The sequence below is a fragment of the Parasteatoda tepidariorum genome, chromosome 8 (assembly GCF_982258835.1).
Source record: "Parasteatoda tepidariorum strain Cologne lab strain chromosome 8, Ptep-v5.0, whole genome shotgun sequence".
NCBI lineage: Eukaryota > Metazoa > Arthropoda > Arachnida > Araneae > Theridiidae > Parasteatoda > Parasteatoda tepidariorum.
The window spans coordinates 57008641-57152819 of NC_141762.1; the positions used below are offsets into that span (position 1 = coordinate 57008641).

At 28.9% G+C, this 144179-nt stretch overlaps 2 protein-coding genes across 5 annotated transcripts; both read left to right on the plus strand.

Moving 5' to 3' along the window:
* Positions 1-216: 216 nt before the first annotated feature.
* Positions 217-23718, plus strand: LOC107445421 (serpin SMSB4). Its single transcript, XM_016059806.5, has 2 exons — positions 217-369; positions 22192-23718. Exon 2 carries the CDS (start codon positions 22199-22201, stop codon positions 23492-23494), a length of 1296 nt encoding a protein of 431 aa, XP_015915292.3. The 5' UTR covers positions 217-369; positions 22192-22198; the 3' UTR covers positions 23495-23718.
* LOC107445423 (serine/threonine-protein kinase Chk1) lies at positions 11485-61588 on the plus strand. Of its 4 annotated transcripts, XM_087150382.1 has the most exons (15): positions 11485-11499; positions 28446-28474; positions 34940-35040; positions 37153-37252; positions 38495-38618; positions 38709-38773; positions 49389-49458; positions 49557-49742; positions 50900-51004; positions 53381-53479; positions 55094-55169; positions 56032-56215; positions 56301-56429; positions 58897-58998; positions 61318-61588. In XM_087150382.1, exons 3-15 carry the CDS (start codon positions 34976-34978, stop codon positions 61411-61413), a joined length of 1401 nt encoding a protein of 466 aa, XP_087006508.1. In that variant the 5' UTR covers positions 11485-11499; positions 28446-28474; positions 34940-34975; the 3' UTR covers positions 61414-61588. The 4 variants fall into 4 exon arrangements, with proteins under 4 accessions (XP_087006508.1, XP_071037442.1, XP_087006509.1 ...); XM_071181341.2 differs by lacking the exons at positions 11485-11499; positions 28446-28474 and adding an exon at positions 27946-28154; XM_087150383.1 differs by lacking the exon at positions 11485-11499 and having other exon boundaries at positions 28350-28657.
* The last annotated feature ends 82591 nt before the right edge of the window (positions 61589-144179 follow it).

Consider the following 144179-nt stretch of genomic DNA (forward strand, 5'->3'; position numbering starts at 1 on the left):
CCATTATTTAATTTCATCTCCAAAGCAATAGAAATAATAACAAATTACACTAATAAATTTACGAAATTGAATTTTGTGTTTATTATTAAATTAGCTTCCATTATTCTAAAAAGAGGTAGACTTCGATTTAATAACAAAATATAAATTTTGGCGAATTTGGCGAGCGCGTTGTGTAAAAACAAGATGCTGGCAACCTATCCTATTCGTGAGCCTCTTAATCCATAGTTTGTGTTTTCCCCCACCCTTATCAAACGTCGTACTTAATATAAACAGAAGCAAAGATCCCGCATCCTTTTAAACTCTTCAGATCACTTCAATCTCAGACCAGAAATCGTTTTCTCTTACTCGTTATACTCATCCATACAACAAGTAAGTACACGTTATCGTCTGATTTTTATTTTACATGACATTTAAAATATGTATTAGAAATTGATTTAAATGAATCATTTTTTATTCTTAAATATAAAGAATAGAATGTTATGTCTTTCGTAGTTTTTAAAAAAATTTAACTATGGTATTTAACGCACTCTTAATGTATATTTCTTGAATCTCTTTTTATTTAAATATCAATCGTTTGATATCGGAAAATATATTTTTCTCTCTTTTATTTTTTTACTCCTTTAATATAAATTTTCTTTAATCTTTTATTTGATTTTTCTTAATAATTATTTATGACGATTAAAGAAATAAGCTTTATAAAATAATTTTTTTAAGTTCTAATGATTGCGGTAACTCTGTTGCTTTTTCTCCACAAACAATTTGAGGTTTGGAATTTTCGGAATAATTAAAAAAAACTTAATAAAAGTACACATGTTGAAATTGATGGTATGAACGGCTATTCGACAGTAAAGAAAAGTTTAAAAGAAATATCTATACTGTAGTTTAATTTAATATATGCACAAAATACCACACACATACACATCACTCAACTATGGCCAAGCACCTAGCCTCATTTTTAAGACTTTGTCTTTTAACTGCCATGGTAGGATTGCCAAGGTAATTTTGACTCAGGTCAGACGACGTGAACAGTGCCTGAGCTGGTACTCTTTTTTTCCAAACTTCCACTGAAACAACAAGAGGACTTTCAGCCACGACTTATTCAATGTACATACACGCCGGTTGTTTTGTGTTTAACCACCAAACGAACGAGAATGTATTCCAAAACTTAATATTGATACTGCTTCTGGCGTATTTTGATCTTATTTTTCATTTATTTTAAGACTAATTTAAGGTTTTAAGTTATTATAGTTTTAAATAAATAATTAAAAAAAATAATTAGAAATGAATAATTTTAAATAAACAATATGAAATAAATGATTTAAAAAAATTATTTTAAATAAATAATTGTAAATTTTTTATTTAAGCTGCAATTAAAGTAGTTTTATGATTTTTCAAAAACTCATCGCGTATATTACTGAAATTAGTACCAGTTTCATTTGATGATTTGTTCTAAAAAGACATGCACACAAAATAACACATTTTCCTCAAAATAACACTAAGTAACTACTGCTCAAAAAACCGGAATTTTGATATAAATATTTCTTACCCTTTTTAAATAAATTTATTGGGAACGTGAAGATCCGATAATTAGATCAAAAGTTATTCAGGGTGGTCCATTTTTTTGCTCACTGTACAGTCAATTTTTAGAACACGATTCTTTAAAACTAAGTTTTTAGCATTTCGGGAACAGGGATTCAAGTTTACAGTACATTTTTTATTAAAATCAATTTAATGTTCGGTTACTTTATTCTTCTTACTGATTATTAATGAGCTCACTCTCATGCTATTTAAACCATTTTAATTCATTAGAGTATAACTAAAAGCAGTTTAAAGAGTTTCAATTTATTCCGATATTTCCAATTGTTATGTCGCCTGCTAATTGTATAATCTGGCTCTTAGCAAGGATCTCTATCATACCATGCTACTTGGAAAAAAAAATCTCCAGGATTTTCTAATCAGTCCAAACTTAGGCGGATTGCAAAAAGTACACTTGCCTTTAAGCAAAGTAGAAAATATATCATTCATTGATAATGAGCCTAATTCATTTCATACAATTTTCAATAAGTTCAGAGTAGTGCAGGCTAATTGTAATAGCCCCATAGAGATTTATTGCGATTAACATGCGTGATTTGAGTCTGATTGAGTTTGCTTCGAAAATTTCCTTATTAGTCTAAAAGTATACAAGCTAATTGTAATAAACCTAAAAATAATTTCGCACCGATCATAAAGTACTGAAAACTTTTTTAATTATCTGGGCGCATTGAAAAAAGACGACGAAATTGTAAAGAGCTAAATTTTTCAATTAACCTGCGATAGGCAAACCACTCAGTAACTAATGATTGCTCAGTTTCGAATTTAAAAAATAGGAAATTCGAAATTTTATTGCATCCGAAAAATATATTTTCCCTTTCTTCTTATGTTTTAGGCCACTTACCACCAGAGATTCACCAGTTTAATATTAAATTTTAAAAAAAAACTATGCTGAGATAAAAATACGAATAATAATTTTTAAAAAATACTTCTTTCTTTTTTATTTACCATTTTATTTTTTTCCTACTGAATTTAGCACCTATTAATCTTTATTGATATACTGACGTAGAAAGTAGGATATCTATTTAAAATATGAATCTAAAAATATTTAAAACATGGAATTTCGAAGAAAATAATTTGGAGAAAATATTTTAGTCTCTTCGGGAACTAAATATTCAGAAAATATTAAAAAAAAAAAGCTATTTTTCTGCATTTTCGTATGCAATATATTTGTACAAAAAAACTTTTTTTAAATTTTAAAAGATTTTTTTTTTCTTCCTTTTTTGCAGTTCGTAAAGCGTATGTAAAATGGTTTGTTAAATTTGAAAAGTCCGTTTCATTCTTTTTTTTTCTTTTCTTTCATATTTGCATACCGAATACCCTGTTTAATAAAAGTAAACAAAAGAAATCGAAAAATTAAAATCGAAACTCCCCCCCCCCCAAAAAAAAAAAGTTTTTCAATACAAAGCTGCTGGTGGTTATCAATTTATGATATTTACTACCCACTTCAGTATAGATTGAGCCCACGTCTTCGAACGGATTCCCGGGATAAAAACCCGAGTTCCGAGGGTAGCGTTCCTAGCTTCTTCAGATTTATGTAACTCAACCATCTGTAGAAATGCTTAGTTTCAGATAAAAGTTGATCAAATAACCGTAAAAACCATTTTTACCGGAAAATGTTACAGAAAAAAAAAATCTGATTTTGCGGTAAAACGGATTTTGCGGATGATACAGCTAAGTGCCGGTACTTTATACCGTAAATTGATCCGGGTTTTTTTTTACAGTGCACTATAATAGCAAAAAGAAATAATATATAGATATATATATGTATATACATAATATTATTTTCTTTAATTGAAAACATTAAATCTATTTTAGAAAACAACTTATTCGAATGAATAATGGAGCAACAACTATAACTATTCTAATTTTTTTTTATAGTTCAATTCTTATTATGTTATAATTTTTATTTTAATTATACTACATTATATTCGATTTTCATATCAATACATAATTGCTTCTTCAAATTACAATGAAACTGAATCTTAAATCCATTTCATAATAGTATAAGGAAACATTTTATATTACCTATTTGGAAATATTAGAAATTCAAATATTTTTTTCTTATAATGCATTTTTTAAATAAAGCAAATGAATAAAAATGCCTTACCGTATTGTTATTTTTTTCCTTCTTATGCCTTATAAGTTGGATTCTTTACTTATATTGCAATAATTATGATAAAATCGTTATAATATTTTTCTTGAAACGAATTAGTTCATAACATAAAAGAAGGATATTCATTTGTTATTTTTTTTTTATTTGATACTTATTCCAATATCTTTTTATTTCTTCATTATCTTCTTCCACCCGCCTATTGTTTCATATTTTTCAGTAGATGAACACTTACGGAAAAAACGCTAATTATCATCTTGCCATTTGTTTTGAGTTTTTTGGTAATATTTGTAAGGCCGTAGTCTGATTCTCTTTTTTTTCCTTTCAAAAAGCACATTTCTTCATTTTGAAATTTCATTTAATATTTCTTAAATTCATTCTTATAACGACAGTGTTTTCGTCATTCTATAGTTTTATAGAAACTTTCCATTATTATTTCATTTCTCCATTTTTTTTTTTTGTACCGGTATTGAAACTCCTCTATACTTTATTCATTCAATCAATAATTTTAACTTCACTTGTTCTTATAAGATATTTTATGGTAAGTGTTTTTTACAACGGTATTTGATTCAACTGACTGCTTTTGAAAATAAGTAATGTTCAAAAAATGCATAAGATTTTGTGCGTAAAAAATCATTTTATACTCTAACTGTGAATATTTTAATTCGAATTCAGAATGCTCTTATTACAGCCTGTTAAACAGCAAAATTTTTACGAATATTTATGAATTTTTACGATACTATTTCAATCAAACAAGCTATTAAGTTCTACTAATGTTCACAACTGATTATGTAGTAAAACTTCAAATAACTAATGTACAGTTTTCGAAAATTGTTTTGTCTTAAATAAGTTTTACCTCTACTTTTTTTAGAAAAAAAAGTGAGCACAAAAGTGAGTTTTACAATAAACAAACCGCATTCGATAAAAGTGTGTATTCGTTTAATGCAAGTTCTTTTTTTTAATGATTTTTTTCCCCTTCATTTTTATAGTTCGTTAGTGTGAAGTTTGCTAGTTGTATAGTGATGGATATTTTACTATTAAGTGATGATTTGATAATCTTTGCACATTTTACATTTTTTTTCTTCTTTTTTTTAATTTTAGGCACTTTTTTTTTAAACTTATAGTGGCGTTTTTTCTTTATTTTACTTTTCAGAATTTTGTGGTAATTCTTTTTTATAAATTTTTGTGACTCTAATTTTTTAATATCATTAATCTGCTTCGATTAAAAAAGTTAACGTTACTAGATTTTCCCTTTCTTCTAGAGACTTTTGTTATTTAGCGTTTAATATTTATTTAAAACATCAAGAATTTTCTTGATAAGAGCATTTTAGTTACGTATGCGTACGCATTTTCTTGCTGTACGTTTTTTAAATACAATCTACGTATTTTACATGGATTTTATTCATACGTAAGTTTAGGAAAGAAATAATATTTCAGATAAAAATTCTTGCATAACTGCAACTGTTGTTGTAATTATTATTATTACAGCTATTTTTTTTATCTTTTAAAGGCATTAAATCATCAAAGAGGGACTTTACATCATCAAAATTCGGATTTCATTACTATAAAATTTAGCATTTTTTTTCTTTTTTTAATTTGTCTCTCATCGATCCTTCCTCTTTTCATAGAATTTTTCTTCACTAACATTTTCTACGCTTGTTTTTCCGCAACACATAGTATTGTATAAATAACTACCAATTTTTTAAGCATTAGCTAAAAATCTAACTGACGTCTTTTTGTCTGGATATTGTAAGTGAGCTGATTTACGAATAAGCTTCATGTGTCATATCTTATAAGTCCTTTTGAATTTATCGATAAAAACCCGGAATAATAAGAAAATGATCCAAATATTTTTTTTTCTTTAAAAAATAAGAAACAAATTAATCTGCATTTGAAACAAAAGATTCAGATCATCTTTCGCAATTTTATAATGGAAAGTAATTTAGAGATGTTATTTATTTTATCTCACTTATACTTTTAGAACTTAAATAAAACAATTCATTATTATTTTGAAAATAATATAATGTGTAATCTGAAAAAATATAAACTTGATCGGTATATTCCTGTACGACCTATTTTAATTTAGAAAGTAAGGCACTCTATGCCAATCCCCTATTTTTTTGACCTCAGAGGCATTCAACTTATTTATTTCACTCCCAGATTATCTTTTCACCTGCTTGTGCCTTAAATTTATTGGGTCATAGGATAATTTTTATTTTTTAGTTGTTTTCAATTAAGGTGCGATAGCATTGCGTTCAAATAATATTTATGAAAACCTTATCGTTGTATTATTTCAATTAAAAACTAATTTATTAATTTTAAATAATTGTACATACCTATTAAGCGGATCACTTTACGTATTGTTAAAAAATCTTATATTCTAGAAATAACTAACACAATTCGATGTGCTTGAATAAACACAAACTTCATATGTTTTAGTTATAAGTACACACATTAATTTAGTGAGAGCTCTTTGAAAAAAATTTATTAAATTTTATTTGGTTGGTACAGTACACTGACGTGTACAAGTTAAGCACAACTTGACATATATCAACAATTATGCTTAGCTGTTGAACACTAGCGTACACGTGTCTCTGAAAAATGAAATAAAAAAATTATACACAGATATATATATATATATATATATATATATATATATATATATATATATATATATATATATATAGAGAGAGAGAGAGAGAGAGAGAGAGAGAGAGAGAGAGAAAGAGAGAGAGGGAAAGAGAGAGAGGGAGAGATGTAATAGTAAATCAGTAATTTTAGAGAAATTGTTTTTTTTTGTGTTAAAATTTGCTGTTTTGATAAAAAGAAAAAAATTTATTGAAATGCCTACGAGCGACACAAAGAGAAAATCATAAAAATGCTTCTCATGCTGGTAAAATGAAAATAAAAATTATTTTAATATTATTGGAATCTGCACTTTACTAATTACTAAGGCCCGGATTTTGATGACATTTGCATTTTTTTTTGCATTTTTTGCATTTTTGAACATTTTTTGTCTTATAGAGCATTTTTTTAGATTCATAGGGAATTTTTCTTTAAATTTTGGGGCGTATTTTGCATTTTAATGCATTTTTTAAAGTTTTTTGTTAATTTTTTCCAATTTTTACTGTTTTTTCTATCAATTTTCATTATTACACTGGCTTCCAAACAATGAAGAAAATCTATGGAATATTAACAGGTGAAGCAAAATCTTTTCAAATTGAAGAAGAATTGTAAGTAAGTGAGACCGTCTTTTTCAAGTACGCACCTATAACATCAGTAGACGTTGAAAGAAGCTTCTGCAGGAATGAAAATTTACTTTCAGGCAAGAGACGCTCGTTTACATTTCAAATTATCAAAAAACATTTAATAATCCAACGTAATTCTGATATTTAGTAATATTATGAGATGGAGGTTGTTATATCCATTAAAGTTTCTATACAAAATAAAAATATTTTGGTGTCAATATATTTTCCTTTTTTTGTTATTTTAGGATATAAAACATATTTTTCAAACTTTAATGAACGTAGAACAAGTATTGCATTGCTTTATATTTTTTAAATGACTCATAATAATTTTAAAGACCAAAATATTTTTTTAATCCAATATTTTTGCTTTATTTAAGGCATTTTTTGCGCAATTTTTGCATTTTTAAGGGCATTTTTGACCCTTTTTAAGGGCATTTTTTGCACTTTTTAAGGGCATTAGTTGAGATTTTTTAGGTCATCAAAATCCGGGCTCTACTAATTACGTAGAAAAAATTGAGATATGTGAAGTAACTCATTTAACTTTTTATTATATTTCTGTTCCAATTTAACTTAAACTTTTTATTATCCTTCTGAATGCTTATAAAAAGTAAAAGGAAGATTTTTATTTATCTCTGCATAAAATGATTGATCTTTTATTCATATTGCAATATTTTCTATCTTCTAATTATGCAGTGGTTTCTTTAGATTTTAATAATTCGATATGATTTTCAACTGAATCTACAGAAAAAAAAATTCGAAAAGTGTTAGCTGGTTCTAAGAATTTGCATATAAAATATCCTTAAACGAAAATATTAAAAAAAATTCCAGTTTTTGAAGGTCTATTTAAAGCAATAAATATATACTTCTAAATGAGCATATCTATTTAATTTAAATTGATTTTCTGAATAAATGTGTTTTCATGTATCAAACGTGTAATAATTGAACATGATTTTCTTTGTTTAAAACACTGGTATATTTAGGAGCAAAAAGTATGCAGAATCAACTTAATATACGGAAGAAAAAAAATGTTCTGAAATCAAACAGATAAAATTCAATTTCGATGCAACAATAAAATATCATCTAAACATTCTTTTAGTAAACTAAAAAAAAAGAATGTTTGTTTACAAACTATGATATAACAAACGACTTTCTCAAAGCATGAAACCTTGAAATCGCTTCTAGCCTCTAAATTCTTCTTTTGTCCTTTAAGCCGCCAAAAAGCAACAATGAAAGTTGGGTTATAAATGTCATACTATTAAGTAATTTATTCAGAATATTTCATAATTTTTCACGCTTAATATGAAAGCATCCATCAAATTCTTGTCTTCAGAATTTCCGGTATTCCAGGCCTATATTCATTAGAAAGTTTTCAAGAGATAGACATGGGGGGAAAAAAGAAGAGAATTCTTTGTGGAAGAAATAAGTAAACCAACTTACGCAAGAAGCGAGGGTGGTTTGTTGAGTTGTATTATGTTGAGAGTAGAAAAGTAAAAACCCATTATCATTTAAGCCTGAAATCAGCAATTATTTCAGAGTTCTTTTTTTCCTTTCGTCGCACCATTGCATGTTTTAAGCATTCTCGTGCGCAAAGTGAAGAGAACTACACTGAATCAGATCGGTCACGATCAGAGCGTAATTATACCTATATCGCGCAATTATTGTCTGGGGAAAAACTGTCTTTACTGTTATTTCTATTCTTTTTTTTTATCATTTGTTCTTGTCTTCAACGTATATTTTAAGATATCATAGCGAATTTTGAAGGCACTATTCAGCGTATTTTAAAACGATATTTTTCAGTTATTTTCACTTTCAGGAAGTTGGGAAATAAGAGGGTAAGGTAATATTTGACGTTTGTTTATTTATTTATTTATTTTTTTTAAAACTGAAATAAAAAAAATGAATCCTTAGAAAGTACCCTTTTTCCTACCTTCTACATCATACCTTTTTCGCAAAGAATAATATACAATTTTTCTTTCTTCTGTAACAAGAGTTTTTTTTGACCGGTCTTGGATATTTTCACGTGATTGATTTCAAATATGTAATCGGTTTCTTCTTGGAACCTATAGTTTTCTTAATGGCATTTTGAGTATATGTTTTGTCGAAATATATAAGTTTAAAAACGTTACATATAGCAGGGAGTAGCTTAAATGTTACAGCAACTTCGAGGGGAGCTAGGGCACATTTTCCAGGTTAAAATTGCATAAGAACCCTTAACCGAAAATGCTGTCATGCGCCACTGAGGGCGCTACCCTATTATGAATTGTTTCTTCATGTGGTTCTGCACAGGTCATAACAGGCAAGCGTCCCCAGCCGCGTACAATGGCATTTTCAGCCATGGGTTTCGATGCAATTTTAATCCTGATAATGAACCAAAACTCCTCTAGAAGAATGTCGTGACATTGACGCGACATCCTGTTATACATAACGTTTTTAAATTTGTACATTGTAACAAAAAATAAACTCAAAATGGGATTTAAAAACTCTGTAACATAAGGAGCTAAACCAATTTCAGATTTGAAATTCCCATGACGGAATTAGACAAGATCAAGTATCTGTATAAATACAACAAATCTTTTTCCCTCTTTGCAAAATAGTTGCGAGTAAGTTATATTATCAAGAATTTCACCCGAAAGACATGAAAAATATAAATCACGGCATGGCTCTGAAAGAGCTTTGAATTAAAAAATGCAAAGTTATATCATTTTCGTACAATATTTATGAAACCTAACAAGGGTAAAAAAGTCATAATACAGCTTCTCACTCTTAAATATTTCATGAGGCATATTTAGATGTTTTTCCAAACAATCTGTGTCTATTTTTTATCAAAATAGATTATGTTTATCTAACGATATACGTTAAAGAAAATTAATAGTTAATATTAAGTATGAGAACGCAACTAAATAAAGGTAAAGAAAATTACTGTTTATATGAGAAAAAAAACTGTGTAAAATAAATGAAATATAATAAGCATTAGAAATTGCAACAATTTACTCTATTTGGTACCGGTATTGTCGACGTCGCTTTGTCCAAACAGGATGCTCCTCAATGACCACTCTAAATAAATAATTATAGAATCTTTGCAAGGCATGAAGTCAAAAAATTATGCTTTACAGAGACCGTTTATTAATATATAAATGAGAAAAAGATACAACAACGATATCAAACTGCAACGAGTTATATCATATTTAAGTTGATCAGAGGAAATGAGAGAATGATTAAAATCATCAAAACTCTGTTTATTTTCTCTGTAAGACTTGATGACTTACGCCTTTTGATATGAACCACTTTTCAACTTCATCATTGTTGAACTTGACCTCTATAATAATTCGTTAGCATTTGATTACATATAATTTTCATTTTAATTCGTTATTGTTTATTTATTTTATTCTTTACAAAGTTTTAAAAAACAGGCATCAAGGGCGATTATTACGAAGGAGTATCAAATTTATTAAATTTTTGTGAAAATATGCTTTCTTAAAGATCATTATTAATTAAATAATTTTTAGAATTAAAACTATGCTTTTTAGAGCAAGAGAAAACTATATTTTTGCATGCAGGTTCTGTTAAGCCGAAACTAGTTATCATTACTTATTACATGTATCCCTTAAAGAAATTTATATACACCGAAGAGTCATTACATTATGACCACCCTCCATCTATAACAATGGGCTCGTCCAGGTTTTCATGGTTTCTCGCCCAGGAACAATGTTTTCATAGGGCACATTAGGATCCATAATCCTTATAGAACAATCCCTGACGTCTGTAAGCTATGTGAACATAGTTGCAGGCCAAGTTCACCCAGTGGCGGACTAAGGCTAAAGCGGGCCCTAGGCAACATTATTATTCCGAGCCTATTTTTCAGTCATGACGCATACTTTTGCGTTTGGTAGTTTGGTTTTAAAGTATATAGTGTGTAGTTCGATTTAATTATCGGCTTCCAAGAAAAAAAAGAATAAAAATAATATACATGTACAAAAATTAAATAAACATGATTTATTAAAACAAAAAAACATAAACATATTAACACTACAGCGCGAGAACGCGAGAATCTCGCATATTGTTTTCTTTTCTCGCATTAAAAAATTATTACTGCGAGAAATTCGCACATTCTATAAATCAATTTCAAAATTCGCGAATTTCTCGCATTTTGGAAGAAGCTTCGAATTACGCTATTTAGAATAAAATCCGTTTCACTTTTCTTCCTGGATCTTTCATTATTTTCAACATTTGCTCCGTTATCTAGCTTCCCTATTTACCAGTATTGTTCAGAACCTTTTCGAACAACAGAACACAACCGAACCACGGAACCTCTTTCAGAACACATTTCTCTGCAACCACGTGTTTACCGTAGGTAAGGTTTTTTCATGTAAGACGTTCAAATTTTTTATGCACTAATGTAAGATGGACAAATACCTAGTAAATGCAAAATCTTCTATGATGATGCAGCAAGAATATTCAATGCTTTAAAAAATAGAAGACGTTAAAAATGTATTATAATAAAAGGAATGAATTTTTTTTTTCAAGTCTATTTGTGTTTTTTTAGTTTTTAGAAATCTCACTTAACTTTCTGAAATCTCACCCTGTTTTTGATAAAGGGTGAGAAATTCTCACCCATTTTTTTTCTATGATGAAAACACTGCATAATTTATTAGAACAAACAATAATACTTATACAAATATACCCAGATTGATTAGTTATATTGCCTTTTTTTTCACTTTTAATTCTGCAAACTCGTCAGTTAGTTGGTCATAATTAATACAGTTATTTAATAACTCTTTTTTATGTAAAGTAATCGTAAACTATTTAATTTTTGTTGACCTAATGTGGATCTTAAATTTTTTTTTATTCTGACCATTACTGAGAATGATCTTTCATCGCTTGCATTTCTTATTAGAAGGGTCAAATAAATTCTCAGAATTATGCTTAAATTAGGGAATGTTGCAATAATATTATTTTCCTGAATAAATGACTACATGGATACAGGCGAAATAATATTTTATTTACTTATAAAAGTCACTTCATTCATTCATACTTCATTTTTCAGTTTTGCTAGGTTAAAATCTTGTTCATAAAATTTTAATTCCTTTATTGAAGAGTCACAAACATCACTATAATGAAAAATTGCTTTGAATTTATTGTTAATAGTTCTATATCCCTCAGATCTTTTTTTAATGTTGCTAATTAAAGAATCGCATAGAACAAAAAAATATTAACTTTAAAATGTTCTTTGCCACTGAATCATATTTCATGTTCTGGAATTTCATCATGAAATAGTTTTCGTATTTTCTGCCGTTTTTTATCATTAGTATATGCAATATCTTTAACTTTTTTTGCTTCTTTTTCTAAACTGTCAAAATCATCTCTAACAGTTTGTATGAAATCTATCAATGAATCATATATTGAAACTACTGTATTTAAGGATTCGTCTTTTTGTTGAAGAGTCTTGTTTGAAGCATCTATTCTCTCTAAAATCTTTTCCCATATAGAAAGTAACAGTACATACTCAAATGTATCAAGTTTTTTATGTAAATCGGCAGCTTCGAATCTTGTTAATGGTTTTTCATCTTTGTTTGAGGAAAAATGACGTAAACAATGTTTAATTTCTTCATAATTTTCATTTAAGGATTTCTCAACATTGGAACGAGCAGACCACCTGGTGTCACAAATAGGTAATACTCAAGTGTTTGCTCTTACAAAATTTTTGGAATGCATTCCCGCTATGTGTAGAACTTGAAAAAAATACGTACAATTCCTGCACGATATTGAAAAAAGCAATGCAACGATGCGAATGCGATTTCCATGCTTCCAACTTTCGGCAGCAGCGTTTCCAATTAAATTTAATGAATGATTTGCGCATGGTATAAAATAGGCAGAAAAAATATGTTCTTTTATTCTAGATTGGAGTCCCTTATATTTACCCGACATATTAAACGCATTATCATAACTCTCCCCCAGACAGTTAGTGATGTCTAAATCTACATTATTTAAAAATTCTTAAATGACTTTCTCCAAGTTTTTACCAGTATGAGAAAATAAAGGTAGAAATCCCAAGAATCTTTCTTTTATATCACTTGGAAGAACATAGCGAATAATAACGGTCAGCTGATCTACGTGAGATATATCAGGTGTTGAATCAATAATTAGAGTAAAATTTGGCTTTTATTTGAGTTGTAAATCTTTCGTCCACCCTTGTCTTAATCTATCAAATGTTCGGCATAATTTCATTTCAGCTATAAATTATGAATATCACGTTTTTCTGTTAAATAAAAATAAAATTTAATTACAAAAATTAAGAACCTAATTTTCGGGCCCCAAAAATTACGGGCCCGCGGCACGTGCCTAGGCCTTAGTCCACCCATTCATGGCAACAGTTTTTCCTGCGGGGGATGGTGTTTACCAACAGGATAATGCACCATGTCTTTGAGGGCTAAAGGTGGTCCTACATGTTATTAGCATGGTGGTTAAAATGTAATGGCTCTTCGGTGTAAGTTGTTGTTGTTAATTTACGTCGCACTAGAGCTGCACAATGGGCTACTGGCGACGGTCTGGGAAACATCCCGGAGGCTGATCCGAAGACATGCCATCACAATTTTGATTCTCTGCGGAGGGGATGGCACCCCCGCTTCGGTAGCCCGACGACCTGCGCGCGAAGTCGAGCACTTTACGGTAGCACAGTTTAACGAGGACCAATACCGCACACCCTCGGTCCCAACGCAGACTGATCCAAGTGGGTCACCCACCCGCACACTGACCGTAGCCAGTGATGCTTGACTTCGGTGATCTGCTGGGAACCGTGTCTTAATGATCAGTCCACTGCGGGACTCGGTGTAAGTTACTTAAAGATTTATTAATTAGTCTTTTTTCCTGAGATTTAAGATACATTAAGATCTCAATCACCTCAATGATATAATTTAATACTGAAGAACATATAATGAAATACGAGAAGTTTTAATGTACGCAACTAATTGCAATTTTTAAAATTGGCGTCTGAAATGTATAATAAAGTACTGTTATAATTAAAAGTTAATTTCCATATTCATGTTTAATAGAATGATGTAGTGTTATGTTATAGAATAATGCACTCGTACCCTGTATAGAATAATGTAAGAGATTATTTTAAAAAAGTTGATTTATTTTTCAATTTGTTTTTTTTTCATTGGTTAATATAAAAATCACTTTTCCATGCAATTAGAACAAAACTATGTGACAAAATGGTCTACTTATTAAATACAAAAAGTCGTATGCTGCGCAATCATGCCTCATTTTTATGAGTTTCCAACTTAATAATTAAAAAGAAGTCATCAAAACTATTTTTTGTATAATGTAGTGCTATGTACTCGTAATAGATATTATAGAATAATGCAGGAGATTATTTTAAAAACCTTGATTTATTTTTCTATTTTTTTTTTTTACATCCATTAACATAAAGATCACTTTTTCCATACGAATAGAACAAGATTATTTGACTAGATGGTTCACCTACTAAATACAAATAATCGTCTGCTACACAATTATGTCTCATTTTTAAGAGTAACCAACTCAATAGAAAGAACGTATTCATTGCTTGTAAGAATTGAACAATTTACTAACTTTGTATTGCTCTCTTTTGAAATAAAATTCTTTCTTTTGAACGTTCATAAACCGTGACCGGAAAGGGAAGGGAGAGAGCAAAATGAAATGGAAAGTAATTGGGAATGTTACCTTTCACGTTCTATTGTTTTCCAATAGAACCGGATGGTTTTTCCTAACTGCTTTGACATTATCTTTTGTTTTTTCTTTTTCTGGATGGATTGTCAAAATGTAATTATTAGTTTTTATGACGATAATAGTTATGAATGTATAATTTTGTTAAACATTGTTCTTAACTCCTTGCTATACGTAGTACATGAATTCAGAATGGTAGAACAATGTTGTAGCTCACTTATTGAGGGTGTTTTTTTAAGTATCTCTCTCTTATATATATATATATATACATATATATATATATATATATATATATATATATATATATATATATATATATATATATATATATATATATATATATATATATATATATATATATATATATATATATATATATATATATATATATATATATATATATATATATATATGAAAGGGTAGCAGTCATGGTGAGTGATGTTAGGCCACGCAGATAGCAGTTGGAAGGCAAAAAATATTTTATTAGCTTCACATAGTATATTTAAGACATTTTCTAGCAAAGGCGGAGCTCAAATTCGCCCTCAAAAACTGTGTGCTTAAGTTTTTATCTTAGGGAAAGTAGCAAAGGAATTTCCCTCTATTTTGTTATATTTGAGGGGAAAAGGGAAGTGATAAGGATTACTATTGGTTTATGAAAGAAATCTAGCGTTTCCCACACAGAGCATAGGGAGATATGTCCTGCTCTTAATTAAATGCATAGTTGAGCCAAAAATAGATTTAAGAACAGGATGTGGCTTTTAAAAGTGTGAGAAAGAATTTGGAATAGAATAATTAATTAGGAATAAAGTAGGAGTTGTTTTATAGCAAAGAAACTAACATAAAAAGATTAATAAAAGCTTTTTATGTTATATATATATATATATATAACGTCGTTGCCGAGTGGAAGGATTAAAACAGGTCTTAAGTCGGGAAGGAGGGTACAAAATTTATTTATTAATTATTAGGACAGTGCAGTCATGAGAAAAGGTAAAAGTGTACACGAAAAGTTGTGCTCCTTGGTTATATGCTAGGGAAAATCTTGCAAAGTAAAATCCGTAAAATGTGTTATTTTAGGGAAAGAGGGAAATCTTAGTAGTTGCTATTGGTTTATGAAATAGATCGAATGTTTCCCACACAGAGCAAAAGGAAATATATCCTGCTTTTAATTAAATGCATACTTGAGCCAAAAATAGATTTAAGAACAGGATGTGGCTTTTAAAAGTGTGAGAAAGTATTTCGATTAGAATAATTAATTAGGATGAAGTTTTATAACAAGGAAACTAACATAAAAAGATTAATTGAAGCTTTTTATGTTGCATCCCCCTTCGCCAAAATTGTTTAATTAGAATCCAAAAATTTAGAAATTATCCATTTGCAAAATCTTCCCTATGGTAGAAGTACAAAAAAAATAACCAAATTTTTAATGGTAACAATATATAAAAGTAATATAAATTATAAAACTTTTACATATGTTCTCATTGTAAAAATTTTAACACAATCAAAAATCTGTAGTAGCATTATCAGCAATTTTAAGATTTTCATTTTCAAAAAATTTTTTTTACTTAACAGTTTTTTCAGTTTTATAAGTATTTTGTTTAAAGATCACATTACAGTTTTTTCACTATAAGAAGTATTCTTCATAATAACACAATTTAAGTTAACTCTTCAATCATGATAAAAAATTATAAAAATTTTTTAAAAATGTGTAAGTTAAAATGTAAGTAACACATAATACAAAAAACACTTTATCAGGAAAAATTTTAAACTGAAATTAGATTTGAGTCTTGTTTACCTTGTTTGAAAACAAAATGAAATAAAAATGACACAGTGGTTGTTACTCTGAAGTCCAAAACTTCAGTATTGACTTCATTTTATCTATTATTTACCTTACATATTTATCACTTTAATAGCTAAATATCCGAAAAAAATTTCTTTTTTTTTTCTTTATGTCCAAAATTTGCCTTCTGTAACATTTTTTTCTTTTCTTTTTCTCTCTTATTCTTCTATCTACTTTCTTTATATTTATTTATTTATACTTTTCTTTCTTGGTATTTTTATTGCAATTATTAACCCGGATTTCGGGAAATATGTAAAGACAAATTGCTTTTATAATCAGAAAAGGTGATCAGTCTTCTCAGATTTTGCATTACAACCTGTTTAACACAATCGCTAATTGAAATCTAAAACAAAGCTTTCAAATTTAATATGGTATTAAGGCAAATCAGTTTTTAATTTTTGACTGATCTAGCTATTTTCCTTATTTTTAATCTGAAGTGCAAGTTTGGTTAATTTGCAATTTATTATTTTTTTTTCATTTATATCTTTCTTCTTTCTTTTTGGACATAATTTTTTTTTTCAAAAATTTTAGCTCGGATATTTTTTAAAGTAATTTTTGTGCAGAGATCTTAATTGGTTATTTAATTTGTCACAGTTGTGTGTTAGGAAATTCAAATATTTTATTCTATTTTAAACGTTTTAAGTGTATTTGGTTAATAAATTTTTCAATTTGTGTTTGATCATTTTCCCATCTGTATGCTGGAATTAAAGTTCAGAAATAAAGAAACGATTTGTTTATGGAAATTACTGAGCTAGAACAGAGCTATGAACTAATTACCAATGTTGGACTAAAGCATTAATCTCAGGCCTCACATTTCAATGCAAATTCTAAAAACAAGTATTTTATTTATTTTTTAAACTATTTGTATGAGTTCTAACATTTCTTGATTTAATTTTTGCCACACCGAAATTGCATTCAAATATTAAAATTTAATTTCAATAATTATTGCAGTTGCAGTACGAAGAGAATAAAATTTAAATGGCATTTTCATCTTAACCCTAATCACTATAGTAAAACAGAAATATAAATTCTACTAACCAAAAAATCATAGAAAGTGTAACACATAAAACAATAAATATGAAATTAATTTCCCGAAACACTTTTCAATCAAATAAATCAATTAACTGAAAATAAAAATTTAAAGAAATAAAAATTTCAACAGTAAATACTATCAATGTTTAAAAAATAATTTTTTCAATTGAAACGTCAAGTGTGAGAAAAAATTATAATTATAATCTATAATTTTTGTTTATTTACAAGAGTGATTTCTTTTTTTAATCAATAAAAATTCAAGAAATTGTTTTATGAGAACTGTAAAAAAAATTAAAATAAGGGATACAGGAAAAAGTTCGAATTAGACCAAGAAGATATTTTGAAAACTGCAACATCAGAGATGAAAGTGCGTTGAAATTCCGTAAAGGCAATTCCAAAGCCAAAGACGCGAGCTGCTAGGGAAAAAATTTGTTTCTTCGTTAAGATGAATCATAAATTAACCACTGAATGGAGAAATTGAAGCTTATTTTTCTTTGAGTTCTGAGTAGGTGGGAGGGAATGTCGGACATCTAAGGAGACCATCGTAAACCATTCCGGGGTGTGAAAACAATTATTCATCGACGATAAAATGCAGAGCAGCACTGGGAAACTTTCCGTAAGTCACTTGTAAAGGAAAAGGATGGGATTTCAATAAAAACATTTTAATTATCAAGAGTTCGATGCAGTTTTTCTTTTTAGTCCAAGGAAAGAAATTGAAGCTCAGCTTTCTAGTAGTCTCAGGAACGTAGACAAAATATGCAGCATAGACATATGGAAAACCGATGATCGTTTAGTTCCACTGTGCGTAGGTATCATTTATAATAAGCAAAAAGTTTGATGATTGAAGAGTTTATTTTTTGTTGAAGAAGAATTTGACTGCTTATTTACCAACTGTTCATTTGAATAAATGATTTGAAGTTATTCCACATTTCTTGATGTACCCTCTTCCGAAGTTGATTTATTTAATTTCAAATGAGATATTAAATATCTTTAATGTACCGTACGTACCCGTACCCCGTTCCCGACCGTTTAATCCTGGCGACTTATAACGTCGTTGCCGAGTGGAAGGATTAAAACAGGTCTTAAGTCGGGAAGGAGGGTACAAAATTTATTTATTAATTATTAGGACAGTGCAGTCATGAGAAAAGGTAAAAGTGTACACGAAAAGTTGTGCTCCTTGGTTATATGCTAGGGAAAATCTTGCAAAGTAAAATCCGTAAAATGTGTTATTTTAGGGAAAGAGGGAAATCTTAGTAGTTGCTATTGGTTTATGAAATAGATCGAATGTTTCCCACACAGAGCAAAGGGAAATATGTCCTGCTTTTAATTAAATGCATACTTGAGCCAAAAATAGATTTAAGAACAGGATGTGGCTTTTAAAAGTGTGAGAAAGTATTTCGATTAGAATAATTAATTAGGAAAGTATTTATCGTCATATATATATATATATATATATATATATATATATATATATATATATATATATATATATATATATATATATATATATATATATATATATATAGAGAGAGAGAGAGAGAAAGAGATTGATTGATTGATATTTATGTAGTATATATTAAGTGCTTTTTTTTTCTTTCGAAAAATTGTTAATTTGGCGAGATTTTTATACCTTTAGAAAAATTATTTACGTCAATAAATAACACTGGAAAAAAAAATTCTGTTGTATGAGATTTTCTAAGAAATCTTAGATATTTTCGTATCGCTGATTTCAAAATCGGTTTCTCTCTCCAAGCTACAGTTTTTTTTTCGAATTGCATTTTTTGTCTATTTGTTTACAAAATGCACAAGCTTGAAAACGTTATATAAAACAGGGGGTCGCATAAATGTTGCGACAAACTTTTAAAGGAGTTAGGGCTCATCGTTAGGATTAGAATTACATCGAAAACTCATACACAATAATGTCGTCTTACGCTGCTAGGGGAGTTTCCCTATGATGAACAGTTTCTCCGTGTACTTCTAAACAGGTCATGATAGGGAACTGCCCCCAGATGCGTAAGACTACATTTCTGGTCATGTGTTACAATACAATTTTAATCCTGATGATGTGCCCTAACTCCCCCTGTCCCTGTAGACCCCGTGTTTTATATAACGGTTTCAAACTTGTAAAAATATACTAAAAATGTCATTAAAAGCAAACTTTAGGAGAAAAATTAATTTCAGATTTGAACTTCTCACTCGGGCCAGGGTATTTTTTTTAACGCACTGTACAGATAAATAGCAGTTTTAAGGTTAACATTTATTTAGCTAATAAAAAATATAAACATATAAACATTCTTGCATTTCAATATGCATTATTAATAAATTCCTTTAACTTCTCCTGCAATGAGTAATTCCTTGAATATTTTTAAAACATTTTCTCTGTAGTTTTGATACCTTTTTTTCTCTAGTTCTTTTTGGCATTGTACGATATAAACATTAATCATGTCATCACTCATCATATAATTAAGGAAGATTGACATGATTTAAAAATATTGCTTTAGCATAATTAAGTTTCATTATGAGTAATAAAAATAAAGTTGATTGTTATTACCATACGTTGCGAGTCTTGTTCTCTTTTAAAAAAATTAACATACAATTACTAAAAGCTTATGTTGAATCAATGCAATAAATTGTATTTTCAAATTATTGGTACTACTTATCCTTTTATTATAAGTGTTTTGTATTACCTTTGTTATAAGTATTTGTATATAGACGAACATTACATATTAAATACTACAATTGATTCTACAATAGATATTATATAGTACTAGCATTACAAAAATATAATTTTTTATTATTCCATTTTACAAGTTCAAATGATTTATGTAAATGCACGTAGCATAAAGATTCAAAAATATAATTAAACTTTTATAATTTCTTTAGATTATAATTACGGTAAACATTTCATTTCTTCTTTATAACACTAAAAATCTTATCTATACAAATTGAGTGTCTCAAAATTTATTGGCTATAACTGCATAAGGTAAGTTCGAGCAAAAGTTGATCCGAAATCATGAAAAAAGAAGAAAAAAAACTCATTTATTAGTTACAGAAAACTGAAAGGCAGTTTTTATTACTTCATTTTTGATAGATGTTTTTAAATTAAGGGTGGTAAACTCGGTGCATTTTGTTTTTGTATGAGGTAGGCTTAAAAATGATTGCGACGCCATTGGGATTGCAGGTATTAAAAATATACCAAAAGAGCGTAAACTTTTTTTCAGTTCGAATATCTGATATAAACGAGACTAAACTAAAAAAATTTTGAGCTCTGTAACTATATTTCAATCTTGTTTCAGGAGGATCTCTAAGTGGAGTAAATCTATTAAACTATAAATACATATTTTCGTAACCGACAAAAAAATACAATGTTGTGAATAATTTATATCATTATATTTATACAGTTGATGTAATAAGTTGAGCGGGAGTTTAATTTCTTTGTGTTGCGCTTCCGAAAAAACAATGAAATAAAAAAATCTAATCAATAAGGAAATCCTTTCGAAAACCGGAAAAACAGAAGAAGAATAGCAAATCCACTGTTTGTACTTCCGAAATCAACAAATATGTGTGTTAGGTTGTAGATAAAACAAGTACAACTTACACTGGGAAGCGCGCGTTGACCATTGCATTTGTACTTAATTTCTCTTGATTCTTTTTGTTACTTACAAAAATTTCAGTAGTATATAGTTAGGAAATAATGTAAGACGCAGTGATCATAATCAGAATTTCAGGAGTATATATTATTTTATTTCCATTTTAAATGCATTACTTTTACGCAGTTGAAATAACTTTTGTCGAGTTTTTGAAGTTTAATGTGCATTTCTCAAAAAACATTTTAAAAATTAAAATAAAATTACTTTGTAATAAATAAAAATAACAGTTTACTAAATTAAATTATTATGTTTTTAGAAACAAATCAAATTTTCTGCCAAAATAATTAGCGAACTTATCACTCTTAATTTAATTTTAAAAATAAAAGTTGTTTAGATATTTAAAAATAAGTGTATAAACTTTTATTATATTTGTCAAAATGATAGAAAAAAAATCTATGATCGAATTCTTGGAATCATTTTTGATCAAATTCTGGCGAAACATTTTTGAGGTCAATCGCACCAAAAATAGGATTAAAAGTATCAAAATAAATTTAATTAGCAAAATAAAAGATAAACCAGATAAATTCAGATAAAACAAGAGGGAGTAAAAGGCAATTATTACGCCGGTTTTTAGTGTCAGCTGACAGTTAAAGTTGTTTTGATTAAGATGCTTTTAATTCCAATTTTCTTGTAACTGACCCTTATCTTGTTAGATTGTTACATTATTTTACCTTCTTTTAAATTTTAATTATAGACGATTTAGGTGTTTATTTATTTACTTTACTTCATTTTTGCTAAAACTTCTAAAAATATATATCATGGGGTGAAAATAACGGACCCTATATATTATTTCTCTTGCATCTATCTCTTTTTTTCAACAAGTATGAAACTTACAGTGATGATAAGTTGATTTTTTTTATCAACTGATAGCATAACACACTGTTAATTTCGAATCAAATTATAAATTCTCAAGTACCACGGGAATGAAATTTTTTTGCCGATTTTTATTACTCTTACTAAATTACTTGTTACAATGTAATATAGAAAATAAAAAATAATTACTTTTATTTTTTTCAGGTCAAAAATGGCTTATCAACTTTTCACCATTCTTCTAGTTTCTAGTATATTGGCACTTATTGGAGCACAATGCATCACATCCAATGATATAATAGTCAATGAAACAAGCATTGGAATTACAGTTCGTAATCTCATCGAAGGTAGTACTCGATTTAGTATGGACCTACTACGAACTCTGAACGAAGAACAAAGGCATAATAAGGATGCCAATGGTGTTTTTTTCAGTCCCTATAGCATTTGGTCTGCGCTACTTATTACATACATGGGTGCAAGAGGAGCGACAGAGCAAGAGATGAAAAATGTTTTAGGCCTCAGCGACAGCGACAAAGCAACCGTATGGGAAGCTTTCCGCAATATCAGAAATAACAATTTTTACAAATCGGACAGTTTTCTTCAGGATTTGTTTGAACCAGCGCTTGCAAGTTATCAATCGGCCAACAGAATTTATTTTCAAGAAGGTACTACTTTCAAAGATTGTATGAGAGAGCTGTTGGCTGATGATATTGCCTTTCTTGACTTCGCGAATAGAGCTGAAGAAGCTAGAAATACTATCAACAGCTACGTGGAACAAGAAACTAATAATAGAATAAAAGATTTAATACCGCCGAACGGAATTAGTGCTTTGACAAGAATGGTAGTTGCTAATGCTGTGTATTTCAAAGAAACTTGGCAAAACCAGTTCGACCCGCAAAAAACATCACGTAGGAGATTTACTACTCCTTATAGAAAAGATATCTTCGTAAATATGATGAAAACCAGAGGAAAGTTCTTGTACGGTAGAAGCGAAGAACTACAGTGCTATGCTTTAGAACTGCCTTATACTGGAAATACCCTAAGCATGATTATTCTTTTACCGAGGAACCGTTATAGCGGGGTGGATATCTTAGCCAACAATCTCACACCTCAACGATTAAGAAATCTTATAAATGATATGTATCCTCGAGAAGTATTCGTTCAACTTCCAAAATTTAAAACCGAAAATTCTTTTGAGCTTTCATCAGTTCTTGATAAAATGGGTCTGAGAAGTCTGTTTGATACACGAAAAGTAGACCTTTCTGGTTTCACTGGTCAGAGAGAATTCTCAGTTGATGCTGTCATCCACAAATCCTTTATCGATGTCAACGAAGAAGGTACAGAAGCTGCTGGTGCTACTGCAATTGTAAGTTCTCGAAGTGCAAAGGAACTCGAAATTGCAGCATTTGTTGCAGATTATCCTTTTGTATACTTGATTATGGACAACCTATCAAACACCATTCTTTTTCTTGGAACTGTTCGTAAGCCACCGGAAATTGAAAGTAGCTAGTTTAGAAGCTATTTTTTTTAACAAACTATTATTAAACTGTGATTAAAAATAATGTACAATTATTGTTTGTAGGAAACCTCAAGTCACTATCATTAGTCAAATGACATCAGTATTATTAATCATCTGACGTTATAGAAGGCAGCTTCATCATTTTTTTGAATGTGCAACTTTGCTTGAAGAAGTTAAAATTTTTTGTTCAATAAAAAGAAAGTAACTTTTCAAAAGTGTTTATTTTCTTGCTTTTATTTTTTTTATTCGAGTGCAAATGAAGTTCTTAATATCTGAAAGACACTGTTTCATACTGCAGATAGTTGTTTCGTAATTCAGTAAATTCACATCACAGATAAAGAAAGTTATTTTTTATTAAAATTTTTCACCCATATTTTAATGTATAAAAATATTAAAATCAAAAAAACTATTTCATACTTTGGCGAACAGTTAAATTGACGAAATGTTACTAAGCTGATTATCAGGTATTAACAAAATATTGGTCATAGCAGGATGACAAATCTAATGAGCATTACAACTCACTTCATCTTGGATATTTTTAAACTAATGCTTTTAAGAGCTCTATGTACCATACCAAAATGGCGACTCCGATGAAAAGGACGTCTCTTTTTTTTTCCTAAAATTTTTTAGTACGGATCCATTATTCTAGAACTGCTTTGAATAAGCCATTATTACAAAATCTATGCCGGGATAGCCTGGTCGGTAGGGCGCTGGGTCCATGTCCGAGAGTTCGTGGGTTCGAACCCAACCGGCCGAATACTCCCCGTGTAGTTGGTGACTGATGCACGTTAAAATTCTGTCGAGTCGCAAAGTCCTCCATGCTCTCATAACAAATCAAGACCTCTGGGAGTACTGGATTGGAGATCGATCGCTCTCTGATTCAGGTCAAAATTACGATCTGTGGATGAATGAATGGATGTATGAATGAGTCCGCCTTATAAACAGGTGTGACGTATGATGTGGCAGAAGTCGAATTCTTGGCCATAGATGGCGCCACTGAAAAACAAGAATCGCACACTCTGCCTTAAATTTGCTCGGTTTCACCAAGCAGGCTTGCCCGTGTGGCAAGTGGCATTAGTACCAACCAACCAACAAAATCTATTTATATGAAAGTAGTCAAAAAATGAGAATTATTAAATCTCTGAAAAATATATTGCTTGCAATTACCTTTAAAAAAAGCAATAGAGTAGTATATTTATGTTTTTTCTTTTTCAGAAAATATTGTACCCATATTTCTAACATTAAACCAGTTTCTAATGAATTACGAAGTGGCAAAAAATTCTGAAATAATTTGCCAACTGGCCACTTTTATGTTAGTAGAATATAGGCTTTTGACTGCACGTGTTTAGGACAAACCAATTACTTAAATAATTTATTTTAAGAAGCATCTATCTTACTTTAATCACATATGGGTATTTTCGAAAAAAATATGGCAGTTATAATTTGATAAGAAACCAGTTTCATATGGATCCCGCCTTGCAAAACAATGATATACTTATGTTTTAGTAAATCTGTTTTTGTAAAATTTAGCGTTGCAAAATATTATGAAAATTTCGAAATGCTCATAATTTTGCGCATTGTGGACTAAAGATTTGTTAAAAAAAAAATATTTCAAAGAGCAAAAATTAAAAAAAAAAAAAAAAAAAAAAACAAGTTGCCCACTTTTACGGTGGGCCTTGAGACATTTTTAAAAAATGTCAATAAATATTTCTGGGCGTATACGCGTATTTTCAGAAAATATTACATGCATATTTTATTACGAAATCAGTTTCAAATTAATCACATGTTGGTAAAAAAGTGTTTAAAAAAAACGCAAAGCGCGCGCCTTTTGTTAAGCACTATAGAGAGTGATTATAAAATCATGAAACAAACTTCGAGAGGGGACTAGGGCTTACTAGAACAATTATTGTATTGGAATGTATAAGAGGAAGTGACGCCTTTAGGCACAATAAAACGACACATTAACTAAAACATACTTAACGACGATATTTTTATACTTACCGACCTCATACTTAATGATTCCGTGCAAAAAATGTCGAAATTGTTGAAGGAAATTGCATCCACTAACGGCCATGCTTGCTTGGCAACGTGATTGACTGACTTTGTCAGTTATAATTGGATCTTTTTGAAACAGGTGGTACCGGAATTGCTCCATGGAGTTTAGATTGGCGTTTTCAATCAAATGTGATTTCAGCATGATGGTGTGCCAACCCATTTCAGTATAGAAGCAATTATCTGGATGTTACTTTTGGGCTACTTGGGGTGGGCCAGTCCGATGGCCACCCACCACGATAGCTTTATAGAGTCTCGATTTTTTACTATAGGGATGCTTGAAGGCCCTCATTTTCAAGAATCCATTGAAAAACTCGTCATTTGACTTTCCTGTGCTGCTGCACGCATTCGTCAAAATCCTGGCGTATTTGAATCTGTTCGCCAGTCACTCCACCAATACTGTTAAGGTGGTAAGGTGAGTGAGGTGCCCCAGATTCGAATCCCAGCGATGACTGGTTGTTACTCTCTCTGCCTCTGACTCGCTCCGACCACAGTGCTAACGCAAAATATCCTCAGTGGTTAACGGATCATGGGTTGGAATTCTCTTACCATCTGGATAACCATGGAAGGTTTTCGTGGTTTTAGTTCCCATGCAACAAAAAAAAACGAGAATTAGTTCCGTCAAGAAATGTCCTCCACGAAGGCTAGTTTGTCCCGATGAAGGATCCAGCAGTTCCCTGTCTTCTGGTTTTGGTTCAAAATTACTACCAAGGATTTAAGACCAAGGAGTTGAGCATTGATAGTCGTAAATGCAAAATTGGGTACATGTTTTGAGTATGAGAATTTATAAAAAAATATAGAAAACATTTCTATGAAAAAGACATTTAGCGACGACGTCGTAAATATATATTTTTTTCTTTCATGCATTATTTTTTTGTACTTGTGCCTCAACGCTTCACTTCCACCCACATTGTTTGTTTTAGTGGGCACTAACATGCCTCAAAGTTTTGTCCCTTAATTTCAGTACCACCCTGTAAATACTTTGTATTCCACTTGTTTCCGATTAAATTAGTTTTCTTTAATGTTTGAGTTTCTTTGATGTCATCCCCTGCAGAGGATCAAAATTGAGATGATATGTCTTCGGATCATCCTCAGGGATCTTTCCCAGATCGTCGCCAATAGCCCATTGTGTAGCTCGAGTGCGACGTAAATAAACTGCAACTTCATTTTGAATTACGAGTAACGAAAAAACCGCGTCACGCATATCAGGCGGAGAATATGATTAGTTGAGAATATTTTCCAGCTTAAAACTCACCAATAAATTTCTCAATTTTTTACTACGGTGATCAGAAGTATGCGAACCGCATTCAATCAGAATGGTCCTATTCGCTAATTTTTACATGCAGCGGGAACTATCTTACTTTCATGACTCTTCTTATGATTCATCAGAAGTGAAAGAGAGAGGGTGGTTTAAACGGACACAGATACGAGGAGGAAAAGGGGTCAAGGGCGAAAAATATTCTCGGGGGAAAAATTTACACGCCAAATTTTCTTTCTACAATTACGATTGCAAGTTCGTGAATTGCATGCAGTGTGAATAGTCCCTCAAGTTGGGGACGTCACATTCTCATTGCGTGGCTTTAAGGCATCATTCTCATTTAACTGAAAAATATGCTGACGCGAATTCGTAGATAAGTAAACTGAATCAGAGTTTTTTGAGAGTAAATATATACCTTCTGCTTATTTTTACTGGAAAAAGTTGTTGCATGCGGAAAAAATCTCACTGCCGTCCTGCAGTGGACTGATCTTAAAGACACGGTTCCCTGCTGATCACCAAAGTCAAGCATTACTGGCTGCTGTCAGTGTGCGGGTGGGTGACCACTTGGATTAGTCTGCGTAGGGACAGAGGGTGTGCGGTATTGGTCCTTGCTGAACTGTTCTACCGTAAAGTGCTCGACCTCGCGTGCAGTTCGCCGGGCTACCGAAGAGGGGATGCCATCCCCTCTGCAGAGGATCAAAATTGTGATGGCATGTCTTCAGATCATCCTTAGGGATGCTTCCCAGACACTCGCCAATAGCCCATTGCGCAGCTCTAGTGCGACGTGAATGAAGTGCCACAACTGCAACAACAAATCTCACAGCAACTAATTGTCCGCCTGTGAGTGTTTTTGAACTACATGCTCGTTCATGCGCATTTATGCGTGATTTCATTGCATGCGAATCTCATGATCCAAGAAAATTATGGATCATTCTTACTGTAGGCAATTCGCACATCAAGGTGATTTACGTATGCTCATGCTGTTTATCTAAAAGACATTTACACTGGATTGAAAAAAAATCCGGAGTGCAAATTAGGAGATCTGAACGAAAAATAGTTTGGCCGATGTTTTTGTGAGTGACGAGTAATGTTTCCAGAGAGTGTCAGTTGTCTTTTATACGTAGTCGAATGTTTCTGCACATTTTGCATGAGCGCCAAGAAAAATAGCGTCCAGTGTTCGTGTTTTTTTAACTGTCCTAACTTACGGAGCATTCTCGCTGCTCTCATCATCCTGCTGCTGCCATCACCGTTAAGAGGGAGCGTCAGATTTGTGAGTGTTTTTGGGGTGTACCAATAAGGTTCTCACACTGTTTCTGCTTTATATATCAAGGTACCAATTAAGTAAGTATTCATGCAAAAATAAAAATCCCGATTCAAGAACATTTCGCAGTAATTTTTTATTTCTCCTATCTGGTACTCATTTTCTTTCGGTGGTATTCGGAAATGCGTTATTTATACACAGTGAAAATAGCCCTTAAGATAATCCATTTAACTAACTTTTTTCCCATGTCCAAAAATGTCCAGAAATAGTCTCGCGGTAATATTTCCGTCACAATCCAATCCCAAAACAAAACAGCCTTGTCCTGTGCATGGCGGGAAAAATAATTAATTAAAAATGCTTTTTTAGTTTTCCTAATCAAGTTTTTATAGTTTCAAAACAGGTGAAACTTGCCATTTATTTTTCCATTTTGTTTGGTTAGAAAATGTCTTTTCTTTACTTTTGTTTAGGATATTTTCTAAGTTGTATTTATTGTTTTGTTAAATAAAAAAGTAAAACTGTTCTAAGATGAGGTGTCAAATCTGTCAATGTAAACCTTCATTGTGATTATAGTACAATGGTCAAGGTATAAACATAGTAAATAATCATTTACTTATTTTTAACAAAGGAATTTACAGTTGTTTTAGCAAATGAAGAAAACTGTTTGAATTTTGTAGTGAGATGCCTCAGAACATAGACTTTATAACCACCATACATGTGCATATAGTGGCAAAATTGTGTGGTTATTTAGCAGCTATTAGTAAATAAATTTTTTTCTGCTGTGGAGTTACTAATAATAATGACCAGTTTTCCATCTCTCAATTGTGTGTACACTTAAGAAATTGGTGTTAATTTATTATTTGTAAGTTTTTTTTTGTTGTCAAAATTTGCATGGAAATTTTAGTAAGTCAAAGGAAGCGTGTTCTGAATTTCTGAAACATTTTATATGTTTATATTGTTAAAAGGCTATTTAAAGCTTGGAGAATAATATTTTAGTCTAACAGCAGTATGAAGATCATATAACTTAGTATTGGATGTAAAAGTAATTATTTTTTATTGAGTCAGACATGGAAAAGTAGGAGAAAATCAAGCTTTTTTTTTTAAAAAGCCTCTGAAACCAAACAGATAAATTTATTTACGTAAAACTTATTAATTGAATTGTGTTATATTCATAAAATCTATATAGATTAAGCAAGAAGCATACATATTCTATTTTGCTTGTGATTTTGATATAAATCTTTGTCGATGCTCTGGTAAATATGTAATCGCTCAATAAATAGATAGAAGTGGACTGTAAATTGCACAAAATTTATTTCTTATCATTTGGAAAAGAGCTTTTCTTGTATCTCTTCTCGCTAACTCTCTCTCTGTAATTTAGATAAGTAAAAAACGGAGTAACAGCTATTAAAAAAACTGAAGTTGTTAAAAGAGACATAGAAAAAACATTGTCTTAATCCTTAAAACAAAACTTCAATGATAAAAATAATATTTTCTGGAAAAAACTATCCATAAAGCATTAAAAAAGTTAATGTATCAGAAATGTTTTTTAAAATGCTGCATTATTATAAAAATACCCATAACAGAAAGAAATGAAAAAAAGAAAGGAAAATAGTTGAAGTTTTGCAGTAATAGTAATATGAAATCGAATTTCTAGAAATTACAACTTCAGCTTTTGAGTTAAGTTATTGACCTAATGTCATTTTTTAAAATCTTCCAATTATAAATGTTCATTGAATTGTTTTTGAGTTTGAGAATCTTCTAACTTGTTTAATAGTTAGCATTAAATAAAAGTGCTGTTCATTAATCAAACATTTTTTCGGAATGCTCTGATAATATTTACAGGGATGCTACGCCTGCGCCATTTGCGACAAACTGAGACAAAACGGCATAACTGCGCCATTTTGCGACATTCAGCTCAGTTTCTGCCAAAGCTGCGCCATTCTGAGACAAAACGTCCAAAATTTGGCAAACCTGAATTCAGTTTCAAATATTAATCCGCATTGCCGTGAGTCATTGGAGATCATTTTGCCGTTCACGTCTCCAAGGGATGAAAGACTTCCACGAAAAAGCGCTTTTTTCTCCCAATTTTTAAAATTTTCGACCATGTTCCAAAAACTAAAATTTTTAGGGAGTCCAATTAGAGAAACCCAAGCCGCCGGAACGATAGTCGGATTCCCGCGACTTCCGCTATAGAGTGGAAAGGAGTCTAAAGTGTTTCGTTTCGACCACCGATATATGATTTTTTTTTTTCGTTTGGCTGATTTTCGGAATTTTAAATATTAGGAATTGCGCTGGAATATGCTAAAATCGCGATTTTTAATCAGACGATTTTAATATCAATCATCGATTTTCGTATTTAACTTATTTAAAACTTATGTGTTGCGACTTTTTTTACGCTGTTTAAAAATCGTACTAGCAATTCCTATTCACTCAATTTAAAAATTCAATATCGCGATCTGTATTCCCGCGAGTTTAAAATCCAACGTCGCGATTCGTATTCACGCATTTTTAAATCCAATATTGCGATTCGTTATCACGCAGTTGTAATATCAGATCCCGTTTTTCGTATTTGTACGCTATTTAAAAATTACTCATTGCGATTCGTATTCACGTGATCTAAAAATTATTCATCGTGATTCTTATTTACGCAATTTAAAAATTCAATATCGCTATTTGTATTTTCGCGTTTTTAAAATCCAACAGCGCTATTCTTATTCACGTGATTTTAAAATTTAAAATCGTGATTCATATTCACGCGATTTTAAAATCCGAAATAGTGATTCATATTGACGCGATTTTAAAATCCAATATCGTGATTTGTGTTTTTTAAATCCAGCTGCGCGATTCATATTCAAGTGATTCATATTCACGCGATTTTAAAATCCAATATCGTGATTTGCATTTTCGTGTTTTTAAAATCCAACAGCGTGATTCATATTCACATGATTTTATAATCCAAAATCGCGATTCATATTCACGCGATTTTAAAATCCAACCGCACGATTCATATTCACGTGATTTTAAAATCCGATATCGTGATTCATATTCACTTGATTTTAAAATCAAAAATCGCGATTCATGTTAATTCGATTTTAAAATCCAATATCGTGATTCATATTCACGCGATTTTGAAATCCAATATCGCGATTCATATTCACGCGATTTTAAAATCCAAAATTCGCGATTCATATTCACGCTATTTTAAAATCCAATATCGTGATTCATATTCACACGATTTTGTAATTCAATATCGCGATTCATATTCACGCGATTTTAAAACCCAAAATCGCAATTCATATTCACGCAATTTTAAAATCCAGTTGCACGATTCTAGAAAGAAGTAGAATTAAGTTTTTTCTTGAATTAGTTACTGTAAAGATGTGATATATTTTTCTACAGTTGTTGCATTTAAACAATTACTAAGTGCATTCATAATCACATTTTATGATTGTATATTTAGCTATACAAATTAAAAGAACATAGTCAACTAACTAATCTTGTGAATGCAAGAAAGTACAATCTACTAGTCAATGCCAATAAACTAAAAAGTTTACTTTTATTCTTAATAAAGGATGCAAGTCATTTTAGAAAGAAAATTATATTTATATGTGTCTTTTTAAATTGTTTATAATAGTTTTTAAATATTTCTGTTTTGATATAAAAATGTATATATGCTAATTTTTGGCTATTAAGTGCTCCCTAAAATTTTCTTGAAAAATTCCGACCTAAAATATTTCAAAATTTCACTGCACCTCCTGAATTCTATCAAAGAGTGTTTTTTTTGTGTTATTTGCATTTTCTTAAACTCTCATTATTTAATTACTGAATTTCTCTTTTAATTATTGAAATCTGTAGACCTTTCATTGTAACTGAATAGTTATATATTTTGAGATGAAATTTGAAATAAAATGGGTATTTTCCCTTTTGAATTACTGAAACTAAATAGATATTTCTTTTTAGAAAGTTAACACCATTATATTTTAAAAAATAAGAAAGTTAAAATTTACTTTGTAAAATTCTGGAACAGATACTATTCATTGGCATAAATGATAAATGCAATATATATGAAAACAACAGAGTCCATAAAACAATTTTGTGGACTCTTATAATCAATCATATGCAGGTTTTTTAAAATCCTAGCAATAGTGAATGTGTGTATAATTGTAGTACTCCTAGTATGCTATTAATGGTTTTATGGATCCTGAAAATTATCTTTATATTGTTATCCTGATTAATAATCATTTTAGCTGAGATAAACTGAGTGAAAAAAATAATTTTAGCTGAGACAAACTGAGCCAAAAAGAGATTTTAACTGAGACGAAATGCAATTTCTGGTGAGACAATTTGATATTTTGCGAGTAGCATCCCTGTATTTATTTTAGATTGCCGAATTTTTATTGAGAAATTTAATAATGATCAGTAATGAGTTAAATACAGTTCAACCTTGTTATATCAAAAAAATATATTTCCTCTTGACATTATATATCTGCCTAATGTTAATTTAAATTCCTATGTTATTAGAGTTTCTTCTCAAAACCTTGTTATGTGATTTTTGTCGAAATAGAAATTGTGAAAATAGGAAAATTTTTTTGAAATAGAGAAATAACGAAGTGAGTTTATTGTAAACCAATTCTTTTCTATTTAATGTAAAATTATTTTTGTCCTACTTTTAAAAATTAATTTATCATTGTTGTATTTAGACTTATAGTCAACTATCATTATATACATATTTAATACAGGGTTCCCACGGTCCTTGAGAGTCCTTGAAAGTCCTTGAATTTTTTTTTGCTAAATTTAGGTCCTTGAAAGTGCTTGAAAAACGTCTTAGGTCCTTGAAAAACTTGATAGGTCCTTGAATTTGTCCAATACTGCCGGCAGCTCTCTTTATAAAACACCCGCGGATCTTTCTGTTTTGTTCCCAAGCTCTCTCACGTGGTTTTTAACGTCACCGTTTCTAACCGCCCCTAGCGTCTTGGTGTCTGCCAAGCGCGTGGAGCACAGCAGACAATCAATGCGTTCGGGGCGAGACTCCACTTCATCTTCTGTCACATATGCTTAGATCTTTTTTCTTATCGAAACTGGAATACTCTCGAATTTCGTTACAATATGTACCTTGTAGTTTTCAATAAATTTGCCGTTTTACCATCCGCACTTGTCCTTACGTTTGCGTCATTTCAAAACTTTATTCTAAAGCGTATTCGCAAAGGCACGGCTTCGTATTTGTGTTATGTAGTTTAGACTAGTTATGCCTGGGAAGTGCTATTTTAATCCCCAATGGATGGATAATCAAGCTTATAAAGAATGGATTTTATCGATGCCCGAAAAGAAGTTCAGAGCCAAGTGCCGATTATGCATGAAGGAGATCGATATCGCGAAAATGGAAGAATCTGCTCTGAAATCACACATCAAAGAAAGGTAAAACAAAAAAGCAGTCTCATGCCCTGAGTTCTCTTTTTCCAAAGACATGAACATCTAATTCATCTGGTGTAAATACTCCTTCAGCATCGTGTGCCCCATGTGAAACAGAAACTTTAGTGGCCGAGGTAACATTGTCTTCTTATCTGGTCAAAAGGAATGTGCTTGATGCTGAAATTCTCTGGAGTCTGAAGTGCATCACTAGTAATTATTCATGTAACTCCTGTGAAGGGATTAGTAAATTGTTCTCCAAAATGTTTGCTGATAGCTGTATAGCGAGACAATTTTTTTGTAGTGCCACAAAGTGAGCCTATTTGGACTCCTTTGGATTGGCACTAAACTTCAAAGGGATTCTTATAAATGAGCTGAAGAATGTTGATTGCTACACTGTACTCTTTGATGAGACGTTAAATCAGTCTCTACAATCTAAGCAGATTGACATTATGGTAATAAATTGATAATAAAGTTTGCACTAAGTATCTTACCTCCCAATTTATGGGTCATGGAACTGCAGAAAATATTTTGTCCTCTTTTTACAAATGCATGGATGATGGTTAAAAGCTCTCTAAAATACTTCAATTATCCATGGATGGACCCTATGTCAATTGAAAATTCTATTAGAAGCTTCAGTGTGAATTAAAAGAGAAATATTCCCACCAGGTCATATTCATTGGCAGTTGTGGATTACACATAACGAATAATGCTTTTAAACATGGTGAAAATGGGATACGTTCCTTCTAATTTTTATTTTCAGAAAGAATTGTTGCTGCATAACATTTAGAGAAGGTTGTGTAAATTATGGATTAATAATTTCAGAAACGATGTTTAATAGAGGAGAGGAGGGGGTTATGGAATAGTCATGAAATGTGGAATACCTAAGATTTAGCTCTGTCTTTCATGCAGCCTTCACATGGAAATACACAGGATTAAAGGATTTCACCATTAACACCTCATTACCAATAGTTATAGATTGTGCTGAAAATGATTTTGTGAATTAATATGTAAAACCAGTAGGGTTGTTTTTAAAGAAATATAAATTTTAGTCCATAATACATATACTCTCTTCTCTCTATATAGGCAAAGCATTTAGGTATTATATTTGAAATTAATTATTGCCATAACAAGCATTGTTGCTTCTAGTAAAATAGAAGAGAATAATTTTTAAAATTGGTCTTAGATTAAGGTCCTTGAAAATTTTGTTGAGGTCCTTGAAAAGTCCTGGAAAGTCCTTGAATTTCAATCTCATCATAGAGTGGGAACCCTGTAATAGTAGTTATTATGCTTAATGACTCTACTTTTTAGAGTAATATTTTAACATATATTTTTTTACTTTTTAGAACATGTTTAGTTCTGAACTTGTTATTTCTAAAGCTTGCTATCTCGAATTTTTTTTTGCTTCTCTTCCAACTTTGAGGTATTGAGAGTATACTGTATTCTATTTTTCTATTTGTAGATGTAAATTCTATAACAGAAAAAAGAAAAAAAGGACATGGGTAAAGAATTTGTGGAAGGATGGAACATAGTACAGATATTAGGGGAAGGTGCTTATGGGGAGTATGTTTTTTCATATTATTTTTATAAACCTTTTTGAATATAGGTACAGAGTTGTATGAAATAAAAAGCTTTCTGTATGTATCAAAATCAAAAATCAAATTGGATCAAAAGCTTTCTGCAACATGGCACAGTTATTGATGTAGCAAAGAATACCAATTTTTACCTAACACTCTGCTGAAAAAGAATTAAATTTTTTTTTTTATAAATTAAAAAATGAAGAGCTACAAATCTTAGAAAAGAAAAGATGATTCTTATGGCTCAGTTTGTTGAACAGCAAAATCTCTAAATCTAGGGCTTGCATTGAACATTCACCACCTTGCCAAATGCAATAAAATTGCTTATTTGTTGAAACAAATTGTGTTTTGGCGAATGATTTTTTCTACTGAAAAGAAAAATATATATTCCCCTTGATTCTAAAAATAATGTTAAAAGGAATTTTTCTGAACTAATCCTGTATTTTTTATTGGATTATAGTAATTTCTGTTAGATGCATCACATAACCAATTCGAATTATGTTAAATTCAGATAATGTTAGTAACAAGAGAGATAATATAAGCCTGAAAGAAACTTCTGTAAAATATGAATTAACATGTTCTTTGCCAAACCACATGATATCGCAACATGAAATTGTTTCCTACAGTTGGTGTTATAAAACAATTGGATGATTATAGCAAAATGCATATAATCATCCAACTATATATGCATAAAATATATTTTCTCATGAGAATAACATGAACACATTGTTTATTAAAATGAACTTATTGTAAAATTTAATAACTAAATAAAAAAAATTCAACTTTGATTTTATCTTCATAGATTACTACTCTTCAATGATATAAATGTTATAGTATATTATCTGCACTCGGTTGGCAATGAACGGGTTAGCCTCCCTCCCCCTTCTCCAAATTCTACAAAAAACCTGCAAAACCTGCTGTATAAAAATAAAGTAGAATTAAAGGATTTAAATAATTACTTATCTTCTACTGCAATCCTTTTTTTCTGAATGATTACGATCGCAACAGTAAGAAAACAAGTTAGAGTAAAAATTCTTTTATTTAAAAATAAAAGACTTAGAGAATGATGTTTATTTTAAAATTAAACATTATTCAAAAAATGGAATCTTAAAAAAAAAAAAAAAAAAGCATCAAATGTTACTTTATGTTTATCCTTATATTTCTGCTCTAGTCTAGAAGTTATCAAAAATTCCTACCAACCTATTCCTATTTCTTTTCCACAAAGATGATAAAATATCTAAATTTTTTATTTTCTTTCCCATTCATTGCTCATTTATTCCTTCCCAACTATAAAATGATTCTTTTTCTATGAAAAAAAAATCATAAAAAAATGCTATGATTTGTTTTTGGCTGAGACTTTTGAAATTCGGGTTATACTTTTGATATTTTTTTCTAATATATTGACTAATAAATTGAAGTTCTCAGTGCAGATTCTAAAAATTTGATTTCCTTTTATACGAAATGCAAGTCAATGATGATTTTCTTAATTATTACTTAGTCAAGGCTTCAGAAACAATGAATGGACTCTGATTGGAATTTTTGTTTAAATTCTTTTAAAGATTTTAAAATGAACTGTTTAACTTTAAGACTCAGTGCATGCCCACATTTAGATTCAACAACTCCGTGACTATATTTCAAGTCTTTATGAATTGAATTTTTTTATCCAATTTTAATGTTCACGTATTTCATATTTTGGGTACATTTTATTTATTCTAACATCATATATTAGAAATATATCCAAAAGAAAAATCAGTGTATCAAATATTGTCAATATTCAATTCTATAAAATTTCATTTTTTCTTTTTTCTTTCTTTTTGGTTTGGAAAAACAAATGAAATTAAATCCTAACTGTTGTAATTTATCTTTTGCTCTATTGTGTAATGTATTGAAGCATTAGAAGATTATTATGATGAAATTAAATTTGTTACAGGCAAAAGGAATTTTTAAGAGATTTTAAAGTGCTTATATGATAATTTCTATCATACAATTTAATTTTGTATATCTAGTTTTAGCTTTGTAAATTTAATCTATAAGTTATATTTTAAATATTTATTCTTTGAACTAAATTTACTTATAAATTGCATATAAATTCTTTCAGGGTTCAACTTGTTATGAATATGAGTACTAAAGAAGTAGTGGCTGTGAAAAAACTTGATACAAGGAAAGAAGCAGGCGCTGCAAATAATATTCAAAAAGAGGTAATACTCATAATGTTACAAATTCAATTTGTGAAATCATAATTTTTAAAGCATTTGATCATTATAATATTTTTTTTAATAAAAGCTTTATACAAATTAATATTGTCTGTTTAAATGAATTCTGCATTTGCAACAATTTCTGTTTGTAGAATCCTATTGTGTTTACTCCGTAACTTAAAAGAAAATATTCAAAAGAATTCACATGATTAAATTTTTTCTCTTAAGCATCTGTTATATACCTTTCTCATAAGCTTAGATCCAATAATTTTTAAAGAGCACAGTTCATTGGCAGTTCTAAATAATAGGAATTATATTTCATTTGTAGACAACTTCAAGTCTGGTTTAGATTCATAGCATTTTTTGTAATGTAATAATGTTTAAAATTATATTTTTTCATTTTTGAAGGTTTTTAAACCATAAAAAAACCTTTTTTTTAATATTTGATTATTAAAATTTTACTAAGTTTTAAATATTAATGAGGAATTGAATAGTGTGGAAACTATAGAATGATATTGCTAAATCTGTCTGATTTCTGAAAAATATAAATATATCAAAGCTATCTAAAAAATATTGATATTTTCAAGGCAGTCTTGTAATAAATATTTTATGCATTTGGAATCATTGTATGTAAAGCTCATGAAAAATAAAATTATGACTGGTTCTAGAAAAATATCCTTAAATTATGAAATTCAAATAGTAAAGTTCAGTTAAACTGTTCAAAATTCTTGCTTCCTATTAAGAGTAATCTCTTTTTGTTTGCTAAATCCATTTTTAACTGTTCCTTCTCAATATTTTTCATTAGTTGGCATCAGTGCTTTTTCTGATATAACAATCAACTTCTTAACCATATTTGTAAACTTGAAATTGTAAACTTGAAATAAGAAAGATTGATTGAAAAAAAAAAGAATTCAAAATTATTCTTGAGAAAGAGGGAGAAAATTTAAATTCACATTTATTATAAATTAAGATGAGATATATTTTAATTCAAATTATTGTCCTTTAATAAGAAAATAGACGGACAGTCGTTATTTCATTAACTCTTTATAGGTACCTACTATTATTATTCTAGATTCATAGGGCAACCATTTTTTATAAATTATTCTGCTCCATATATAACGATCCAAAATTATTACTTAATTCTCTATGAGAACAATAATAATAGCAATAAACTGTATTAAGTAATATTTGAATCTGTTTGTATAATTAAGAAAAAAAGTTCATGATATAAATTTTTACTTTTAGGTTTTTATTCACCGTAGACTGAATCATGAAAATATAGTTAAATTTTTTGGTCATCGTGAAGAAGAACCTATTCATTACATTTTTCTGGAATATGCAATGGGTGGAGAATTATTTGACAGAATTGGTTAGTGAAATTTTGCAGCTGTTTTTAAAGTATTAAACATTTTTTATAAATTAGCATCTATTAATGAATCTTATTAATTATTTTTTTTAGAGCCTGATGTTGGTATGCCCCATTCAGTTGCACAAAAATATTTTCTTCAAATATTAAATGGTGTAGTAAGTTAAATATATATTTTTTAAATTTTAATTTCTGTGAATAGTTTGTTTAACATATTTTCATATCTATTTTTTAGTTTAATCTATTACAGAACTACTTAATCGTGTTGAGTAGTTAAATTTCCAGATCATGAAAATAGTAGTTTGTTTGATAAGTGTATGTCGGCTTATGAGAGTGTCAAAAGAGTTTTGCTTCGTATGGGAACACAAAACACAAAAAATGGGAATGCCACTCTAATTAACAAATTTCTGAGGCATGTACAGTCCGCAAAAAAAAACGAATCACCCTGAATAACTTTCGTTCTAATGATCGGATTTTCACGAACTAAGTGTCAATCTTAATGGTTCCTGGGGGTGACCTCAAATATGCTAATTAATTAGTGCTAACTATTAATTAAGTTACGAAATCAGACACAAAAACGTGCTTTCTCTGAATAAACATGCATTTTTTTTTACATATTTGGATTTCTTATCTTCAAAATATAGGGGGTAGCCGCAATCTGGGAAATGTGGTCCCCATAGTTTGGTCAGGAGAGCGATTCAAAGTTCGTACCCCTTAATGTTAATTTCGCTTTTTGCGTTTTCAGTCATATTTTCAAAACTAATGAAGCAATTCAAAAAAAATTGCACCTACTCATAAAACTCATTTACCCAAAGATAATTTCATGCAAAAAATAATTTTTAATAATTATTTATTATTTTTTATTATTTAATTAAAGTGATGATGAAAAAATATTGAATTATAAGGTATACATTTTTTTATACCATATTAATCTACATATTTTTCAATTGAAAAATCTAAAGTTTCAACTGTTTTTATTTATTAGAAGTTGAGAAAAATTAAAATTAATTATTTTTAAAAAAATAATTTGGCGACAATGAAGAAATAACCAATTGGGGCGATTAATATTAAAATGTGATAAACTTGGGAGGAACTTGACTTCGCGCGCGTAGCGTAAAATTTCATTCATATTTTTTTCGCTAATAATCGTTTGCTAATCTTTTTATTTTTATTTCTTTCACACTATAAAATACGATGTTTCTTTTTTAGTCATTTAATAATTTATTTGCAATTTAGTAAAGAATTTTGAATAAAAAACACTTTATTCAACAAATGTCTAGTTTTAAAAAAGCGTGCTTCTGATAGAATACACCAGATTGTGCTTATTTAATTTGCTTATTTTTTATTTTTTTTATTTTGTTTTTCAATAACTGATACAATTTCAATAATATACATACGTATGCATAGATTTGGAATAATATATTTATCAATTTCTTGAATATATATTTTATAAATATTAATAAAAATACGTAGTCAACATTTTTAAACATCTCTCACAACATCGCAAATTTCTCAACATCTTATAGGGTAAACTAAACAATGAAGGAACACTTAAGCTTAGCTTGCCTTTAAAAAAAAATCATAAAAATTTCAAAATTTGTAATTTTAGCTAAATGATGGTTTCGACATATTTGTTATTAAATGCAAATTATGTAAAAAAAAGTTAGATAACTTACATAATATTGTTTTAAGCTTTTGGTGGTTTAAATAATAAGTAGTAAGATGACCAAGTGAAGGAACAGTTCTTACCAGTGAATAAACACTAAATTTTCCAGAGAATGAACACTTAATTTTGATAATGTTTGATGCTCGTCAGGAATCCATAGGCCACACAAATGTCTAAAAACAAGATTTTTCTTGGAATTACGACATATAACCATAGTTAATGTGGAAAATTTTACTTTTTTTTCAGTCATGGAATGGAAAGTAAAATATGTTTGAATACATAATTTTAAAAAAATGTTTTTCATTTTTTCTCACAGTTTAATAGTCCGTTCTAAATTATGAATGTTTATCATTGTGTAATCTGATGATGTTTTTATTATTATTATAATTCGATCATTTTTTTGTTTAATCTTTTCCTCATATTTTTTAAGCTTTTTTTAAATCTTTTTAAGTATTTTTTTTCTCTTCGTCATGAGTAATTTATATCTTTTTCTTTTGATTTAACCTTCCTCTTTTTTCCAAATTTTTGGCCAATGTAAATGCATCTTCGAAATTTCTTTTGATTTTCCAGTTCCATTTCTAGAATTCCTCACTGGATAATAAATGAGAAAAAGGAGTTTCGAAGTTTGAGTAAAACCCATCTCTCATTGACTTATATCTAGTAGTTACTTATGAAACCAATCGTTTTTGCAACTAACAATGCCTCAAGAGGACTTATCTCAAAATCGGTTTTCAAGATACTTTCATTATTAATGTTAGTTGTCTCAGCTTCAGAGCCAAAATTTGATTATACAATTGTTCTTTTTGAAATAAATTCTTCAATATTGAGAAAAGCGCAGGCTATTGGATATTTGGGAGATTAAACTTTTCTGTCAATGTTCCTTCAAAAATTTGCAGCATAACTTGTGAGATTTCCTTCTCAAGCTTCTGAAAAAATAGCGCATCGTTATTCTCGAAGCATGTGTTTTGTCGATAAGTTGTCTTGCTCATTAACTCTTGGTGTCTGTTTTGCATGCATTTGTTACAGTCAACGTTTTCTACATCGAATGAAAAAATATCGCATTTCATAAAAGCATTTTAACTTCATCAGTTGATGCCTCAAATCTTATTTAAAAATGGATGTAAAATTTTCTAGACATATTGTTTTACAATTCTTTTGTTTTCAAGATCTAACGAGATTTCCAAGAATTACGTAGAAAACTAAACCAGAAAATTTGTTTTGAGGAACAAAACTTGCTCAGTTTCAAATTGATATGAGATTTATACCTATCCAGAAGAAGCAAAATTAGGAATTTGATTGCATTTTTAATTAGCCATGGGTAGAAACATTTGCAATATATTTGTAAAATGTTGCTGCGGTCATCGTTTCATTTCATGAATAGCTTTTTCCAATGAAATATGTAGCAGGGACTGATTCTGTAATATCTCTACGAATTCTTCTGTTAGGAAAAACTACCAATGGAGGTACTTTTTCTTTCCTAGGTACTTTAGAATATAAATCCTTATAATTTTTAAGGCCGCAGATTTTTCCCGTTTTTGGGCAGTATTCAACTCTTGTTTCATTCGCATTGTAAATGCAATCACTTTATAAAAGGATGCCAGGGCTACTTCCCTCCTAAATATTCTCTGAATTTCTTAAAACCAGTATTTCGAATATTATTCTCTAAGGGAAGTTTTGCCTTTTGAAATTATCTTCGCATTGCACTGAGTTATCGGTGGATGTCACCTTAAAAAAACTTCACCCATTTTTCACCTAGATAATTGTCTTTAAATGGATTTTTCCTACCAGTTCCCGTTAGGACATTAAAGACGACAATAAGATAATAATTTAGCTAATTATTGGCACAAAATCCTGCAAAGATTCCATTCAAGCTTTTATTATTATATTTAGTTGTTATATTTAGTTAATAAACATAGTTTATTAAGGAGTCTAAGGTATGATGTAATAACTAATCACTACATTTATAAAGATAAATAATAAATTAATTATTATTATAATTCTTTAAATAAATTTAGCAATTAAATTTGCATATTTAAATGAAATAGTTATAGGAACTATCCATACAATTAACTGAATTTTAGGAGTCCTCTATGTCGCTGAACTACTAATTATCCAAGTAAAATCATATTTCACACATACTATTCATTCACTGGGAAATCTATTCTCAGTGAAGGAACATGCCTGTTCCTTCACTGGTTAGAAGTTGTTTTTTTTTATTTTTAACATAATTTTGATTTATTATATGACAAAAGGTACAAGAAAATTAAAATTTTTCTTTTATTTTCATTAACTTGAAAAAATCCCAGTAAAGGAACACTTGTTTATACATTGGTTTTTCATTGTTCTGTAATCCAGTTAATAAACACCCCCTAATCTCAGTACTTGCTTATGTTATGATGCTTAAAATAAATAAAACGTAACTTCAATGACCATATTTCGAATTCTTTTTTTCACAATGAAAAGAAAAAGCATTATTATATGCAATTAATTGTAGTTTAAACGGATAACAACAAACACTGACCTTATAATTTTGTCAAAGAAACAAGGCGTTGAACAGATACTAACAAATTCAAAACTTTTTCCAGAGAAGACTCAAAGACCAGATAACTAAATGCATTGTTAAAGGACTTCCTATTGTTAGGTAGTAAGCTACTCTTACCAATCAATCTAAATTAAAACGTTTAAAATCTTATTTCTAAGAAATATCTATGAAATGCTCCTTCATTTGTTGGTTTACCCTATATCAGTGGTGTCCAACTGGCGGCCCGGGGGCCGCATCCGGCCCGCGAGCCCATTTTTTGTGGCCCGCGAACTAAAATACATTAGTTGTCATTTTTTTGCGGACAATTTTCGTAAAAAATCTATGTGGGTTTAAAACACTTTTCTCGTAAATAAAAACCTAATTTCTTCGTTTCTGTGAAATTTATCATACCAAAGGTGCAAAAAAAAAAATTAATTCTCAGGTTTTGCATCCAAGAAAATATTTATTCAATACAAAAATAATCGCGTATGTTGCTCTTTTTTATTTAATTTTTTTGTATTTTGTGAATATAATTTAGCATGTGTGTATCAGAAATTTTCTCGAAGAAATTCTCTGATTTAACTTTTTTAAACCACTCATTTTGGACGAAACTATTTACACACACATTTGTAAATTTTAAATTTAAAATGTCAATATCTATTCTCTGGTGGTTGCAGCAGACAAATATCAATTTTTTCATCGAAAATTTTGTGTGCTACTATGTAAGTTTTAATACCAACCTTTTTAAAGTTTTATATCTTAACTATTAGATATCTGTTTCACATTAATTGCTTAATGCATGGGTGCACGTTAAAGTTATTGTAGCCCGAATTTTTTAATATGCAATTAAATATTTTTAAAAATCTACTTCCTATTTTAATTTGTAATTCAATACTTTTGTTTTGTAAAACTTGATAAAAATCTGACAGTAATATTTAATGTTCCTTCAAACATGAAAGAATTGTGACAAAGTGAACATAAAATTGTGACAAAGTTGTGGCCCGCCATTTAATTTATGTTTTTAATTGTGGCCCCCGGCCTCATGTAAGTTGGAAACCCCTGCCCTATATCATCCTAATCTTAAAAGAAATTTCCGGAAGTGTATCGCAGAACTATTTTACCAACTATTTAATAAAATTTTAACATTTTAAAATTCTTATTCTTTTCCATTTTACGTTTATTATTTCTTCATTAATATACTAATAATTTTTTTAGAACTTTAATTTAGATTTTCTTTAATTTAGGTTTCCTTTTCAAATTATAGTCAAGTTTTTTTTAAAGAATTATTGTCTGCTAGCTAAGAATAAAACCTTGTTAAGAAATTAAAAACATTCAGCTGTTTAAAATTATTTAATGCAAAACAGCTGATTATTTACTTAGCATACTATTTTTTTGAAAAAAGAATATAAATTATTGATTGTCTTCTTTTTTTTGTTTCTTGTGACTTCAACTTAGATTATCTAAAATAGTGTTGATGTTTTATAAGTCACTACAAAGTGGATAAAGATGTGTTCCGAACAAAAAAAGCTGTGGAATACGTAACCAATTTTTTTAGGGTCTTAAAATATCTCGGTATCTTAAATGTCGTCCTACTATCTTAGTTGTGAAATTAAATTTTTAATTATCTGACCACGTGTGATTCGCTAATTATTTCATTTTATCTTTTACTCTTTATGATACCAAGTAGATTTTTTTTCTGATAATATACTAAACTATTTTGTTTAATTTTTTACTTTAGCATGATTTCCAAGATATTATTGTAGTATAATTTGTTATCAGGAAAATGCTTTATTTTGTTAATCAGGAAATACTAAAAATTGAAATTTGTAAGGATTCCGAAGCTGTGCACACAATACACAATTTCCGACCTTATTTTAATAAAAAAAAAATTTAAAAAAAAACGTGGCAAGTAGGCTAACATACTTTTTACAGAAACTGTGAAAACTAATTTTTCCTATATTTCGTCAAAAGAGGATAAGAATGATATTGCTCCAAGGGACCTACTCAATAATTTCGCTATTTCCAGAATGAAATCTGTTTGATCGAAACATATTATTCCTTGAAAATTACACGAGGGAAAAATTAACTTTTATTATTTATCTAAGCTTATTCCATTTAGTTAATGATAGCGGTATTAAGGTTAAGGATATGCGTCGGAAGCTCCGTTTATTATTATACTATAAATGCATTAAATCATGTAGCTTGAATAATTTATTTTAAGTAAATTATTTAATAATTTTAAGCAAATAAGGGTGTAAAAATAAACTCGATCGAAATACTCCGAAAGTATACCCTGAAATATATGTAAAATAAACTTTGGAATCGATATATAAAAAATACCTTTTCAAACAACCTCGAGTAGGACGGAAACGCTAACTTGTTTAAAAAAGTTGTCCTTGTTACTATTTAATTTCGATTCCTGGTACTAGGGGACATTCCATTTTCACATTCGACTTTTGAAATTTCAATTGTAAACGGAATTTTTTTATGACCTTAAACTAAAATGTTAAGGCTTGCAGCAAAAAAAAAAAAAATTTTTTTTTTACTGCATTAATTTTTTTACAAAGTAGTGAATTATTATTTTTTCAATCTAAGAACCTGTGCCTATAACATATGTAAAACTTATTTTAATATCGAGTGAAATAATTTAATATGTTGTGTAACTAAATGGATAATCCCAAGAAACTGAATCGAAAATATAAAAACTTCATTGATTTTAAAAAATAATAGATGATAATAAAAATATACATGTTTTGAGAGTCCAATAATAAAAGTCACAAGTTATCCATGCCTGACAAGTCTTGAGAATGGGCGATTATATTTGAAAACTCGAAACATGTCGACTTTTACTTCCCTCTTCATATGTTTTGAAGCCAGTTGAGTTTTTATCGTCAATTATACTGTTTTACGTTTGGGTCTTGTCTTGATCATTATTTTGATAAGGATTTCACACTAGTTAAAGTAAACATATGCATTTTAATATTTTATCAGGATTCATATGGTCTTTAAAAATGTAAGAACATCAATATTGTAAAAGTTATATTTAACTTAAAAATTAACATTTTGACACCAGATATTTTGAGTTAATGAAATTAAATATTTTATCTCTTAAGTTTTTGTGCCCCCATTTCAGTATCTTAAGGATCTTACGAGCTCTGTTTAAAAAGAGATCATCAGATATATATAAGAAAGCAAAAATAACCATAGTAGCAGTATTTGGTGGTAAATGTAGCTTATCGTAATTGAAGAATATGCTGTGCGACATTTTATGGTGAATTTGCGAACGTATAAGTTTCAGAATGTATCGAAACATGAGGATGCTATTTGCTAATCATCTTTATCCAAAGGAAACGATGTAACCTAAATATCTAGTAGAATGAAGCGATTTTTTAAGCAATGAATCCTACAATTTGCAACATATTATTTCAATATCTTATTCTTAAACATAACATATTTCAATCTTTCTAAAATGCCACTAAACATTCAGCAATTCCTTGAGTTATAGAAAAAAGAAATATCGTAAATTATAGAAAGCCTTGTGAATGTGCATTAGAATTATTATACAATCTACATTTTATTTTTCAAGCACTTTTTTTTTCTTCAAATTTTCTTGCCTAGAAGACTCGATTAAAACTGTAAAAATGATTATCCCTAAAATTTTGTATATAGCTATAATAAGTTATGCTCATTTTATTTTAGTATAAAATCCTCGAATAAATATAGTAAAAACAGTGTAATCTAAACAATATCAGATAAAAAGGTCATGTATTTAAATTCTAAAAACTATCATAAATAATTTATAAATCAATTCAAATTTACTTTTCAAAGGAGATTAAAATAATATTTTTTTTGCTTTTTGGACAGAAATCCCCTAAAAAAATTGTTTATGGCCTGAAAACTTCGAGATATTTTCTATTAACAATAAATTAAGCCCCTCCGAGCAATCACTGAACATTATTTCAATTTTTTTACTATCAGAGTTTGGTTGCGTAGCAACCTAGTAAAATTAAGCACTCCTCTTTTGAATTAGTCAATGGGTTATCTTAAAATATTTATTTGCGCAGGCGACTTTTTTTGGCGGTTTTCTGGACTATCGCCAAATATATAAACCTTTATTGCGGCCCAATTTACCACCCAATTTTTTTAAAATTTTGTCTACCCCCACTAATTCAAGGGTCTAGATTCCAAATATGTAAAAAAAAATATATGTTTATTCAGAGAAAGTACGTTTTTGTGTCTGATTTCGTAACTTAATTAATAGTTAGCACTAATTAATTAACATATTTGAGGTCACCCCCAGGAACCATTAAGATTGACACTTAGTTCGTGAAAATCCGATCATTAGAACGAAAGTTATTCAGGGTGATTCGTTTTTTTTTTTGCGGACTGTACAAGAAACTCAAATTTGTTAATGATAGTTTTATTCAATCCTTTTAATGTATAAGTTGTTCAGTTGTAAATTAAATATAATTGCTGAAAACATTACATTCAGCAATCCAGTTCTATTCTATAATCTCTTCCCCACACTTTCTGTTAGCAACAAAAACACATATAAAATTTTTATTTTGCCATAAGTAATTTTTAAATATATATGATCTATCTCTCACACTGTTAGGAATATTTTCTTAAATTATCTTTTCAGAGGGCGAAATTAATATTGTGCATTGAAAAAACCATGAAGCTAACCATGAACACTTAAAAAAAAGTCCCTTATGGTTGTAGTTGACAAAAGAAAACTGACACAAGAAAAAATTACATTCGGTTACATTAGACATTTTGTTTAAAATTTTTTTTAATTTAAGGACCAATTAGATGCAACCCATTAAGTCAAAATTTAATCCAATTAAACATTTATTCAAATGTAGCTAGATAATTTTTAAAATATTAATTTATATTGAAGAATTAATTTCAAGTTGGTTGAATTGTTAAAAAATATATATATTATTGGTTATACATCTATTAGTATATTATTATATATTATCAATCAACAATACCTTCTCAAGATGTTAATCTTATGATAACTTAGGAATATTCAGGAAAATGATTAAATATTTCGTTATAATATGCAGCTTTTTTTTTTTTAAACCACTTGTTCAAAAAGTTTTGTTTTATTATCACTATTATTTATGTAAGTTTAATTATTGTAGGCTTAGAAATTTTTTAACGCTCATATAAGAATATGAAATAAAATTACTAAAAGTATGAAATGTGAAAAGTTCCTTTCTGCAAAATTCAAACTAATCCTTGTATATTAATTGATTTTAAAATAAATATTTAATTAGGTCTTTAATATTTAATAAATTAAATAATATTTTATTAAATCATAATATTTAGTAAATTAAATAATATTTGTTTAAATCATATTTAATAAATTTAAAATTTGAATAAATCATAATATTTAATAAATCAAATAATATTTGATTAAATCGTAATATTTAATAAATTAAATAATATTTGATTAAATCATAATATTTAATAAATTAAATAATATTTGATTAAATTACAATATTAAATTAAATCAGGTTCAATTTTAAAATGTGATATTTTTTCTGTGGTTTTTTCTGTTCTTTTACTTTCCTTTGTTTTGTTTTAACAGATGAAAAACCCCAAAAAATTTGAAAATATTTTTCATCTGCCTCAGTAAGATTCTTTGCTCCATCAATGTTGTATTTTCCAATACTGTGTAAGCTGGTAGCAAAGAATTTAATTCTTGTATTGAAATTTATGAGTTTAAAGCTTAGATTTCTTTGAGAACTCCCACATCAAATCTCTTTTGTATTTAATAATATGTAATAAAAATGATCATAATAATTACTTCACCTCCTTTCAAATTAAGTAAATTAAATCTAATGAGTTTGATCAACCAATCCTCTTGTTATAAATGTTTTTCTATTACTATAAAAATTTTAAGTTGAAAATATAATAAACTTGGCTACAAAAATAAACCCTGTTAAGAAGAAAACACTAATTGCCTGAATAATTAATTTGGCTAGAAGAATATTCTCATCAAAATTTTTTTAAAAATCATCTCCCTAAACATTAAAAAGTGCCCACTTAAATTAATCCTTAAACCTAATTTACAGTATTAAAACTAAAAAATTGAATAATATTTTCAAAAAATTTCCTTCTCTCCCAAAAACTTTAAAAGGCAACTTTCTTCCTTGATATCCCCCTATGGGCACCTCTGCATCATAAGATTCCGTGGATCGAGGTAAAATAAATTTATCTTATTACTTTCCCTGTTTCAGCAAAATTGTTTTTTTTCTTGCAATTGATGGTTTATTTTGTTGTTCTTTAAATATTATAATTGTTGAAGAATAGAGGTTAACATTTGTTCTGACTGAATGGATTGTGTAACTCCATGGTTAGAGTTAGTTCTCTGTGGTTATTAGCGATGGTTAATTGAGTTTTTACTTAAAAAAAAAAAAAAAAGAAGATTTATGTAGAATTATCTTTCTTTTTCAATTTTATATTCTTGCATGATTCTTGATATATTATTTTTCATTAGACAATTTAAATTATAAATATTTGTTTAATGTACTTGCTTTATATTTCAATTTATTTTTACAAAAAAATGATTTTATAGGAATATATGCATTCAATCGGCGTGACTCATCGAGATCTAAAACCTGAGAACATTTTATTGGATGAAAATGGTAATTAAATCCCATTCATATGGATTATCTGTTAATTATCTAGAATTGAATTGCTTGCTTTTTGTAATTTCTTACTATAGAGATTTTTATTATTTTAGATAATGTTAAAATATCAGATTTTGGACTTGCTACAGTTTTTCGACACAAAGGTAAAGAAAGAATCCTGAATAACAGATGTGGAACTTTACCTTATATTGCCCCAGAAGTGTTTTCAAGGAAATACAAGGCGGAGCCTGCTGATATCTGGAGCTGTGGTATTCTTCTGGTAGTGATGTTGTCAGGAGGTAATTATTGATTTCCCCTCCAATGCATTGGTTTATTTATATTCTCAAAAAGTTTTCAACTATAGTTTTTGATAAAAAGTATTTTAGAAATTTTATTAAAATAATCATTAAATGAGTTATATTATTTTAGAGATATTGCTTGATGTTAATCGTATAATTTTGTTTGATTCTCTTATGTAATTAAATTGTTTTGTCATTGCTTGTGAAAAAGGAAAAGTTATTTCCTTATTTATTAAATTTAAGATTGGCAAGTTTCTTCCTTACAACCATGGAAGCAACTGCCCCAGAAAAAATAAGTTTCTTTCAAACTAAGTGGAAAAAAATTAGAGCTATTTTTCAAAAAGAGATATCAAATAAACTGTTTTTTAAACAGTTTTTAATTGTATTTTTTATTTAAATAATAGTATTAATTTTCATTTTATTCAATGTATCATTTTTAAATAAGTGAAATCAAAAAAGCAACGATTTGAAAAAAAAAATTAACAAATATCCCAAGAAATTAATATAACTGTAATTTTATAACAATTTCTATGAGTAAATAAGTAGGTTTTTCTGTAACTAAGTTTTATAATTACATAAAGAACTATTAAAATAACATCCAGTTTAATTGATATAACTGAACAAATAACATGTAAAACATTGTATACAATATTAAAAAAGCATATTTTGAATTTACAATTATAAATAGCATGCTAATTTTTTTAAAATCAAACACTGATAAGAATGAATACTCAATTTGACTTTTAAATAATATGACTCATAGATTTTTGAAATTCTCTATGGAATTTTTTAAAAATTTCTTAAAGTAGATGTGAAACACTTTTTACATTCTGGTTTTATATTAAATTTAATTTGCTTAAATTTGAGCAATTCTTATAATACATTTAAACATGTATATTGGTCTTCAGTTTCTTCCAATTTATTCAGTTTCTTTCATTTTGTCCGGTTTCTTCCAATGTCGTAGAAGAAATAGGATTGGTTTGGACAAAATGCCAGCCGTGGTTAAATTTATTAATTTATTCATATAAATAGTTTTTCAATAAAAACTGGAATGTTAGAAAGTGAATTTCAGACATCGTGTCCGAACCTTAGATTTTTTAAAAAAGAGGAAAGAAAAAGAGTATATATTGTAATATGCATTGTTATGTGTATTTCAGAACTTCCATGGGATGAAGCCACTAACAGTTGCCGAGAATTCATATCATGGATAAGATCAAATTTTTCTATCTCCCCTTGGACAAAAATTGATAATCTTCCACTTGGTAATATTTAGCATTAATAATTGAAATATAGTATTTTAAATATTACAAGGTTATTTTTTTTTAATTCTGTAATATTTGTATATTTTCATTTGTTGATATTCTTTCATTTAGTTCAAAATATTGAAATGTTGTGTGGTTATAAGAAAGATATTTATATAATTGATAGATTTAGATATTTATAAAATTGTTATTTTTTTTCTTGCATGTGGAATTGAAGATAGTATTAGAGGATAGTATGAAGATAGTATAATCTTTGGTGCTGAACGTTTGCTTAGTGTAATTTATCCTTATTTTGATGTTTGTCAGTTTTTCAAAACTAATAACTGAAGATCAGACTAATTTTTATGTATGAATGATTCAAATTTTGAATTAAGTGGAACATTAATATTATTATTATTATTTTATATCTGTTTAGTGAGGACTGATTTGGTGTTCTTACTCAATCAAAAATTGTTTTCTTAGTGAATAATTTTTTAAAATTTTTATATTTAGCATAAACTTTAATAGGTTACCACATTGCCGCAACCATGCTGTTGGGCTTGAAGTTGTAGAGCCGTAGTCTTTATGATCCCTGGCCCACAAGAGGCTGTTGTGGGAATGCTTTACTTTTTAGCATATTCTTTATATTTAAAGCATATTCTTTATCTTCATCCAACATATCTTTGTGCACCCACAATATAACAATCTCACTTTTTAACTCCATTTTGGGATATATGTGTATACAAAGAACTTATCTAAGGAATGTTATATTTACCAAACCAGCATATCCTTTTAGATTTTTTCTCCCTATGAAATATTATATTAAACAGTGCTTTTATGTATAAATTAATGTAGAAAAAAAGTTGCATTGTTACCAACTTTTTTGTTAGTTACAAAATTTTCGTTAAAATAAGGAATTGCATTGTTAAAATTGGTCAAATATTTAACTGAGTGAATATTAACTGTATTTTTCTGCACTCACACTATAGCAAATTCACTTTTTAACTTCCATTTTCACACAGACCACAAAGGACGTTATATCTTGTGTCAACTGTCTTTATTGTATACTATTTTTTAAACATTTATTTGATTTTCATAAATTATATCAATTTATTCACTATTTTGAAAACCTAATTTAATAACTGAAAGGTAATAAAATCTATTTGAAGTTTTTATTGAGGAAATTACAGAAATTAAACAAATTGAATTACAGGAAAGTTAAATGGATATTTGAAAAAAAAAAAAAAATTAAGTTAATAGAAAATTAAATGAATGATTTGTTTTTACGTGTTTTGATGTAATATTTTTTTTGAAGTAAATACTAATTAGATCCTTTCTTAGCATATATTTTAATGTAGGTTATTAATTAATTAAATAAAAGTTGATAAATAAATTATAAATTATTTTAGAAAATTTCTAATTCAAATGTAATGAAATTTGAATGGGAAGTTTCCTTCTCAAGCTTTTTGATAAATTTATTGGATCATTTATTTAAATCTTGTGTAAAGGCTAACCAAACTTTGTACCAAATACGCTCAAAATTGTATATGGCAGTTTTCGTTTGATTCTTTTACTCTTTTAAAATTTAAATGCCCTTTAGCAAATAATTTTAGAAAGCTTCATAATGTAAGTTTGTCATAATGCAAAATGAGTAATTTATCAAGCTATTGATTTCAGATTTTTAATTTTTTTTTTAAAATTGCACTGGAGGCAAATTTTTAATTAATAAACTTATAAATAAACTTTTCTTTTTTTTTTACTATTTCAAATTTATTTTTCCCCCCACACTTTGAATGTGACTTTTAATTAATATATGTTAGAAAGTTTTTATTATTTAAATTTGCGATTTTTAATCTTATTTTTAATTTAATCTTAAATTGTAGTTCATATGCTCATGTTGTAAAATGTATGAATAATTATATAGATATGAATATTCTGTATTATTATTTAGTATTTAATTGCTGAAGCATTTAAACATTTTATACATAAGAAATTATTATTGTACTTATCTCTGATGTATTTTTAAGAGCTATTTTATTTTAGCAATTTGTATTATATTTATTTGTATTTGGTATTTGAGTAATCTGTATAAAGCAATCATTGTTTCATTTATTTATTTTTTATGAAGAAAAATTTTTTTGTTTTAAATTGCACGTGCTTTCATAAAAGAATTAAGTCATAGAATGCTATTACTTAAATATATTTTAGCCTAAATGTTTCCAAGGGACAAGATAAATGTTAAATTGAATAATAATTTTTTAATGGAAAAGTAATTAATTTGTAAGTATTAGTTAATTTGAAGCCTTTTACTTTTGTCTGTGTTTAAAACATTTCTAAAATTATGAAACTATTTGCTGTAACTTGAAAGAAAACTAAACATATTTTCTTACTTTTTAGCTCTCTTAAAAAAGATTCTCCTCTATTCTCCTTCAAAAAGATATGGTATTAAAGACATACAAAATAATTTATGGTGCAAAAAGACTTTAGTACATGAAGGTAAGTTATTTTTATTCTATTTTGAACCTTTATAATATAATGTTAATGTTCTTTTCTCATTATCTGTAAATAAAGTTGCTTATTGCTCACCGATTTATTATTTTATTTCTGAAATTTGGCAAGATAATTTTTGTCTTGGCTTTCATATTCTCATGAATTTCTGCTGCACCAGCAGAGGGTCCTGTAATCATTCACAATAATTATATATTTATCACTTGTGAGGCAAGCAATGGATTGGAGTTAGAAGGCTTATTGAGAAGTTTTTCAAATATCTCACCATCATATTTATTTGTTTTAATTGCTTATATTTATTAAATTTGATTGTTATTAAATATGGCCTTTCTGTTCATTGCATAATTTTACACTTAGCCATTCTGCAATACATATGTTGTAATGTAAAAATTTTTCTGTAGATTTGAGATATTAAAACTGGTATTAGGTATACTATTTCTTTCTTTTCTCAATAGAGAATTTTGGAAGATGATGAAATAATTCTGAATTTTATTTTTAAAGAATTATTAATTAGGAAACACGTTAAAATAATTCTTTGCCTTTTAAATTTTTATAGCTATCAGATATAAAAAATAAGTTATATTTTTCTCTATTATTATTATATGGATATTAATTATAACTTAGTTAAAATATGTTAAATGCCATATTGGCCCAAAAACACATAATTGCAATTGAATAAGCATTAGTATTGATTTTGGACTACTCTTGAGATAAGACGTGGGACTTACTTATTTGCTAACATACTTAATTAGTTATTTATAGATTTTTTCTGTGAGATAAGTGTTGTGTCTCAGGCTGTCATGTATATTTTTAATGTAATAAGAAATATAATATAGTCATATGTTAAGTGTGAGCCCAAGAAGGCTATAAATAAAGTAAGTCCTTAACTCCTGTGTTCCTTTCTATAAATCAAATTCCCAGTGTGCTTTCTAACTGTGTTACTCTTGGTCTGTGTTATGTACTAATAAATGTCCTTCTCTGATGCACTAATCTCTAAATTCACGAATATAATTCACTATATACATTCACAAATATTAGTACATTTGAAAAAGTCATAATATTTCATTTAACCAGAAATTCTTGTTACCCAAATAAAAAAAATATCCACTGGTAATTCTAATTACCAATACTTTATTTCTCTATAAATTATTTTTTACCATACTTATAAATTTTAGATATATATTTTAGGGAAATGTCCAAAAAATTTAGCAAGAGCCATACTGGCCTTGTATGTATGCAGTAATTAAAAAAAATCATAACTATTAAAGGAAAAAAAAAAAGGATAGGGACATTAACTACTGCAGAGTAGCAGTTCTCTCAACGAATTTTCTTCCTATAAAAGGACCAATTTTCAAATTTATTTTTTAATTTGCTCTTTTCTTTATATTTGAAATTTATTTTTAATTTTATTATTTTATTTTTGTACTTTTCACGACAAAAAGTCCTTCTTGTTAGCAAATGTCTTTAAATTTATATATTTTTTATTGGTTTTTCAAATATATGAATATGTATTAAGGCTTTCAGCATTTCGCTGATTTAATTCTCATGAAGTTTATATATAAATTTCTTTAGCTCTGGTAATTTTTAATGTTTGTTTTTTAGATTCTGCGCGATGGTGTGGTGATAGTTCGACTCGTAAACGGTTGTGTTCTGATTTAGAGCAATCACCAGCACTTAAGTAAGTTTCTTTTGTTTTTCAGCATTGCTTAATTTTTATAAAAAATCTGTTAGTTTGGTCTTAAATGTTTTTATAATTTCGATATAATTCTGTTTTTTTTTTTATCAAATTAATTTATTATGCTTAATATAGTTTTTATTTTTTACTATTTGAGAAAGCTGTTTGTTGTTTTCTTTGGATATAAATTTAATTAAAAACATTTTTTTATTACTTTTTTTTTCTTTTTAAAAGAATTTAAACTGTTTTATTATGCATATTTTATGGGGATATTTTATTCAGTGACAATATTTGTTGTCAAAGATTAGATATTTAAAAATAAAAATTTAAACCTTTTATGAAGCATTAAATTCGTACATCTTTCAGATTAAGCTGTAATTTTAGAAATGTGAAAATAAAATATTTTTTATGCAAACTATGCATTTGTCATTATTTCAATTTATCTAAACTACAGAAGTGTTCGAATTTAATCTTTAATTTTTTTAAAATATCAATAATTTTCTAATTTATTAAGCATTTTTTAACACATGTTAATAATTTTTGTATCAATTATTTACAAAGCAGTATATTTTTAAATGAACAAACAAATAAAAGAAAGAAATATTGATTTGGTAGTTGCTACCTATCCAAAGCACAACTTTATTAATTAAGTTTGAACAGATTCATAGTAATTAATCAACATGTAATTTACTTTCAATTTAAATGAAAATAGAAAAAGGACATTATTTTAAGAATACAGTATCTTAATCCAATTTCAAGAAAGGTTATGTATGTTTTTAATTTTTTTTGTTGCTAATTTGCTTTTTAAATTTCATTTTGCACTACTTTTAGCCCTTGTCTTTACCTATGAATTTTTTTTTTACAGAGAGGAAAGCGTTACCAAACTGTCATTTTCACAACCTGCTCCTGTGAATAGGGAACATGAGAAAACTAGCTGTTTGCCTGGGGATATTAACTTCTCTACTGTTGGTGTCAGTTTCTCGCAACCTGTTGACCCAGATAATATGATACTATCCACACAGTTTACTGCATCTCAGTCTCCTTCAAGGGTACTTATACAGTTTTCTCTGGTACATCTAATTATGCTCAATATATTAATGCATATGTATTTAACATTATTTTTCTGCCTTATAGACTCCTTTGCCTATTGGTACTCGCCTAACAAGATTTTGTATTGGCATGGATATTGAGCTAGTGTATGCTGAACTTACTAAGGCCTTAGAAAAACTTGGCTATGGTTGGAAATATAGTGCTCCTGGACAGGTGATTTTTTTTCTTCTGGTCTTTGTTTTAAATTTTGTTTCATTTCTTTGTGCTTATAATTTTTGATTTAAAGTATAAAGAATTTTTATTTACATATTTTTTATACTTTATATAGCTGGAAAGTATAATTTTTTTAAGAACTGTTTTATATTTTACATGCTGTTATATTTTTCTTTATTTGTATTTAAGTATGTTTCTTTTTTTATATTGTAGTTTGTTAAGCTAAGCAAAATTATTTTATAATATTTGTTTCATTTTATTGACAGATTATTTATAAAGGAAGAAATGTAATTGTTTTTATTTAATTTTATTTTCTATGTTTAATTTTATATTTGTTATTATCGTTACAAGATAGTCATTTAAAAGATATATCCCTAAAAAATGTTGCTTATTTGAATAAACATAGATTCTGTGACCACTTAGTACTGTTGTAATCTTTTCTCTCCTTTATCGTTTTATTTTGCATTTCTTTCATTTTACTATTGAGTGTCACATTTTTAAATTTTTCTTTCAAAGCAAAATGTAAAATCAGACAAAAAGGACCAATCCATATTGACATTAGAGGTAGAAATTTTTTTTCAAATCAAATATCTTCTGCGAGAAGTACTGTCTGGAAAGTTCGTAAAAACACCAGAAGTGCCACTTAATAGGTTAAAAAGGTCATATTTTTGGATTAGGAAATACATTTATGTTAAAAACTGACTTCTCGAAAGGCAAGTTGAATACTCTTAAATGAACAGCAATGTCTTCCCAGTGATAAAATAGAACACAAATTCAGTACCATAAGTCTTGGCTCATTTGGCCAACAATACTATTCAATCAATGCAGAATTCACGTTTAGGTTGTCACGTCTCGAGATTCTGAAATATCCCTACCAAACCAACTGCATATATGTAGAATGCCTTAAGTCTTATAAGTAGCAGTATTCTTGCAAATTTGTCACAAATTGGGATTTTGACTGTAAATTTGTAAGAGAATTTCTTAATTTTGTAGAATTTCAAATTTGTAGAATTTCTCAAGAACGTTAAGTTGGTCTCATGATATTGCATACACATAGCCTTTTTAAGTTTCAAAATATAACATAAGTTCTAACGTAACATATATAAGCTCTAACATAAGTTTTAGAATTCAAAATGTTTAAAAATGTTGTTTGGTATTTTGATACTTATCTTAGTGCTACGAAATAATGAAAAATTAAATAGTTTTTTTCCATCTGTTTTTTGTTAAGTTCAAGAAATGATATTGCTTATTTATTTTGTTATTAAATATGCGTGAGAGGTACTTTTAATAGACATTTATTTAAGTATATCTTAGGTATTGCCTTTTGTTTTGATAATTCTTTGAGTAATGCCATTGGGTTGGGATATCAGTGTTTATGTAATAATTTCTCATATTTTCATTATAAGAATTGACTAGTATTAGAATTTCCTCCCACTTTCACCTGATTTGAAAGAACAATGAAGGAAAGGCTTGAAAAGTAATGAGAACAAAGTAAAATTTAAAATAAAAGAAAAAATTATTTTATAACGCAAACATTATTCTTGAAATGAGTAAATTTTTAAACTATATTTTCAAATGACAGCAAGCAAATACAAAAAATTATTTGAAGGATTTCCTTTTTTAACAAGCTTCTGGAAATCTACCATTTTTTGGCAGATTATATTTTAGATGATACTAATTTATGACATTTTGTTGATTAAATTACTTTGTTACATGTTAAAAATTTTACTAGATGTTTACAGAGTGCATAGCATTTTTAAAAAGTGCTTGAAGGTGCTTATTTTTGATTTACGTTTTTTAAAAACCCTTAAAGGTGGTTTTTTTATACGAGTTTATAAAAAGTGCTTATCTTTTAAAAAGATATTCTTTTAAAAGATAAGCACTATCTTTTAAAAAGATCTATCTATTAAAAAGATATTCTATAAAAATTAAAAAGATATTATCTATTAAAAAGATATTATCTATCTTTTAAAAAGATATTCTTTTTCATTCTAATTGTCGTTCTAAATTACAAAAAATATGTGCTTTTCGCAATTTTCTCTGCAATATTTATCAGAAACTAGTTATTTTATCACAATTATGTAGAGTTTTTGAAAATGTTTTTAAATTTTGTTGATATTATGTTTATAAATTTGGAACTTTAAACAATAGAAAAAAATAATTTTTATTACTGTTCAGATCCTAATTCTGATTTTTTTTTGGAAAGTGATTAAAAATATTATTTAAGTGCTTAAAAAATACTTAAAAGGTGCTTATTTTTTGTTGAAAAATTTGACTATGCACCATGTGTTTAGAAACTAAAATAATGTTTCCATAGGTTTTATTTTGTTATACCTTTAAATAGAAAAATTACATGTCTATAATTAAACCGTTATTTAGATAGGTTGGAAAATAAAGTTATTTGTTGCTAGTTTCTTGTTTCCCCATTCCCTATTTGTTTTTCAACTTCTTGCTCATATTTTTGTAGGTCACTGTCACTACACAGGATAGGAGAAAGACACTATTAATTTTCAAGGCAAACCTGATTAGTATGTCAGACAACATCCTTGTAGACTTTAGGAGATCAAGGGTATGCATTTTCTTTTTCTTTTCTTTTTCTTTTTTTTATATTTTTTTAGTTTTGTCAAATTAAATTAAGTTTTTATATTTGGACAGTGTTCAAAATAAAAAATGAAACAGCTGTGTAACTTATAATCTTATTTCAGGATTATCAGATATTAAGATGCAATCTCATGGATGGAAGGGCTAACTTTCAACTTCCTAATTAATTTTTGCTGACAATATTTTAAGTTGCAAAACTGAAACAGAAAATATTTTTTATGAATAGGCATATCTTATATATTTCTAATTATTTATTAAAAATCTGCGAGATTTTTCATTTTCCTATTTTCAGATATAGATAAAAAAAACCAAAAAACTTTTAACTGCATGACAGATTTTTCATTACTTTAAACGATGTAATTTAAATGACAAGTTCCAAAATTTAAACACAATTAGTTAAAAAGTTCTTGAGAAATAACAGTTTAAAAATGAAATGTTTTTTTATATTTTATTACTGAAAAACTATAAGATTTAGTTCAAATTTTCGACTTTTGTATTTCAAATAATGTAATGTTTCAATTCATTCATAAAATCACGATTTTCAATTCATATTAAATTAAAAAATAAAAGATAAAATAATCTTAAACAGTTATATTATTATCTTTAAGAAAAAAGATTTATAATTGTGTACAAAAAGTGAAATTAGCATTAAGGGTATCTAATTTCTGTCACTCTCTTAAAAAAACTATTAAGACATTGTTTTATAGCTTGCAAATTTTGAGGGCCAAGAAATAGAATTGTACAAGAAAAAAAGTACGTTTTTTCAGAGAAAGTACTGTGTCTGATTTTGTAACTAAAATATCACAAATAAATAAGCTTGTTCTAAGTTATACCCTTGAAATATTAAGATTGCATCTTAGTTTGTAAAAATTCTATTACTAGATTAAAAGTTGTTGATGTGTTCCATTTTTTTTGTATGTTGTACATGTGCTTTTGAAGCGCAAGACAAATGCAGTTAAACTAAAAGCAGTTAAAATTATATAATTACTTTTATTATTAAGCATTAAATACTTATTTATCAGATTATATTGCTGTATGATTTTAAGTTATAAAGCAATTTTTTTTTTGTTCAAATGTTTTGAACTATGACATTTAACCAAATATTTTTGGCTAGATTAAATTCAAACTTTTTCCAAATTTCACTAAAATTAAAGAAAAAAAATGCTACAAATGTCTATTGTGTTTTTATTTTTTATAGGTAATTAGAAGTATTTTTCTGTAAGCATAATTAAAGGGAAGAAGGAAGTTAATAAGTACATTTTCTTTAAAATTTATGAAAAAACTTATCAAACTTTTGACCATACATCATATTTTTTGATTGAAATTTGTTTATTATAAATTTTAATGAGCCAGTTTTTGGAGTACTCTCTTTTAATAATCTTTTTTATAAGGTTTTTTTTTACCAACACTTGCTCCATGACTTGAGATTAGTGTGGACAAGTCATTAAATTTTGTTTATTTATAAAAGCAATTAAAGGGAACTTGAAATTAAAATGTGAAATTAAGTGGAAAGTGAAATTAAAATAGAACCATAGTGCGTTAAATAAATAATTTTAACGATGTTTATTTTGATTAATGTTAATGCTAAATTAACATGATGCACGTTAATGCATATAAAAGCGAAACACAATTTTTGAATCTGTCCTAAGTTAGAGAAATCATGAGTGATTTTTCATGCTTTTCATTTTAGTTCCTTGCTCACCCTAACCCCTATCCATCTTTCATGTTCTCCATTTTTGATAAAAACAATCTATTTACTAGTTCAGATTTTTATTATGAGATCTCTTCTAGGTTGTGAGTAAATTGAAAATAAAAGCTATTATCATAAAACGGTTGGTTAGATCAAAGGTTGTAGTATATTCAATGTAAAATTGAGAGAATTGAAATATCATAAGCTTGTTAAAATGCTTAATGGCATTTTTTGAATTATGCTTCTCAAATGCCATATTAATTAATATTCTATTAACTTCAAAATGTTCATGCTAGAAAAGAACTTGGGTGCGAGTAATTGATTTTTTACTAAACAGTTGCTTGATAGTTTTTCAGTTTCCATTTATGTTTTGGCATGATTAACTCAAAATGAGAAAAACAACAACATTGTTTTTTAAATTTATAAAAATTGTGTAAACAATTCAAAATAAAGTGTGGTTTAATTGAATTTCTACCTTACAAAACTGCATTATTATACTAATTTTTACTATTTTTTAATGAAATATATTCAGTGCACTTGAACTGTTTATTATATGCTGATACTTTTTGCATTTATATCTGATACTATTTATTATAGGGAGATGGTATTGAATTTAAACGTCACTTTTTGAAGATAAAGGAATCTTTGTCACATATTATACAGAAGCAATTGTTTTCAACTGGAGTTTGTTAACATCATTTAAAAATTTAAATATTAGTTTTATATTTTATACTCATTGTAATTAATCTAGTTGTGTTTTATAGTCAAAATGATGTATAGTTTTCACTGTATTATATTTCATCATTTTAAAAAATGTCTAAAATATTTTTGTGCAAATTTTTATGTGAATAAAATATTTTCTTTGAAATGTTTAATTCTTTAATGATGTTTGTTATTTTAATAATAATTTATCATTATTTTTAATAATGATATTTTAGGTCACCTTGAGCCAGAAGCAGAATTCATATTAATTAGCCACCTCATTGGAAGACGAACACTCTATCCTCTGGTGTAACACTTTAAAAAAAATAATGATTGTTTATTTATTTTTCCTGCATAGTATTCTCTAATGTTCTGGTTACAGTTGTGAGCTTCGAAGCAGTTAGAACGACATGCCGTCTGTTAAAATAAGAAAGCTTATTTTAAACTTAAAGAGGATTGGGTCGAAATCGCATTTTATATCACTGTATTTAAAAAATGTAGGTAAATACATTTTATGGAAATGTTTAATGGTTGCTCCCAAAACAACTGACCCCCTGAAAGATCAATTGAAGGAAAAGCTATATAAATGCTGTGGTTGCTGTGTTCTGCCTGGGAAATCTGATCTTTCCTTTTTCTGAAGTTATGAAATTTTTCAATAGATGGCTCTGCTGAAATGAGAAGCTTTGAATTAATGTTTTCTGTTGCCTGCATAAAAATCTAATTGAGATATTTGTGTAGACGTCTGTTACTTTTGTCTTCAAACTGCACAGCATGGTTACTTTAAATGGTGGCTATTTTGAAAGTGTTAAAAAATAACTGAATTATATCGAAAACAAAGTATACATTATCATCTGCAGAACAATTTACAGTTTTTCTAGGTCAGCAGGGCTATCAGTCGATGAACTGTGTAAATAGTTTTAAAATTTTGGAAGGATGAATTAACTGTTTTCTAATACTTCTTTATGACATCGTGTTAATGTCATCAAAATGCTTTGATCTTAAAAATATGACATAATTGAAGTGCTTAATGTTAAAAGGGGGTATGGAGTATTTTTCCGAAACTATGATCTTTGTTGGTTTTGGAATATCAAATCACCGATTATCAAAGATTCAGTAATTTTCTAGACTGCCTGAAGAAGAGAATCCAACAATTTCGAAGCAATTAAAAAAATCTTTACGAAATCAACACAGTTTTCTTGAAATTTTTTTCTCGAAAGTACAGATTTGTAACATACACCCTTTTAACATTGACCGCTTCAATCATTTAAAAGGTTTGCAAATAATATGAGGTTCTACATAAAAAAGAAAATAATCTGAGAATAAATGAAAAATCTTACAGAAAATTAAAAATTGATAAAGACGAAATTGACATTGTGGAAGAATTTGCCTATCTCCACTCTATCCTCGACCGCAGTGGAAGTGTGGAGGCAAATATTAAGAACAGTTATCCGTGCAAGAACAGTTTTAGAAACCTTGATAAAATTTTAAAAGTCGACAAGAAATAAATACAGAACATAAATAAATGCCTAAAAAACAATAGTCAGAGCAATTTTATTACATGGTTCTGAAACATGGTGCCTTATAAAATCAGGCATCCAAGCATTTTGTGGTATTTCAAAGTAGCTGTCTTAGAAAGATCTTCAAAATATTGAAGCCTCCTAAAATAAGAAATAAAACAATAGTGGAAAAAGCAAAACTCGCTAAAATAAGGGAACAGAACAACTAAAGAAAGTGGAAAAGGACGGTACATGTACAATAAATGCCAAGAGAAAAGTTAATGTTTGTTTCTCTCACCTGGGCCCCTACCGTCTGGAGGAAAAGGGGAAGGCCAAGAATCACTGGGCAGAGATAAATGCAGGCGGATTTCAAGAGAGAAAAATTTAAAGGATTAGTGGAAGTCAATTCCTAGACAAGAAACGGGGGGGGGGGGGGGGCATGGAAAAATAGGCTAGATGTCTGATGCGCGGACAACGTGAATAGCCTAAGTAAGTATGTGTAGGGCACATTGTCTGGACAGAGGACTGTACTTATCAAGTCAACCATGCTGTTAGATTTTTTTGTAAAATGAAACTTTAAATCATTTCAAGTTTAGGGATGAAAAAATTAAAAAGTTCTAAGCAATCTTTGTATCAAAAAATAAACAGAAATATTTTAAAACATGATATTGTTTTAATATTTTTTTATTTATTTTCTTTTATTGATTTTTTATTTATTCATTTCCTATCTTTTTCTTCTAAATTTTTTCATTTGTTACGCTTACAAAGCTTCTTAACTATAGATGCATTATTTAAAAAAAAGAAAAAAAAAAAAAAAAAAAAAAAAAAGAAACATTATTATCGATACTAAAATTGAATATTTGTTTCAGATAATTAATTACCATACCTAGTCTTGTCTTAATGCATTTTTTTTCTCCTTTAAGCTTTTTCAAAGTACCTTTCAATTTTTAATGAATAGAAAATGATTTATTAAAAGTCCTTTGTAAGAAATTTCAAAGCTTTAGCTAGGTACTAATTATTTTCAGTGTGTTTAAATGATAAAAATGTTTTTCTAGTAATCTGTATAATGGTATCTCCCAAAGTTTCTAAACATTCTATATTGTTTAGTTTTTCCGTCGAGTAGTAAAAAAATAATAATATGAAAAGAATTATTTTTTAAGGGTCATTGGCCTTACAGTAAGTCATTAACCTCACAATTTTTTTAAAGTTTTTACACACACATTTAGAAATATGTATTTAATAGAAAAATAAGTTCCACGTTTTGCTTAGCAAAATAGGTTTTATTTTTGAAAAATTTCAAAATTAATTACATAGTTCACCAATGGAAGTCCATTGCAGCTTAAAAGAAAATTACAGCTCTGTTTTATGCCGCATTTCATCAGTGGCCCCCATCCCCCCAAGCTCTTGGGTGCATTCTTGGGTAAATTCTAAATTCCCCCCCAAACTATTCGTTTTATTTAGTGTAAAAATTCCCCCCGCCCCAAGCATTAAGTGGGCGCATCGTGCGCCCACCTTCCCCCCTGATGGGGGCCCCTGCATTTCATGCTATTTCAACTAATATATTTACGCAGGCAAATATTACTTTTGTCTCTGACTGCACAGCGCTATTGTTGCAGAGTGTGGTTGATTTGAAAACATTATTTTAGAGTTTATTACTGTCATCAGTGCCATTTGTTGATGAACTTGGTAATACATTTTTAAACCCGAAACGATCTAGTTTCCTAAGCAGAACGCAGCAAACCATACATTTATTTTACGTTATACTATTGATTTTCCAACTCATCAGTTATTTATGGTGACACTCGGTAACTAACGATTAAATAAAAAAATTTGTAACAAGTTAGGGACAAACGGGACCACTTAGCGCACAATTTAAGCTACAGATTTTAATCCCTAACTGGAAGATATTAGCCCCTTTGTGAGTAACACTTGAGAGCTAAATAAAAAGATCATGAAAAATCATATTAATTTCTACGGATAGAAAATAACTAGTAATAGAAAATAACGTTTGCATTTTTAAAAATGGATGCTACAAATTCAAGATATTTTAAAAAAAAATTATTTACTAGGAAATTATTGGACGATTAAAATTATTTATTAGGAAAACAAAAGCAATATCATTACTCGGTTACCGCTAGGACTCGAGCACGAATAACCTGCTGGACAAGTGAATGTGGTACATACATAGCTTTTCAAATATTTTTTTTTCCGGTTATGGAATCCTAAATGACCAAGTTTCTATAAGCGGAAACTTGATTTTATAACGAAACTTCATTACCAGCTCTAAATATTAATCTTATTAAATTTAGTGCAATAAAATAGGAAACAGTACTTCATTTGGTTAGATAGCAAAGTCTATTACACAAATAGGTACAAGTGCAAAATTGTACATAAAAGCCCTCATAACTTCTAAATTATTAGTCCATTCGTCTCGTGGTTGAACTCATTCGATTCAGTGTAAAAAATATATAACGAGAGCAATAGCTCACTTGCTTATAGAAAGAATGCTCAATTCTCCACATCCCCTCAAATCATTCCATTTCTAAACAAAAAGGGCTTATGGAAGAGTCGGGGAGTTTCTAGCTATCGTTTATAATGAAATAACAAATCTTTTTATGAAAAAAAAAATTTTGGGTATTTATTTTTCCGAAGGAAAAGTCTAATTTTACCAGGACCATGAGTACAAAACTGTGCTTTTTAGGCAGATAAAAATACCTTTATGACTCCTTAACTATTGGTATCATCGTCACAGGATTAGTCTCATTCAATTTAGAATATTACGTAAGAAAATATACCTTACAAGTTCAGATAATCTCCTTCATAGTTAATTTAAAAAGTGTGCATAAGACCTGTTACAAATCATACATTTTATACATAAAAAACTAAGTAACTTCTGAAGTAGTTATTCTATTGACTCATGTTTAGCTTCATTCGATTGAGTATAAGAGCTATGTAAGAACAGGGTCTGATTTATCATGAGTCCTGAGAGGCCCAGGCATAGGGCCTTCATATTTCTGGTGGCTCACTAAATACTACAAATATATTCTATTTGGGTTTTTGCTTAAGAATTGTCTTTTAGAAATCAAAGTAAAAAAAAATTAAATAAGTATAACCTTAAATTTATTTACATATCGTTATTTATTTATGTAATAATTAGCTTATGAACACTTCATAATTAAACAACATGTATATTTGGCTTAAAGCAACAACCAGGAGGCCAAAATGTTTGTACAATACATAAAATCCTTGCAACTTCTAAACAATTGGTTCTTCTTTCTCGTGATTGGTTTAATTTGATTCGGCAATGCCTAAATTACTTGTGTAGAAGAAATTCAAATCTCTTAAAAAAAGGGTGAAGCGTACAGAGGAAAGTAGGGTAGTTAGTAGGTACCTTTTACGAAGACCCATGAAAGCTTTCTGTTAAAAAAATAGTTTGGGTATTAATTTTTCTCAAGAAATTTTGTTTGCTAGACTAACTGGTCTGAAAGGGCATCTGAACTTGCTCTTGGTGTATTCATATAAGATGAATATGAATAAACAATCCGAATTGCGATTTTAGAAAAAGAATTGCTATAAACGCTGAGACTGATTGTCAGAAAACCATATTTATTCTTGAATTTAGTTATTTATTTTTTGAGTTAAAAATTTTAATGAGAAATACTGTTGCAAATTTTTATAAATACCTATTATTTTGATTATTTATTCAATGTATTGTTAGTAAAAAAAATATTTTTACTTCAAAGTTTTATTTTCATTAGTTCATTATTATCATCATTTTTCATTAGCGTTCTTCTTAAATAATTTCATATAAATATACTATTCATATATATTATTCATATTACATTCTAAATGTATTTATACATGCACTGTAAAACAGAATTAATGGAGAAATGACGCTAATTTATTTTGGAAAAGCGTAGAAAATTGATATACTATTATTAATACCTATGGTGCTTATTTAAGTTTAGTAATAAAAAACTGAAATAAAATATTTACTTAACTATCGAAATTAATGGAGAAATTGTATTAGTTCGTTTAGGAGAAAAGCAAAAAACTCACCACACTATTTTTTTCGCCAACGATGTTAAACTAATTTTGATAATTGCTGCTAACTGAAATTAAAAAAAAAAGAAAAAAAAACTGTATTTAAAAAGCAAAATTAATGGAGAAATGATGCTAATTCGTTTAAGGGAAAAGTAAAAATCGCCATACCATTATTTGAGCTAATGATGCTTAATTAATTTTGATAGTATATACTACTGGTATTATGGTATCTGGTGCAATTTTAATCAATACCGAATATAATAATGCAGGTAAAATTAATATATTTGGTACCTATTAAAACTGGATCAAAATTGTGCAGTCTTTATATAGATGTTTAGGAAAGAGGTTTTTTACAGGCTTTCGAAAGGAACAAATACTAGAGAAAATCCCGTAATTGTGGCCTATGATGCTTAATTAATTTTGGTGATAAATACTGACTGTAATAAAAATTAACTTAGTAAGCAAAATAATTAAGGAAATGATTTTAATTCGTTTAGGGAAAAAGCAAAAAATTCACCTCACTATTTCTGGTTTCGAGTAAGCCACGCCCGTCAAGCATCAATTCTCTTAAGTGACACATTCTATACTCTTACACAAAGATTCTTTCTCAAAGATTTCTCCTTTTTCACTATATATTTCTTACTTAACACAAAGACTGGCATGAAGGCACGTAGAACATAAACAAACTAATTATGCATCGACGTTACCAGGTGCACAAAACAAAAATATATCATGGTTTACAATAAAATACATAAACAAATAGTAAATCTAAGTTAAGTAAAATATGTTGAAGAGAAAGAATTATATTTCAACAAATTCGATGTGCGATATTATGTGTTTATTCAATTAACTTCACGTTAATCAACATTTTGACTTATGTCAAGAAATTTAGCTCAACTTCAACTCGCCATTTTGCTTTTATAAGTGATTAGCTGGAACTAACGTCATGGGTCACATATGAGGGTATTTATGATATTCTTCTTCTTGAAGTGCAAGTACCCACCTGTCAAAAAGTGATTTTTATTTCTGATAGTGTGGGTAGTCGATTTCTGATGTAAATTGTATTACGAACAAAGAAATAAATAGAATGGAAGTTGTGGTTAATATATTTTTAATCCAGGTGAAAAGTTGCGGCTCGCGAAATCGCTTATTAAATTTCATAATCACTTAAATAATTTCTTTTGCACTATTACAGGTTAAAACATCAAACATTCTGCCATGTTTCCGAAAAAATAAGTAAAGAAGCAAAATGAATGAAGGTTCATGTATTAATCCAACTGAAACCTATACTTCAAACTTCAAACAATGTACGATATATATGTATATATTTTAAAGTTTATTAATAGGACTGATATTTAATTTAATGTCAGCATTCCTACCTATCTGAATCACTTAAAATATCGAATTAAATTTAGAAAAGTTTTGTATCTTTGCACATCGGGATATTTTCAGCTGACTAAAATCGCGAGCATTTCTAGAAACATTTAATTAAAATAACGTTTGGATAAACGACTTCCCCTTTAAGCATTAATTTTCTCAAATGTAACAAGTTTCGTTCTTTAGTATTTCCTTTTGAAGTCAGATTAGTTAAATTTTAGAAAAGCAGAACTTTTAAAATGGATCTAAATAGAAATGAAGATTGTTTAGTAGAGATTCGTAATCAAGAAACGCAAGGAAACCCTTAAAATGTTTACTGCATTAAAAATGAGAACGGGAAATCATAATTGGAACGAGAAGATTGTAACTTTTAAACGTAAACTAGAAGTATTTTGATTTCCTAATGCAAATGGATCCACATTTTCGAAGTACTAATTAAATACGAGTGGTGAAAGTTGATATTTCTATAATTGGAATAGCTTAAAATACATTGTAGCATATCTTAGAAATACATCAGGACATAAGTTGAGAGAAAATGGTGAATAAGCTGCTGGAGCATTTTGAGATAAATAACGGGCTAAAAAACCACTTTATTTAATTACAAAAAAATAATGAATAACTAAATAAATAAGTTTGATTTAAAAATTTTATTAGCAAACATATATTATGTTTACCTTTTGTTCGAAAAATGATTAAAGATTTAAAAAATCACTTAAAGTAAAATGGAAGGAAGCATGAATATACAGTAATTTGCGCTGTTTTGGAAATCAGAACATTTGTTCTCACACGGATTCAAAAATAGTTACAAAGTTCGTAAGCAGATGGCACTGCTAACCGTAAAAACTATACTATATTACTACTTCCTTTCGTTTTTCTTTAATAATTTTTCATATCATCGTTTATTTATGTGTCACGTGACATAAATTCAAAGAAATGTATGAGAAATGCTTTAACATGCATTAAGAGCTAAATAAATGAGTTATTTAAGCTATATTTAATCACACCACACTGCTTTGGAAATCGGAGCATTTGTTCTTACTAAGATTCAAAAATATTTATAAGGTTCGCAATCAGATGGCACAGCTAACTGAAAAAACTATATGATTTCCTTATGTTTTTTTTAATGAATTTTATCTCATCATTGGTAATTTATGTGGTACGTGATAAAAATGATACAGGATGCATGAGAAATATTTACACAATTTTAACGTGTCATAAAACCTATAATAAACTAGATGTTTAATCTATTCTAGTACAGCACGCAAAATAAATAAATAAAAATGTTTCTCCCTGATTATCTTTTAATTCACGTACTACGATATAATCTGCATAAATTGAAGAGCCAGCTTAAGATAAGCTAATTAATCAATGTAGGCAAATATTATATAAATAATAAAAGCAAACGTACTTTTTCCGAATTCCGAACATTTTTTAAGTATTTATATTTTTGAACTATTCTTTCTCGACGAGGGGAATAACTGGAATCTTAAACACAAGATCATCATCTGGTCGAAAGTACTGTCCCCTTATTATTATTTTTATCCCCTGAGTTTTTTGCCTTGTCTCTAGAATTAATTGGATAAATTAATTGGTTTTTTTTATGGTGTATTAGGAAGCAAATATTTTTGCATCCAAATGCACTGCAAAAAACACGGTATCAAATTATGATAAAAACTACAGGCACTCAGAGTGCCGTTATTTTTTACCGCATAATCCATTTTTACGGGAACATGCCACGAAACAAAAAAACCCAACATATACTGTATTTTTCACTGTAATAATTACCGTAAAATCACTGTATCACTCTATTTCAATAATTATTACTGTGAAACTTACGGTATAATATATTACGGTAAAATGTATTTTACGGCTGATGCACCCAAAGTGTTGGTTCACTCTCAGAAATAAAACTCTTACTTTTGACGATTCATAATTCTAGACTAATATTTCACTCATTGTGAGGATTATTTCATCATGAAATCACGTGATTTGTGACGTAACGGGAACTCTCAAATATATAACGAAAATGTTTTCTCAACTCGAAACCGCATCGTAGTTAATTCTGGGAGATTGTTAGCTAGAATGACGATAATGCGATCGAAAGTAAAGTGATGAATTAAGCCAACCGTCTATATGGTGGTCAAGGGTTGGTCTCTTACCAGGAATATCCCGGGTTTGAGTCCCGCTTCGGGTATGGGTGTAAGGTATAATTTATTTCTTTGTTCTAAATGACTTTTTCGCTTTGTTAAGGTTACGTTAATCGATCACACGATAAAGTGATTATTGGAAAAGTAAGATACATTATGCACTACGAGCTTTATTTTTTTTACTGGAAAAAAAATAGAATGAGAAAATTCGTTTCCTAGAGGAAGTGACGCTATTCGTTAATTTGACGAAATGCTCGCTCTGAGCATGTACCGGGAAACAGTGTCATCAAAAACAAAATTTTCGCGAAATTTAAGAATCCATTTTCTTCAGTGTACTTTATATTATGCACTATAAAAAAAATTGGGATCAAATTATAACACTCATTTTTCCAGGGATAACTTGATGTAAGAAATCATTTTTAATCACTATTCATTATATTTTATCAATAAATTTAATAATGATCGAAACATTTTTAGACAATAAGGTATTTTACATAATTTTAAATCATTTAATTTTCGATAACTCCACATTCCTTTTTATTTTCCCAATGAAGTAACAGCTTAATTTCATAGCACTGACAAAATGCATGGGAAAACTATTCTTTTGTCATTAATTACGTGAAGAGGAGGAGCTGACTGAAACGACACAGTTTAATATTAAATTTTCAAATATGTTAAGTAATAAATGACTTTAATATAGCTTTTAGCAGTAGCAGGGTGATTAACGTCAATATGATTTCTGATTAAGAACGATTCATTGACAAGAAACTAAGTATTATCACTTTATTCATTCAAGTAGCTAATATGTGTAATAAATACTTTATATCTATTGTAACAGTCAAATAAAAATAATTGTAACAATTTTAGTTCAATAATTATAATTTTTACTATTTAAAAAGCTTTGTTAGTAAATCTGCAAGAACAACATTCCTGAGAAATCGAATTTAAAAAAATTGCCATGTAAAAATACATTCTTCACAATGATGTAAAAGACAGAATGCCTAACAATGCAAATTCTCTACTATTATTATCACTTCCTTTATTCAAGTAGCTAATATGCGTAATAAATACTCTTTATCTATTGTAACAGTCAAGTAAAAATAATTGTAACAATTTTAGTTTAATAATTATAATTTTTAAACTTTAAAAAGCATTGTTAGTAAATGTGCAAAAGCAACATTGCATAGTTCTTGATAAATGAAACTTTAAAAATTGCCATGCAAAATTACATTCTTTAAATTGGTGTAATAAAACAGAATACCTTACGATGCAATTTTTGCACTATTATTTTATAAAATAATAAAAAGTACTAAATATTTCAGTAAAGTTATTTTTTGTATGGAATTATCGTTGGACAAACGGATTTTATAATTGTGTGCAAAAGTTTTTCAATTAGATTAAAAAGTTCTCGATATATAGCGAAATGCGTAAAAAGTAAAATTAAGGGGTCCAAACTTTGGATCGCTCTCCTGACCAAACTGTGTGGACCGTATTCCAAATATTTCAAAGATAGCGGCTACCCCTTATATTTTGGAGGTCAACAAATCGAATCCGTTGAAATAAAAGGTACGTTACGTCTGATTTCGTAATTAAAAATATCGTCTGCACTAATTAATAAGAATAATTGAGGTCATGCCCTCGAACCATTAAGATTGAGTCCTAATACGTGAAGATCCGATCCGATCAAAAGTTCCAATTAGATCAAAAGTTATTCAGGGAGGTCCGTTTATTGTTTCGCGCTCTGTGCATGTTTATACGAAATGTTTACAATCTGTTAGAAAAAAAAATCGCAGAAAAATAGCTTTCGTTGAGTAAATTTTACAAGAAAAAAAAACGAAGCAACTTTATTTAAAACTTAATAAAGAATAATACAAAAATGAAAAGTATTCGTACACCGCCGATAACCTTGACAAGGTGACGATGAAAAGGTGTACGCTAAAAATCAATTCTCTTAAGAAATAAAAAGTGGAAATGAAATAAATAATGGTAACAATAAAATATTTAAAAAGGATATACATGAATTGTAGGAAATAAAAATTTTCAAAGAGAAAAAAAAATTATATATATATTTGTAGAAGAGTAGGAAAAAAAATTTAATTAACAAAAAATGCATAAAACTATTTGTTTAGCTTAAAACTGGAGGAAAATCATTACTCCTCTTCTTTAAAGTAAAAAAAAAAGAAATTCAGCAATATCGCCGATATTAAAAATAAATTTAAATCATTTCCCTTTAAAAGCTGAATAGGTTTTTTAAGCCAGCAAAGATATGGGCAATATTTTATGCTGCTTGGAGCTAAGCGGAAAAAATTCTTTAAAAAAAAAATTGGGGAAGTAAAGGACGTATGATATTTCTTGAAATATATTACTTTTTAAATTGCAGGTATTTTTATTTCGTTATATTAAAAAGCAAAAGATGAGAAAACGGTATTTTTGAGAAAATTAATACTTCTAAAAATTAATACTTCAGAAAATGTAAGTGTTTTATTGTTGAAAGTTTAAGACTTGAAGCATTTATTTCGAAAGAAATTATAAAAGCCAAATTAAGTTTGACATAACCACCTCAAATAATTATGTCGTACTCTTAAAAAAATCAACATTTCAATGCAGAAAGTACAATTTAAACTTTCAATTTCATACTTTATTTTGAAAACATAATTTTCAGTGTCAACTTATAAAGCTATGAGACTTTAAAGTTTAGACATCAAAAGTTATTTTTAATCATTTAAAACTTTAAGTAGGTATTTTCTCTATGAATTAAGTAATTCATTTGACTATGCATTTCCTTCATTTAAAATCATATAACTTAAAATTAATGTCATCTCAATTAAGTGTTATCATAACCATAGCATGAATTAATTCACTATCTTTTACTGCTACTTTTTATTATTAAGTAGAAATTCTGCACACTAAACCATAAATTTCTATCAATTAATACGTTTGACATAAAAAAATAAAGAGTCTATCAATTAATTCATTTGACTATGTATTTCTTTTGTTGAAAATCATAAAACTTAAAATTAATGTGTCATCTAAATTAAGTGTTATCAGAACCATAATGAATTATTTACACTACTGTTTACCGTTACAGTCTTGTACTTTTTAAAGTAGAAAATCTGCACATAAAACTACAAATGGAAATTTTAACACAAAATGTAAATCTTTAAAAGAAACTTTTAAAAGCGACCATCGTAATTTTCGATATGATGCTTACTGAATTATTTAAACGAGAATTTCATATTTTCATATTTTTACTATATGTTTAGTTTTACTTCACTTTACATTATTTAATACTATATTCTAAAATTTATTAGAAGAATTTTATTTCAGAATTTTTGGCATTCAAAGTAAGGATTACGAACAACGAGTCTATTGTATTTACTTAAGTATATATTTTTACACAGACGCGTGTGCAAATATTTTAGAAGTGCTTCTTAGCAATCACTACCACATATTAAATACAAATTACTCTAAATATTAACATTTTTACATCATAATTTTAGTAACCATTTAATTTAGTGTCTTCTAAGTATGTGTGTATTTACTGAGCATCTTGTAAACTTTATCAGCAACAACTAATGTCAGCAAAAACCTTTATTACAAAACCTAATAAGGTTTATAAATAATTAGCAAATAAACCAGGCAATCTTGTAACAATGTTAAATTTAACAATGCTAGTTTACGTGTTATGAGGTTCTCCTTAAGCTTGCATAAACAACCCTTTTAAATCGAGATTAAATCTGTCTTTATGAAACAAGGCTAGAAAAACCTGAAATCGAGGATGAATCATCATTCTCAAATCAAGAGTAGAAAGCGTTCTCAAATCGAGGACAAATTCACCTTCTCAAGGTTTATTTTAGATTTTAGGACTATCACTGAAACAAAGTTTATTTCAACAGGTTTTTAAATACTTTCTTTAATACTTTAAAAGTGAAGGTTGGCCTGATCATTAAGTTTTTGCCACTAACAAAATGATGCATTTAAGAGCCTGGACAAGTTAGAATAAAAAAAGGGTAAAAAACAAGGTACATAGTAAAAGATAAAAAATGAGATTTTTTGTATGTCTTTATTCAATCTTTGAGAAAACAAGTTTGGAATACTAATATTTCTATTGGGTTTAAAAAAGCATTAATTAGTAAACCTTTCTATCCAACCAAATTTTGTCGTTGTCTACCGCCATTAAGGTAGAGGGGTGCGATTGTTCTTGTTTTCCAGGGGCGCCATCTTTGTCCAAGAATTCGACTTCTGCCACACACATACGTCACACTCACTTACAAGGCGGACCCAATCATACATCCATTCATTCGTCCACAGATCGTAATTTTGACCCGAACCAGAGAATGAACAATCTCCAATTCAGTATCCCCAGTGGTATTGATTTGTTATGGGAACATGGAGGACTTTGAGAACCGACAGATTTAACGTGCACCAGTTACTATTTACTTCACGGAAAGTCTTCGGCTAGCTGGATTCGAACTCCAGTTCTTACAAACGCGAGTCCAGTGTATCCCGACCAAGACAACCAAATAAAAATAAAAATACATCACTTACAGTAAGATTGCCTGGCATTTGGATCAATTAATACAGTTTTGATGTTATTATTACAATAATACCGATGCAATATTGGAAGAATAAACATTTTTTGAATTTATCTAGGAAGGAAAAGAATAAGTTCTTTTTATTCTGATGCCACTAGCTCTACGGGGTTTCTCCTGTTGTGAAGGAAAATATTTCGAGACGACGGATTATGGCGTGTTTAGTTTTATTCAATCTGGCAGCCATATCCTTTAAGCTGGTAATGTTGAGAAGTATTTCTTATGCATGAATCCCTTTAACTCTCTAGCAACCTTATCCAAATATAAATACCAAACTGGAGCAGGAAACGTAAATCCATGGTCTTGACATTGATACGGAGATTGAGAAAACCGAGTTTGAAATAAAGGAAATAATATTTTCTCTCTCGTATGTTGTGCTTGTAAAGAAGTTGGATACTCATTGTACTGGTAACAACATGCTTATTTATCCGCTTCCAAAAGATAAATATTGGATTATTTTCCGATATTTATTTCGATGTTGTGTGAGCCAGTGTAGGCATTTGTATTTTTAAAAATTTATATTTTGCAAACTATTACGCATATCAAGCAAAAGATTAAAAAAACAAACACTGTTTTAGTTTTGAATTTTTTTTGTCAGTTCTTAAAATGGCTATCGTTTTTAAGACTTGCCAGATTTGAATGAAGAAAACTAAAGTGATTTAATACATATTTAGCATTGTATTTATTTCTCATTTTTTTGATGATAACTTTACGTTTTATGTTTACGTTTACTATTGCGTATATAAGGTATATAAAGCAAAAAAAAAAAAAAAAAAAAAAAAATGAAAAAAATAATATGCGTTGTCTTAGTTATAATTTTTTTAAATCTCTTTTTAAAATGACACATATATAAGCTATAGTTATACTATTCAGCTCCTTTCTATTATTATATTTCTATAGAGATTAAACATGAAAAAACACGAGAAAATGAATTTAAAAAAAATTGACTTACGAATTTATTATGCTTATTAAATAAATATTTCCAAGCAACTGAAGCGGAAGTATAGAATTGATTAAAAACTTTATTGACTTCAAAAAATATGAAATTGGTTGTAAAAGTTTACCTGTTTCAAAAGCTCAAAGATAGGCTCCCGTTCTCAAGATGAAATCCCGTGAATGCGGAAAACTAAAGTGATTTAATGCATATTTAGCATTGTATTTATTTCCCATTTTTTGCTGCCAACTTTACGTTTTATGTTTACGTTTACTTATGTTTACGCATATTAGGTATATCACGCAAATAAAAAAGTAATTCACGTTGCTTTAGTTTGTAGCGTAACTACCACTACAGAAATTACAACTACAATTCACTAGTATATAAGACATGTTAACTCGATTCTACTGTGTGGTACCTTTTAATAGATGACGGTTGACATGGTTTATAACTATTATCCCCACATTGGTGACCCGGACGTGATGTGAACACGCCTACCTTGACCGAAACTCCTACTTCGATACGAACATGACTATCTTGACAGTAACACGCACTTTGAGTTGTAACGCTTACTTTCGATGGATGGTCCATATTGAACAATTGACTTGCTACTTGTGACTGCGACATTATCCACCTCCTCGCACTGTTGCTACTCAGTCTCGTCTTGATCACGCACAACGTCGGCTTGCATACACTCGACTGCTAACGGCAACACAGGAGCGACTACGATCGTGAAGTTAATACACCTCTCACATTCAGCACGCAAAACAGTTCAGTGATTTTAATACAGCTCTCCCGGCTTCTCACAAAAACAGCAATGATTCAACTAGTGGTATCCATTCATCGAATTCTATCACAGATATAATTCCGGTGTGCGAGTACTGTAGCGTAACTACCACTACAGAAATTACAACTATAATTTACTAGTATATAAGACATGTTAACTCGATTCTTTGGTGGGGTACCTTTTCATAGATGACGGTTGACATGGTCTATAACTACTATCTCCACAAGTTGAAATGACAGATACGTAAGCTATATTTATACTATACAGCTCCTTTTGATTATTGCATTTCTATAGAGAGTAAGCAGGAATAAATAAATGAACTTTACAAAACTAGACTTACAAAACTGTTATGCATATTGAAAAATAATTCCAAGAAACTGAAGTGGAAATATGTAACTGATTACAAACTTCATTGGCTTCAAAAAATTATAAAGATGGTAATAAAAGTCGACATGTTTTAAGAACTCAAAAATAAGCGCTTATTTTCAAGACTTGTCAGACGTGAATTAGAAAAAAAAGTGATATAATACATATTTCTCATTCTATTTAATTCCCATTTTACTTTGGCTACTTTAACGCTTAATGCGTCGAATCACTTTTGTTTTCCTCATTCACATCTTAAGAATGGGGGTCTATTATTGAGCGCTCCGATGTGTGTTCCCTTTTATTACCATCTTCAGATTTTTTCAGAAGCCAATAAAGTTTTCAATCAAGTATATTATGCATGTTCTAATTAAAATTTCTTAAAAATATTCTCGAAGTTTTGATTTAAATGCAAATATTCTTTTAAATGACTATTATCAGCGCATTTTTCAAAATGAACATTATCTGAGCTAAATTAATATTATGTATATTGCTTATAACTATAATTTATGTATTTATAATTTATATATTTATAATTTATATATTTATAATTTATGTATTAATAATATATTGTTTATATTTATATTTATATAGGCTTAGCATTAATTAGCAACTGCATTCTAAAAAAATTAAATTTCTCAAACTTTTGGTACATAATAGGTCATATTTAATTTTTTTAAAAATATTGATATGGAAATTAAAAAGAATTATTCCAAGCATTTTAGTTTCAAATGTTCAATCTTTTCATAAAATGACCGCTATATGACATATTCTTAAATAAACTTCTTTTCATATTTCCTTCTTTTTCTATGCATCTTTACTAGCCTTTACTTAAGTTACCAGAAGCTCAGCTCACGAAACTTAATATTTTCTTTTTTCTTGAAAGTTTTTTAAAGAAAGAAGAAAGATAATTTTGTTTATTAAATACTTAATTTTATGTAAGAAGATATTGCTAATAACTTAATGGCAACAAAATGAACAATTATCTGGATTAGAGAAATGATCTACGGTACATTGAAAGAATGATAGCTAATAAAATGATAATCTTATAAAACGACAGCCTCATATAACAATAACCTTATAAAATGATAATTTTATAAAATGATGACCTTGTAAAAAGATAACCTTATAAAACGATTACCTTAGGAAACTTTATAACCTTATAAAGTGAATTAGAATGAAAGCAATTACAATGAAGAAAATTTGTAATGTTCACAATTGTGATGAAATATGCTATTTTAGACAAAAATACAGATAAAAAACAAAACAGCGCATCATCCATTTGCACAGTTGTAAGTCTGGGGAACCACTGATAATTATTTTAGGGTTCGAGTTTAATTTAAGTGGTCCCCAACGCGATTTTCCAATCCAGCGGCCTTTAGCGACCAGCTCTCCCGCTTGACATTTTCTTAAATAAATAAAAAAAATTTTTTTTTTGATTATATACTTTTGTTAGTTCAGGTAACAAATTTTTAAAATAAATAAAAGCTTGCATCATTATTGCGACCAACTATATTCAAGAAGAAAGCCTTAGAAAAAAAAAAAAAACAAAAAAAAAAAAAACAGTGCGAGTCGTTAAAGACCACTGGGTTGTAAACTAGCTTCCCGGACCAACGACGAATCACCGTTAATTTCGAGTCCTGCTCTCCCCTATTCATAAAGGACTAAAGAATATAAATCAGTTCTCGATTTTTAATCAAGTGCTATTTGTAATTCATGCTACTTTTATTGTTTAGTAATAAAAGTTGCAAAATAAGGATGGGTAATCTCTTTTGCGAATATTTAGTTTTATTCAGTATTATAAAATTGTTTAAGCCTTATGACAAGTTTTTTAAACTTAAAAAATCACGGTAAATTAGGATTTCTTAAATTAATAAAATGTAAAAAGAAGTATTATAATTCATTATATCGAAAATGAATATCATTATCAGAGTCGAAAATGGAAAGCTTTTTTTATTAGAAAAAAAAATCTTTCCTCTTCTAAAAATTTTCTTGTATACCAATAAGAAAATAACAAACTTTTTTTCTTATCGCTGTATGAAATTTCTTCAGTAGAAAATAAATTAAATAAATCTTGCAAGCATTTGAATTAAAAAAAATTTAATATAAAAAGACTGTTATTTATACAGTTTTCAGAAATCATTCAATGCATCTAGATTTATTAAAATTTTATAAAAGTGAAAATAAAGCAAACGAATTTTTGAAGTTACGGTGTACAATTCTCAGAAATTTTTTTTTTTGAAGAATATATTTTATTACGAATTTCGAAGAATGAAAACATATTCTCTCGAACGATATAGCGAATAAATAAATAAATAAATGAACTGAAAACTACAAGTATCACGAAATGCTCTTGTTGGTTTCAGTTTTTTAATCTAAAACTAAAATTTTCTATTAGGTAAGATTAAAACTGCATCGTAGAATAACAGAGAAAATTAGAAATGAATGAAAACTGGAAAAGCATTGAACTTTAAAAGTCGCCGAATCCCAAAGTTTCATGAGAGTTGGATTATTATTTAGAAATATCAAATATATGAAGTTCAGCTTGATTCATGTCAAATTGCTAGAAAATCAAAACGCACGCAATTGATCCTAATAGCTGTATTGTGACTTAAAAAAATTTCTTAGAATTAAACAAACTTTTGAAAGCTGTAATCAAAACTCAGCATTTACTAGCAAAACTAAAAAGAATGATTAAATAAATGTAAATCGATTTAAACATAGCTTCGAAATTGGTGTGAATAAAATATTGCAGATAAGCTACGTCTGGTGTTTATCAAAAATTCAAAGCTAAACTTCACAAAATTGAATGTAAAGTGTTTAAATAATCAATTTTACACTTTGAATAATTTTTGAACTAATAATTGATTTAGTAGTAGGTGTCCTAAAAATGACCTACGATTTGAAAAATAAATTTGAGAAAAATTCATTGAGATAGAAGTGTACGGTTTATTTTGTTTTGCGTAAGAAACTACTTCAGTTATTTTTACCAAATTACGTAGTTAGTTACAAAATTCGTTAAAAGATGTCACTACTCATCGTAAAAAAATATAATGTTTTCTGTTGCATGTCAGTAGACCATTCCAATTTGTTCGATTGTTTGTATGGCTAGTTATTTGCATGAGCGCTATTCAATTTTGCCATTAGGGCTGTGCCACGTTGTTGACGTAAAAAAGTGGCGATTTTGAAGAATATTTTTAATATTATTTTAATTAACAGTGTCATCTGTTGAAGAACTTTGGAAACTAATTTTGAAATTCGAGAATAAAGGGGGGGAAATTGCATAAACAGAAGGGGCTATAAGCTTATAATTGAAGAACTCAATAGAAGAACATGCTAAATAATAAGCTCATTGGCCGAAAAATCAGTCATCTCGGAAAAAATCATGGAACGCATCATTGAGGTTAAGGGTGGCTCTTTAGTGCTTTGGGGTGTTTTTGTGATCGGGCTTGCTCACTAAGACGACCACTAATATGAACCAACATGTTTATTACAACATTTTAGGTATATAGTTGTAGTGTTTTAATCAATTCCTTCTGAATGAGTGTGCTGTTGATATCCATATTTTTTAAGTTGGCAACTCATTTTATTGGGCTAGAAATGTGTGTGACTCATTTTATGAACACTGACACCCTTAATTACAACTCAATTGGCTTGAAAAATCCCCAGTTTTGTACCCAAGAAAAAATGTGAGAGATATGTTAAAACTGCAGGTAAAATGCCAAAATCAGCACTTAAGCAATTACGAGGATTTGCGTCCTCGAATCCTCAGAAAGAGGCCTAAATTATCGCCTCCTACGACGGTCACGGCTTCTTTAAAATAGTCCGATCAGATCTCAATGCAAATAAACCAGTTTACACAATAGCGATTTAATAGAAAAGTCAGTAAAAACAAGAAAGTGATAGCGGAATATGTCTTAAATTCATTTTAATTTCTTAATCAGATTGGTTTGTCCTTGTTAATTACTTTAATTCATTAAATTTATAAATATTTATTGAAGTAAGAGAAATTTCTTCCAAGTATTTTAAGAAAAGATTTTCGGCACTTGGGCAAATTTGGATCTCTTTTAGCATTCAGACTACTCAGATTACTTATAAAAAACAGCGTGGAGGCCTTTTACATAGGAGACCATGCCTAAACTGAATGCAACGTCCTAGCATACCTTATAGATTCATAGCGGATTTAAACGATGATGATGTTTCTAGGTATTTTTATTGTTGTTAATTTACGTCGCACTAGAGCTGCACAATGGGCAATTGGCGACGGTCTGGGAAACATCCCGGAGGATGATCCGAAGATATGCCATCACAATTTTGATCCTCTGCGGAGGGGATGGCACCCCCGCTTCGGTAGCCCGACGACCTGCACGCGAAGTCGAGCACTTTACGGTAGAACAGTTTAACGAGGACCCATACCGCACACCCTCGGTCCCTACGCAGACTGATCCAAGTGGTCACCCACCCGCATACTGACAGTAGCCAGTGATGCTTGACTTCGGTGATCTGCTGGGAACCGTGTCTTAACGATCAGTCCACTGCGGGACCTAGGTATTTTCAAAACAGATGTTTAGTTCGTGTGCAAATTTGGTTTATTAAATAGACGACTCAGACTACTTATGAAAAACCACTTGGAGGCCTTTTGATGCAGAGGTTATGCATAAACTGCATGCAGCAAACTTGCAAAACCTTAAAGACTCATAATAAAGTTGCACGATGATCATGATTTCTCCAAGGGTGATTAATTTATTTATTCGATGAACTTCTTTTGAAATATTTGATGTTTTATGTTTATAAACAAATATGAGCTCATTACAGTCTTCCATAAATTAAGAATATTGGTTTAATTTGCCAATTTCATTTTATTAGTGATTTTTGATGTAAATATAGATTTGTCGAACTTTTCAATTCACCCTTCGGATGCATACAATGTTGTCTTAGTTCTCAACTATTTTCTTCGAATATTCTTGAGAAAAAAAAAACAATCCTGTATTGCGATATAAACATTTATAAAACGTTTGTAGACACTTTTAAAAGAACAATGCAGAGTGGGAACTAAAATTCTAAATTCCTACAACAGAGATTCACATTTGCATTCTTTCTTTATCTTGCTTAATAGAAACTAGACTTTTTTCAATAAGAGAATTCAAACAACTCATACAGCACTCATTAACGTATAACATTTGAAGTCTTTGCATTCATTTAAAAGAAAACTATATCTTTTGTTGGAGTTTGCCTTAAATTAATGAGTGTAAAGTTTTTTTCTAGACGAACAAAAACGATGAAAGTATGCAGTTCATTAAAAAAAATGTATATAAAAAAACACAGTGAAAAGGGAAAAAAATAACAAACAGGAAAAAAAAGATATATATTTCTTGATATCTTTTTTGCAAAAGTTTAACGTCTTAAACAATTTTAACGGGACTCCATTTCTTCTTTGTACTGAAAAGTTTTTTTGTAATAATTACTCCACTATAAACTAAGTACAGTCTACCTGATGTCTAATCTGTACGGTCTGTTATGATATCAAATAAAAAGTGGTATCATAAAAAAAAAAAAATCAATCAATAAATAAACACATAGAAGCAAATATGAAAAAAAAAATATCCTGTTAAAAACATCCGTAACATGTAAACTTCAAAAAATACATATTTTGTTTGGATGGTTTTTAAGTTTTAACTTTAACTCATCAAAAAAGTAAATAAATGAATAAATAAATAAGAACGTTTAATTTTTTCAGGGAAACTTTTAAACCTAAGTAAGTCTGAAGAAAAGGGTTGCATAATCCATTACTGTGGAGATCATATTTAACTGTTAAAAAAAAAGGCTATAAGAGAAAAAAGATATTCGAAATCTAGTTTGATGTAAGGGGAGAGTCGGGTAGCCCCACCCACTTAAGGATTATTGCTTATATTTCTGTATAATATTGAGAAATAATCAATATTTTTGTATGTTTCTATTGTTTTATCATTTAATTAAGTAATGCAAAAGGAATAAACCAAAAAAAGAATAGTTTAACTTAAGTTAACCCAGTTACAAAAATTATGTTTTTTGACTGTTTTTTCAGGTGTAGATGAAAATGACCAATGTATTGACAATAGATAAACCTCATTTATTATTTTTATCACAAAATTATTTTATTTATTACATATTTATATGCTTTTAGTGAATTCTATCATTTAATAACAACAAATGTCGTACTTTTTATTATTATTAATGTATTGTTGTTAAAAATGCATATAACATTCAAATTTGAAGCAATAAATGAATAATCTTTGCATTTACATTTACCGACAAAATAAAATTGGACGGTGATACCCGACATTCATGTGAGCGGGGCTACCCGAAATCCAATTTTTTTGTAAATTTGAAATTACTCGAACAATTTTTCACATATAAACTTCTTTCTTTGTACAAATTAAACTTAAGACTACATACTTTAATGCTGTATGCATAGAAAAAATTATTTTTTCAGTATTAAAATGAAGTTTAATCGAAACATTCAACCAATTTTTCTTAATTTCATGACTACTGTATTCAGCATATTTTCGAAACTATTGTTTACCATGTTACCAGCTGCATAAATACTTGAAACTTTGAAAATAATCTTTTTTTAATATAACAATTAATGTCCGATGGCCTATTGACTTGAAAAAATATTCTATACGTATGAAATTGACAGTGGGTACCCGACACTCCCCTATATGTCTTTAAAACTATGCCAATTTAAGAAAACGAAAAAGGATTGAATACAGGTCACTCAGATAAACGTGTTTAACTGTTTAAAGCAAGCCCATCTGCTCAAAAGAATTCCATTAATCTGCAAAAAATTTCTAATTTGTTTTATATTTTTCTTAACCTGAGTTTGTATATAAAAGAAGGATTGAACATAGGTCACTTTGGCAATACTGTTTAACTGTTAAAAGTTGGACATCAGTCCATAAAAAATTTAAATATTGGCAAACATTGTGTAGTTTATTTTATGGGTTATTTAAATTATGTTACTTTGAAGAAAAAGAATTGAATAAGCCATTGATCTCTGCCTTAAGTAAGCCGTAAATATTTCAAATATTGAGAAAAAAAATCTGTTATTTCCTTTATAGGTTTGTTTTAAGCCTATATTTGTTTCATTTGAGCAATGCAATGACTCAAACGTGTTGACTTAAATAACTCTAAATAATAAATAGGAAAACGGAAATAATAGGCCGTGCAAATAATTCAGTTGGCTTTTGACATGCAGAAATTTTTTAAAAAGTGTTGTTTCAGCCAGTAGCGAAATCTATGATTGAAATTTTGGCTTTGTTTGTGAAAAAATATAAGTTTTCAGAGCAGAAATCGGTAAATCTTTCATTTCTATCTCGTTTTACTTACTTTTCATTTTATTTTCAAATCGTCGGTCATTTTGGGAGAGCCTGTAAAATATTTATATTATTCTAGCTTTGAAATAAAGTATCAGTTTGTATTAAAGAATATTTTAGTTTATAAAATGCATTATTTTTAGCTTCTGATAGAAATATATTTGGTTACAATTTCAATAATTACAAAAGAAAGGAAACACGCACATTAACAAAACACAAAAAATAATAATTTAGGTTTTATTCGTTTCTACTAAAACTATTATTATTTCATATGAAACATGTAACTTATTTATACGAAATAAGTTAGTTAAGTTATACGAAATAAGTTACATTGTTTAAAATGTAATTAACTATGTAGATATATGATTATACTTATACAAACCAGCTGGTCTCCGACTACCAGTTGGTAGTCGGAGACCAGCAATATAAAATGAAAGAACAATGTAAAATGTCGACGAGTTTTTTCGTTCTTCTATGTGAGCCAAAATAGCGACATTCTGGCTTAAATTATTTTAGCGCCCCACTACGGTAAAAATTAATGAGTTAATCATTTTCTTTTATTGTTTTTAATAAAATTTTTAAAGTTCTTTATAATCGTCTGGTCATTTGCTTTATTCTAGTTGTATGAAATGCTTAGATGCTGAATCAATAAAGATTTTATTTTTGTGTTTATAGTAGAATTTATTATATGAAAGATTTAAATAAACGAGTAAATGAAGTATGACGGAAATACTTTTTACGCATTATAGAATTAAAATGTAAAATAAAAGAGATTTAGAGTTGATTACAAAATTTATGTTTCTGAAAAAATACACAGTATTAAAAAATTTCGAAACGCACTAACGTAAATTCACCCAATCCAATCTTTATTCGATAAATTTTATTAAAATAAAGCATAAAAACTCCGCTTTAAAACAATAAATTACAAAAAATTACTCTTCATTCCTTCATGCTACAAATATAATCACGCGGAAATAAATACAAAAATATGACAGAGATGCTACGCAATAAACCTTAGAGTGTCATCTATTTAAATCTTTTGAATTAACTAACAGTTTCCCTTAAGTGTTGCTGGAGGGTGCTGTAGGCAGCTGGGCCCTGGAGAAACTTCAAGAAACGCGTCGTCACGATGTCAGAGTGGATTGTTCGTAAGTATTATTGATCACGGTCAAAACTAAATTGATTTTAACTGTTATAAATTTCTTTAAGTTAAAAGAAAACACATATATAAAATAGAAAAATTATGCATTTTAAAGTAAAATGTAAATTAAAAAAAGAATAATAATTTAGCTTAATGGCGTTGTTGAAGAACTTAGAGACAATATAACCAAGTAAATGAGTATTTACGTTACAAAGTTAAAATGAGTATTTACGTTACAAAGGTAAAATGAGTATTTACATTAATTTGACGCGTTGAAACAGTATTTAAAATGAACTTTAGCTTGCCAACCAGTTTTTCTAGAATGTGTTTTGAGCTTAGATAGATGATTTTTGTTATTAAAATATTTTCTTTTATTAATATTGAAACCCTGGAGCTGAGACTTAACTGATCTAAGTCATAATTGTAATTGTGGGGCGTGGGGTAATCGACTATGTCAACTGTCATCTATGAAAAGGTACACCACTTCAGAACGAACGGAGTTAACATGTCATATATACTACTGAATTGAAATTATATTTTTGTAGTGGTAGATACACTACAGTAATAAACTCAAATATATAATTCATGAACGATTGGGGCATCGATTGGCTGCTGTTATCCAATGTATCATCTTCTACTTACCGGTTATGAGGAACATGCTTTGGCAGCTGATTTTTCAAGTTGTCACCCACACAAACATTAACACCTATGTTAAATGAGTACATATTTTAATACATACATATTTTAATATCGCGATACATTATCAAAAATATAACGTGGTAATTTCCCAATTAATCTAATATATACATTTGTATGAATATTTTTGTTAGATAAATGAAATTTAGCAATATTCACAATTATATCATATTCAATAATTATAGCGTTATAATATTCACGATATTGTTATATTCGATGCCCCTATGTGTATTATCGGTAACCCAGTAACCCATATAAATCAGAACCAGGCGTTGTTCTATTTGTATCTATTTGTGTTCTATTTGTATCAATAATTATCGCTCTGTATAATACTAACGATACTGTCATATTCGATGCCCCTATGTGTATTATCGGTAATCAATGATCTATATAAATTAGAACCTGCCGTTGTTCTATTTGTTGACAAACTTGGCTTCACGGTACAAATTACTGAAAAGTACTGATTTTTTAAAAATGAAGCTTATAATATTTTCGTTTAAAGGGATAATAATATAATATATAATAATATAATAAAGGATAATAATATAATAAAGGATAATAATATAATAAATGATAATAATATAAAGATTTGAACAAGTTGTTATTAATTATTGATATTAAAATGTCTTAGCATTAAAATATGATGGATTTAAAAGACTTGAGGAAATTGAAAATGCCTTTGGGAACAAATAAGAAAAAGCACACCCATATAGTATATACATATATATTTAACATTGCAACTGCTAGTGCTTTCATCCATTTTTATTTTTTAAATACTTTGCAAAAATGCTGTTTACATGACAGCGTATGTTTTATATCAAGTAGGTTCTCTTTACCTTAGGGTATGTTATTAGATCTTAATAGCTGTTAATATTATGTAAATAGCTGTTTATCATTGCTTTGACAACTTTGTTTCAAATAATAAGAGAAATTTAAATAACAACAAGAATTCAACAAATTTTTTTAAAACTGTTATGTCAATTAAGCAACTACAAATTTTTTTATAATTACAGCCATAGACAAAGCTAATAATAATTATGCAATCATCTGTAAAGACTCTATGTTGAACTTTTAAATAAGGAGTTAAAACATAGTAAAAATTTTGAGCTAAGTAATTTAAATAATAATATTATGATTAGAAATTTTTTAGCTTTATATAAGAGGTTAAAAATTAAAATTAACAATATGCAATATTCTTACTTTTTTATCAGTCCAAAATTATATAAAATACCTTTAAAATTTAGAACAATCACATGTGGGTCCAATACTTACCTAACTGAACTTGACACTATTTTCTCCAATTACTTAAATAAAATAACTAACAATATTATGAAGGAAGATTTTTCTTGGATTATAATTACTAATCAACTTATTTTATAATTCATTAAACGAAATAAAATGAATTCTATTGCCACTTTTGATTTCCAGGATCTCTTCAATAGCATTCCCCTTTCTAAACTGAAAGATGTTCTTTTGAGTTATTACTATGATTTTAAAATATCCTTAATTGTAATTTTGATTATTGGAAAATTCTAATTAATTTTTGTCTTTTCAATTATTATCTTCACAATGGAAAACATATTTTTATTCAAATTGATTGAATACCACAAGGATCTAATTTTTCCTCTCTCTTAGCTAACTCATTTTTACACGATTATGAAAAAAATTATACTCTTGATATTAAATTTGTTTTCAGATTTATTAATGATTTAATTATCTTTAATTTTCAAGATTTTACAATTTTGTTAAATAATAGTTACTCCAAAGAATTAATCTTTCAGAGTAATCATGATGATAATATTAATTTTAATTTTTTGGATTTGGGTATAATAAAAGATGAAAATATCTGCTTTGTTGATTTATGATTTAAAAGAAATGATTTTAATTTCAATATAAATAAACTAATTATTTGGAATTCTAATGCTTCTAAAAGCATTTCCTTAAGTACCATTTTTAGAATTAGAATGAATTTTTAGAATGAATAGAATTAGAAGAATATGAAGTAATGCTTGTTTATCCAAAAAGTAAATAGACAAACTGTTTCAAAATTTGATAAAAAACAATGGATTCTCAACTAATGTAATTAATTTCCATCTAAAATCGTCGAGTTAATTATATGTTATTATTATTAATGAATTTACTAAATACTTCTTCGTTAACCAAATTTATATTATTACCATGTGCAAATCCAATTCGGGCAAAAATCCGTGGTTAAAAATCTGAGGAAATCTGGCAAATCATGTTTCTTTTTTGAAATAAATGTTAATTTTCTAAAATCATTAAAATTGTATAATTAAATATCTTCCTTATTAATTATAAACTTTAAATTATCCAGTATACTATTATTACCTTGGGCACATCCAGTGTCGGGCTAATCCAAGGTAACTAGCGGATCAAACGCGCTTCAGAACTGAACTATTTCTTAATGTATTCTATTTTCGTTTCAACTTTTTAAGTGCTCCTCGCACTATTGTATTGGTATATTTTGCTTTGGTTATATCAATATTGGAAAGCACTCATTCTTGCTGATATCATTGTGTGAGCTGATGACGAGTTTATATATATATATATATATATATATATATATATATATATATATATATATATATATATATATATATATATATATATATATATATATATATATATATATATATATATATATATATATATATATATATATATATATATATATATATATATATATATATATATATATATATATATATATATATATATATATATATATATATATATATATATATATATATATATATATATATATATATATATATATATATATATAAATGCATAGTTTTTGTCTGTTAGAAAATTATCATATTAGATTACATATATCACATACAATGTGAGCAATACATCACATACATACAGCAAGTGAGGTATACGAGAGAAAAAAACAATTTTGCGCAACGTTGCACACTTTTTGGTGCAATGAATCGAACAATCTCCTTACTATAATGTTAAAATTGTTTTAATAAATTTGAATGCAACTATTACCATTTTTATTCCGGATGAAAAAATCTTCTTAAATCTCAAAGATTGCCTGAATCCAATATTCTAAGATTATCTTTCTTTTTAGCAAATTTTGGTGCTCTAAAGAGAAATCCGAACTCTAAAAACTTTGTAATCCGAGGAGAGAGAAGTTTTTGAAGCGTTAAATCCGGATGTGTTTTCAGTAATCCCTTTTGTTTGATGAAAAAAAAAAGAATTATGAAGAAAATCCCTTTGTTGGATGATGAACCTGATCCCAGTAGTTGTTTTTCTCTCATTCAATTTCTTTTTATAAACTAAGAATTTCAGAGAAAGGAGCAAAGAATGATGAATTGTTACAATTTCGTTGAGGTGTTTACATTTTTGTTTTTAATTCGTGAGTTATTAGGGTAAATGAAATTTATATTCCTAATAACAGCAAATTCGAAAAAGAGATGACTAGTCTTGGATAGCTATATTTTCAATTATGCTGTGTAAAAGCTAACTTTTAGTTATTTTTGAGACGCTTCTGTAAACTTTCTAAAAAAAAGCGAGCACTCTAAATAACTTTATGTTTAATGATCAGAATTTCACGCATTTATCTTAGTGGTTCATGGACTAGTGCCGACTATTATTTGATTAAAAACTTTATTCGTTTCAAAAATATGCAAATTGAAAATAACAGTCGACATGCTTCAAGCGCTCAAAAAAAAGCTCCCATTTTCCAGATTTTCCAAACGTGAATGAGAAGAAACAAAACTGATTTGAAAAACAAAACAAAGTTGCCAACGAAAAATAGAAAAACGAAGGGGACAAACAAAACTAAAAAACCCCAGTAGTCAAGAGAGAAAAAAGATGAAACATAGTTTAAGTTCAAAAATGAAATTTTGAACCTGATAATCTATAACCGGTTTGTTTCGGAACTGCTAGTATATGTTCATGTAGCATATGTTCATATGCTTATGTGCATGTGACAACGGGAGTGAGCGAGTGGGAGTATGGTGAAGTGGCTAAGGAGAGAGCTCAATAAATACGAATAAATTCCATTACTAGTAAAAAATAGTTCAATTCGATAAGTCTTAGGCAAATTAGAAGAAGTATCGGGGAACTTTCAATTGTAACTCAAGTTCTTTTGCTATTTACTCATACTGAAAAGCAAAAGAATCTAAACAGTATGGCTTGAATCATATTTGTTATTTGGCTAATAACTAAACTAATTATTGAATTAGGAAGACAAATCTATTTGTAACATGTCATGGTTTTTAGTCTTAATTTTACATTTCAGTCTGGTAAAAAAATCTTTTAACTCCCTTACTCTAAACTGTATTATTAAAAACAAAGTGACTGTGTTTGTGTGCAATATAATTACGACTCTAAAAATGAAACGAATAAATTCCATTACTGATAAAAAAAAATAGTGTAATTCGATAAGTCTTAGGCAAATTAGAAAAAGTATCGGGGAACTTTCAACTCAAACGCAAGTACTTTTGCTATTTACTCATGCTGAAAAGCAAAAGAACCTGAGCAGTATGGCTTGAATTATATTTGTTATTTGGCTAATAACTAAACTAATTATTGAATTAGGAAGACAAATCTATTTGTAACATGTCATGGTTTTTAGTCTTAATTTTACATTTCAGTCTGGTAAAAAAATCTTTTAACTCCCTTACTCTAAACTGTATTATTAAAAACAAAGTGACTGTGTTTGTGTGCAATATAATTACGACTCTAAAAATGAAACGAATAAATTCCATTACTGATAAAAAAAAATAGTGTAATTCGATAAGTCTTAGGCAAATTAGAAAAAGTATCGGGGAACTTTCAACTCAAACGCAAGTACTTTTGCTATTTACTCATGCTGAAAAGCAAAAGAACCTGAGCAGTATGGCTTGAATTATATTTGTTATTTGGCTAATAACTAAACTAATTATTGAATTAGGAAGACAAATCTATTTGTAACATGTCATGGTTTTTAGTCTTAATTTTACATTTCAGTCTGGTAAAAAAATCTTTTAACTCCCTTACTCTAAACTGTATTATTAAAAACAAAGTGACTGTGTTTGTGTGCAATATAATTACGACTCTAAAAATGAAACGAATAAATTCCATTTCTGATAAAAAAAAATAGTGTAATTCGATAAGTCTTAGGCAAATTAGAAAAAGTATCGGGGAACTTTCAACTCAAACGCAAGTACTTTTGCTATTTACTCATACTGAAAAGCAAAAGAATCTAAACAGTATGGCTTGAATCATATTTGTTATTTGGCTAATAACTAAACTAATTATTGAATTAGGAAGACAAATCTATTTGTAACATGTCATGGTTTTTAGTCTTAATTTTACATTTCAGTCTGGTAAAAAAATCTTTTAACTCCCTTACTCTAAACTGTATTATTAAAAACAAAGTGTCTGTGTTTGTGTGCAATATAATTACGACTCTAAAAATGAAACGAATAAATTCCATTACTGATAAAAAAAAATAGTGTAATTCGATAAGTCTTAGGCAAATTAGAAAAAGTATCGGGGAACTTTCAACTCAAACGCAAGTACTTTTGCTATTTACTCATACTGAAAAGCAAAAGAATCTAAACAGTATGGCTTGAATCATATTTGTTATTTGGCTAATAACTAAACTAATTATTGAATTAGGAAGACAAATCTATTTGTAACATGTCATGGTTTTTAGTCTTAATTTTACATTTCAGTCTGGTAAAAAAATCTTTTAACTCCCTTACTCTAAACTGTATTATTAAAAACAAAGTGACTGTGTTTGTGTGCAATATAATTACGACTCTAAAAATGAAACGAATAAATTCCATTACTGATAAAAAAAAAATAGTGTAATTCGATAAGTCTTAGGCAAATTAGAAAAAGTATCGGGGAACTTTCAACTCAAACGCAAGTACTTTTGCTATTTACTCATGCTGAAAAGCAAAAGAACCTGAGCAGTATGGCTTGAATTATATTTGTTATTTGGCTAATAACTAAACTAATTATTGAATTAGGAAGACAAATCTATTTGTAACATGTCATGGTTTTTAGTCTTAATTTTACATTTCAGTCTGGTAAAAAAATCTTTTAACTCCCTTACTCTAAACTGTATTATTAAAAACAAAGTGACTGTGTTTGTGTGCAATATAATTACGACTCTAAAAATGAAACGAATAAATTCCATTACTGATAAAAAAAAAATAGTGTAATTCGATAAGTCTTAGGCAAATTAGAAAAAGTATCGGGGAACTTTCAACTCAAACGCAAGTACTTTTGCTATTTACTCATGCTGAAAAGCAAAAGAACCTGAGCAGTATGGCTTGAATTATATTTGTTATTTGGCTAATAACTAAACTAATTATTGAATTAGGAAGACAAATCTATTTATAACATGTCATGGTTTTTAGTCTTATTTTTACATTTCAGTCTGGTAAAAAAAACTTTTAACTTCCTTAATCCAAACTGCATTATTAAAAACAAAGTGGCTGTGTTTGTGTGCAATCTAATCACGACCCTGAAAATGAAACTGTGAAAGTACTTTTCTTCATAAACAAAATGAATGGTTAGACAGCCACAGTCAAAACTGGTTCATCTTTGTACTAATAATGCCTGTTAACAAAAAAAACCTACACTAGTTTAATGAGTTTAGCTTCAGAGATTTAGCTTTTTGAAGTAAACCTCCTCTTTAAGTTTTTAAGCTTATTTGGATTATTATGGTTTTAAGATTATTATGGTGGGGAACATCATGACTTCTATGTAAGCAAAAAGATATTTTTGTACATTCTAAAGCTATCTGGAATAAATTCTGGAGCGTTGTTATATCGAACAATCTATATAATATAATATTATATTATCGAACAATTTAATATAAAAATGTCATATTTGGAAAAAAATTGACTTATCTTCACCTCTAATACAAACTAAGAAGAGATAAGATAAAGCAGAACTAAAATGCGTTCGGTCACTACTTTATTGGATTAAAACGTGTAATTCAACAAAAAGGAAAGCTTTTATGAGTTTTTGTGTCGACTGCTTTATGACAGTTACTTTTTATTCTCTTAAATCCATTTATCATCAATAATTTTTTTTCTACAAATTCTTCTCTTTAGCGAATTCTTCATCAATTTCCACATGTTGATTTGATTGAAAAATGATCGATGCGTTCGCAGTGGTTGAGCAAAATTCTCATCATCCTTCCATGGTTGATTTTTTATCCTCTCTAGCAAAGAAAAGTTTTCTATTATTCTTCAATGACTGATTTTTTTTCAACCGTAGAGAAATATCTCCATAATTTTGCAAATATTGATTTTTCAAGTAGTTGAATGAATTCTCCATAATTTTTAAATGGTCAAAAAAATTCCTGATCTTTTAATGACTAATTTCTTTTCAGTGTTGAGCGAATTCTCCATCATTTTTTGATGGTTCATTTTTCTTCTCCAATGGTAGAGAGAATTTCTCATCACTTAACGAAGTATGATTTTTTTATATGGTAGAAAAAATTCTTTATAATTTTCTAATAGAAAGTATTTCACTCATTCAATGAATTTAATTTCATTTTTATTTTCAATGGTTGGATGAACTCCCAATGAATTTTCAATAATTTATTTTCTTCAATAGTCAAGTAAATTTTTCATAATTTTTCAAAATCTTGTTGATTAAAGCCTTATCAGAAATCTCTATCTGGAGAATATCTCTTGCCTTCCGGATTAGCGTATTGCTGCATTCGACAGGTAATAATTTGCTCAATTGGTTCATAGTAGTCACGAGGTTACTGTTTATCTTATAATTCTTCTGCAGTATTTTCTGCATTATTAGTCAATTGATATTTTTTGGAATGTATTTAGTTTCTGAGCATTTACCTTCTTCTAAATAAATGGAGTTAACAGGAAATATTATTTGCTGAATAGTGGCCACAAAGGAAAGACATTTGTCTTGTGGTTCAAAAAACTCTTCTGGCTATACTTTTTCAAATTCTTCAGCTACTCTTGAAAATATCTCACAACTCTCGGCGTACACTTGATATAATTCAGAGAGAGGAAAGTGATTAAAGTGATCATCTGGCTTAATAAAAAGTCTTCGAAGAAATTGAAAAACTTCAATCATCTTTCTTTTATTTGGTGCAGGTTCCACGCATATCAACTTCTCCGGAATCATAAACGCTGGTGTCTTATGTTTCAGTTCGAAAAAATGTTGTTAGGGGTCCTTGAGGGAAAAGAAAGAAGAACTCCAGCTCTTCGAATACGTAATGCGATGTAATGCTTCGGATGTTTGTAATACTTCCACTTATGCGAGGATCAGCTCGGTGCGGCATGGTCCACCAGGACGATAACTTACAGGGTAAGCATCATACTCAGATTTGGCGGAGTATCATATGTACTAAGATCCAGGGCATGCGCATAAGATCAAAGTGTCAGTCAGGAGGTACGTCACCTGTGAACCGACTATTGGACAATTCAAATATGGTTGAGTATGTTGCCTCCCGCCATTGTATTCTTCCTTTTTATGGTGAAATGTGTTAGAAGATTTAATCAACATGGATGATAAAAATGTTATAGTACAATGCGGTTTATCAACAGTGTGAAAAGGCAGAAAAAAACCAATAATAAATAAAAGATAACTTTTCCTCTCCTCCCCAACTGTTCCCCAACCACATGGTGGGAAGAGAAAAGGGCGTAAACCCATTTGAAGAGCTTCTGCTGCTGTGCCAATAAATGTTATATTTCTTTTATACACAGGGACCACACCAGCCTTTGGTGGGTTGATTTACACTATGTCTATGGAAGCTAGCCATCTTCCCTTTTATATAGTCTTCGCCTAAGGGTACTAGGAGGGGATGCTAATTTCAAACCTAAATTCATCGTTGCTATATGGAGTGCAATCAGGAACTATAAGTTTAGTTCGTGTTCAAATATCAATTATTCGCATTTTCTTTAAACACTATTTGCTTCTAGTATTTCTTTGAGTTTTCTCGTAGTCTATTAGCGATTTTATCCACTTCTTTGGATATTGTTCTATCAGTATCATCAGGTCTTTTCTCTGAGTAATTTTCTTCTATTACTATTGGTGTTTTAATAAATTCCTTACGATTTTCAATGAAATTGGAAGACTACTTAAATATATCAGGGTGACATGGGTCTGGTTTATTGACAACGACTATGAAATCTCAATAAACTTGTTCCATTTGCATTTAATGGCGACTAATATTTAAAGCGACAAATAATTTTTTCTAAATTGAAGTATCCTTTCTCATCAACCATTCAATGATAAATCATTGCATAAAAATATTTTCAATTGCCTGAAAGGATATTCATCCGGAATGATTTCGATCCGGATAGTACCCTTGTGATAAGGCACCCGTATACCCTGTTTACTTTATACTTTACTTAATACTTTATATTTTACTTAACGAGATACTTTACTTTTATAAATGCTTTAATTTTTACATAACATTACCTTTTACTTTGATTTGCTTTTTACTTTATACAATTTTTGTATAACCCCATACATTTCTTCTTACATTATTCTTTACTTCATATTTTACTTTACTTTTTGCTTTATGATACTTTATTTTCCATTTTTCATTATTTTTTACTTCAAATTTCATACTTCGTTTTACTTTAGGCCTTACTTTATTTTACACTTTACATTTACTCTTTACTTTATTATGCTTCACGCTTTACTTTATTTTATGCCTTACTTTACTTTTTATTTTCGTCTTCATTTTCTACTTTACGCTCTATATTTTATACTTATATTTTACGCTTATTTCTACTTCATATTTTAAGCTTTATTTTACACTTGAGTTATTGTTTCTAGCTTTATTTAACTTGCACTTACTTGCTTTGCTTTACACTTAACTTACTTCACGCTTTACCTTTTACTTTACGCATTTTTTATTTTATGCTTTATTCTACTTCATATTTTAAGTTTTAGTTTTTGCTATATTTTACTTTTACTCTAGCTTCAAAATTTGCCTTCTCATATATGCTAATTATGGCGTAACTCATACATTTTGAAAAATAAGTTCTATTGTATGTTAAATAGAATAACTTAGGTTGCCTATTCTAAGCACCAAAATGTTTAAAATGGGCTTTATATTTCTCAAGTTGTTTTTGAATTTAAATTTTTTAAGTTGCTCGCCCATATCTTCGAAAACAGTTGAATATGTGGTTTAAAGCTATTTTTTTGTAAAATAAAATCTATCAAAAAAATTAGTTTTCAATGTTAAAAGTATTGTTTTCTTGTTTATAATAATTCGTTCTGACCATGCTTAATCATATTAGATAGGCCTTCGATCATGCTTAAGATTTTTTTGCTCGAGGTTGCCTTTTTTAAGCACTTTTTATTTCTTTTTTAAACACCTTTTCTTCATTTTAAAAACTTTTCTCTTTTTCTACTTAAACATGGTTGCTGAACACAGAAGTCAAAGGATATGTTTATCCTAACCTCAATTGGGTACTTGCAACAAGAAAACAAGACGATCACTGATACTCAGACAAGTGATCCATGATTTCAGCCCCAGCTGATCGCTTATAAAAAAGATGGCTTGTTAAAGCCGAGCTTAGTTTCTCCACATAAGTTGGAGTGTTAATTAACGTGAAGTTAACTAACTAAAACGCCTTATCCCACATTGAATTAGTTAAAACTAGTAGGCTGAGCCCCCTGCTCGCTAACGCTCGCCAACCCGAGAAAATTGCTACGCAATCTTATATGGTTTGCTTCGCAAACCAAGATCGCTTCGCTCTACTAACTGAGGTACATTGCAAATGCACAAAATTCTAAGAATTCAAAACAATCATTCAAATCCTTATGACAACTTTTTTTTAAAAAAAAAATTACATCTTTTTAGTAAATACTAAGTCATTAAAATAAATTTAAATTCAAATAAATGACATGTAATTCGTTGAACCTATTAGAAATGTGCTTTAGTATAAAATCTTAAAGCGTAACAGCACGACTGAGACTCATTTTTCAATGAATAACTAATAACAATAATAAAACGAATAAATTCGTGATATAAATCAAAAATCGTCAAATAAATTCGTAATATATAAATTCATGAAAAAAGGCGCTTTCAACAAAATACTAAAATGGAGATCAATCGACAAAGACAACTCACTTCTGCCTAGTTTAATAGTATGAGATAGCCGCAGCTGATAGGGTGAATTTCGGAAGAGATCACATTTGGTGAGAATGCTCTCTCTGGTTATTTCAGTTTCCGTTTTTAAAAGCGCTATATGTTGAGTCACCTCAGCTAGTTTCGGCTTGTGACATTTTTAGCGGCAATCATTAGTCGATTTTCTAGCGTTGCCATTCGGGGAGTTGTAATGAGGCTTTTTTTGTCGTTGTGTAAGAGAAATATATATATATCGATATAATTTCTTCTCGTCTACGTCTTTAACTTAACTTACATTTAATATTTGTTTGTGTATTTAGAGTTCCTGAGTTACTCTTCTAACTTTTAGCTATCTAACAAAACGGATTTATATAGCAGAAACTTTAGTATAGCCTAACCCTTTTGAAAAAATTGAAATGATCCTAACTAGCCTAAATCCACAATAATGCAAAAAATCTATGCATGTTCTTACACTCATTTCACTTTCATGTCCATACTGTCAAGTAAGTGTGATGTTGGGCAAACACACCAGTCGGAAATTCACCGGATTCGTTATTTTTATCTGTTGTTATATTGTTAAGTTTTCAAATTTTGCTTAATACCTGCTGATACAAAAAGTGTGCGGAATAAGTAGAAATTACCAGCAAAATTAACTGCAAATTCTGGCAAAATTAAAAATATTGCACTGATCACCAAATGAAAAAAAAATCGCTAATAAAATTGACAGAACAATATACTTTGCAATATCATTTTGCAACTTTTATTTCATGTAACAGTTCTCTTCCAAAAATTGATTCAAGTACAAATATAAAAAACAGAATACATCGTTTTTCACTTTTGAATAATATTTTAAATGATATTTTTTTTAGAAAAATTATTACATAGAATAGAATAATAACTATAGTAGAATAATTATTATCTAAAATAGAATAATTATTATTTAGAATAGAATAATAATTACCGTAGGAATAATTATCTAGAATAGAGTAATAATTATAGTAGAATATAAGAAAAGACTTTTGGGGGACTCTAATCTTTGCACTAGCACTGCATGCATAGTTCACGACAACAGCAACAACAATATAAGAAAAAAATTCAGTAGAATAAATATTATGTAGAATGAGAATTAATTTTTTTTTCTTGAATAATACCTAGAAATTATTCTATTGTAATTATTGATTGTAGCAAATGTTTTAGAACGAAGCTCGGAAACTAGTTTTAAAAAATAAAAAAAATATTTTATCTTCTTAGGCAAGGATTGAGTACTTTATGTAACAGAATTATGTTGCGAATTGTTATGTTGGAAAAAATAACTTTATTTTGATTTTAAGTAAAATAACAAAAAAAAAACATCAAATTATTTAGATGGTCTTTTTATAAGAAAAGATGGCAGGTAGGTACTTTATTTATGTTTCACAAGAGTTGCATAATGGGCTATCAGTGATGGTCTGAAAACATCCTTGAGGATGATCCGATGACATGCTATGACAAATTTAATCCTCTGCAGAGAGGATGGCACCCGTGCTTTGGTAGCCAGTTGACGTGAGTGCTAAGTCGAGCACTTTACGATAGAATAGTCTAATGAGGACAGATACCGCGTACCTTCGGTCCTTACGCAGGCTAATCAAAGTGGCCATCCACCCCTTACTGATTGCTGCTAGTGATGCTAACGGTGTTCTACTGGGAATCGTGTCTTTGCGATCAGTCCATTGCGGGACTTTACAAAGAAAGAAAAATAATTTATTTTCATTTCAAAAAGTTAATTTAAAGGAAATATTTCGAACCACTATTTCTTCTAAATGTGAAAACATGTGGGATACAGTTTATTCCGTTATTTACATTGAAAGAATTATTATGTCTTTAAAAAACTTCATAATTAACTGAAAAAAAACTAAATAGATCAAAAAAATATATAAACAAACGAGCTATTGATCAAAATTATTTTTCTTAGTTTTATATAAAAAACAAGTTTAAAAAACTTGAATTTTTTTTGAAGTTCTAATTGAATTCTTCTCTTCGTAACAAATAACTTTTAAGCCATCAAAGCAGGAAGGAAATTTGAAAGGCTATTAAAATGACAAAGAAATGAAGCATGTTTTTAAAAAAACAAGTATAAAAAAAACAGCTTTGGAAATCCTTTTTATTCAATTCACTTTTGTTCAAGTATAATTGAAAAAGATTAGCATAACTACTCTTATTGAAATCTTAAAAAGAGAAGAAAAAAGCTTCTCCAGGAAGTTGACTAATACAGATGAGTTACAATAAAGAAACTTTTTTTTCTTTGTAAATTACAATACTAACTATCACCATTAAAAAACTTCTAAGACACAGTAATTTAAAACATTTAAAAGTATACAATTTTTAAGTTTTTTTTTCGTTTATTGTATTTGAAAAGGGAAATATTTTTATTTTTACAGTAAAGGATTAAATGACTTTTTTAGAGTTTCTTTATAATTTATTTTATAAATAAGTATTGTATTTCTACCGCCTTTCTGTTTTTAATAATCAAAACAATGTGATCAGCATTATTAGAAATGAAAACTTTCGATTTCGATTTGATTGAAGTCTAGACATTAAAGTCTGAATTTAAAGTATGTATCTAGGGATGAATAATAGAATCTTTAGATATGACGGACAGAATTTCTAGTGTGTCTGATGTGATTTCAAAGTTTGCTTGATAAGATCCCTATACATGACAAATAAGATTTTTAAATATTATTTTGCTTAAAAACCGTAAATGAACAACCCACTCAATTTTGAATTTATGACTTGTACTAATTTTCAACTCTGTAGATTTGTAATTTTGAGCCCAATCCAAAAGACAAGGGAACACCTGAATCAGGTATTGGGAGAAATTTGCCTTCGTGGAGAACTTTCTGATAGAGATAAAAACCACGAAAACCCCACACGATCAGCCTGACGGCATTGGGACTCTAACTAATGATGAGTCTACCACTGGGGATATTTAACGTCAGTATTGAGGTCGGTGCGAGCTGAGTGCGGAATTCGTATCAACCAGCTATCGTTCGGATTCATCTCATTGGGAGGTGAGAGCTCCATCCCCTGAGCCACCCCGTCTCCTTAAATATGATTTGCAAGATTCTTAAATAGAACTGATGTGATTCTTAAATCTGGTAAATGCTATGATTAAATTCCAAGAAGATTTTGAACTGCATTCAAGAGATTTAATCTTGCTGCCTTGTTTAGTAATCAACGAGGATCGAACTCATGACCTACTGTGCTCTGGAATCAGTTCATAAAATAAAGTTACTAATAAAATTCAGATGCCTAATGTACTAATGTAATCAGGTATTTAATAAATCAAAGGCATTCAACATAAAGATATCATAGTAAGCGAAAGTTTCAGTAAACCAATATTTTTTCAATGCTTTAAAACTAGAATCATTGTTAATCACGTCGTTCCTGGTTCAATTTAGCCCTACAGCTTCTAGAGCATTCGTCATACTCATGCAATGAATATCAGTTAATGAAGTACTGTATTGATTTTGTTACAGAATATGCGCATGGGAACAAAGAAAGTACGATACATCACTATTTTTTTTAGTAAATTTATTTTATTATCAATCGTATGAGTCAGTTCCACCTTTCGCGGGATGATTCAAATTTTCAATTATCGATCCCATATAAATTATATTTTTCGCTCCCTTGAAATTTTCGAGCTTGACTGTTTAGTGGCAACGCATCAATAAGTGTAAAACTAATTCATTTCTTTTGCCCAAAAAATATTTTATTTCTCATTTTACACTCCAGCTGTCAGTACCAGGATATTTTTAAGGTACTTTTAGATAGTTAGTTTATTTTAAACTAGATGTCAGCACTAATCAAATACGTGTATTTGGCAAAATAGGCACTTTTATGACAGTTTTCTTGAAAATTAACCGATTGTTAAGGGGTTAATTAAACACTCTTTAGCAGCAAGTAAAGTTCCTTCTTTGCATAGTATTTGTCAAAATTTCTTGTGAAAGATTTTGTATTTAGATTTCTTTTGAACACTATTTGATTTTAAGCACGAAAACTAAAACATGTATAAATAGCAGAACGTTATTCAATCAGCGCCAACAAGTTATTCCGTCCACCTTATGAAGCCATTTTGTATCGTTCCGCTGGGTACATTTTGTAGCTAAAAGGGCTAACCATTCAATCTCATAATCGGCTGAATCGGGATTCGAATGCCAGCGTTGATATTGAAATATTTCGTTTATTCCTCTACATGAAACGTTTCTTGCATCCTGCAGTCTTCAATCGATGACCCTTGACAAAACACTCTGCAGCTACAAGTAAAGTTATTTTTTGCGTAGTATTTGTCAAAAATGTTTATGACAGATTTTGTATTCCGATTCTTTTCCCACACTATTTCATTTTAAGAACGAAGACTAAAACATGTTTTAATATCAGAACGTTATTTATTACATGCAGATTTCAAGTCAAATCTCAACCTGTATTATGTATATCTTCTACTATCTTCATCATAGATACAGAAAACGTTTACAACTTAAGTAAATGCATTAATTGAACTCCCGATCAAATACACGTTCTAAGCTCCGCAGAGAAAAATAGTCTTACTTTTTTTACCATGAACATTACAAGACAGTAAAATTAAATGCTCCTCGCGAATAGCTAAATTAGATAAGCTAATTTAAAGCAGCTTAAAGCCATGAACAAATCAAGTATTGCTTCTTTAAATTATGCAATTCCTTAGTCTCGAGAAGAATTCCAATGGAACTTAGAAGAGATTACTCTTTCAAAACCGTTACTCTTGATTAAAAACCTTGAGCGAAAAGAGTTCTTGAAAGTTTTGCCTTCGTTCATTATTATTTTATTGTTACGAGAGCTTTTATTCCCCTAATGAGAATAAAGCTTCTCGAATGTTGCCAGATGCACGGTTGCCGTTAACAACTGCAGAAGAATTTATTTGAAAGAAGTACTGTTTTATTTAACTTATTGAGAGAAACATGATGTAGTTCAGCATTACGAATCATTATATTTCGAATTACAGATACAATGTTTTCCGTAACGACCACCTTTCATAGATAATTCAGAATCCTAGTCAAAATAAGAATTTAATATCAGTATTATTCCTTTATATTTTATAAATTTGAGATTCTTTTCTTCTTCAAAAGTCAAGTTTGTGATGGTATAGATTTTTATATGGTATTATATACTTATATATCTCATCTTATGTTTTTATGTTTCGTTTTTCTTTCCCGTTGAATTTTTTTTGGCTCTTTGGTAACAAAAGAACTGACAACTGAAATAATAAGCGAGTGAGCAATCATAGACATGGATGCTTAACTGTACGTATTTTCAAATTTCAGAATGAAAATTTTTTTATTACTTGAGCAATGATAAACTGGAACAATCTGAGAGATAAGTTGGGAAGAACTGAAAAGCCAATAGCTCATGTTAGTTGTTATATATTTTAATTTTAATTGTATTTATCAATTCATTCAAGTTCAATAATAATTTTAAGCTATATTTCAGTTTTAATAATGCTTCATAATTACGGCTAGAAAGAGATTCATATTATCAACATTTATCAGTCAGCTATATATTTTTTTTCCTTTTCTTTGGTTTTCATTTTACGAGTTAATTTTTCAGTAAGGGTTTAACGAGTTTGTGTAAGAATAACAAATATTTTGTCTTTCCAAACACTGAAATTTATAATTTTGTATACTTAAAACAGCAAGACAAATAAAATGAATTAAAAATTTATAAATCATAGGTTTCATAGGATGTTCACATTGCATGTTTTTAGAGCCTCGTTGTGTGAAGAGTATCAGCATTTTACAAAGCTAGACTAAAATGCGTAAGTATCCAATTAGCGAGCTAGGTGAGCTAGATTGCGAAGCAATCCTAAGTGAACTGACAAAGCAGTCCCTGGTGCTGAGGATTGTGGCGAGTAGGGGGTGAGTCTTCTACATTGTTAGAAATTTCTCGGTAAAAATGGTTAAATAGCAATTTATTTAATTGCTATTTTGTCATATTTAACCAAATTAGTCAAATAAAAGAAGTTGATATTGAAGCTGGTAAATATGAGAAAAAAATTCATAATTTTTTTCCTTATACCTCTGGTTTAACAACCAGAATTTAATCCGCTCTAACAAGTTATTCCGCCCACCCAATAAAGCCATTTTGTTCCGTGCCGCTGGGTTCATTCTGTAGCTGAAAGGGCTAACCTGTCAATCTCATGACCGGCTGAACAGAGGTTAGAATGCCAGCGTTGATACCGCAATATTTCTTCCATTCCTTCACTACATGAAACTTTTATTGCATCTTGCACTTTTCAATCTGTGACCCTAGGCAATTAGAATACGAAACTATCTTTCACATATGAATGGCGTAGCACCCACAGACCTCCAATGTTCTCTTAAGTTTCATTTTTACGGCTCAGAAACTATGGTAGTTGCAAATGGTTACAAAACCGTATAGTTTTGTATTCACGGTTTTTTAACTGTACCGATCGTAAACAGTTTCAGAACCGTATTGGTAAAGAAATGTTCCTAACCATAAACTCTATGCTTAATCGGATGGGCAGACTGTTACTGGTTAATATATCGTAATATCAGAATGAAAATTCTAACAGTGTAGTGTTATATGGTGTTATACACTAATTATCATAAATTAAGAAAAATTAAAAAAAAAAGCGAAGATAACTCTTACAAAAATAAACCAATCCTAATGAAATTTGAATCTGCTTTCTAACCAACAACTAATAATGAAAAGCCAATGAGAAAAGCAACAAATAAAAATAAATTAAAAAATTTGGAATTATTTTGGCGTTTTTGCATTAGTATATGTCGTAATTGTGTGTAACTTAGTAGTGTTGATAAATTACGGTTTATTGATAATTTAATTTTTTTCACCCCTTACGAAGAACGGGTATTCAGCTAGTAAGTATTTAAAATTAGGCTCGAAATTTAAGAATATAATGGGAAAAATCCTTTAGTAATTATTTAGTTATATTGTGAAAACCAGTTTCAAAATGTATTTTAAAATCAAGGAGGTGTTTATTTATCATATTTATCAACAAAGGGGAATAAAACTTTCGACTTAAAGACTTTTTCAAACTTACAATGGGTCATACAATGTTTTTAAATCAAGATAAAATGCTATTCAATGTTTTCAAACTAATGCTTAACATTTTCTTTTGCTAAGCTCCTTAATTATCAGAAAAAGCTTCTAAAGCTATAGACTAAGCTCTTTAATTATAGGAATGTAGCAATAAAATCTAATGTGATACTGAAGCTTTGTTGTGCTAAATCTCTCCCAGACATTCCATATTGGTTGATAGGACACAAAACCCATCATTTGACTGGTTTATTTAAAATTGTTTTTTGCAACTTTTTAATTGACGCGACTTTGCCCAATATAAAAGTCTTTAGCATAGTAACACTGTATTCAAGTGGACGAAAACGTTTCCTTAACGTCAATTTATAATAGACCTGAAAATTTAAATTTTCAGTTAGTACTCAGTGACTGGTAGACTCTAATAACTTAGTAGCCACTTTTTTCTTTAAACCTATTGAGTCGGTGACAGATATCAATAGATGTTTTTTTTAATAGCCACCTTTTGCGAACCTTTTTTTTTAGCTTGGATTAAAATGTATTTAAAAAAAATTCATATCAAAAATAATCTAAGGCTGTAAAAGGTTAATTTAACAGTAAAAACAATATTTAGTTGAACATAATGAAACTCAAAAACTTTATTTAAATATATTTTTCGGGGCAAAATACATTTAATTTATCCATTACAACTTTGAAATATGTGAATTGTTAAAAAACTCTTCTTTCACATGAATCTTTCAATCAGAAATTGGGATTCTGGAGGATCAAAAATTTGAATGGAGACATTCGACGTTTTAATGAAAATTATGTTTTCCAAAATCTTTCTGTATTGATGTACTTTTATCATTAAATTATATATAAAAAAAAACCCAAATGAAAGAGAGTGACAAGTTGTTTAATTAATTTAAGTCGCCACTTTTTTATTGATTAGCAAAGTGGCGAGTGCTTATTTTCAGGTCTAATTTCTAGCATTATAAAACAGAAATTTGCAAGGTATATTCATCAAAAAATAATTAAACTTGTTTGAAATATACATAGATTTTTATTTTTAGTCTGTTTATTATGTACTGAATGTAATAATAGATGTAAATGTACTGCATCATTATTTTATATATTCAATTGCGCCTATAAAAACGAAAGTTCCTTTTTATTAAAAAAAAGATGGTAGAGCAATTTTTCTTGTTACGATTAATTTTGAAGAAACAAGATAACTCTGTTTACAATATTACATATTAATACTAGAAACATTATTGTATACAATTTTCACATTTCACATATTCACATTTTGTTTTTATAAACTGATAAAAAACGCACGGTAAAAACTATTAAATTGAATTATGGTAAAATTTAAAGTGTTTTTGGCTCTATGGGAATGCCAAAAAACTCGGTAGCTTTAACTGATGTGTTTTGGAAATGATTTTGGCAAAATTGACAAGAAAATACTTTTTTATAATCAGTTATAAAATTTGGTTAATGCGGTAAAATATGGTAATTTCGCCATTTATTATAAATTGTTATTATAAAAACCATTTATTCGGCCAAAATTACTTTTCCGTTATGCATGTTTTACTAAATGTGTGGTTATAAGAACTATAATTTTGAAAAACAATATTTCCGGAATTTCCGGTAAACTGTTACTACATGAACGGAAAACATATTAAACGAATGATTTAAGTGCTGTATATTTTGGTTTTTATTACCAAAATTATGCTCTTTTTTTTTAACGAAAATGTCATTACCATAAAGTACATTAATTTACCAGAATTTTTTGCTCCGTGTATAAATATATATAATCGAATTCTATCCAATGTCGGATAGAGTTTGTTAAAAATTTCTGTTATACTTTTTTCCGATACGTAGCAAAATATTATATATTTCTTTTACTTTTATGTTTAAAAAAAATGCCGTATCTGCTCTTTATTGCAACATGGTAAAAGCAAGTAAAATGACAATTCATAGGTTTGGCAAACTTTTACGCCTTTTCATACAGCAAAGTTATCAAAATATAAACAACCAATAAGTATAATCGATTATGTATAGATTTTGAAAGATATTTCTGAGATGAATATGTTAGTTTGAGTAAAAAAAGGTCTACGAATTTTGCTTACCGTGTCGAGAAAAAATAATTCGTACAAATAAATAAACGAATTACAAAGCACAAAGACGTATGTCAGTTCATTTCCAATTAAAATAATATACATTAAAAGTAAGTTTTATATTCTAGTACTCTGTCATGTAATCCTTATCACTAACATACACTGAGAAAAAAGTAGGGTCAAAACTCCAGAATATAGTAAAATTTACCGTATGTCTGGCTTTATCAGAACATCAAAATTTTGGTAATTTTTACTGAAGCTCTTTGGGAATGATTTTGGTAAAAATAATTATAAATATATTTTTTTATCATAGGAATGTTTGTTTAACACATGTTTGATAATGAATGAGGTAACATTCATAACATTTTGTAATTTTATCATTCAGACTTAGAGCATGGCATAAAAACCATTTATTCGGTGAAGTTTACTTTTCAGTTCCGAAATTATTACTAAATGCGTAGTGATGTGTCGTGGTGGTGTCAACTGTTTGAAGAGTAACATAAGTCACGGAATTCGAATTAAGTTAAATGATACTGATTTCATTTTCTTTTTCCAAGAATAATGAAACGAAAACTCAAGGTTGAGAATTTAAAAATAAATAAATTGAAGTATGCCAGTTATCACATTTCCGTTTTAATGTATTTTTACAGCAGTAAATTGTTGACCATGAGAAAGATCCAGAACTATAATTTTAAAAACTAGAATTCTTGTTAAACTGTTGCCATACGAACAGAAAAAATTACCAAATGAATGATTTAAATACCCCAATTTTTTTTTTACCTGAAATGTCATTACCAAATAGTACGGTAATTTTAGTATAATTTTTTATCTGCGTACTACTATACTTCATAAGCATTTACTATGCACTTAGTTGCTTGAAATACTTGTTTACTAATTATCTATTTTTGCTTATTGAATATATTTATTTTCTAATTCCTTTGCTTATTATTGATGATTTTAATTGCATATTTAATAGTATAGTAGTATTGAGGATTTTAATAGTTTATATTTATTTTTAATTTATGGTAAGAACATATAGATAAGTACCATTAAAGCTAATTTTATTATACTCATCTGTTTACTACCGCTATTAAAGCTATTAATTAATAATAAAAATGTTTATATAAATTTTTCATGTAGATTAATTCCCTTGAAGCAAGGACAGCGCTTTGTTAAATTTTTAAGTTTTGCATAAAATTATTGGTTTCAAGGACAAAATTAATAGTAAATTTAAATTTCGAAATATTCCTTTTAGCATCTGTTGTTTACTTAACCAATTAAAACGCTTTTTTCATTAAATTTTATTTAGTTTTTGTTGTCTTAACCGTTTTTCGGGAAGCGGAAAAATTTAAATTCTTCTGATACAAAGAAATTTGAATAATATAATTAAGTTTTTTTAAGCATCTATTATACACTTTTGTGGTTCAATTAACTGAAGACTGATTTAAAAAAAAAGAATGTTTTAAAAAGCTCGAAACTCAGCCAATACTATTTTTTTGTATTGAAGAAATGGGAGAAACTTCAAAGCAACCGTGTATTACCGAACATAAACTTAATTAGTTGCTTGGATTTTTTTTTAAATATAAACTTTTGTATTTCTGAGGTTCTTTTTAAAAGTTGTTTACTTGCTGTTTTATGTCACTTTAAATTTTTTTCATTTATTTAATTTATTTTTTATTATTTTATTATTAGTTTATTATTAATTTTTTATTAATGTTTCTGAATAATACCTGTAACTTGGCAATTCACGTCAAGTAAAATTAATCGTGATCACAATTATCAGAGATTAAAATCCTTCCTGATAATAATTTATTTGATTATTAATATCAATAAATCTTCTACATCACAATTCATCATCGAATTAAAATGGAAAAACAACATCACGAAAGAAATTAAAAGACGTTTATTAATAATTTTGTTTATTCCTATATTTAAATTTAGGTATGGGGAGTCAGACATTATTCAGAGCAAAATCTTATTCTAAAAAGAAAATATCTTTCCTAATGATTATTATTAGTAAGAACCTTTGTTCAGAACAGGTAAGGATGGAACAGAATCTTCGAGAAGGGCAGGGCCCAGCCCGGGCTGTCACATTTCTGCAATTATGTTGTTGGTCACACACAGAGGAAAAAACTCTGCTAAATTATTGTAATGTTTGTTAATAATATTTCGGGCAAAAAATAAACAAACATAATTCCGATTAATAAAGCCAAAATGTACAGTACATAAATGATTCATTTGGCAATTTTTCCGTTCATATGGTAACGATTCTGGTCTTAAAAATGGTTCTTATTACCACACATTTGGTAAATATTTACAAAACTGAAAAGTAAATTTAACAGTAATCTGTTTTCAGTTCGCGGCAGTGAAGGAATTACTTTGAATAAGTTTTACGAAAGATTGTTATCAAAAGTTTTATTTCAAAGTGATTTTCAGAATTTAATTATTTTAACTCTTAGTTTCTAATTAACTGAAAATTTGCTTTAGTTTTTAGATTATTCTCTTTGGGACAAAATTAATTTCATGTCAAATGAGTGAACAACACGCACTATTAGAAATGAGAAAGCGTAATGGAAAATATTAGTTGTCTGAGTAAATCTAATATAATAATTTAACTAATTTTAATTAAAAATTTCATCTTTAGCTTTACAAAGGTAATACAAAGACGAGCATAAACTAAATTAAAAAATAAATTTTCAAATTTATTAAAAAAGTTTTAATTCTTAAACTTAAGAAAAACTATAAGTTATTAATTTTTATTCAAAATGGATTTATATTTATGAGATAAAATTAAGAGTTGGAAATTTTTTATATATTCAATTTGTATTTAGGACATTATTTATTAGCTTGAAAAATAAGTTTTAATTCATGTTTTAGGGAATTAATTATTAGTTTGAAATATTTTTAATTCGCATTTAGGATATCATTTATTAGTTCGTTTTTTGGTTGAGGTCAAATTTACGATCTGTGGATGAATGAATGGATATATGAATGAGTCCACCCAATAAACGGGCTGTGATGTGTGAGTGGCTGGCTGAAGTACCATTCTTGGCCACAATGAAAATCAAGAAACGCCCTCTCTACCTTAAATTCGATTGGTTTCAACAAGTAGGCTTGCTGCTATTGGCAAGTGGCATTGGAAACAACAACACATTATTAGTTAGCAAAAAATAAGTTTTTTATTTTCATTTAGGACATCAATCATTAGTTTGAAAAAATAAGTTTTTCATTCGCATTTAGGGCATCAATTATTATTTTGAAAAAGTAAGTTTAAATAAATTTACTAAAAGCACCAAGTATAAGTTTACTAGCAAGGGAAACTAGGGAAGTGTGACTCGTCAATTTTTAATTAAATTAGTGGGATGTATGCCTTATGAGGAATAATTTTAGGGGGCAACTTTCGTTTCGGCCCATAGAAGGTTCTGTGAGAGATAAAAAATAATTCAATGTATAGAAAAATCGGTATTTTATTATTTCAATGCAGACTATTAGTTATTGTAATTGTCTCATAATCCAATTAATTTGTAATTAATTGGATAATTAATTAATTTGCTAATTAATAAATTAATTGACATTCGTTTCGGCCCATAGAAGGTCCTGTGAGAGATAAAAAATAATTGAATATATAGAAAAATCGGTATTTTATTACTTCAATGCAGACTATTAGTTATTGTAATTGTCTCATAATCCAATTAATTTGTAATTAATTAGATAATTAATTAATTTGCTAATTAATTAATTTGCTAATTGATAAATTAATCAGAAAATTAATTAATTATTAATAAATTGTTAATTAATTATTAATTAATTGTTAATTAATTAATTGATTTGCAATTACATACTCCAATTAATTTGGAAAGTTTTTTGGGAAAAAAATTAAACAAATTTGATGTCAAATTTTTTTTTTAAATTGACCTAACAGGTTTTTCTGAAAAACTACAGATATATAAAATTTTCGAAATCAATTTTGACAATAAATATGCATCATATAGTACGTGAAAGTACCACAAAATTAATTGGAGTATGAGACATTTACAATAACTAATAGTCTGCATTAAAGTAATAAAATACCGATTTTTCCATAGATTGAATTATTTTTTATCTCTCACAGAACCTTCTATGGGCCGAAACGAATGTTTCCCCCTAAAATTATTCCTCATAAGGCATACATCCCACTAGTTTATTTCAAAATTGGCGAGTCACACTTCCCTAGTTTCCCTTGTAAGTTAAATAATATAAGTTTCGAATTCCTATTTTTGGCATCAATTGCTAGTGTAAAAAAAGTTTTCAATTCATATTTAGAGCATAAATTATTAGTTTGAACGCAGAAAAAATTCTGACAAAATTATCGTATTGTATAGTAAAATACCATAATTCTGGTTATAAAACCAAAATATACTATAGTTAAGCCATTTATTTGTTAATTTTTCCGTTCATATGGTAACAGTTTACTGGAAATTCTGGTTTTGAAGATTAAAGGTCATATTATTAAAATCATTACCAAAGCGCTTCGGTAAATATTATTTGTGCTTTTTGTTGTTCCCTTAGAGCCAATAACACGGTAAATTTTACTATATTCTGGTATTTTGAGTAAAGTTAGTTTTCCACTAGTAATAAATAAAGAAAATATGTGAAAGTTTAAGCGAAATAAGTTGATATAAAGAATTGAGGAATTAACTTAAAATTCTAAAGATTTTATTGCGTATTGTTAGATTTTTTGAAAATAAAAATTTCTCAAATGGTTTGTATTTTTTTTATTATGAAAATATTATTATTGCATAATAATTTACCCAGACTGAGCAAAAATGGAGATTTAAAATTTTTACTTAATTAAACAGTATTGTTGGTATTTAAAGATCTAGAATGCTCTTAATTAAAAAGTTTAAAGTATGCATTTTTATTATGGATGTTCGAGGGAGAAATTTAATGATTCACCGTATTACATTTTGTTTAAATAGCAGGAGGGTTTAAACATTAATTAATGCTTTTGTACCATAATATTTATCTAGTGCGCACGAAATTGCATAAATGATATTGTTGAAAAATAATGCTGAAAAAACTTATGTGCAGTGCGAAAAGGAAAAAAAGCGGAACATCTTTAATTCCTTGATCTAGTGATGGGACCTTCTAGGACTCTATCTAAATAGTTCAAAAAAGTGAACCAAGTATGTTAATTGGTGCAGACGATATTCCACAATCGAAAACAAATCGAAATTACAGATGCTAAACCGTACCAAAACGTTTAAAAATATGATTTTCTTTTTAAAGAATTTGATTTTTTCAGGAACTATTGCACCAATTTTTTTTTAAATTTCGTACTTTGCAATATAAAATTATATTCTTTTGAATGATGTAAAATTTGTATGCCTAAAATTCAAAATTTTCAAACTATTATTAAAAAAAAATAATAAAAAAATTATAAGTAATTATAAAATTTTTTTTTTGGATGGTAATTATCCTTGGCTAAGCGAAGTTTATAATTGTGTTAAATTTTTTTTTGATTTATTGAAAAAGTCCTTGAGTCATGGCCAAAAGCTCAAAGTGTAAAATTAGCTGTTTAAACTTTTCTACCGCTATTTTGATCATACCAAATTTGGCCAGAAGAGTGGTCGAAAGTCTTGACCGTTAATTTACCATATACGCATACCATATTTCATGGATTGCAGCTACTCCCCCCCCATATTTCAGGGATCAGGAATCCAATTCCGTAGATAAAACGATATGTTTACTCAAGTACGTTTTTGTGTCTAATTTCGTAATTTAAAATATAGTCTGCCCTAATTAATTTACATATTTTTGAATTATTAAGATTTAGTACGTAAATGTCCAATCACTAGATTAAATCATGCAGGGTGTTACGTTTTTTGTGTACCCTCAACAATTACAGTATTATACTATAAATTTTTTTTAATGTATCTGAGAAACTTGAAAAATAAAGTTTAATATGAAATTCTTTTTTTATACATTCTCAAAATCTAGACGAAATTAAATCCCCTCCCAAATGAGTGCAAAAAATCTGTAATCCCGTGCGTATGAAATTGTAAAGAATATGACTGGAAACTATTTTGAATAACTATGCATTACAAAAGCTTCACAATGCATTTAAAAATATATCTAAAAAACTAGAAAAACAGAGTTTAAGCTAGATAATTGGCTGTTTCAATTAAACTATTTATTCTGAAAATCTGGACTAAGTTTTATTCTTAATTACGTTTTTCTCAAATTTGTTCATGAGCACTAAAAATCACGAAAAATTCCTAATCCTGAGATCACGAATTTGTAAAAGAAGAAAAAGTAAGTGAAGATGATTCGAACGATTTACATTTATTTACTTAGTCATTAGAGTTTTTAAGCCTGAATCTTTAAAATGACGTTTATTTTTATATTATACAAAATACTACATAAAAAAGTACCTGTATTCTCAAATAATAAGAAATTTTAAAGTAGAATGAAATGTTTTATGTCTCTGAAGGTTTTTAATAGTAAAAATAAAACTACACCATGAACATTAATTGAATTGTCTGAGTTCTAATGATTATTTTTTTTAAATTCAGCCTTAAAAAAAAACCATACATAAAAAAATTAAATACGAATACATTTGTAAAAAAGGGACGAAAACACAGCATACAATTTCCTGAGTGAAATACGCGAAATTTTAAATGAGATATTAATGATGTCCCTGAGTGTCATTAAGATTTGTTGATAAGGAAGCTCAATAAAAAATCATAACTTAATTATCTTTCCGAATTAAAGGAATTACCAAAGGTTAACTGCTGCTTTTAGTAATAGAACTTTAATTAACTCAGTTTCAAGATCTGCTTGGAAAAAAAATTACAGCATCTGTATTTTAAAGCAATTAATAATTTTTGTTGTAATGTTCTAAAGTAAAAAAAAAGTTTTCGCATAATTAGGTACTCTGTAATGAATGGTTCAAGGCATTCTAATGAAATTTAACAATGTTCTAGATTAAAATGAAAATAATTTAGAAAAATATGATAGATAAACTAATATCACTTACATGAATTGATTATTTTTTAATATTTATACTTGATACCAAATTTTTTTAAATCGAATTTTGAAAGTTATCGTTTACTTAAGGCTGTGTTTTTAAGTTTTTCTTTCTCTTCTGATTAAGTATTTTAATCATTTTTTATTATTTTTTGAAAGTTTTAAATTATAAAAAGAATAATTTATTTCAGTATTAAATTAAGGATATTTTGGTGTTCATTTTTTTATACATTTTATTTAATAACAGTCTGTAAGTTGCTGATTTTAGCAACTTTGGTTTACAGTATATTATTTCTGTTCATATATTTAAGCCTAATTAAAAAAAAGATTTATTTTTGTATCATATTGTAGAGAAACCGGCAAAAAACTATTTTGATCGAAACTAACCCGCATTTGTGTTACACGCGAATAGTGCGGCTTTCAGGAGTACTTCTCCAGACACTCGTCTTGCATCGTGGCGGGTACTATGGTTACGAGGAAAGGTCACTTCGAATAGGGGTGTGGGGTGAATAGTTTAGTCTTAATCCTAGCGTAGGTCGTCGTGAGCAAACCAATCGACACCTTCTCTCCTCCATTTCACCCCCATTAGAAATGAGCTCTCGCTTGTTACCATAGCAGCAGACAGTCACAGACTTTTAGTCTGGAGGAGTTCTCCTCAGAGCCGTACTATAAAAGCTACTTAAAACGCTCATGGCTTACCAAAAAAGTTACGAGACTGCTAGGGTAGGTTTACAGTGAATGCCGACGTCAATGTCTCAGGGTATTAAGTCCTCTGCGCAAGAGCAGAACCTATATTTTCAGTAGTTTAGTTGAGAGCGCTTGCGTAGAGGATGCAGTATCCTGAGGCATTAACATTGGCGTTACACAGTAAATTGGCTATAGCGCTTGATTCACTTATCACTTAACATGTTAAGATCGGTACAAAAAGGTGGCTCTCTGCGGAGTTTTTTTCATTTGTTTATATGTAACTTATGATGTGATTGTGATATGAGATAGATGTTGGTTGTCGCAATAACTAAAGATTGTAATAATCTGAGCGCTTTATAGTGCCGCTCTATCCCCTACACCCAACTAACAGGAATATAAACTAACACGTGACTTTAAGATAGATAACAGATAAAAAAAAACCCTGTTTTCTCTTCCACGTACTTCTTTAACTGAGAAATCAATGTTATTTGAAGGGAAATTACTTTTTTAAAAACTATTTCCTCCTTCACTTACTTATTTAACTGGGATGTTAGTGTTTTTCGAACGAAAATTACTATTTTATAAAATTATTTTCTCTTCCAGAGCATATTTAACTAAGAAGAAAACTAAAAAGTAACTAAGATATTAATTAAGAAGATTATTCGAATTGAAATTACTATTGTAAAAACTATTTTCTCTTCCACGTACTTATTTAACTGAGAAGATAATGCAATACGAATTGAAATTACTATTGTAAGAACTATTTTCTCTTCCACGTACATATTTAACTGAGAATATATGTTATTTGAATTGAAATTACTATTGTGAAAACTATTTTCTCTTCCACGTACTTATTTAACTGAGAAGCTAATGTTATTCAATGGAAAATTATAATTTTAAAAAACCATGTTTTCTGTACTACGTACTTATTTAACTGAGAAGTTAATATTAGTCGAAAGGAAATTATTATTTAAAAATAAAACACAACAAAACTGTTTTCTCTCCTAAGGACAACTGAGAACCCAATGTAATTCGTAGAGAAATTATTGTTTTTCTACATATTAAAACGATTATGAACCATGCTGATAAAAATATCTTTTTTCGTTTTTACGTTTAAATCACCTTTAAAGAAACAAAATTAGGAGTTTTTGAATTTTTGGTTGGCAACTGGCTTCGTAGTTGAGGTGAAAAGTAAATTATATAGTTGATTATAAACTCCAATCAAATTTAGCTTAGAATATAAAATATATTTTAAAAAATATGAACAAAACACGTCTTATCAATTTATTTTCATTCAAAAACCGTCATTGTAAAAAAAAGTATAAGAGCTGTAGAAGGACTTCTTGAAATAATAGGGTGAATAACTGGACATTTTTGTATGAATAATCCGTCAAATTTCGTCCATGAAAAAAACTTTGAATGAAGAGATAAGCTGTTACGTCATTGTTTCAAGACGAAGATAGATAGCCTAAACTTAGCTGAAAATTTTTTGGTGTTAGAAAAAAAAGACTATCGTTAAATGCTTTTTTTAATCTATAACCCTACTTAAATGATATTTTTTGTTTTCTTTCATGAAGGAAATAAAAAAATCTTTGTAATAAAAAGGTGATTCATAAATACATAGGATAAACGATAATACTAAAAAAGTTGGATGAAAAGGAGATGCAGCTAGTGCAAAATAGTTGCATATTTATAAGATTATTAAATTGCAATTGTACCCAAATACAGCAACAGATCAAAAGTTATTTTTTAGTAGAATGATACTTAAAAATATGTAGTTCATGCAAATTGGCTAAATTCCGTTTTTAAAATGAATTTATAGTATTTTTGCTAGTATGCTAGTTTTGCATATATTGGAGATCAAAATGGGCTATAGGTAGATCAAAATGGGCTTTTTACCTATGGTCACAATAGGCATGCTTTCACCTTTAGCATGAGGATAATCATAAGAATAAAGGTACGTCTTCATTTTTAAATCGATTAAAGTTTTTTAAAGGTGGAAGCTATAGGGATCTGAAATAGTGCTTAATTTAAGCATCATAGACATTTTAAAAAATATTTTTAATTATCTAAACGCGAAAAAACATTATGGAAATCATAAAGCATTCCCATATATCTGTATAGAGAACGAGGGAAAGAAGGGAGGCTCTAGGCATGGAACAGGTCTTCTCTCCAAATAGCGTATTCTCACTCTTCGAATTTTCATTCTAAAATTACGGTAAAATAACAGGCAGCAGTCATCTCATCAAATTAACCATACAGTTTACGATAAATAACACCTTCACGGTTTTGAAACCGCTTACAACTAGTATGGTTACAAAAACCACGAAAAGAAAATTATACGGCTTTCTTAACCATTTACAACTAGCATGGTTTAAAAACCATAACAAAGGAATTAAACTGGCCATTCGAGCTAGGCTTTTTGTAGAGGTAATGGGCATTGGAGTTGGGATGTGGTTGAGTTATGCCTAATAACATGAACCGTGGAATGTGGCTTAATTAATTTATTTGGTTGCTTTACCTCTCGTAAGAGATTGAAAATACTAGACTTTTTTTCATTAAGCAGCTTTATGATGCTGCCAGATAGGTGTGAATGAGAGTATCGCATTCTAATAGTCCAGGGTTACAAATTGGGGATTGTAGGACACTGGAAACTTTTCATGCGCTGGGCACCGAAACAACGTTTTGTCGATCATGAAATTGACAGATTAGCCTTCTCGGCTATAATACGTACGCAGTTGCAAGCAACTAAGCGGTTTCATTAGATGGGTTAAGTTGGTTCACTAGGGGCGGGGATAGTTTTGGTTGTTTAATTGTATTAGATGAAAGCAGTTAATAAACGGTTTTTCTCACATTCAATAGTTTGATGACCATTTCATTGATGGTTATTTAGCTGTTTTGTTTGAATATGGTAAAATAAAAATTAAATAAATTTTTATTTAGCCTTTTCCCCCAATAATAGTATAATCATATTAATGCCATAATACCTTTATGAGATAAGTATATAACTTATTATGTAATGCTGCAATGTGTTGTATATGAAGAAGAGGTATTGTATAATGTAATTATGTATCGTATTATGTAAGATGAAGGTAAAGTAACATAATGTAAAGATAGTGTCATAGTATATATTGTTATACCATGTTATATATGAAGACATATTTTGCAATGTTCTTTCATTTAATGTAAGATAAGGGTATATGGTATGTAAGATATTTATGTTAAATGTAAGAGTTATATTAAATATAGACATTTAGTTTAAATATAAAAGTTGTTTTATGACTTTTTAATTGGGATCACTTTTGATATAGCTGCAATATAAAATCCGGGAATTGATTTCAAGTCTTTAAACTTTGACTAATGCATAAAATAGTTGGCAAGGTAAAAAGCATTCAAAAACGTTATATAGCATATTCCTTTATGGCATAACATATTCCTTTATGGTCAATAAACTTTCATGATGCATTATTAACTGTTATATTGTATATGCTGTATGCCACGTAATTTAATTGGGTTATAAATTAAGATTGCGTTTTCTTAAGATTTGGACAAAAGTGAACTTTGATCAAGTCTGAAAGTTAAGTTGCTAATATTTATTTCAATAATGAAGTAGTGTCCCTTTTTAAGAAAATGTTCTAAACATACCATAAACTTACAAAAATACATTTCACATGATTTTTTTTTTCATTTTTTAAACGGCAGCATGTACCAAGCAATTTTTTGATAATATAACCTTTTTTTGTTTTCAGTCATTCTAAACTCGAATTTCGGCAACTTTTTCAAAAAGAAGATAAATTTGTGTAAGTATTTATAAATTATCCGCAAGGTAATTCTTTTTCTGGTGCATTTGCTGAAATTTTTTTACATTTTTTTAACATAAATTTATTGTGTTTAATGATTTTAAAACTTTTCGATACATTGATGACTTAATTTTATTTAATTGTGATAATTATGATTTTATTTTTAATATATATCTTAAAGATTTGGTTTTGAAAAAGACTAATGAAAATTGCTGAAATGTTGAATCTTTAGATTTTAAAATTGATATTGTTGATAAACAAATTAAAATTGGTGTTTACGATAAAAGAGAGGCTTTCAAATTTAAAGTTATTTTTTTCTCTGTAATTTTGATACTAATTTGTGCAGTAAAATTTTCAAAAATTTAGTTTCTTCTCAGTTGTTTAGAGTTAATAAAATTTGTAATAATGTTGAAAGTTTTCAAGAGGCAACAAGTAATTTTTTAAAATATTTAGAAAATAATGGTTTTCCTTTCAATTTTTGTAATATTAATTTTAAAATTAAGAAAATGATTGATAATTATTAGTTTCGTTTTTTCTTTTAATAGGGCAAGATCCAAGTCTTGATCGAGTTTCCCCGTCAAGCATTTCTATTAATGATGTCACTATTTTATGGCTCTTTCTTTTATTCTGTCCTTTTTTTCTTCCATCCGCTCAAATTAGGGGGCGTTGTTTTTATGTTTATTTCAATTTAGTTGTGTCTGACAGTAGTGTAATTTGGTGATTAGATTTTCGTTTCAAGTAAGCTTTTATGCGTACTATTCCTATGTATTTGTCTTGTTTTAATACTTCTGTATTTGCTTTATGTATTTTAGATTTTATATTTTGCATTGTATTCTTTTCCTGAACTTTGGCAAAACCTTTGGGGTCCAGAGAGAGCAATTTCAGACATTTGTCGTGCTCTCTCGATAGAAAAGGTTTTGCTTTTATGACTTCCGGAGCTGGTACCCCTTGAAGACGTCAGCTTCGGTTGTCGTATTCATAAATTTTTTCATATTTCATTGTTTCTTTTGTTTCATTTCCAGTGGAAGTACTATTTTTAATTGCTTTAAATATTTTGAATTCTTTTCTTAATATTTATAAATTAATTTATTTGCAACCAGCTAAATATTTCAGTGAACCAAATTACATGGTTTTGTTAAAACCCGATATCTTTGAGCCATCTGTTGACAACTTTTGTAACTAATTTTAAAGACTGTTGCCAATAAAAACTGTTTTTCTACTCCGAACATAGAAAAGCGTGCATTTTTTAATCCCCTTATGCTTTTCTTCAATTGAATTTCAAAGCATTGGCCCTTTTCGGTATTTATCATTATTTCCTTAAATGTTGAGGCCATTTAACATTAAAAAGTTTTTTTTGTAGTTAACCCGTTTTAATTTATACAACATATAAAAATAGTACAGAAAATTACAACGATTAAATACGATTAGATATGACCTATTTGATAATAGTGGAAGATAACCTTTAATTATGGTGCTTTGTGATTGAAATTAAAAGTGTAAAAATGAAATGTTGAAAATGGAAGCTAATAAAAAACAACTCTGAGAAAAACACAATTCTTTTTTCAAAAAAATGTTTGATAATCATCGAGTAATTTAATGTTATGAGTATATTTACTTTTTAGATGCTTATTTGTTTTAAATTACAAGTATTACATAACATCGTTATTTCTTTAATAGCATCATATTCGAATTATTTTTCCTCTGAGATTTCAGTGGAGAACAAATGATTCCCAGAAGTCACGAATTAGGAGTCTTAATTACCCTATTAGTCTGAACAACTTTCTTTCTGTTTGAGGCTAAAGAAGTTTTAATGCGCAGCAGATGCTCTTTTTAAAGGATGATTTTTAGTAAATGATTTGGTGTCTCTTAAGAAATGGTTTCAACACTCGTCTTATCACGAGTATACATTTAAAGAAAATTAAAAATGAAATAATATAAATGTTTAGCGCTTGATCAAAAAACGTAACTAATGGGAACGAAATATAAATATGTGAAAACACTTGATATTATTTTTCACAAAATAAATCTATTTAAATTGTGAGCATCGTTTTATTTTTCTGGAATACTAATTAAGATAATGCAAACAATAAGAATAATGACATTTTATAAGGATTAAGATAGTGTAAACTTCTTTTTGTTACCAGTGAACATTAAAAATAAAGCGAATTTTGTAATTTTAAGAAATATTGCTTAAATGTTTCTTAGTGCATCATCTCATTTTATTTAACATTAAGTAACAAATGTATTTTAATGTGAAATAAAATGGTACAATATATATATATATATATATATATATATATATATATATATATATATATATATATATATATATTTCAAATTTGACAAATTGCTCCGGAGCTATTTCACCCATTTTCGCTCAATTTTGAAAAACCTTTTTTTCCTACTGTATATTTGAGTAGAAAAAAATAGTAGTTTCTAGGGGGAGCCTAGTGTTCTAATTTATTTCAGCCCACTAAAGGCCAAAGCCATCTCAAGACGCTCTCTTCAACGGATCTGATAAGGCGCTATTGTCCATCAACGATTGACTTTAAATTTCCTAAATTTGCATCAACACAATCTATTCATCTTGCACAAAATCTATCGCTTGCGGTTGTCAGTTAGTCCATGCAAACATTCTCACTGCTTCATGGTTCCACGCAGTCATCCTCCTTCTTGAATTCACCTATTCGCCAATTAAATGTACGAAAGCCAAAATTGGCCATGATTTTCTAAGCACATGGTGGTAATTTGAAGGAACATGATTTAGCATAGCTGTCATTTAGTCTAAATACACTTAAAAAACCCTATAGTTACAAAATATCGAAGTGAAGCTTTTTTAGCTTTCCTACTTGCCCTATTAAAAACACAGGGCCTGATTTTGAGATTTTTATATTGGTAGAAACGTGTTATTTAGCATTAATGTCAATTTAGGTGGTAGTTACCCCGATAACTACAAACATCGGAAAAAAATGCTTTTAGTTTCTCTTTTCATTTCATAAAGAACGCGTGAATGAAGTTTGAGATTTTCATCCTAATAAAAATGCGTTATTTGCTTTACGCGGTCAATTAAACTAATTACCTCTAATTACTCCGAAAATTACAAAATATCGAAATGAAACTATTTAGTTTTTCTTTGTATCTGACGCTGAGTACGTATTAAAATCTGACGCGTCTATCTTGGTAAAAATGTGTTATTTAGTATTAATTTTAATCAGGCTGATTACTCCCTAATTATTTAGAGAGTAATTAGCTTCGATAATCACGAAATATTACCTCGATAATCAAAAAATATCAAAATGAAACTTTTAAAGCTTTTTTATTTAGTTCATAAAGAACGTCTGGCCCAAATAGTAGCTTTAGAACTTAGTGAGAAATGGAAAAATTATTAGTAGGTAGGTACTTTATTTACGTCACACTAGAGCTACACACTGAGCTATTGGTGATGGTCTGGTAAACATCCCGGAGGATGATCCGAAGACATGCCATTACAATTTTGATGCTCAGTAGAAAGGATATTATTTGTGAGGCCACTTCCTCAATTTAGACATAGATCTGGAGGGTAAAGGCATGTCTCAAACATCCCTGTACCGATTGCAGAGCTCAGTGACCGACCACAGGCCTTAAAATTCTACAGATTTTATGAGCTCGTGCATCGAATTTACTCGGTGTGTCTTAGCGGAGTCGAGGATTGAGCCTCTGCTCCTCCGGACTGGATTTCGATTCTCTAACCGCTGCGTTACCTTGGCTCGGGAGAATTAGTCATGAGTGAGTGCAGACTTTGTCCTTCATATATGGGTCATTCTCACGAAATCTGTCATTCTTCAGTTCATAAAATCCCGAAAAAGTAAAGTGAATAAAAAGCTCTGAAACTTTTTATATTAATAGAAATATGTAATGGCATTATAAAGAAAGTATATATCCTATAAAATATACTTAATATTTAAATTAATTAATTTTTTAAATAATTAAATTATAATTAATTAATTTATAATAATTAATAATTAATTAATTAATTTAATAAATAAATAAATTAATTTATGAAATTAATTTATTAATTTTTTAATTTATTTTTCAAATTAATTAATAAGTAAATTAATTATTTTCACTATTTAAAAAGTAAGGGAATGACACTAATAGTGAGGGAATGATATTTTATTTTAATACATGTTTTTATCTAAGTTACATCTACCTAAAGTTTGAAAATGATAACATACTAAGTATATCTAATATTTATTATAATTTACTCTTATATATTTAATAGTTTTTACAGGTTTAGGAAATAAAATTGGCTGGCACGATTGAACAAAAAAAAATTTAATAATGTACTCATCTTGAATCATTCCCTCACTTCAGCGTCATTCCCTCACTTTATACACTAGTGAGGGAATGACGAATTCAATAAAATTTAAAAATAACAGTTAGGCCTAATTAATTTCTGAAGTCAATCACATACAATTATATTCATACAAGAAAGCAACATATAATTATCCACTTTCTCGATGAAGTTGTATTTTATTTTACTCTAAAAAATGACATGAAGGAATGACAAATGTAAAAAATTTTACCTGGTTTGATTCATTCAAATTTATTCCACAGCAAGGCTTCTTTAAGTTGAAGAGGGAAACATGCCGCAATTTTGTTCTATGATGCCAGTTGCTAACTTCTGAAGTTTTTATTAAAATATTTTTATTCTAAGAAGATTGCAGGTGATAAGAACATTGTTGTGAGGGAATGACGCGAAACACTGGGGACAAAGTTTAAAATAGTGCTGTGTTAATATTTTTATAAGAAATTAAATTTAAAATTGATTTTCTGAATTCTATATTTTAGTATTCTTAAATAAAAAACACGAATTTGTAAAAATTTTTTTTTTATTTCAGTAACAATTTTTTTCTTTTTTTAAATCAGCAGTGGGGACAAGTGAGGGAATGACATATTGGTATATTTTAATTACCTAAAATAAATAAAAAATAAAAATTGATAATTTTATTTTTATTCTTTTGTTAGCTTGCATTCTGAAGGACACTTCCCCTGAATTTTTTCTTTCGTAAGCTGTAAAACAAACATAAAATATACTGGGGACATGAAAATAACTGTTTTTGTGAGAATGACCCATATACAGATTGATATCATTATCCTTCTTAAGATATAAATGTTTTGTAAATTAAGTTGCGAAATGCAAAAACTTGGGCCGCAATAGTTTTAAACGTTTTTACACTTAAATATGATTTCACCGTGTAAGATACTTAAGTTATAGGTAGTTTCAGTCGTTTCTTTACAATACCTAATCCGTGGTGTCTGAAGGGTAGAGCGCTCGCTTCTGAATGAGATGATCCAGGTTCGACTTCCTGTGTCTGGTCAGTATCAATTCTTCTCCCAGCTCACACCCACCACAGTGCTAACATAAAATATGCAGATCTGGTGCGAGTACAGATTTACTTTTTAAATTCAAGGAGCAAACTTGTTACCATAGGGTAAGAATCCATTTTGATTACAGATTTACTTTGTAACTTTTATGGAAAAAAAACCAGTTTCGGTATGGTAAAATACAGTTTGACTACGGATTTTCTTTGGAAATTTTGCGGAGAAAAACTTTCTTGTATTGCAAAAAAAAAACCGTTGCAACTATGAATTTACTTTGCAGCTTCCACGAAAACTTGTTTTGTATGGGGAAAACCCTTAAAGCTACGGATAAATTTTAAATTTTTGCTCAATCAACTCAGCGGCCATTTTAAAACTGTACATTTTGTGAGAATTTTTTTTTTTGAGTGTAGTATTTTGAAACTCGCCATGATTTAAGCGGTACTTTTACCAAACCAAAGGTTGTTTTTAGAATTCCATTTTATTTTATTCAAATCAGAATTCCAAAAAAAAATATAAATTTTTTTTAACGAAATATAAAGCTGATTTTTAAAATTCCCACAATGCTAACTAAATTATCCAAATATTTGTCTTAAGCAGCGAAAATTCATATAAAAGTATGATTTCAACTTCTTTTTACACACTTGGAGGCTATGTAATATACTTACAGACGCCAATACTTTGAGATTCATTTTTATATTTTAATTTTATCTATTGCTTTAGAGCAAAATCAAATAATATAAATCATCAAAAATGTTTTTATGTAATTGTTTGTTAATCGAGAAAGTAGTACTTACAATAATTTCAATTAGAATAATAGACAAAGCAATAACTCAAGGATTATAAATATATTTTTTCCTATTATTATTTTTGTGTCATACATTAAAGTTATCAAAAAAATCATATTAGCAGTTAAAATTGCAAAGAAAATATTGTCAAAATATTTCATACAAATAATTATATCAGAAATTGCATAAAAAATTGTTTTGGGGAATTTCGTCATGTTTTAGGAGGAAAATTAAGTGTTAATGGTAACACAAAAGTTCAAGTAAAACACAGGATGTTCGAATTTTTTTCCAAAAATCTATAATAGGAAAACGGTTTGGGCGTCGGTATATGAAAAACAATTTAATTTTAAATAAATACGTTACATATTTACTTAAAAATTATAATGATCATTTAAATTTTTACCGTTTTCATCGTCTTGAACTAAAATTAAGAACTTTCATAAAAATTATATGCTCTTTTAACATACATTTTCTGTAAGAATTTTTTTAAAAAATAGTAACCGTATTCCAGCTAAAATTTTTTCTTTAAAACCATCAGTCATTTACGCGACCCAGACCAGTGGCATACAGGTATATATTAGAAGTTGCATAACCTTGTATATTTTCAAAGTTGCATAACACATAAAACTATTTCACAATATTTTATCTAGTTAAAATTGCTAAAGCATATAACAATTATTATTACTATTATTATTTTTTAGTTTTAATATTGTTTTATCAGTAATAGCACGAATGGAAAGTTCATTATTGAATGAATTTTTATCCTTATCTTTAAATAATATATATTATCCTATTGAATACATGGTAAGTATCAAATAATAGCTCTTAGAAAGAAAAATTAAAAACTATTTATCGACACATTCCGATAGTGTCTTTCATGACGAGAGCTTTACTGATATTGCCACTCCGTTTCTAAAATTATATAATTTAATTCCAATCTTCGTTTTAAATATTATAAAATTTGTTATCTCTCTTCTCTGACTAATTTATGGAAAGAGAAAATGGATTTTCCTTACAAGCCACTGCCTTTGCGATAAAGATTACAGAAGTAATTATAAACTCATTTTGTTGAGCTAGTGAGTTAAGTTGTTTTCTGGGGAACTTTGCCTTTCACGTTAATTTAAAACATCTTTGCAGAGTTCGTAAATTTAGTTCTCGGGGCTTGAAGCATACAGTGCAGTTTTAAACTTATACAGTTTTTTAAATATGTTGAGTGTCTTAAGAATATCGAAATATATATTTTTTCCTCAAAGAATAGTTAAACTTTAATCTGAACTTTAGGCTTTTAATTCTCATTAGTTTTCAAGATTTTATGTTATTATAAATGCTGAACTTAACAAGAATTTGTTTACGCTTTTACAAATTATGTAATTTATGGAATATATCTTTAGAGTATAGTTCTTGAAAATAAAAAAAATAGAAAAACAGCATAAAAGTAAATAAATAAAACATAAAAAATAAGTAAAATAAATGAAAAGATGAAATTTTAAATTTTTAAAGTTCAAGCACTTTTTATTGAAATCACTGTAATTGTAAGCAAAGTACTATTTGTCATATTACACTTATGTCTTTTAAAAATATAGTAAATTTTCGATGGATTTTTTTGTATTAGTTTTTTAATTTTATATAAACTTCATAAAAAAATTATAATTTTTTTTCTTCTTAAGATAAAAATCTATAACTAAAATATCAAACAATTCACCGGTAAATCTTTTCCCATTGTTCCTTTTTTATTTTTCCATTCCAATAAATTCTGAAAAAGGAAATCGCATCATACGCTCCAAATAAGGTTCCATGAATCAAACTTTGACACGTTGATATTTAAATAGTTTATTTCATTTATGGACATTTTTCGTTGAATTCTTCTAAAAATTTCATATTTTAGAACGGATTTAATAACTAAGCTGTAGAAATTTCAACATTAAATTAAAAGTTAATATATTATGGTCAACGGAAAGAACGAATACAAAATAACAGTTGTGAATAACTCATTCCTTCAATTCTTAGATATCCCCCTATGTGGAGTGAATTGTTACGTTTCTTTTGGTTGCAAAAAAGCGCTATATTCTTACCACTGATAGTTCTTTGAGGTTAAGTACCATTGGCCGGTATTCCTTACACATGTTTTTTTCAGTTTAAGGATCATTTCTTTGCATACACTTGGCCAATAATCTCTAAATTGATGTTTTTTTAAGGTGAAATGCTATCGCGCAGTATACACTTTCCCTGGTATTTCTTATACTGATGTCTTTTTAAGTGGAACCGGTAACTATTTCCGATGTTTCTTACACTGAAATTTTTTAAAATCCAAATTGTGAGAAATTCGTAGTCTCCATCATGCGAAAGATTTATAGGAGAAGATGAAAGAAAATAATGACTAGATTTGAATTTATAAAATCACTTTTGTCACTTACGAAGGTTTAATGAGCTTGGATAAATTTTTATTCTTCCAATGTCCACATGTGTTAACATCCGTCAATTCAGGCATATACAGGGCGATTTTGTTGGCCTCTCTTTCAGGGGCACCATATTAGGTGGGCCAACGTCGCTCCCACAGTGAGGACAGATAGTACAGAGAAGGAAAGAACATCCATGCCTTACCCGGGGATTCGAACCCAGAACCTTTCTGATGCAAGGACAGTTCCCTGCCTCCTACACAGGCCGGTCGGCTGAGTTTGGATAAAGCAACTGTTGGCAGCAACAGTTGCGTTATTACACTTCTAATACTAAAAAAATCATGCAGTTTCATTTTTGGTATTTCGTAGGTCGTTTTACTAAAATTTGTAAAACAGAATTTCAAATTTAGTTTTCAATAAATAAATAAGTCATTTTAACATACTGATATTTTTACTTACTACGTACTCTGTATTTAAAATTTTAGTTGCTTACTTTAAAGTACATATTCTTCTGATAAATGATAAAAAAAAATATTGAAAGAAATTAAAATTTTTTTTCTCAACTTATGCATAATTTTCATTAAGCATATTTTCAATAGCTTAAAATCATGATTACGGAATTACATCGTCAAAAAAATATTGAAGGATTAAATATAAAATGACACAAAATGTACTAATAATTTATTTATAATTGTTCCTTCCTCTTATAAGGGCATTTCTTCTTAAATTTGAAAAGTGGGTGGTGAATCAAATAATGTTGGCAACCTATGCTCGAACTTATTACTCAGTATAAGAGGTAACGGGGGTTAAGTCATGCTTATGGAAAACCTTCCTTATTTCCCCAACTTTAAATTCTGAAATTTTTTTATCACATTATTTAGTTCATATTCAGAATTTTTGATCCTGATGTACTTACAGTTTCATGTGAAGAAAAGGATATGGAAGCACAGAAAAGATCCAAACCTACCACAATTCCTCAAATTTAAGTGCTAAAATTTTTTAGCGCATTATTTAGTTTATATTCAGAATTTTTGATCCTGATATACTTACAGTTTCACGTGAACAAAAGGATATGGAAACCCAGAATAGATGCAGACCTTCCATAATTTCTCTAATTTAAGTGCTGAAAATTTTTATCGCATTATTTAGTTTATATTCAGAATTTTTTATCCTAATATGCTTACAGTTTCGTGTGAAAAAAAAATATGGAAGCACAGTAAAGATGCAAACCTTCCATAATTTCTCTAATTTAAGTGTTGAAAATTTTTATCGCATTATTTAGTTTATATTCAGAATTTTTTATCCTAATATGCTTACAGTTTCAAGTAAACAAAAGCATATGAAAAAGCAGAAAAGATCCAAATCTACCATAATTCCTATAATTTAAGTGCTAAAATTTTTTAGCGCATTATTTAGTTTATATTTAGGATTTTTGATCCTGATATACTTGCAGTTTCATGCGAAGAAAAGGATATGGAAACACCGAAAAGATCCAGACCTACAATAATTCCTCCAATTTAAGTGCTGAAAATTGTTATCGCATTATCTAGTTCATATTCAGAATTTTTGATCCTGATATACTTACGGTTTGATGTGAAAAAAAAGGTTATGGAAACACAAAAAAAAAATACTTATGAGTGTAGAAAAAATAAATTACTTCAATATTAACATTGATTTTGAGGCATTACTCCCCTTTCAGTTTTACCAGGAATATAATAGGTTACTGAGGTTAACTTTTTGATAGTTCCATAAGTTGTATAAGTTGATGATGTACAGTCCGCAAAAAAAAAAGATATCACCCCGAATAACTTTCGTTCCAATGATCGGATTTTCACGAACTAAGTGCCAATCTTAATGGTTCCGGGGGGTGACCTCAAATATGCTAATTAATTAGGGCTAACTATTAATTAAGTTACGAAATCAGACACAAAAACGTACTTTCTCTGAATAAACATATAATTTTATTTTGCATATTTGGATTCCTTATCTTCAAAATATAGGGGGTAGCCGCAATCTGGGAAATGTGGTCCCCATAGTTTGGTCAGGAGAGCGATTCAAAGTTTGGACCCTTTAATGTTAATTTCGTTTTTTGCGTTTATAGTCATATTTTAAAAACTAATGAAGCAATTCAAAAAAAAATTGCACCCACTCATGAAACTCATTTACCCAAAGATAATTTCATGAAAAAAATAATTTTTAATAATTATTTATTATTTTTTATTATTTAATTAAAGTGAGGAGGAAAAAATTTTGAATTATAAGGTAGGGATTTTTTCATACCATTTTAATCTACATATTTTTCGATTGAAAAATCTAAAGTTTCTATTGTTTTCATTTATTAGAAAATGAGAAAAATTGAAATTAATTATTTAAAAAATAATAATTTGGCGACAATGAAGAAATGATTTAATGGGGTGATTAATATTAAAATGTGATAAACTTACGAGGAACTTGACTTAGCGCGAGTGGCGTAAAATTTCATTCATATTTTTTTCGCTAATAATCGTTTGCTAATCTTTTTATTTTTATTTCTTTAAAACTATTAAATACGATATTTCTTTTTTAGTCGTCTAAAATTCTATTTGAAATTTAGTAAAGAAATTTGAATAAAACATTTTAATCAACGAATGTCGAGTTTTATAAAAGCATGCTTGTGATAGTATATGATTATACACCAGATTTTGCTTATTTAATGTGATTATTTTTTATTTTTTTGTTTTTTTTTTCAATAACTGATACAATTTCTATAATATACATACGTATGAATAGATTTGGAATAAAATATTTATCAATTTCTTGAATATATTTTTTATAAATATTAATAAAAATACATAGTCAACATTTTTAAGCATCTCTCACATCATTGCAAATTTCTCAACATCTTATATATCGTCTTAATATTAAAAGTAATTTTTTAATCACCTGTTCGGAAGTGTTTCGCAGAACTATTTTACCAACTATTTAATTAAATTTTAGTATTTTTAAAAATCTTACTCTTTACTCTACTACGTTTATTATTTCATCATTAATATACTAATAAATTTTTTTTAGTACTTTAATTTAGGTTTTCCTTAAAGTAAAGTTCCTTTTTAAATTATAGTCAAGTTTTTTTAAAAGAATTATTGCCTGCTAGCTAATAAAACCTTGTTGAGAAATTAAAAAACTTTCCGCTGTTTAATAATATTAAATGCAAAACAGCTGATTATTTACTAAGCATACTATTTTTTTCGAAAAAAGAGTATAAATTATTGATTGTCTTTTTTTGTTTTGTTTCTTGTGACTTCAACATAGATTATCTAAAATAGTATTGATGTTTTAGAAGTCACTACAAAGAGTATAAAGATACTGAACATAAAAAGCTGTCGAATACGTAGCCAAAATTTTTAAGCGTCTTAAAATATCTCAGCATTTTAAATGTCGTCCTAACATCTTAGTTGTGACATTTAATTTTCTGACCACGTGTGATTCACTTATTATTTCATTATATCTTTTACTCTTTCTTTATGATTCGATGTAGATTTTTTTCCGGATAATATACTAAACTATTTTGTTTAATTTTTTACTTTAGCATGATTCCCAAGATATTATTGTAGTATAAAGTGTTATCAGGAAAAATGCCTTATTTTGTTAAAAAGGAAATAATCCTCATAGAACAATCCGTGACTTCTGTAAGCTACTTGAATATAGTTGCAGACCAGGTTCACCCATTCTTGGCAACAGTTTTTCCTGCGGGAGATGGTGTTTACCAACAGGATAATGCACCATGTCATAAGGGTCGAATTGTCATGGATTGATTCGAGGAACATTCCAGTGACTTTCAAGTCATATCTTGGCCCCCAAATTCACCTGACCTTAATCCAATAGAGCATTTGTGGTCCTACTTGGAAAACCAAATTCATACTGCCACGCTACCCCCTCGCAATGTGAGGGAATTGCAGGACCAGTTGGTGAGCGCTTGGTATCAGATACCTCAGACTCTATCAGCACCTTGAGGAATCAATGCCACGTTGGGTGCTAGCAGTTTTGAGGGCTAAAGATCGTCCTACGTGTTATTAGCAGGGGGGCTATAATGTAATGTCTCTTCGGTGTATATTTCACATATTTCCTAGGCATTCTATAGAATGCCAAATGAGAAACCGGTAAAGTATAAAATTCATTCGAATGACATTCGTCAAAATGTCATTCAAAAATGACAATTAGGTTATTTTCTTTTCTTTTATATGAAAATTTTATTTCCCTTAATAAGACAGGCATAAATTATGTCTTGCGCAACTTTTTACTTTTCTTTACACATTTTGAATAAATGTTTTTTAATGGAACTCTCATTTTTCTTTTTTGAGAATGACATCTTTATTTTTGAGAAATGCATGTTACTGTGAATGACCGAAATCTGGAGAATGTCGACTTTCACCGGTAAATATCAACAATCACACAGTCGCTTTATTGATTGTCTGAAATATTTTTTACATCCGATTTGATATTAATTTATTCGCTGATATAACTACATTTATTCAATATTTTAACACTCACTGACGATAGATTAGAAGAAACATCAGTGTAGGGTAAACCGGACAAATGCATACCGGGCAATGACACTTGACTTTAAAAAAAAACTTCAGTGTAGGGTATACCGGGCAAATGTATTACCGGGTTGTGGTACTTAACTAGACCTAGTATATATATCGGACATTTACCAAAGGTCTAGTCATACTAGTTCTAGTTAATTGCCACTGCCCGGTATACATTTGCCTGGTATACCAGACACTGATGTTTTTTTAAGGTCAAGTGTCACTGCCTGGTATACATTTGCCCGGTATACCAGACACTGATGCTTTTTTAAGGACAAGTGCCACTGCCCGGTATACCCTACACTAAAGTTTTTTTAAGGTCAAGTGCCACTGCCCGGTATACCCTACACTGAAGTTTTTTTAAGGTCAAGTGCCACTGCCCGGTATATCCTACACCGATGTTTTTTTAAGGTTCAGTGCCATTGCCCGATATATATTAGCCTGATACTCCAAACACTGATATTTCTTCTAATCTATCGTCAGTAAGTATTAAAATATCGAATAAATGTAATTATATCCACGAATAAATTAATATCAAATCGGATGTAATAAATATTTCGGACATTCACCAAAGCGACTATGTGATTGTCAACATTCACCGGTGAAAGTCAACAACCACCGATTTCGGTCATTCACAGTAACATGCACATCATTAATATAACATAATGACCTCATCAGTATGTTTTTTTCATATTTTGCCTAAATAACATTTGTCATTCTATAGAATGCCTAGGGAAAGTATGTAATACCTCTCACATTTCATACTTTGCTGAAACATACGGCATTGTATAGAATGCCTACGCATTCTATACAATGCCGGCGTTTCATACTTTGTCCGGTAAAATATATAAGAAAACAAAAATAATCTTAGTAGCAGTATTTGGAGGTAAATGTAGCTGTAATCGTATCTGAAGAATATGCTCTGCGACATTTTATGGTGAATTTGCGAATGTAAGTTTGAGAATGTATCGAAAGATGAGGATGGTATTTGCTAATCATCTTTATCCAAAGAAAGCCTTGTAACCTAAATATCTAGCAGAATGAAGCGATTTTTTAAACAATGAATCTTACAATATGCAACATATTATTTCAGTATATTTTTCTTAAACATAACATATTTCAATGTTTTTAAAATACCACTAAACATTCAGCAATTCCTTGAGTTATAGAAAAAAGAAATATCGTGAAAACCTTGTGAATGCGCATTAGAATTACTATACAATATACATTTTATTTTTCAAGCACTTTTTTTTCTTCAAACTTTATTGCCTAGAGCACTCGATTAAAGCTGTAAAAATGATTATCCCTAAAATTTTGTATATAGCCATAATAAGTTATGTTAATTTGATTTTAGTATGAAATCCTCGAATAAGTAACAAAAACAATATAATCTAAATAATATCAGATAAAAAGTTCATGTATTTAAATTCTAAAAACTTAGAAAATTATAAATAATTTATAAATCGTTTCAAATTTTCTTTTCAAAGGAGATTAAAATAAAAAAAATTTTGCTTTTTGGGCAGAAATTAGCTTTAAAAATTGTCTATATCCTAGAAACTTTGAGATATTTTTTATTAGCTTTCTATTAAATTTGAGATATTTCTCTCCGAGCAATCACAGAGCATTATTTAAATTTTTTTTTACAGTCAGAAATTGGTTGCTTAGCAACCTAGTGAAATTAAGTCTTCTTCTTTTGAATTAGTCAATGGGTTACCTTAAAATATTAATTTGCGCTGGCGACTTTTTTTGGCGGTTTTCTGGACTATCGCCAAATATATAAACCTTTATTGTGACCCAATTTAAGACCCAATTTTTTCAAAATTTTGTCTACCCCCCCTAATTCAAGTGTCTGGATTCCAAATTTGTAAAAAAAAATACGTGTTTATTCAGAGAAAGTACGTTTTTGTGTCTGATTTCGTAACTTAATTAATAGTTAGCACTAATTAATTAGCATATTTGAGGTCACCCCCCGGAACCATTAAGATTGACACTTAGTTCGTGAAAATCCGATCATTAGAACGAAAGTTATTCAGGGTGATATCTTTTTTTTTGCGGACTGTACACTACCTATTATTAGTTTCAATACAGCCACTGTTTTTCAAGCTTTCAATACTAAATTAGTACACACTTAGTAATGAACTCTTGCAGCAAAACAGCAAACAGCAAAAAAAACAGCAATGAATCAACTAGTGGTATCCGTTCATCGAATTCTATCACAGATATAATTCTGATGATGGAATACTGTAATGTGTCTACCACTACAAAAATACAATTCCAATTATATAAGATACAATTCCTAGTATATAAGGCATGTTAACTCGATTCTATATTGGGGTACCTTAACATGAATGAAGGTTGACATTGTCGATGTGACTCTTCCCACAGTATTTACATTTGGATACCATCAATATGTTGAAAAAAGACAGTCATTAAATAGAATGTTTTGGGTAAATATGAACTAGAGGTAAATATGAACTAGATATTTGAGGTAAATATGAACTAGATATTTCCAGTTCTCTTCATCAATAATATCATTAAGATTAAACCAGCTATGAATTTGACGAAGGTTATCGAGAATTTTTTTAGTTGGACGGGAAGTATATAAGTTTTCGAAATCAAAAGAGTAAAGAGAATCAACATTATTCAAAGTTTTCAGTGTATTTAATACTGTATATTATTCTTAATATTCCAATTTAGGTTGTTATTATATTTAGTATGCTTACTAATTTTATTCCATACATTTCTTCAAGAATATTTTTAAAGTAAATGCCAATTTTTTTTCATATTACTATTTACGACACTAGCAATAAACGTGAATTTAGTTGGGGTTTTATGGAATTTTTGATTAGGAAAAGGAAAATTGTTAATATGATTTGGTTTAAATTTAAGTCTGTCATAAATAGCATTAGTTTTATTAATAATAATATCACTGCTGTGTTGAGTTTTATGTATGATATATTGCTGTTAGGTTCATTCGAAAAAAGTTACTATAAAAACTTTTTCAAATAATAGTAAAATTACTTCTAGTTTTATCAACGTGGTAAAACAAATATTATTTTTATTATTTTAATATCCTGTTTCAGTTCGGACCTAAAATTTAAATTTTTATGAAAAACTAATTTGTTCTTCTTAATATTAATTTTAAAATCTTTAATGATATTTTCTCTCCTTTCATAAAAACTTTCAAATGGGAAATTATGTTTGTAAGATAATTTCAAAATAATACCATCAAGATTTTTAAGGAAAATAGAAATAACCTTATTTCTAGAAGTTGGAAAAGATGGACTAAATTTAGAGCTTAAAGAAATAAATTTCTTAATTATAACATTTTCAATAATATCTAAATATCCGCCAATAACATGATTATGGAAGGTATCAAAAAAAGAAGTGCTTTTATATTCATCTCAATTACAAAGATAGTTCTAATTATCTGCAGCTAAATCCCTATAATTGAAAATTAAATGTTTTAAACTTTTTGTATATTTAAAAGTGGGTTTACAATTTAGTTGAATAGGAAAAAGGTTTTTATTTTTACGAAGAATTGTGTTCAAGTTAAGTTCATTAAAAATTTTATTTGTAAAATCCAAAACTAAATCGTCTAATTTAGGTATATTTTTGCGCTTATAATTATTTTTAAACCGATATTTAGTTAGGTCTTCAACTGTGTTTAAAAATTTGAAACATCTTGTTCTGAATTAAATTTAATTTTATCTGATTTGAAAGCATATAAAAGTTCGTTATAAAAATTAAGTTTAATCCTCAAATTCTTAGCTTTAATACATTCAATTGCGTTTTGTTGATCATACAATTCATGCACTTATTAAGAAAATCCTTTAAATTATTATGCTATACGATGTATTATAATATAATAATTATATTATATTATATTATATTATATTATATTATATTATATTATATTTTATTATATTATATTATATTATATTATATTATATTATATTATATTATATTATATTATATTATATTATATTATATTATATTATATTATATTATATTACATTACATTACATTACATTACATTACATTACATTGCATTGCATTGCATTGTATTGCATTGCATTGCATTACATTACATTACATTACATTACATTATATTATATTATATTATATTATATTATATTATATTATATTATATTATATTATATTATATTATATTATATTATATAATATTATTTTCTAATTATTTATTCATGCTTACTATTTTATCCAAAAAAAAGAATTTGAAAAGTAGAAAAAGTAATATATTTCTCTACGCATAGAAAATAAATTTCTTTCAATATTAATTTTATTTTGAAATATTTTCACTCAAATCTTACCTGAAATGCAAAATGATATAAGTTGAGGTTAAAGCGCAATCTTCTAAATCTGGAATGAAAAATGTTCTTTCAATAAGAAAATTCTTCTTTACAAGTTATATTATATTTAGAAATAAAGTATAAAATATAGATTTTAGGAAAATGTCGTCTTCAAAAAGCATGTACAGTTGGAAAAAAAGGTATATTTTTGTCATGAATAATTCAAGAAGTGGAATTTGTTTTTATTTCTCGAACCTAGCTTAATATTTTTCTTCTATATATGAATAAGACAGATTTATAGAGAAAAAGCTCAGTTTTCTTTTTGTAAGAATGCAAACCACAAACATGTTTTTCGACTATAAAAATAACTCAATATAGAATATTCCGTTATTTATTCTTTTCCAATACCAGTTTGGAAAAATCTTGAGGATTCATTGTTAGCTAAAAACAATATTTTCGGAGTTTTCTTGCGGAAAACAGCCACTGATATTATAAGTGGTATATTTTTGTTATAAAATTTAGTACCTACATTCATTGTGTAATGCAACATCGATTTATTTAAATAATAATAAGTTTTATTAATAATTAAATGATAATAGATTGTTATGAAAACATTTTAAATTATTTGTGAAAAGTGCCTGTAAGTATATGTGAATTTGCTACTCGTTTTATATACAACATTTTGAATTTTATTTTATGCTTGCTTGAATTTTTATTTAATATTTTTGCTTCATTGTTTTATTTTGCAATTTTTTTTTTAAATTTTTTGCTTAATGAGGTAAATTTTCGTTTCAATTTTTTTGACGCTTCTCACACTATTGTCTTTACATATTTTGCTTTGGCTACATAATTACAATATTAGAAAGCACTATTTTTTCGGATATAATCGTGTGAGCTGATGACGAGATTATCACTGGTGTAAGAAATTAAGAGAATTTGCAGACTTGGCCGATTATCTCTAGAAATACTGAACCGATCAACAATCGTAATACAGACGCATGATCATGAGTAACACTCGATGGAGTCGGAATGTATGAAACAGCGGTTGCGGAATAATCAAAAAATGGTTTAATACGGGATATGGTCCCCTCTTACAGGTATACAGTGCTTGCAGCGTGATTTCATACTTGAAATAAGGCAGTTTATCATTTCCTGTGGCAATTGGTCTCACTCGTTCAGCAACGTTGTTTTCATTCCGTGGATGGTTCTCGGAGGGGCTAGCGAGTTGCAATTGCGGAATAATCAAAAAATGGTTTAATACGGGATATGGTCCCCTCTTACAGGTATACAGTGCTTGCAGCGAGATTTCATACTTGAAATAAGGCAGTTTATCATTTCCTGTGGCAATTGGTCTCACTCGTTCAGCAACGTTGTTTTCATTCCGTGGATGGTTCTCGGAGGGGGTAGCGAGTTGCAATTGCGGAATAATCAAAAAATGGTTTAATACGGGATATGGTCCCCTCTTACAGGTATACAGTGCTTGCAGCGAGATTTCATACTTGAAATAAGGCAGTTTATCATTTCCTGTGGCAATTGGTCTCACTCGTTCAGCAACGTTGTTTTCATTCCGTGGATGGTTCTCGGAGGGGGTAGCGAGTTGCAATTGCGGAATAATCAAAAAATGGTTTAATACGGGATATGGTCCCCTCTTACAGGTATACAGTGCTTGCAGCGAGATTTCATACTTGAAATAAGGCAGTTTATCATTTCCTGTGGCAATTGGTCTCACTCGTTCAGCAACGTTGTTTTCATTCCGTGGATGGTTCTCGGAGGGGGTAGCGAGTTGCAATTGCGGAATAATCAAAAAATGGTTTAATACGGGATATGGTCCCCTCTTACAGGTATACAGTGCTTGCAGCGAGATTTCATACTTGAAATAAGGCAGTTTATCATTTCCTGTGGCAATTGGTCTCACTCGTTCAGCAACGTTGTTTTCATTCCGTGGATGGTTCTCGGAGGGGGTAGCGAGTTGCAATTGCGGAATAATCAAAAAATGGTTTAATACGGGATATGGTCCCCTCTTACAGGTATACAGTGCTTGCAGCGAGATTTCATACTTGAAATAAGGCAGTTTATCATTTCCTGTGGCAATTGGTCTCACTCGTTCAGCAACGTTGTTTTCATTCCGTGGATGGTTCTCGGAGGGGGTAGCGAGTTGCAATTGCGGAATAATCAAAAAATGGTTTAATACGGGATATGGTCCCCTCTTACAGGTATACAGTGCTTGCAGCGAGATTTCATACTTGAAATAAGGCAGTTTATCATTTCCTGTGGCAATTGGTCTCACTCGTTCAGCAACGTTGTTTTCATTCCGTGGATGGTTCTCGGAGGGGGTAGCGAGTTGCAATTGCGGAATAATCAAAAAATGGTTTAATACGGGATATGGTCCCCTCTTACAGGTATACAGTGCTTGCAGCGAGATTTCATACTTGAAATAAGGCAGTTTATCATTTCCTGTGGCAATTGGTCTCACTCGTTCAGCAACGTTGTTTTCATTCCGTGGATGGTTCTCGGAGGGGGTAGCGAGTTGCAATTGCGGAATAATCAAAAAATGGTTTAATACGGGATATGGTCCCCTCTTACAGGTATACAGTGCTTGCAGCGAGATTTCATACTTGAAATAAGGCAGTTTATCATTTCCTGTGGCAATTGGTCTCACTCGTTCAGCAACGTTGTTTTCATTCCGTGGATGGTTCTCGGAGGGGGTAGCGAGTTGCAATTGCGGAATAATCAAAAAATGGTTTAATACGGGATATGGTCCCCTCTTACAGGTATACAGTGCTTGCAGCGAGATTTCATACTTGAAATAAGGCAGTTTATCATTTCCTGTGGCAATTGGTCTCACTCGTTCAGCAACGTTGTTTTCATTCCGTGGATGGTTCTCGGAGGGGGTAGCGAGTTGCAATTGCGGAATAATCAAAAAATGGTTTAATACGGGATATGGTCCCCTCTTACAGGTATACAGTGCTTGCAGCGAGATTTCATACTTGAAATAAGGCAGTTTATCATTTCCTGTGGCAATTGGTCTCAATCGTTCAGCAACGTTGTTTTCATTCCGTGGATGGTTCTCGGAGGGGGTAGCGAGTTGCAATTGCGGAATAATCAAAAAATGGTTTAATACGGGATATGGTCCCCTCTTACAGGTATACAGTGCTTGCAGCGAGATTTCATACTTGAAATAAGGCAGTTTATCATTTCCTGTGGCAATTGGTCTCACTCGTTCAGCAACGTTGTTTTCATTCCGTGGATGGTTCTCGGAGGGGGTAGCGAGTTGCAATTGCGGAATAATCAAAAAATGGTTTAATACGGGATATGGTCCCCTCTTACAGGTATACAGTGCTTGCAGCGAGATTTCATACTTGAAATAAGGCAGTTTATCATTTCCTGTGGCAATTGGTCTCACTCGTTCAGCAACGTTGTTTTCATTCCGTGGATGGTTCTCGGAGGGGGTAGCGAGTTGCAATTGCGGAATAATCAAAAAATGGTTTAATACGGGATATGGCCCCCTCTTACAGGTATACAGTGCTTGCAGCGAGATTTCATACTTGAAATAAGGCAGTTTATCATTTCCTGTGGCAATTGGTCTCACTCGTTCAGCAACGTTGTTTTCATTCCGTGGATGGTTCTCGGAGGGGGTAGCGAGTTGCAATTGCGGAATAATCAAAAAATGGTTTAATACGGGATATGGTCCCCTCTTACAGGTATACAGTGCTTGCAGCGAGATTTCATACTTGAAATAAGGCAGTTTATCATTTCCTGTGGCAATTGGTCTCACTCGTTCAGCAACGTTGTTTTCATTCCGTGGATGGTTCTCGGAGGGGGTAGCGAGTTGCAATTGCAGAATAATCAAAAAATGGTTTAATACGGGATATGGTCCCCTCTTACAGGTATACAGTGCTTGCAGCGAGATTTCATACTTGAAATAAGGCAGTTTATCATTTCCTGTGGCAATTGGTCTCACTCGTTCAGCAACGTTGTTTTCATTCCGTGGATGGTTCTCGGAGGGGGTAGCGAGTTGCAATTGCGGAATAATCAAAAAATGGTTTAATACGGGATATGGTCCCCTCTTACAGGTATACAGTGCTTGCAGCGAGATTTCATACTTGAAATAAGGCAGTTTATCATTTCCTGTGGCAATTGGTCTCACTCGTTCAGCAACGTTGTTTTCATTCCGTGGATGGCTCTCGGAGGGGGTAGCGAGTTGCAATTGCGGAATAAGCGAGATTTCATACTTGAAATAAGGCAGTTTATCATTTCCTGTGGCAATTGGTCTCACTCGTTCAGCAACGTTGTTTTCATTCCGTGGATGGCTCTCTGAGGGGGTAGCGAGTTGCAATTGCGGAATAATCAAAAAATGGTTTAATACGGGATATGATCCCCTCTTACAGGTATACAGTGCTTGCAGCGAGATTTCATACTTGAAATAAGGCAGCTTATCATTTCCTGTGGCAATTGGTCTCACTCGTTCAGCAACGTTGTTTTCATTCCGTGGATGGCTCTCGGAGGGGGTAGCGAGTTGCAATTGCGGAATAAGCGAGATTTCATACTTGAAATAAGGCAGTTTATCATTTCCTGTGGCAATTGGTCTCACTCGTTCAGCAACGTTGTTTTCATTCCGTGGATGGCTCTCGGAGGGGGTAGCGAGTTGCAATTGCGGAATAATCAAAAAATGGTTTAATACGGGATATGGTCCCCTCTTACAGGTATACAGTGCTTGCAGCGAGATTTCATACTTGAAATAAGGCAGTTTATCATTTCCTGTGGCAATTGGTCTCACTCGTTCAGCAACGTTGTTTTCATTCCGTGGATGGCTCTCGGAGGGGGTAGCGAGTTGCAATTGCGGAATAAGCGAGATTTCATACTTGAAATAAGGCAGTTTATCATTTCCTGTGGCAATTGGTCTCACTCGTTCAGCAACGTTGTTTTCATTCCGTGGATGGCTCTCGGAGGGGGTAGCGAGTTGCAATTGCGGAATAATCAAAAAATGGTTTAATACGGGATATGATCCCCTCTTACAGGTATACAGTGCTTGCAGCGAGATTTCATACTTGAAATAAGGCAGTTTATCATTTCCTGTGGCAATTGGTCTCACTCGTTCAGCAACGTTGTTTTCATTCCGTGGATGGTTCTCGGAGGGGGTAGCGAGTTGCAATTGCGGAATAATCAAAAAATGGTTTAATACGGGATATGGTCCCCTCTTACAGGTATACAGTGCTTGCAGCGAGATTTCATACTTGAAATAAGGCAGCTTATCATTTCCTGTGGCAATTGGTCTCACTCGTTCAGCAACGTTGTTTTCATTTCGTAGATGGTTCTCGGAGGGGGTAGCGAGTTGCAATTGCCCTCCCCAGATTGGCTTGTTTCTAGCCTCCACCACAACTTGCACCTCATTCCATCATCTGTTACAATTTGAATTTAACCTATTGCTGCAAAATAACACCAAGAAATTCGTCGAGGTGTGCTTGTGAACGTAATGCGTCTTAACGTACACGCACTTATCCTGTTTCTCTACTGGCTCAGCCTACAAACACGTGCACGCTTATGTGTTCGATGTACAACATTTAAATTTTTGTCTAGAAGCAGCGGTTTTACATTCAGTTCAGTTCTTTTCGTAAATTTCTATAAAATATGCTACTAATCTTAATTTTTTTCACTAGTATATATATACAGTCATACCTCGATATAAGGTCACGCTAAGGGACATCGCAAAAGTGACCTTATAAGTGGGGTGACCTTTTAACCGATTTATTTGCAGTTCGTAACTCAGCACGTAAATAGGACGCATTTTGATTTTTTTTAAAAATGGTAATACAAACGAAAACGATTTGCCACCAATAAAAAAAATTTAAGTCAATAAATTTTAACAGAATTAGTTAAGAATTATAGAAAGTTAGATTTTCAAAAATTTTTTAATTTGAAATAAAGCTGTTTACAAATTTCCTCAAAGTGTACATACATACATTACATCTTACCTTATTTAAAATAAATTATTTATGCAGGTCTGTCTCGTTTTTGGTTTCATTTTTCGAACAATGTTTTCTAGATTTTTTAACTTCTCAAAATGTTCCTCAGATCCCTCATGGTTTTTAAAAAAAAATTCGTATGACATTTATTGCATTGAAGGCTTCCGCTTGGGTTACAGCTACAGTCTCAGGATCACTGTCATTGTCCTCACGGTGAAACAATTTCAGAAATTGCAGCTTGTTCGTTGGTTGCAACATTTTCCTAGAACTCGAGAGGGGTGCCTTGAAAAGAAGTTAAATTGGCTTTTGTTAGAAAAGAGCTCCCTTCGCCTCAGATAAAAATGACCTTATAAGCGATAACGATTTTTAAAACTTGATCATATATCCGATAATCTGAAACAAAGAATTCCTATTCAGTGAGCCGGGACTTTGGAAAAATTACCTTACATGTGGGGTGACCTTATAGGCGGATGACTTTATATCAAGGTCTGACTGTATATATATCTGTTATTTCAAAATTATTTACTAAGCTTGTTTACAGATGACGTTAGCAGCTAATAAATATTGTAAAACAATGTTTCCGAAATAACCACCCTTTACAGCAGCAACGTGGTTCTGTTGAAAGGGAAAACCAGCTGACATCAATGAAACAAATTTTAATTGGAATGGTCTGACATACAGTAGAAAATATTGCTTTGTTGCTCTTCAGCTATCAGAGCAATCTTATAGGGAAATTTTCTACTTTGTTTGCAATTTGACAAGATTAAATAAAATGAAATACGAAGTTTTCACACACTAATTTCTTTTAGTAGTTTCAGTAGTTTTCTTTAACGTTTTCTGCTGTTATTTTAACGCTATTTCAATTTTTAATTGATTGTCTAGTTGATTTTAAATTATACAATTTAGTGTTTAAAGAAAAGCATTGTATCGATATAATTCTAATGCGTGTGCTATTATTTAGGTAATTTATAGCATATGTTGATTCCAAAAAGCTTATTTGGATAAATAAAATTTTAGAAGAAAATAATATTTTCCTTCACGTCATTCTATAGGTATAAATAAAATATGGAGCCTAATTTTATTTTCATTTCATTTTCTTTTTAAATATAATAAATGCCTCAATTGGTATTTCAGTTCTTGACATATTTTATAAATATTTAGAAGCAAAAATAGTTCAAAAGTTTATTTGTTATACTCCATTGCAAAAAAAATGTAAAAAAAAAAATGTAAGATCAAGAGATTTAAAAAAAAAAATATGCATTACAATATATCCCCAAAATAAATAAATTAAACTGTAAACATTTACTAAAAAAAATGTTTTAAGCGTTAAAGAGAAGATTGTTGAAAACAAAATAAACAATCATAAAAGTAAAATTATAATGTCTGAACAGTGGTTACTTAATCTTAAAAGATTACTGAGAATAATTGCAAATATTTAAGCAAGTTAAGGAAATTAATAGGTGATTAGAATTTATATTTAATCGGATACTAAGTTCAACATATTAATAAGATGTTTATAAATTTTATTTGCAAGAAAAGTTTGTAAATACGTTGAAAAATATTTCTAATTTAGTGTAGCTATATTTTTGTTAAAATAAAAGATAAGTTTTAGCTTCACACAAATGCATTTATAGACATAAAAAAATAAAAAATAAATAATCACTCTAGAATTTTCAAATTATTTAAATAATAATGAATTTTAAACTATTGCATTTAATTCTTTAAATAATAAATGTTATTGCAATATATTAGCAAACGTAATATATCACATTAATGGAAAAAAAGTAAAATATAATATAATTTTTTATATTGAAATAATTTTATTAGTTTGATAGAAAAGTATGATTAAAATCAAATTATTGATTATAATATTCCAACTTCTGTCACTCGAAAAATAATAGTTTTGAAAATTAATTCACTTTTTCAGTAGCAATGAGAATGTACACTTAGTGAGGCTACTAACATACCAAAAACGAATACATAGAATAAATACTACGCATGGTATGAAGCGAATAATACCAAGAAACGTAAGTGGTAAGATTAGTAAGATTGTTATTATAAAAACTTTATTTGCATCATATATAATAAAAATAGAAATGTCGTCATGTTTTGAACGTTTAAAAAGGAAAATGGTCATACCAAACTCTAGACATACCAAACGGGAATAAAGGGAACAAAACAGAAAGAAAAAGTTTCTAACGAAAAAATAGAAAATAAAATACCATAAATAAATAAATGAATAAATAAAATAAAATAAAATTAAATTAAAATCTTAAATTTACAATTTTACAATTCTACAATTTCATAATTTTCAATTTACGATTTAAATTTGAAATTTAAGATTAAATAAATGAATAAAAAATGCATAAAAATTCGTACATAACTTCAAAGTTGTATGTTATTAAACAATTGTTGATTTTGATTATTGATTAAAATATTAAAATAATTTTAAACAAAATTAAAAATAAAATATTTTCAAAAACCATAAACTTCATGTTTTTTTTACCGGTATTGTATTTGATTTTTAATTCCAATATTTGCTTCAAAAAATATTGTATAAAAAAAATTGTGAACGCCGAAAGGAGATCACAGGTTAGCCATTGGCAAAATGGTTGTTGTCTAATTTTTCTCCCCGTTTGAACTGTAGGTTAAAATTTCCGA

Bases quoted from the DNA above. Each gene is read 5' to 3' on its own strand.
- LOC107445421 (XM_016059806.5), top strand. From the start codon at position 22,199: ATGGCTTATCAACTTTTCACCATTCTTCTAGTTTCTAGTATATTGGCA.
- LOC107445423 (XM_087150382.1), top strand. From the start codon at position 34,976: ATGGGTAAAGAATTTGTGGAAGGATGGAACATAGTACAGATATTAGGG. The intron at 49,459-49,556 runs GTAATTAAATCC...TTATTATTTTAG, and splicing joins CATTTTATTGGATGAAAATG to ATAATGTTAAAATATCAGAT. The intron at 58,999-61,317 runs GTATGCATTTTC...TATTTATTATAG, and splicing joins TAGACTTTAGGAGATCAAGG to GGAGATGGTATTGAATTTAA.